The following is a 106,113-nucleotide window of genomic DNA, read 5'->3' as shown; positions in this document are numbered from 1 at the left end:
TCGCCAATCTGTTTATGCCGCTTCTGAGATTAACTTAATCGCGCCGCTCCTGTTCCGCCGATCAGATCGTCGGGATATAGAAAATCACCAGTAGATAAAAGCACAAAACGTAGATTGAATGATCTGAACTTTATTGCTTCAAGTAGTATTTACAAAGTGCACTAACAGCACTCTCAAAATTGTTGATCTAGAATCGATAACTAAATCTCACAAAAAACACACCGAGAACATACCCCTCGATACCTATTTATATCAAAATAAATCTATTATCAATTAGACTCGGACTCAGCCGCGGGCGCTCATAGCCGCATGGCCGGCCGCACCAAATCTCCCGGCCGATCCAAACTCGTAGGCACGTACGGCTCGGACTGCTTATATATGCATACGTACAGCCACCGGCCAACGATGTATGTACGTGCATGTATATATCTCCTCTTGCTACAGTAACCAAAACTACTATAGTAGCAACCATCGAATTAATCTAATTCCATACGTATAAGTGAACAAATCCGACTATGAAGTCCAGGCATGCTACAGCTGACGTCCATGCTACAGTACACCGTGCTACAGTAACAACTCGGATTACTGTAGCAAACAAGGTTTCTCTTTTGCGTCTCCTTTTCCAACTCCAATTTTATTCCGATTTTCTCCATGATTTTTCCGGCGCTTGCACATACAATATGTGTAGCCCATTACGATTCTATCCCACACGGTATCCATCTACCACGTGTCACCTCGTATTCAACATCGTCACCCGGCATCTTCGATCGTCCGGACCTCAGCTCCTCCCTGAGCTTAGTCACGATCTCACCGCCGTTGACTAATATTGACCTCCGAGAATCACAACTCTAGTTCATCTATGTCACATGGCATCCTGACCATCCAGACCTCAGTTCCTCCCTGAATTTAGTCATGGTCCGCATCCCGACCATCCAGACCTCAGTTCTTCCCTGAACCTAGTCATGGTCCTTACCAGCCATTGACCACAGTTGACCTCAAGTCACCTGCACACACAGAGACAAACCAACCGCTTCTAGGTACAGATATCGCAACCTGACCCACATTAGTCACACACACTCACACCAACACAATAACTGTTTCCAAACTAAATCTATCAATTTACGAGCCAATTGTTTATTATAAAATATAGATCATGACTATGATCTTACACCTTATAGATAGTTTATAGATACCCAGGGGACGTGGCCTTACTTTGGAGCATGATGAATTCATTATTGTTGTCCTAAAACCCCTCGTTCAACAAATATATGAACAGACACCAGTCCGCTACTGTATCGGAGCCTAGTGTTTATAGACCATTAATTTATGCCAAAGAAATGACTCAGGTGGTCAAAATACAATACTACCCCCATGTGTTGATGGTCTGGATTGGCAATAAACTACAGGATAGCTAGCAAGGAGTAAAAATTAATGGTGATGCAATAAAACAAAAGTAATAAGGGGTTACCTAGTTTCAGGTTCTTAATATATAAGATAATATCATAGTTTTGCTTGGAGTTTATATTTCGGTGAAGAATAGATCAACAATGAACTGACAAATCTGATATGTCGTGGAATGCCCCTTTAGGGACCCATGTCCCTTTATAAACCGAGGAACCGACCCATACACGATCAGATCTATAATTCAAGTATTACCAAACTACTAATCGATCCAGTATAATATTATATTATATTTCCTTACTCGGCACCGGATAGATACAGGTTATGAATATACCATATGTAGGTATCCCACGTCATGTTTAGCCAGACTAAAGTAAATTGATAAGTCTAAACTCTAAAAACTGTTCAAAAATGAAACGGGGATTATAAAACGTGGACCAAACTGCAGTACTCTTCAACCAATCTGTTAAGGAAACTGGCCCAGCGGATCTGCCTTCGGCGACAGTCGGGCGAATGAGCTGGCCATCTAGAAGAACCGGCCCGGCGCCCCCGGCCCATACGGGTCCGGAGACATCAATCCCGGCACGAACTCCGACTCCGACTCCCATTCCGATTCTCAAAAACCCGACGTCCGCTTCGGTCGTCGCCAGGCCAGCAGTTGCGTGATTAGTACGTCCCCGATTACGAGCCAACTCCAACTCGGACTCGGGGAATTCTACGCGTGACCCGCGCCCCATATAAACGCGGCACCACCCCGCCCGAAGGCTCCACCATTCCTCCTTCCCCGACGCGGCGCGGCGCGGCGCCTCCTGCTCTCCTCTCTCTCCGTTCCATCGCATCTCCTCCCGATCCCAAATCGATCGCCGCCATTCGCCCGATGGCGGCCTCCTCCTCCTCCTCCCGCCCCGACGAGGAGGAGCCCAGCGGCGACTTCTGGTCCCACCCCACCGACCAGGAGCTCGTCACCAAGTACCTCCGCCGCCACGTCGAGTCCGGCAAGAACCTGTGGCGGTTCGTCCACGAGGCCGACGTGTACGCCGCCGACCCGGAGGACCTCACGACCAAGTACGCACCGGCGGTCGCCGGCGACGGCTCCGCGGCGTGGTACTTCTTCACCACCGTGCGGCCCAAGAGCGAGGGCGGGCAGCGGAGGGCGCGGGCGGTGGGCGACGACGGGTGCTGGCACTCGGAAGCCGGCGCCAAGGACGTCGTCCTCGGCGTCCCCAGCCCCCGCCCGATAGGGCGGCGCCAGGCCTTCTCGTTCGTCACGAAGCGGGACGGGCAGCGAGTGCGGACGGGGTGGATCATGGTCGAGATCGGCCTCGGCTACGCCCAACAGGACGTCTCCTCCAACGAGCTTGTTCTGTGTAAGGTGTACCGGAGCCCCCGCGCGCGCCCCGCCGCCACGAAATCCAAGACGGCGGATGAACCAGCTTCCGATGACGTGAAACCCGCCGTGGCGGCTGCGCCGACCCCCGACAGCAAGACACCCACGGTGACGCTGGCGATGGCGGCCGCGGAAGCGGCTGGATGGAAGAGGAAGGCCGACGGCAAGAGCTCCGGCGTAGGCAGGGCGAAGTGGCTCTGCTCCCGCTGCCGGGCGGAGACATCGGAATCGGCGGGCAGCGAGACGGCAGTCCTTGACAACGCGCCCAACGAAGACGAAACGGCAGATTCTTCAGAAACCCATGGGCACCTTGGTGCCAAATTCTTCAAGTTTCTGTGATTAGTTTCTATCTGGAGCCAAGGCTGCCAGTCTAGATAGGGATCGCATTTACCACAAAAATGGGAAGCTGCTATATTTCCCATTGAGTAGCACTAGTGTAATCGGACTCCAAATCATGCCTTACCCGCAAACTCCAGTCTGATACAGAAAGGGTAAGCTTCTGTTTTCAGTATCAGAAGATGCACTGTACTGCAATTGGTGCACTTGTAGTCAGAAATTACTACAGTAAGGAGAAATTTGGAGGTAACATACAGACAGTAGACATTTTTTTCATGTAATATAGTAGAACACACAAGAGGTTCAAGCTTGAATGATCAGTACAGCTTCTTGCCATTACCCAACATCGGTTCTTGTGGCATGATGGATAATTTTGAACTGACTAGGATTTTAGATAAAGAAGCGGACAAGAGCTTGACTTGACCTTTAAAGGCAAAGAAAAGATGGGGCAACGCACAATTGCACAATCTGAAAGGAACAAATTACAGACATACAATGCGCAGGTCTGATGAACACATTAAACTACAAGGACACTGAGATATTTGAGATACTTGCCATGAACAATTCCAAAGAAGCTAGATCAGTTGACTTTCGTGTCCGGCCGAAGGTCAATCTTATCTGTTCTGCCCTGATTGCTCTATTGGTCTTGGAGCTGCAAATAGATCGACATATTTCAGATCAAAGCACAACTGCTACCCAAACTTACTTAATGATATAAAATGCACACAATAATTTTAGGCATTAGATTTATCGAGTGGTGTTGTTTGCAGAGAGAAGATGACAACGGTGTCGTTTGCAGAGAGAGAAGATAACACAGTAATTTTAGGTTCTGGTTCATCTGAGAAATGTGTATAGAAACCAGGACTTAGGTTCCATCCACTACAGCTAAACTGATTTCTTAGTATGAGAATTAAATTCCACTGAAGCATTCAATTAAAATGCAAGCATAGCCCATAGATATATATGGTGCAAATACCTATTCCAGCAGCGTCAGATCCTCTCATGATTTTCAATTTACGGCAGATGGTAGTAAACAAACTGCAAACGAACAATTTAAAGTCAGAAATCTTGACCGATAGCTCTGTATGAAACTTACAGCAATATGCAGGCTAGGCAATTAAAACACCAGATGTTACGGAATGTATTTAATGCCAAGGATATATGCATTGATTTTAAGGTCAGTTTAAGTGGAGTGGTATCTATACTAAGGATATCTTCATAGTTTGTGGTAAGAAACTAAGAACACAAGGTTCTGCTTCAGCTGTCAGTACTTGGCACAATGTCGGAGGTTTGGAAGTCTTGAATCAAAATTTGAGATTAGGTGGTTTGCCAAAATTACTAAATCTAAGCTACCTAAGTAGAACCGATGTCCCCTACATTTGTTCATGGTCAATCTGAAATTCAGTGCAGAACAATCTCAAAAGGGTCAGCCCGGAAACAGAGTGGGGTTGGGTAACCGATTAACACATCATATGCCTAGCCCAAAAAATTAATGCAAAGGAAAGAAAATGAGAAGTTTGCTCTTACAAAAATTATATGCACTAAGTAGATGTAATTTAGACCATTTGCATTCAGATCAGTACTGAAGCTAAAGAAGATATAATCCATGAAGGTTATTTATATGTTATTGAACTAGAAAAGATGGGAGTTCCTAACAATGAATAGAGAATAAAATATATTGATGAAGATTCAAAGAGCAATTTCATCAATCTATCTAACTTCTAACTAACTACTTCCACTTAGATCCACAATACAGTATTGCAGTACAAGTCTTGTATTTAAGCCACCGATGCATGGTCATATAAATTGGTAAAACGGGGTGAAAAAACAAAGGGGCATCAGCAAGTATGTCCAAGGAACAATAACACAACATAATATGTGGTGTTATTCTTTAAAAAATGTCAGAAACTTACTCCCAAGGAAGATCACCGACAAGCATCCAGTCGGCATCCTTATCTTCATATGTAAGGACATACTCTTGGTCTTGGAGGGCATCGGCCTTTGAACCATTAGTAAGCCTATCTTTGTTTGATGATTTCCGCAAACCGCTTTGACCTAAAAATCATAAGCATGGTATAAACAACCTCACAAAATCAAAAGCTAACAAGCAAGAGAGAGTGATACAAGCCAGAATGTTGTTCTTATCAAACACAGTGAACGGTTAGAACTATTAAGCAATATGTAAAGAACAGCTGAAAGAAATTGTACAGTTTAATTTGCATAACACGTTTTCATGTTTAAACCTGTATAACTTTTAGCATTTGTTTAAATCCTGTAGCTCCAACTTCCTGTAGTACTACTAATTTAGCAAATTAGCCAAACGGATTGGTACTTAGATGGTGCCATCATGAACATTGAATCTTTTCTGAAGTAGCAGCAACATGACAGTAAAGGTTTATATGTTTACTTTCAGAGTTCACCAGTAAATCTGCAATACTTGCAAAATTCAGGCATTGGATCCGTGTCAGCAAGTTTCTCAAAATGTCAGTGGCATGCTAAAGTGTACTCCCACCAACTAAATGTTGCATTTTACAAGAAACACCATAAAAGAACATTTGATCTAGATACTGACCAGTGATGAAGCAGCTGAACATCTTCTCGAGAGCCATGGATAGGTCCTCATAGCTGGAATACATCTTGAGGTCGACCTTCCTGAGGTACGGGGCGCCATCCATGCTCACCTTGACATAGAGAGGGCCCCCTTCAGCCGTGCCCTTATCTTCCCCCTTGCCCTTGGAGACGCTCGCCGCCAGCGTGTTCTTCCGGTAGTTCCGCACGGGAGGCCATCCCACCACCTGCGCCCTGGCTCCACATCGCCACCGCCGATCAGTACCAGCACACGCACGCACGCACACACCCCCACATCCAATCTCGAGCTAAAGCGTTTCGCCGGACCGAATCTTACTTTGCAGCCGGCGGGGCCGCGGGGGCCGTCGCCTTGTCCTGGCCCTTTGCTGCGGCGCCGGCGGCGGACGCGGAGGCGGCGCCGTGTCGCGGGGAGGAGTCGGGGAAGGCGCGCTTGGAGGCCGCCTTGGTGGGAGGCACAGGCCCGAGGGTGAGCCCCGGGGCGACGACGTCGCGCTCGGGGGACTCCGACCCAGGCAGGCCGAGGCGGAGCGTGAGACGGGGGCCGCCCGCCTCGCCGCCGCCCGGATTCGGCGTGGACGAGCAGGAGGACGAACTCGGCGTCGGGGACGCCGCCGCCGCAGCAGCAGCAGCGGAGAGGCCGATGTAGTCGTGCGGCTCGAGGGGCGGCGACATTGGGAAGAGTCGAGGTGGGGAGAGGCGGAGGAGGAGGAGGTCAGGTTTTTGTTTGGAGGCGGCAAGTGGTGTGGTGGAAGGAGGAGACGACTTGTTAATTAAAAGTGGCCGACCGGGAGGATTTTTCGACCGGATTTTTTTCCGCCGAGCTCCCCCTATTGTTTCTTTTTTTTTTCCTTTGCCCTCTTATTCTTTTCGCGGCTCCTTTCTTTTCTGTGGCCTTGTCCGGTTGTCCTCTTGTCTCCTGGCGTTTGTATTCTGGTCGCTGGTCTCCTGCCGATTCTAGGCTCAAGCCCAGCCCAGGTGGATGACATGAGCAGATGGGTTCGGCTCAGCGTACAGCACAGTAGATTCTGTTGCGACCGAACATGGCTCGCAGGGTAAAGTCAAGACGAGAGGTACCACCACTCCAGTATTGTACTGTTTTGGTGACGACGACGAGCAGTCCTCGGCTCAACCGTATGGTGCCAGCATTGACAGTATTTCTAGTAGTGCTACCGTTCGGTGCGCACAGTACGGTACGACTACGAACTAATCATTCGTGATCGGGTGGTGTGGAGCTGGCACCGTTGCACTGCCGGGGCTGGACGTGTTTGGTTTGGTTTGGTCTGGTCTGGTCTGGTCAGTGAAGGGGGAGAAAAAAGAAAACCTGGCAGGCGTACGTACGTGGGTGGATTACGCAAGTTTAAGGCGCAAGTGGCCGTGAGGTTGGGGCGCAGCGTGGACGCGAAACCGCCGACACGGGTGGCCGTCCTCCCCCGACAGCGCCGCGGAGACGTCGCTCTCTCTCCGCGCGCGCGCGCACGGCTCGTGTCCGGCCCGACGCGGCTGCGAGCGCGGGCCACGGCCGCCCGCACTCGAGCACCTGCCCAGCAGCACGTGGCACCGTAGGTGTATACAAATCTCACTCGCATTAACTTCGTGTTCTGGCTGCACCTGCGCGCATCACCGGTGACCTGTGCCTGGGCGTGTATCTTCTTAGTTTTGGTCTCATACAAAAAAATAGTGTCTCAATCTGACTCTTTATAATTATAGACTAATTAATTTATCGTTCGCATTTCATCTATTCGGTGCCTCTGATTAGAGTAAGTACATGTATATAAAGCAGATTTTCTATTTGTCTTCTCGTTTTATGCGCTAAGAGTCGATGCACTGACTGCATGCAAAACAACACATTTTTCCTCCCCTATCATCTCTCGCTTCTACATTAGTGAGCATATAGCTATAGAGATGACAATAACAGCCCTTAGGACCTTCACAGTGCGGGACATCTACACTAGTAGCTCAGGAACACCACCTAGGAAAAAAAAGCAAAGAAGACTTCTTTCCTTCCATGCAAGTGGCTTTTTTGCAAATGGCTTGAAATGGGTCTCGCCAATTTCTGCAAATGCCTCCTCTTCTCCCTTCTCTCTTTTCCTCCACGCCGGCGGTTCTTTTCCTCCCTCCTCGTCAAATCCGAGTGATGGCGGAGCAAGCGGGTGACAGAGAGTGGCCAGGCAGCGGCGGCTCAAGCGGACGCTGAAGCGAGCGGGTGGCGGTCCAGTGGAGCGAGGTCAGGCGAGCGGCGGCTCGACCAGGCGATCTCTAAATCCAGGCGGTGATGGAGCGAGTGGGCGGCGAGAGGCAGTGGACCTCTTGCTGGACGGCGATGCGTGGAGCCGGACCGGAGCTCAGGGCGGCATCTGACAGAGCTAGATCTCGCGGCGGCGGCTGGCACCAAAGCTCAGGGCTACACACGCTCTAGTGCGAAGTAGGAGCTCCTGAATTGTCTTTTTCTAGGCGAAGTGATGAAGATGCTCGGTTCCTCTGCTGGACGTCAAGCCAACTCGTCGAGAGCTCGGTCAAAATGGCCCTAATACTCCAACATGGTGTTGTCTGGATGGCTGGGAATAGAAGCTTAAAAGAAAGACAAATTGAACTAAACACCCTCATGCATGTCCTAATGTGGCAATTTCATCACTTGTTTACCAAAGTTAGTCTCTTTTAATAGTACGACAGAGCTAGAAAGAAAATATTACAAAATGGATCACCCAACGCCTTGGACAATAAACATGAAAAGCTAGATTAATCACATTCATATCATTGCTTTGTGTCATCCATATCAAGATTGATATATGACCTATGATCAATACTTGTGTCCATCTGATTTAACCACCTTTATGATAGGGTCTTGATCAATCTCTATCAAGACTCTATTATCATCATGTACTTGACCTCATTCTTGTCAAGGTGAAGATGTCATTGGTTTGATAAATATCAACCTATGGTGTCATCCATTAGCCTCATCATGGCATGATCTATTCTTTATATGACTCTAAAGAAAAACATTGGTCAAAACAAATTGGTTGTCATCCATCACTTAATGACCAACCGGTTGCATATGAATGATAATATGTTGAGCATCCGTTAACACCAAATGTTATATACTCACATATATGCTCAATTGTAATGATCCAAAATAAAATATGTGTACAACATAGATCTAGAACATGCATAACAAAAATATAGGATTTGCTCACCCTAGATATATGGATACAAAATGTATATGAGAGGTAGGTGTATGCATGATAAAATATGGATAAACGGGACTTTATCATTTACATATATGACAAACAAGTGGGATCGATATAGATAAACATATATACATGTGTTCATGGTCTCCATGTTCTCATTGTAAAAGAGACCAAATAACATAGTGCTCAAATAAACGTTAATCTCACACACATAAATCAGTAACATGACAAATATAGACAACAATATATCATTATGTATATGGAGATAGAGAGTGAGGCATATCATTTGATCTCCATGTATCTCATTCTTATTGAAGTTTAGGTCCACTATCAAAGAATGGATTACTATCATATTTCATTATTGGAAATAACCTATCGACAACCTATATGAAAGAAAAGTTAATCCCATAAAACTTTGATTTATCATCTATCACCAAAGCAACAATTACACAAATTGTCTGATCCAAAACCTTTCAATATTATCTCTTTGTTGATGGATGATAACCTGACATAAACCTTATAGAGGTGTGATAAAAGATTATTTCATTTCAAGAATCTCATACATGTAGGAAAGGATAATTTCTTCAACTATATATGAAACAGAGTATAAATGTGCTCCTCCTAAAGGTGTGTATATATGTGTATTATAAAGAAACACATGTGTATATCGTGAAGCAGAACAATCAGAGTTCATTGTATATTTTGGATCCACACGAGATTAAACAAAAACACAAGGATTTTAGTACATGATCTCATTATTTTCATTTTCATGTCTAAATAAGACAAGTCAAAGAAAAGCTCATAAAACATTGGTGTTATAATTGAATGCCTTATAATTGAACTTGACATTAATCACCATAACTAAATTAATGATACTTAAACTTACAAAGATGAGTATGAATATTATACTAATATTCTTGATAGAAATCAAGTAGTGCTTCTTTTTTTAACGGGTACTCCTTCCTTGTATATGTGGGATTAGTATGAATATTATACTAATATTCTTGATAGAAATCAAGTAGTGCTTCTTTTTTTAACGGGTACTCCTTCCTTGCATATGTGAGATTATATCCATATGTGCATAATTTCTTTTCGTGTAGGATTAAATATATAGTACTCTTGACGAGATAAGTATGTATCCTTGATATATCACATATCCATGACACTAGGATCCAAACTCGAGATCTATCATGCTATATCCTAGCTATCTAGTCCAGTTTGATTTGGCGTACGCTGGCATAGCGAGTTTGACCTCCTAATGAGAGGTAGGTGCTGGTTGTGAGCCACACTGGTGTAAATGTAGGTAATAAAGTTTTGGCTACAAATTATGAGTGAAAAATATTGGATTAAGGTGTTGCAGTCTGAAACAATTGTTAAAAAATATGGTCCAATACTAATTTAATTAACTTTATTGTACTACTCTTTCTGTCAAAAAACATTTTTAATCTAATATATACCTATACAAAACCACAAAGATTTGAGTACCCTTCAATTTTCAAACCCCAGTGCACTTATCCCTTATCTTTTCAACTTACAATTTATTTGTCATCTAATTTACCAAATTTCAATGCAATAATTACTCAAAAAATGAAGTCTTTGTGTTACAAACAAAAGGAGTTAGAAACAAAAATTGTTGGAGACGGAAGAAGTACATGTTGTTAGCGATTAAAAGTAAATGCTAAGAAAAGAAACTACTACAATAAAAATTAACTCTAAAATTAAATTTTATAATTTACCTCCTCCACTCCAAAATATAAACATGTCCAGTATTCAAACTTTATATTGCAATATAAACATTCATGTATTAATTCTCATAACATCAATGATTTCCCAATCAATCAGAAGTTTAGAAAGGGAACCTAAATTATTCAAATTATTCAAATTTCAAAAGATGACTATTAAAGTGACTAAAAGGGTATATCTAGACTCAACCTAAATATTTCTAAACTACCTAAAAATTCTATACTCATTTTGTTCCAGTTAAAAAACAATTTCTAATGATGAATAAGGCTGCGCTCGGCTGTAACTTATCTTATCTCATATTCTCTCGTTTTTCATGCGCACGCTTTTCGATATGTTAAACGTTGTATTTCTTGCAAATTTCTTATATAGGAAAGTTGCTTTAAAAATCATATTAGTCTATTTTATTTTTTAATAATTAATTAATCATGCGCTAATATACTATTACTTTTTCACACCGGATAACTCCTTATGCATTTATTTGTCCAAATCCATCCATACGAGTTTATTTTTTTTGGAACGGATGGAGTAAGCCAGCGTTTAGTTGCCAAAATTTGTTGGCAGAAACATCACATCGAACACTTAACCGGATGTCGGAGGGGTTTTCGGACAAGAATAAAAAAACGAATTTCAGATTCCGCCTGGAAACCACGAAACGAATCTTTTGAGCCTAACTATGCCGTCATTAGCACATGTTGGTTACTGTAGCACTTATGGCTAATCATGAACTAATTAGTCTCAAAAAATACATCTCACGATTTCTCATATAACTGTATAATTAGTTTTTTGGTTCATCTATGTTTAATGTTTCATTTAGATGTCCAAAGATTTGATGCGATGTTTTTGAGAAAAATTTTTAGGAACTAAACAAGCCCTAAGTAAATTTTAAGCAGTTTAATAGCCAGCGCAGGAGGCAGCATGCATCACCGGGGCCGGGTGGGGCATGTACGTTCTGTAACTTCGATCAGCATTAGTACTGACAGTAGGTAGCCCCGCTTAGTAGCGAACAAAATTAAAGGTCAACACGGCACGTTGGGTGCGCGATGATGGCCCAGCTCCACGTACGGCCCTGCCCCCCTCTCGGCTGCTGCACGCATGCGCGCGCCTCCCTTGCCTGCCACCCGCAGCTCTCGCAGTTGCAGGTGCGGCTCGCTCGCCTGCTTCTCTTGCAGTCGCAGATCATGAATTCCCCACTCCCACAACGATTCCCGTGCACCGCGCGCGGGGGCAGACAAGCCGGCCGGCCGGCCGGCCACATGCACGCAGGATCGGCAGCAGGTGGCTGCCCCGGTGCACGCCACGCCACAGCGAGCGAGGCCACCGGCTACTGGTACTGCGACGAAGCTAGGAGTACTAGCTAGAGTTGCAGACTGCCATTCTTCTGTTCCCCGTCCATGCGTGCATCATCACCTCAGCGGCCGAGTCGCCAGCCATCATGCATCCCCCCCTACTCTCGTGAACTCGTCGACGCTAGCTTCTCCGGCGCGGCCGAGTGGGCAAAAAATTGAACAGACTCGTGTTTCTTCCATAATTCACTACTACTATATGGGTTTGCGATAAAAAAACCTTAGATTTGTATTTTTCTGATAAATTTACTAATAAATTTGTTATTTTGTAATACACAATATTAAATATGTAGTTTTGGGATAATTTAATCAAGATACATGTAGTATTATAAATTTACTTTTTTTTCAACTTTTGTTTTTAGATTACTCGGAACACATATAAAAAATTATAAGACACAAAGTACATATGGGTGAGGAGGTAAAAGAAATTATAAGATAAGACACAGAGTACATATGGGTGAGCATATATTTTTTAAACAATTTTTTGCCATGCTAGAATACCACGTAAGCCAGAGGCAAAACTAGAGTTTACTCAAGAGTGAAGCTGAATTAGTATAATTTACATAATTTGACAATAGATATTTAGGTCTTGGAATAGCGCTCTAGCCTAAGCTACCATACTACTGTTACCACCCCTTAGGTCAGTTGCCATAGCCTAAAACCGTCCAAAATAATGTTTATGGGTTATTTTTCCACTTTAAATCGTTAAGAGTGTCAAATATCCAGTTCTCGTGTTTAGAGCTTACTACCTCTGTCTAAATATAACTGCATTTGTGAATTTCCGTGTTTGATCATTCGTCATATTTAAAAATTATAAAAAAATTCAAAAATAGTCACGCATAAAGTATCATTCATGTTTTATCGTATAATAATAATAATACTATATATATATTTTTATAAAATAAGACAGACTGAACATTCAATATAAACGGTGAAAAATATATTTATTGTTAGGCGAAAGAAGTGTTCTATCAACTATAGGCGAAAGAGGCTCTATTTAGTTTGAAAAAAATTTTGCAGAAACATCAAATCAAGTTTTTTGACATATATTTGAAGTATTAAACAGAGTTTAATTACAAAACAAATTTCAGATTCCACCTAGAAACCGCGAGACAAATCTTTTGAGTCTAATTAATCTGTCATTAGCACATGTTGGTTACTGTATTACTTATGACTTATCATGTCCTAATTAAGCTCAAAAGATTCATTTCATTATTTCTCCCATAACCGTGTAATTAGTTTTAATGTTTATGTATATTTAATACTTTATGTATTTAATATTTTATTTATATATCTAAAGATTTGATGTGATGTTTTTTTATAAAAATTTTTGGGGACTGTTTTCCTTATCCGCCTAAAACGGTGACATCATGAATTAACCGGCGACCACTCACCATATCGAAGCTTTGCACGGCACGGCTGAATTAAGGCGCGACAACCGAGCGTGCCACCAGAGGATTTTAGCCGTGTCAGGAAGGCAGATGGGACTGGCGGGGCCGGAGAGTGGCAGGAGCCCGTGCGACGACGGGGCAGGCGGCGTGGACCATGGATCATGATGAGCTCCTTTCATCTCGGCCCCATTTCCCCCCTCTCTCCCTCTCCCTCTCGCACCGCGGCCGGGCGTGTCCCCTGTCTCCCCGGCGCCACTGGCGCGGGGAGAGATGCGCGCGCACCGAGCGGAGGGCGAGCTAAAAACACACGGGCGTACGGTAAAAAGGCGTTAAAGCCGAGCAGAGTGAGGCAGCGATTGTTTGTTTGCTTCTCGCGGTGGGGGCAGCAGCCAGCCGCTTGCCTGCTCTGCCCCGTACGTGTACGTGAGAATATGACCAAAAGGTGCCCATGTCTAGTGGGCTTCTTCCATGGCCACGCCCACGGCCCGCCACTGCGGTAAACAACGAGCAGTGGCAGTGGCCGTGGCCGGCCGGCTGTGCGTGTACGACTACACGTTGTTGGGGCTGCAGCTAGAGCGGCTAGCGAGCGCAGGACAGCGGGCTCTGCCACTGCGTGTGAGTGTGACTCTGCTCAACTCGAAGTCAACTGCTGGGCCATCTTTGTTTGGCCACAACTAGCAAGGCTAACTGTGCTTAGCCTATGTTTAGTTTCTAAAATTTTTTCCAATAATATCACATGAATCTTTAATATCTAAATAGAGCATTAAACCTATATAAAAAACTAATTACACAGTTAAAGAGGAATTTGTAAGACGGATTTTTGAGCCTAATTAGACCGGGTTCGGCTGCATCAGTTAACTATTTAGATTCTCTCGTTTTCCGCACGTGCTTCCCGAACTGCTAAACGATGTATTTTTTGTGAATTTTTTATAGAAAAATTGATTTAAAATACCATATTAATCTATTGTTTATTTTTTATAATTAATGATTAATTATTCATGCACTAATCTATTACTAGTTATTCCTCGAGAAATTTGATTAACCCTGGAAGAGATTCCTCTGACTTAAAGTCAGAGGAACATTGAGACTGACATGTGACTTAAAAGACCGTATATAGATCCACATGTCAGTGAGAGAAGTCCCTGGCTATCGCCCCCCTCCCCCCCTCACCCAACCAACCCCACACACACGGAGAGAAAACCGAAAAACTCAATCGCTTCCCCTGTATGCAGAGCATCATCCTGTTAACAAGAGAAAACAAACAAATAAATAACTTTTATTTTTTTTACTTGATTTATCTATCACGATAGTCCCTAATAGAACTATAAAATATTCTATAATACTTTCTCCGTCCAAAATGTAATTATTTTTTAAGCTGTGCACGCACATTAAGAAAGTATGTGACAAAGATTATAGTAAGATCGTCATAGGCAGAGAATAGAATGTATGACAAACTTAATTGTGATCGCTTGAAATAATAAGATACATATATATATAATTTTGTTTTTTTAAATAGATGTGATAAGAATAACTTTATTTTAAACAGAGGAAGTATATTATAACTCAATGTTCCGTTGGAACAGATTTAACTTACTAGTACATATTAACATGCATGTTCCAGTTTACGAATAAAGAGAAAAATGATTTCAACTACAGTTGCGGTTGCGGTTTACGTAGGTTTATTGTTTCCCAATTTGTCCATTGATTTTGTGCCGGTCTGCCATTAGATTCGTTCATAACTATTTGGACTACGACAACGAGAAAGGCATACTCTAAATTGCCCATAAAATGCGCTCAGAAAGGAAAGAGAAAAAACGCTTAGCCCTGTCTAAGAAGTTTTTGACAGCTGTGCTTTTTATATTAAACAAATACAAACTAGAAAAAAATAGAAGGTGAGAAAAACATTTTAAAAAAAAGAAAATTCTCACCATCACTCGCTAGCTTCCTCTTAGTGTAAGACCCCGTTCGGTAGAAGTAAAATGTGGGTTAGTTATCCGAAAAAAATAGTAATAGATTATTTCATAATTAATTAATTATTAAAAATAAAATAGATTAATATGATTTTTTAAATTAACTTTTCTATAGAAATTTTTTTAAAAAAATATACTGTTTAGCAGTTTGGTAAGCGTGTATGCGAAAAACTAGAGAATCTAGGGTTAGAAAGGGAGGAGGCGAACACGATCTAAGTATATAGCATATGGGAAGGAAAGAGAAAAATGAAAAGTGATATATGTTGGTTCTCATGCAAACTAGCTATAGACATGTTCTTATATAAATACATAAAATATATAAGTGATAGAAATAGTTATAAGAAAACTTATGGAGCTAATCCTATAGCTAATTTATTATACGTGCTAGATTTAGTAAAAGTGTATAACTAATTATTGGCTCTCCTGTTAAATGTGTTTGTAAAACATACCGTTGTTGACTTGTTGTAGACATACCTCTGTTGAATTACACACTACAGTAATCGAACCAAAGGAGAAAAATAATCAATGGTTCGCATGACTCATGAGCACGTTGGTTCCAACCATGGCCATTAAAATTTTGCATGTGTTACGGCGAGTAAAGTTTTCACGTAGTTTAGGTGTTGCATATTAGGCCCATACTGTATAATGTACGCACTGCAGCAGGATCCAAGCCCTAAATTCATCTTGGGCCCTCGGTTCGCACCAGTTGCTCATGTCTCCTCGCCACCGGCCCGTTGCATGGGTTTACGATCACTTTTGTGTCCTTTGAACAGTTAGAGTCCGCTGGCAAAACTGAACGACAAAGACAAACATGTATGGACTTTTTTTAACAATGAAAATTCATCATGACATCTGCTTCCAAGAAGCTATAGTAAATTATTACCGAGATTAAATTTAAATCTAGGCATTGTTTTAAAAATTACGTTTCAGTGGCACACCAAATGGATTTGAATTGGTGACGTTCTGACAATTCACTGAAGATAGCTTTGCTGTTTTACTGTTCGAGTGACTGTTCAGTATTGTAATGTTGCAATCTCGTATTTTTGCCCGTGCTTATGCTTATATGTCAAAATTTAAATTTTTAAACTTAATTTTGAAGTTAATTTACAGATTTTTACCGAAGTTTATTTTTTAGCATTATTTTTTAGATCGCTAAGAATATATATATATATATATATATGAAAGTTTTATTCACAAATATACCACCAAACAATCACCCCTTATTTGTATTTATAATCCATGCATAGTATAAGGGTGTTAAATTTAGTTTTCCTAAATTTATTTGTCTACATTTCTTGATGTTTTCACCGCGGTTTGCTTTCATAATTTCAAAAAAGTAAGCATCAATTATTCATCCCCTCTGATTAACGCTATTCCGATCCTACAGCTTAGATCAAACGACTGTAAATTATACGTAGTAGGTCATAACTTGCTACTACTATATAAATGATAAGAAGATCGATTGGAACACCAACTAAAGACTAGTAATATATCCGTGCTAACGCTACGGTGTTAACTATATCAACGGTTAAATTTAATATCATATAAAATACAATCAAGCTTAAAATCGATCCAAGTTATATATATCAAATATTACAATATAAAGTGCTAACCTTAAAAGTAGGCCATTGTAGTTCACATTTCTCCATGCACGCATGAAAAGAAGAATAAGATAACCAGATAGTTCACCGACAAGATTCAATACTTACTTACTTTTGATTTATAAAAAAATAATTAAATTGAACAAGATAACCAAATGATAATATATGTTTTATCAATACACAAAATATTTTATTTAATGTTACATAGCTACAGGTGTAAAATAATATCTCAAAGTAGGTCATGACTGAAGTTATCTTACAATCAGTAAAAGTATAAATGATAAGTGAAGCGAATTGAAAGATACGACAATAGCTAAGAGTTTCTATAGTACCTATAGATGCTAATATGACCTGAAAGGTTGCTATTTTTTCAAGAAAAGCAGCAGCTTCTGCTTTCACCTGTCATCCTTTTTTAGGTACCCCAGGATCGTAAAGGTTATGACAGCTTACCTTTCGCTTCATATAGTTTTCTGCAAACAGAATGTGCATGACTAATGTTAAAGAATCTAAGACATAATATTTGTGAATAAGGCTTAGTACAATTATACAGAACAGGCATACAATTTTTTTTCTTTGCAACCCTGTCAATGATGTCACATGCTTTATAAAAAATAAGAAATACTCTCTCCATCCCTAAATGTTTGACGTCGTTGACTTTTTTATACACGTTGGACTACTCGTCGTATTAAAAAATTTACATAATTATTAATTATTTTTATATTATTTTATTTATTGTTAAATATATTGTTATGTATATTTATATAGTTTTACATATTTAACAAAAAAATTTAAATAAGATAAATAGTCAAACATATATAAAAAAATCAACGACATCAAACATTTAAGGACGGAGGTAGTAAAACTTGTAACATGTCAAGCCAAGGGTTATGGGCTGATGGCTCTGAAACCTAAATCCCTCCCCTGTGATTGTTGCATAGGTTTAAGAGAGCTAGATCAAACCAGGTCTCTAATTCTAGGCCTTTGATCGTACTTGGTGCCCTGTAAAAGGTTGTTAGAGAATGTGAGAGACAAGTTGCCTTCTATGTGCTCCTCAGCTGCAACAAAGCCAACACAAAATTCATATGACCTTAGCAGTTGTGCGGTTTATACTAATTTTTTTTTCATTTGTTTCATGGATGAACGCCACTAGTCATGACAAATAAAACTCAAAAGGAAAGAGTTTTGGCTCCTGATAATTAATTAGCTACTGTATAAATCTGATGTTTTTCAAACTTATTCTGCTGCCTGCTTTTGAAAAGAACATGCAAGTAAATAACAAAGGAATTATTCGCTAGACATGAATATTGAAATTAAAATGAACATATAGTTGTTTAAGATTGAACCCACCTAGTAGCAATGCGAGTCCATATTTGCAGGTTTTTCTCCAGGAACCAAGTTGACAACAGATGCACCCATCGGTGGAACAGTAGAACACTCAGTAGTGCAAACTAAAAAATTAACCACCCAAAGGTTACATCTCAATAAATTGTATGTTTGCAGTCTAAAGTTATGCAAAACAACACCACAAGTTCATCTAGCAGGAAGATTTCATCTTTATAGACCAGGAAGCATCTCTGCTAATTCAAGACTATCTTAGAAAGAACTAAGGATTCTAATGCACTTTTATTAATGCAACAATGATCAATTACCACTGACAATAAAATTAGAAATAAGCACCTAGCAAATAGCCAGATAGTGATAATTCTACTCTAATGTATAGTTACTTCCTGCACACAATTCATGGCAAATTTTCTACATCTAATCTTGGTTGGAGATAGAAACTAACATTCTCTGAATTTCAGCTAGAACCTTACGTGCAATCACAAGATAGATTCCTAAAAATATTTTTATACTCTAGTTCTTTCTTATCCAAAAACAAATTTGTCATTAAAAAAGAAGCTGACAAAGTATTGTTCTTGGCATTGAAGGGTGAACAGTATAAATAATTACAGAGATAGGCTAAGAGGTAAATTTCTAAACACATATCTCATCAATGTCTCCATTTTTTTTTCTAAAAAGTCAGCTTCTCACTTTATTAAAAAGGTACTTGAGGTATTTTGTGGTTCTAATCACGTGTTTGGGTACTCGGCTAGTCATCTCTAGTTGGATTTCATTTAAGCTGTCATAAGGCATAACCACAATCCATAGATTCATAAGTAACTGATAAAGCTTAGTATTATGTGTATGAACCATTTTTGTTTCTAGTGAAAATTAAACTGCACATATAAGCAACACGATCTGGGAATGCCAACATAAATGCATGTGCTTCTGAAAAATATTCTTACACCTAAATAGCAATAGTATTCTAGAAAATAATCCTACACCTAAGTACCAATAGTCTTCTTGAAAATAATCTTACGCCTAAGTAGAGTTTTATCGAAGATCTTGTGCGCATCATGAACATAACATGTATGTTCTCTAGAATCAAATTCACATATAACCAAATCAAGGAAATATTAAGCCAGAGATTATGCTGAGAAGAGAAATTCTTACCCTTTGAGTGAGCAATAAGTATATGAATGAGTAAAATTTGTCATGATTGAATCACATTACCACAGCCTTGACAAAGACAAATAAAATCATTTTGCCATGGATGAATAAGACAATGTACTCTCTTTAACTTGCAGATATCTTTAAATTTATGCGAGTAAAAAAAAGAACACCATCAGTCAGTAGAGGCTAAGTTGAGCTGCAAATTTTACTCCTATGAACATACACTGATATAAATACGTGAGATAGAAATCCAGATCGTGATACACACAATACTAAGCATTATTGTTTTACACACACAACAAATAGGTATATAAACTTAAGAGCAGAATATGAGCAGAGAAGATTTATCAATGAACTTAAGGAATTGATTTCTTTAAAATGCAGGTGTTGCTGCATTGCAATAATGGCATGTTGATATGTGAGCCAGTTGTATTACCATTCAATAAGCCGCAATCAATTAACGCAAAAGTTAGAACACTAAACATGTGGATGCCACCTTGGTGCTAGAGAGCAAGCAACATTACATTGCATTGATCCTGAAAGTTGCTGGCGGTGGTTTCCAGAGCATGTCCATGAAGTCACTCCGCTCTTCCTCTAGATTAATTTGTTATGCCTAGACATGTATGACACTCTAATTCAGAAGTGATTCATCCAGTTGAAAAACTATAACTGATAAGCGATCACATTAGTAGCTACTGCTTACTACTTTCCAAGAAACTAAAGATTGACTGCCAAGAGCAACTGACAAGATTGAATTGAAACTTATATCCAAGTACCCATTCTTGGTACTGCCTACTACTAATCTCTGTATTGCAATTCCAACGGTTGAGTGAACAGAAGACCTGATCGTCTGGATGAGAATAGCAGCACTGCCAACCTTCATAAAGTTGTATGGTAAAATCGATATGGATCTCCAAGCCGGCGATCATATAGAAGTGACCATGCAGAACAACTACAACTCATACAGCTTCGACATCAAGAAGTCGCTGCTGATATCCATCGCTGGTTGGCTAGGAAGGAAGAATGCCTTCCGTCGACCGTGGTGGCGGAGTCTGGAGTGGCGGCGGGGGCGGAGGTGAGGGGCGGAGGTGGCGCAGGCGGCGGCATAGTCGGCGGCCGAGGCGTCTGCGGAGGCAGCGGCCAAGGAGACGACGAGGATGGCGCCGGCGACAGAGGCGGCGACGGCGGGGGTGATGGCTAGGCGACGACGACGACGGGTCGTCGAGGCTTCGGTGCCGGGGACGGCTCGGCGACGGCGGGGATGGAGAAAATCTGCAAGTGATGGCACGGCGAGGAGCCGGCGTGGGGGGGGGGGGACGGCGGCCGGCAGTGCAGGGGTGATGGTGAGACGATGGGGATGGCGAGGAATCATCGGCGGTGGGGACGGCGGCAAGGGTGATGGCGCGGCGCCGAAGATGGAGAGGTTGTGCGGCGGCGGAGGCAGAGGCGGCGCATGCAGACGTCGGGTACGGATGTTGGGCTGAGCAGATTGTAGGTGGTAGAAGGTCCTGGGCCGTTCGATTGATGCAGATGATATCATCCGTTAGATCTGTCTAACGAGTAAACGAGTAAACTGAGTTGATATACTATAGGGTAGATCACCCCATGATTGCTAAACATCCGTTATGATTGACGAAAATACGTATAACGTACAGATGACAGTTTTGCCCATGGTTCGGCCGGCCAGGTCTCTGTGACTATTTGGCGTCTAATTCTTTTTTTGTCCGTGAGCATGCCCACCTGAGACGCACACGATAATTTAACGGTCCGGGCCGGGTCTCATGTACAATCCTTGATTTTGGTTATCTCTAATCCCCTTCATTGTTGCCCATAGAAAATCTTAAACTTTGATGAAATTGAATGAGTTGATGAGTGACATTTTATAACTTATTGATGTTGTTGCTCTTTTCTAATTACCTAATTAAGGTTTGATGTGTATTTGACATGCGCTTTTATTTACGTTTTCCTCACATACACGCATTAATTGTCAAAGTACACCTGTTTGTTGACGTGGAGTACACATATAACAGTCACGGATCGAAGTACCCCCCACGGAATGCTCCATCTATTGCGTAACAGTGACACAAAACAAGCACGTAGTAATATGTCCTCAGGGCCAGGCCAGTACTAAACACGCCACATGAACAGAGACACCATCGCTACCTGCCCCTGCCTGTGCGGATACGGCTTCACACATTCGTGGCGCCTGTGTGCTGCTGTTGCTTTGCAGCGTGGGCACCGGGGCTAGCGCAGCCGCGGTTAGGTGCGCGCGGAGCTTAAAAAAGGACCATGTTGTCGATAGAAAATAAAGAGAGAAAAAAAAAAAGGGCACGGGGAGCCGGGCCAGGTGAGGTGTGGCCTGTGGGGGGCGTGGTGTTTGGTAGCCATGCACTACTAGCTACTCCGGTACGCGTCCGCGTTCGATCGCGAGATCTGAAAGGGGGACTTGGCAACGGCGCAAATCTTCTTCACGTACTACGCCAAGTCGCGGATACCAAACTCTAATAAGGACACGGTACCAGCCCCTCCCCCGGCCAACGAGCGAACAGGCGCTGTCGAAAAAATGTCTTGGGTTTCACTCTCTCTCTTTCTGTCTCTCGACCGTGACGAGTCTGATGAGGCCCAGGCCTCTACGCGAGCGAGACAGCGGGTATCGAGGTCTCCTTTTCCCAGCCCGGTCGTATCGACGTCGAGAGGTTGGCGGAGAGGCTGCCCGGTGGGCCCCCTCGCCGTGTGTTGACCTGACCCCCTCTCCAGGACCAGGAGCTGCTGATGACTTTTTTGTCTACGCTGAGCTTCGGTTCGCTTTGCTATAGCCTATAGGAACATGCAAACAGAATCCTGGAATAGTAACAGATATATCGATGCTACAAGCAACCCAAACCCAAAAAAAAAAAGGAAAAAAAGACACCACAGCTTATAATTATTTTTTTGTGGTATCACGAGAAATTGGTCCTAAGTTTATGAATCGATGTACGCGTACTTGCTTGGCTTTGTCGGCTTAATTTGCCGGTACAATCTGTTGACTCTTTGTTAAGAAAAGAAAAATGCGCTCGTCGGTACCGCCGGTGACCTCATCGACTCGAGCAACCGATCAATCAAATTAGAGCCGACATGTACACAACAAACAAAATAGAGATCGACGTATAAATGTATCGTCCTCTCTCCAGCTTATTTGCCTGCAGTATGCTAGCTTGACCCTGTTTGCTCTGACCTTTTCTCAAAGATACAAAAAAACAATTGTAATTCGCCGACGTACTATTCTTTTTCTTATACTACTCCTACAAAATAACGTGGCTACGAGGAACACAAAGAAGTTACATGGACGTATTAAAATTCATGCTTGACAAGTCGTCGATCAGTTTGATATATTGATCACGTGCTCACGAACCATTCTCTGACACATTCGCGAACCTGCTACTACTACACCGATAGAGTGTTGACTTGCGTATCATTTGGTCATGTTTACGTCACTGAGAAAGGGGACCCACCGCCAAACGTACGTCCCTGGCCGGGCTCCACGTACGAGCCTACGTGGCAGCCGTCTCAGCCAAACTTGCGTCTCGGGCCCATGTGTCAGCGAACCGGGGGGTCCTCGAGAGGATACGTACGCGCCGTACGATGCTCCAGGTGGGCGGCTCGGATGGGCGACACGTCGCGGACACCGGCGGCGGGTGGCGCGTCGCTGGTGCCTCTCTCCGGCCGCGACGCCGCCTCCGGTTTTTTCATGCTGATGCTTCCTTTTCTTTGCACGGAGCCCCCTGTGTTTTGAGGTAATCTACTAAAGGATTAAATAAAGACTTTGGAGAGAAGCTTTTCGGTTATTTCTTAGAAAGCACTTAAAGCAAACGTTTTCTGGTCCGGCGAGAGGGACGCTGATTTTGGCTATCTTTTAAGATTGCCACACCAGATGCGTGTAGCACATGGCATGAATGAATTATGAATGGTGGTGGTTGTATGCATTTGTAATTGTAATTTTGTATCTCCATCCTAACGTAGGGGAGTTTTATATTGGCATTTTTAGTTTTCACATGGATGCAGAATTCTTCTGTTTTATCAATGACTTAGGCCGCATGTGGCAATGGATTATTTGTCCGGCACGAAAAACATAATAATATATTCGTATATGATTAATTAATTATTAGTTATAAAAATTTTAAAAATATATTAATATGACTTTTTAAAGCAATATTCTTTTAAAAATTACCGAGTCAGTAACGGGGGACAAGAACGACTATGTGGAACAGTTTGCAAATAAGTAGGACTAAAAATGGTTATATATGTAGTACGTGCGTTGTAACGGGATATCCAAATCTAAATTATACTACATCCGTTTCATATTATAAGACTTTCTAGTCTGGACTAAATTCATCAATTAATATATATATATGTAGATTTATTAATATCTATACGAATCTAAACAATGTTAACGTCGTATGCAAAGAGAGTACATGGGCATCATTCTTTTATTTTGCTTATTCTCGATTGGCTATGTATAACTGCAAAGAGGCAGGCGCGGCCATCACTCCTATTCTCATTAGATGGCAAGCGTGTTTAGGGCACGTCCGTAATGGATCAAAGTCTAGCCGCATGTGTTTTTTTACGAGAGCCAGCTGTTTTTCTAAGTGGCTCTTCACTACGAAGGATTTTTAATAGAAGAATGAAACTGTTTCCTCTAAAAGTCTATTCATTTGATCCGAAAAAACCCTAAAATAAAGCCAATATTTCACCGTGTGTGCTCCCAGTCCCCTCTGTCATGGAGGAATTTGCCATTAAGCATCGCTGGATAGTATAATCCAAAAGGCCCGCAATGATTACTACCCAAAAATACCGAGAGGTGAGGGGTTTAAATGCAACCGGGGGGGCTCCTTCCCCAACCCACCTTCCGACGACGGCGACCGGGCCGCCATATACCTCCCTCCTACCGTTTGTTCCTCCTCTTCTTCTCCTCTATCTCCCACCTCCTCCCTCCTCTCGCTACCCTCCACCACCATCACCAACTCCCCCTGTCCCGACTCGCGAGCGCGAATCCAAGCCTCGAGGCCGAGCCAAGAGCGGGGCGGAAGGAGGGAGGGGGGATACCTGCGCTTGGCTCTTCTCCCAGCTTGGGATTCGAATCCCAATCCCGAGGTACCCGTGTCTCCTCCTGTTCTGCCTGTTTATTTCGGAGAAAAATATCTGTTCTTTTTTTTTTTCCTAGTGCTTTGCGCTGTCCTGTTCGGATCAAGAGGTAGTCGCTCGACTGTTTTTTTGCTGCTTTTATTTGTTTGAATGCTGTCTTCTGCTGTTTGGAGATTGGTTCTGGGAATTCTGGGAGCATTTGGTCCTTTTGATCTGAGATTGTACTTTTCTGGACTGGTTTGAGCTTAAAGTTGTCTCCTTTGTTGCTGCCCTGTCTGTTTGAGCTATAGATCTATGATCCCCGTGTGTTAATATGTTAGAATTTGTCTTGCAGCGGGAGAAAAGTCTGAGTTAACGCCTCCTTCTACTGCGGATTTGGAAAAAATTCTGCGAACAGGCCGTGATACCAATTGCCGTTGAGCTATTAATTCGAGGTTAGAGTTTGAGCTTATAGGAGATGATGTGATTGGGGACTAAATCTTTTTGCTGAAGCCGCGATCTTGGGCCAGAATTTGATGTCTTTACTTGACTCCAGAGCCGTGCATGCTTGATGCTGTTGCCTTCCTGCAATGTCCCGAAGGAATGCCGGGGCAATGCAGAGGGAGGGGTCAGTCAAGGACTGGGAGGAATTTGATCCCTCGCCGTCTCCCAAGCTGGCGTACTCGCAGTCCTATGTTGCTATGAGGGGACTTCTGACATCAATGGCCTCTCTGGACCTTGTCCTGATGTCTAGCAGTCTCAAGTCTGCTTGGGCAACTATATTGTCCCACAAGCATGCCCGGTCCTTGGAGAGGTCAAGGTCCAAGGGAATGAGCTGCAAGAGGGCCATGCTGCACTTATTAGTGTGCTTCATGGTTGGTATCTTCATTGGATTCACGCCACCCTTTTCTGTAGACTTATCGGGGAAGATAGCTTCTGAAAATGGGAGGCTTCCATTTGATGGGGATGCCATTGACAGACAAATGGTAGAGCATCAAGGTACTAAGTTGGAGCCATTCATAGTGGGGGCTGAATCTGAAGCAAGCGATGAGCCACAGGTTGAAGAGAGTCCACCAGTCCCTGCAATGTTGGATGACGAGGCAGACTTTGTCGAAGCCTCACCTATTGTATATTCTGTTAGTGATTCTGGCATTGCCGCAAAGAAGCAGCTGATAGTTATTACAACAACCTCTGTTCGACCGCACCAGGCATATTACTTAAATCGTCTGGCTCATGTGCTAAAAGATGTCCCGCCTCCTCTTCTGTGGATAGTGGCAGAGTGGCCATATCAGTCCCGCGAAACAGCAGAAATACTGAGGTCTTCTGGGGTCATGTACAGACATCTTATCTGCAATCGGAATACTACAAATATAAGGAAGATTGTTGTCTGCCAAAAGAATAACGCGATTTTTCACATTAAGAAGCACCGTCTAGATGGTATAGTTCATTTCGCTGATGAAGAGAGAGCATACTCAGCTGACCTGTTTGAGGAAATGCGGAAAATAAGGTGATAACTCTGTTCTAACACTTCCTTTTCTACACTAGTATGTATGATGACCATGTTTGTCATGAATTCCTGAATCCTGACAGAAACTATTAGTATAAGTATAGATTTACCGCTCAGCTTTCGGGCATTCAGATTTTAGAAACTATTGTTTATCTGCTTATGCTGACTCTCCTATTATTCACTGCATGCCAATGCTGTAAAATCTTTAACTGCCTGCTGCATATGCAAAACATGAGTTCTGTGATTTCTAGTTTCTATTGATACTTTTGCTTGTGAAATCTATTGGTAAAAATTAATGTTTAAATGCTAGTCACCTTGCCTCAAAGAAATTATCTAGTAGCTACTAAATATGCAATTTATTGGTTTGATGGTGATATACATATTTTTCAGGTGGAGTTTGACACGGATATGCACTTGTTTTTTTCCTGTCATTCCACTTTTGCCATTATACCTTTCCTGTACTTGTATGTTTATTCTCCATATGATCTGATGTTCCCTTGATCCAAATGATGGTGTCCTAAACTATGGATTATTTTCTGCAATATAATATAGTGGGACATAGCTTTCTTCTTTATTTTCTCCACTAAAGAAAAGTTGGTTGATGATCACTCAATTTTGCTAAAGATATTTAGCAAAGTACCTTGGTTTTCCAGCAATTTAAATTAAGTGCTTTCTGATGTGGAAATGAAAATTCGGCAGAGTCTTCTAGCCTAATAAATGCAGAAACTTATGATGCTGCTACTACCACTGCAGTTGGATAAATGAATTCAGATCAATAATTTTGGCTTGATAGTCCCTGCAAAACGTGGAACTGGCGGTTGAGAATTCCTAATGCTCTTGTCCTATGTTCTACAGGCGCTTTGGTACATGGCCAGTAGCAATACATATTGGGACAAAGTACAGAGTGGTTTTAGAAGGCCCCCTTTGTAAGGGTAATCAAGTCACTGGATGGCACACAAACCAGAGAAGGGGTGTACCACGTCGATTTCCAATCGGTTTCTCTGGATTTGCTTTTAACAGCACTATACTTTGGGATCCTCAGAGATGGAACAGCCCCACTTTAGAGTCTATTATAGTCCATTCAGGTGGCAGAGGTGGCTTGCAGGTGAGTTTTTTAAGTATTTATTTGATTAAGCTGATGATAAAAATGTTTTCAGTAAGGTGTGGGGTATGGAACTCTGTTGTTCTGATGTAAACTGAAACTGACTTTCTAATTTCTGCTTCACTAAGATTCCAGTCAAAGTATCTATCAAACCATATAATTATGATCATTATCCTAGTTGAACATCTTTGTAAAAATCTGCTAATCTCGCTGAACAAATTGCACAGCAAGGCAAATGCAAACATTTTGGTACCATTTAGATCAAGTACATCAGATAAAGTGCAGTGAAAAACTAGCAGTACACATGACTGTTCCTTGTAATTTAGATACAACCATGAAATAGAAGCAATATGCTTGATAGGACGCAGCTCTTACAGTCTTACTAGAAGCACTTAAGAAAGTATCTAACACTGATTTACCAAAACATGGTGGCATTGCAGGAGTCGAGATTTATTGAGAAGCTTGTTGAGGACGAGAGTCAAATGGAAGGCCTTGGGGATAATTGCACTCGAGTTATGGTCTGGAATTTCGAATTGGAACCTCCTCAAGTCAACTACCCTACTGGCTGGTTGCTGCAGAAGAATATGGATGCCGTTGTTCCTATAACATAACTGTCCTGCTACTCCCCTTTTTGTTTCCCATCCTAGTGTGAATGATGCCTTCCTGAACTTGGTAGCGTCCAGGATCATGAGAAGCTGCACTGCCAAGATCTGGTTCAAATAATGTCATACTAGTAACAGTTGAAAAGCAAGAAGCCTGACAAAAGAAAGATTTTCTCTCTGTTGCATTCTTTTCTATATGTTGATTTTTCCACCATATTCATCCAGCTAGATATAGCCATGTACATTTCATTTCATTTCATTTTTTTTTGTTTCTGTTTGTTATATACATACATATCACCTTACAGATGTGAATGTTTACCTCCGTTGGGACTGTTGAAGAGCAAAAACATACTCTTTGATATACATGAACAAAGGTCAAATCAAGACTATAGATTGGACACATACTCCCGAGTTTCTTTTTCAACATTTAATTATCCACTGTTGCATTGCACCTTATTTTGCTCTGATTTCTGAATTTCTGTCGATGCAAACATTTTATTGTCTCCTAATGCATTCATCGAGTAAATGTAGTGACTGTAGTAAAGAAATTCCAATGTCGTTAGTATTATCGGAGGATGGAGCTCAGCATTTTTGGGACGCAAACTTGTCTTAAGACTTGTCTATGCAAAATCTGTTCTAACACGCTGAGGCTTGAGAGATTTCCTTTGTTTAGTTCACAAAATAAGTTAGATTAACAAGCCGGTAGGGGGATACAAGTTTATGTGGTCAGTCGGTTGTTGTAGGGTTTTGAAAGGCAATCAAACAATTGACTACATATTCAATATAGATTTAATCATTAATTCAATCAAGAAAGGAATGACCATCAACAGAAGAAAAACAAAACCTACTAAAATTCAAATGGGATCCTCTGCAATACTGCATGTGCCTGCAGAGGTTCCTGATCCACTAAAATTACTCAATTCATCCTATTAGAGATTTCACCCGAGACAGTATAAAATTATAACTAATAAGGATAAATCAAGAAACAATAGGTTAACTTGATATTTAGACACGGATAATAGGATAACTCATCTCCGATAAAATGTTAAACAAAACACATCAACTCAACAAAATCCATCTAATTAAACATAATCAAATATATTGGACTTAACCAACACAAAATAAGATATAACAAACGTAGGTTAATAAATCTTACCAAAAATGGTAAATAAATCAGATTAACCAAAGAAACGAACATAACTTAAGTCAAGCTGATAAGAGTATTGATCAAGCCGATGGAATTATAGGGTGGTGAGGTTCAATGTTATACCGGATATCGAGAATGTCATCAGAAAGCTAGTCCTAAGACTGGCGATGTGCCGAAATTGTCTGTATTAAACTTTGTTATTTATGCGTCCCTGGGTGCACATGTTTATACCCTTAAGATTTGTTTGCATTTGATGCGATTACATGCAACCAGTTGAGATTCTTAACCTAAAAGGAAAAGAAAAATATCTAACTTTATCTATATACAAAAGATATCTAAAAGTACGGAATATATCCGATATGATGTTGCTAAACTTATCTTTTATTTTCTATGAAACCTCATCGGAATCGGTTAGGCTTTCAATCGGCTTTTTAAAATAGGCCTTTTCCTGTTGACTTATTTTGACCAAATTTATTTTGGCTAACGATAAAATCAAAGTTGATTGTTAACATGAGGTCATTTCTTTATTGGATCAATATTATGCTCTTCACATTGTACGAAGTATTAGTCAGACTTTAAAAAAATTGTTTTATTTGACAAACTATGAGTTTTGTTTGCATCGATACAATGTAAGATAGGCTGACAGAGATTGTTTCAATAAGGAGTTTGACATGCTATGTATATTGGGTTCGCATTGTCGCCGATAATGGACTTGTTCAAACACTGGGTAGCATCTAAAAAAGGCCTGGTAAAAGGCCTAGGCCTGAGCCCAAGCCATGCCCAAACTTGGTGTAACGTACAGAGGTAAAGCATGTGCCTAGTTTGGCCTAACCCGACACTTAGGTTTTCATGGGCTTTTCTTAAATTTTAGGGTTTTGGGCTTCATGGTTCAATACCTAGTCATGGTCTCGGCTCGGTGCTTGTTGGACCAAATCAGACTCAGACTTTTCCTCGTTCGGTCTGTCTAACCAGGCTAGGCCCAACTTAAATAGGCCTAGTTCATAATCAGTTAACCACACTTTTCGGTGGGCACCACATTTAGAAATTGCTCGATAATTTGAAGTCCAAAGAAAATTTGCTAATTTTTGGGGGTAAGATTTGTGAAAACTTGTCGGTGTGTGGTTATTGATTATATCACTGAGTAGTGATAAATTTATTCGATATTACCAGTACGACTGGGTTTAGATGCCACAGGAGTTTAAACCATTGCATGCACATCACAAGAGGCTGGTTCCAAGGGAATAATTAACTTTTTCTCACTTTTATATTTGGTCCTAACATATTTGTCATATGAGGGCCTACATATCATAGATAATGAGTGATAAATCTGTTGTCGTCCAATTTTAAATGGTAAGAAGTTAAATAAGGCCATTTGTCGCATTGAGTTAAAACCTGAAGTCTGACCAAACGAACCAATGAATTGGAAAAAGGAAACATGCATAGCCCTTTCATCTTGGTAAGCCACGAAACCAAGCCATCTCAAATTAAATGCGCCTGAACCAGTTCATATGCGATAAAATGTGAATCTTGCGGCGCCCCAACTCAGCGAAAAAGAAAGAAAAACAAATACATGTACTAGCTTATTGTACAATGATAAAACACGACAAATAGTCTAGCATTTAACCATTTAATTATTCAATAATTACCCTATTAGAACTTATTGTACAATGCCATGTACTAACTTACAACTATTATTAACAAACGACTGGTTTCGTAATCCAAATAAAATACAGTACCTTGTCATTACTGGGCCAATCCCTACATGCCCCTGTAATTTCACCTAATCCCTTCTACGACACTGAATTATTTGAGTTGTGAAAACCAATAAGAAATAATTTAGTGAATATTTGTTATAAATTTTTAAAAATGGTTTTTATATGAAACATTATTTCATTATATTTAAAACATTTATTGTAAAAAGCTTTGCATCAAATTTGAAAATTACTTTTCAAAAAATATGCATTGAAAAAAGATTTGTTTTGAATACTTAGTTTTTTCACAAAATAGAAAACATATTTAATTTTTTAAAATAATTTTCAAATCAAATCTGATTAATTTTGTACATATCCCAAAAATTTCTACCTAAATAACATGTAGTTTTAATTCTTAATTTTCTATTGAAAGTAATGTATGGGTTTAATCCTATTTTTCAGAAAATAAAAAATAATAAGTTCTATTTTTAAAGTTGGTCATTAAATGATTATATCGCTGGTATGTTAATATAAGTTCATTTTTATATCAAAATTTATTTGGTACGTAGCAGGTATATATATAGGAGGGATAATATAGTCATTTTAAAATATTTAACAGTCAACTAATGGTCAACATTTGCCATATACTAACTTACAACTATTTTTAACCAACAACTACTGGATTCATAATACAAATAAAATATAGTACCTTGCGAATAATAATATGTACTAACTAACAACTAATTTAACCTTGTCACTACTTAAATACATCTACCACCATTTAGCAATGACACTACAAACTGCTACATAATTAACAAAATTGTCTAACAATTAACCATTTAATTGTTCGATAATTACCTGTTACAACTTATACTACATTGTCATGTACTAACTTACAGCTATTATTAACCAACTACCAGTTTCATGATCCAAATAGAATATAGAACCTTCTACCTAATTTATCCCAGAACTAATCTCTAACATGTACTGCCTAAGGGCTAATTTAAACTTGCGATTACTTTAATACACTGAAAAATGCCTGCTAACACTGCTAGCTAACCAAACACTGACCAAACACGTGCTAACCAAACATACACCGACAAATGTGAAACAATTAACAAATCACAAACTATTTTTTAATAAAATTTACTCAGTGATTAGTAATGTATACCTTCACTTCACTGGTGGAGGCCATCGCCACCTCTTTTCTCCTGGCCAGCAGCTCCTCGGCCTCCTCTCCGGCGTGCTAGCCCTTCCAGTCACCCTCTGACGACTCTCCACGACGACTAGCGATGTGGTTTATGCCTTCTCGGGGATGTGGTCCAAGAACAAAGCAGATGGATGGGGTTCGGTTTAGAGAGCGGCTTGTCGAACGCTGTTGCTGCACATGCGCCACCTATCGAACGCCCGCTGGTCAACAGCGTCGGTTGGGGGACCTATCGATCTCCCTCGGTTCGACAGGGTGTTGGTGCCATAGGCTGGTGGGCCCAGTCGACCCACCCCGTTCTACAGCCTGGGCGGTGGCCAGGTGGTGGGCCCTGTCATCCTCTAGCCAATCGACAAGCCCCTCATCGGCCTTCCACGGTTTGACAGGAGCCTATCGTTCATCCACTGTTCGATAGACCTGTATTTTTGCGATTTCACGTATGTGGCCTATAATCTGACGATTTTCTATTAAAAAATAATATTTCTCCAAAAACCTCGACAAGTATTTGTACCAGCAATCTGGCAAACGAAAACAACACGTTATCATTATTCAACTACTTGAAGGCAGTGGAAGTGCTGGAATTCATGGTGAGGGCTTATAATCCGTGCGCAATGTTAATATGAGAAAATTGGCAATGAGACTCTTAACCGGTTGGCCTCGCAAAAAGAAATATGATCATGCCAGTAAGTTATATGAAGTAAAATTTTCATAATATGTTTTCAAGTAACTGCTTCAACTGTCCTTCACTCCTTTGTGACTCACAAACTTAGGGATCAAGCCTGTAGACAACAAAAGGTACATAGATTCCATAAGACTATTTGTACGGGGCAAACTAATGGTCAAATCAGAGGGGGGGGGGGGGGGGTGAGCAGAGTACATTGCCCTTGTGAGAAGCATTTTAATAAGCACTCGAAAAGGGAAATTACTGACGTTATTGATAAATAAGTGGGCAAATGCTGCAAGGAACTGATATCTCAATAGCTCCATAAAAATTGCTTTTCTCCAATACCCTGCATTAAACTGAAGATACACTTTTGAAGGATTCAATATTATTTAGCCAAAACCCCAGAACAAAACCAGAAGGATCAAGTTCAAATCTTCCAGAATTGCATCATGAGACTCCATAGATTGACAGAACATAATCATCTCAGCATCATTCGGTAGCAGAAACATCGATGTGAGACCTTTCTGCGTTGGATGGGACTGCAACATGAGGCTCAATAATTTTCATGAGTTAAGTCATGGCTGCAATTCCTCCTTGGAGCCACTTGTAAGGTCAGCACATAAACATCTACTTCACCCGTCGTGCTCGCCGGGATCTTGGCTGTCCGTGCGTGCAATGCATAAAACGAAGATAATCAGCATTTGATATTAATCTACCAGACCTTGACTCATCAACAGACAAATCTGGGCAATTTAGACCAAATAAAATGCAAACCTTTCTTGCCATCAAGGAGTGGGAGGTGAGACGAACGCGAGACAGTGCGAGGAAGGCTGGATCGATGATTTGGCGACGGCGGCGGGGGTGGCGCAGCGTTTGCGAGGCGAAGGTGGTGGCGGTGATGGCGAGGCCGCGACGGGGGCGATGGCGCGACGGCGGCGGCGGGATAGCGCAGCAACAGCGAGGGCAGGGGCGGGCGACGGCGACGCACCGGCGGCGGGGGCGACAGCGCAACGACGGCGGCTGTGGGTAGAGCAACAGAAGCGTCGGCGCTGGTTTCGTGCGTGACGATAGGATAGATAGGTGAGGGATTAGGGAAATAGACCAGCATAAAAGAAAAGAGGCCCGATAGGTCTAATGATACAGATGATATGATCTGTCTAATAAGTAAATTTTGTTGGTGCATGGTAGAGTAGATAGATAGATTTCGTTAACCTGATTGGCGTGACATCCTCCAACTCCACGCGTCTCGTAACTCGTTGCTGATCGAGAGAATTTGCCGATCGGTAGAAGCACGCAAACCACCGACCACAAATGAAGCCAAGGCGCCGGCTGCTGCAGCTGCTCACGACGGCGCCACCTGAGGGCACGTCGACCAAGCGGCCTCTCGCGGCGGCGTTGAGCGAGGACGGGCGCGATGCCGCCGCCGCTGCGGAGGAATGACGACGGGAGGCGAGCGCGGCGGCAGGCGCTCTTGTCCCGTACGTGGCGCCGCCGCCGCCGCAACAGATGCGGCTCCAGGCGCCAGCCAGCGACGGCCACCGGCCCATACGCACCATCCCATTAGTCGCCGTCGCACTTGCACCGAAGAAGGTCGTCATGGCGGTGGCGCCCATGGAGCCGGGGTGGATTCGCGGGACGCTGCTCGTGGACCTGGGGCTGACGTGGGACTAGCCGGTGGTGTTCATCCACACGAAGACGGTGACCAGCACCGACCTCGACCCGCACCGGAACCGGCTCCGCCTCCCGACCTCCGGCGTGAGGAGCCGTCTCCTCCCGATGCTCACCCTCGATGAGGCCAGGGCCGCCAACCTGCTGGAGGACGGCGAGGAGCCCAGGCTGAAGAAGCGACGACGAACGGAGAAAGGCAGCGCCATCGCCGACGGGGAGCAGAAGCAGGGAATGCCGACGCCGTCGCCAGGGGCTCAGGAGCAGGGGGAGGGAGAAGGAACAACGCCGACGGGGACGAAGGCACAACCCAATAGGAGGAAGGGGAAGGCGCACGGTGGGGTGCCCGTGACGGTGTTTCACCTGAACGCCGGCATGAGGCAGCTGAGCCTGGTGCTGTGGGAAAGCAGCAATGGCACCATCATCAAGGGGAATGGCTACATGGACTTCATCGGCCGGACCGGACTGAAGGAGCACGACACCGTCCACATCTGGGCAATTAAGCGCATGGGGTTCCGCCTCTTCCGCGCCACCGTGCCGGAGAGCCCCTTCTACGTGGTGATCGTCAGCGGTTCGCGGCGCACATTCGAAGCTCCGCCACCGCTGTGCATGCCGCCGCCGCCGCCGCCGCCGTAATCTCACGTGCCCGTAGGCCGTAGGCCCGTATGTATAGGGGCTTTGCATAATTGGACTCTTCGGCATGGTGTATCTTTTTATTCGTTATTATATTTACTCCCTTCATTTTAGAGATATTTATTTTCTTTCTTTGCATGCCAGCCAAGTAGTTATTAAAATTTTTAAATAAACTGATAAAATAAATTAATACAAGATATATCACTTAATAAATATGGATGTATGGATGTTCAAATTTGACTTCTACAAGTTATGAGAAAAAGAATTAAGCTGAAACTAGTATGCACACATTCAAAGTTAAATTTGCTATTTTCATAGCTTATAGAAGTCGAATTTAAACCAGATATTTATGGAGTGATATATATCATATAATCTATGTTGTTAAATACTTTTATTTTTTTTACAACTATTTAGATGACATAAAAAAGCAAATATTAAACCGAGCGATGAAATATTTTTTCCTTCATTCCATATCATAGAAAACATCCATAGATCAACATGTATACTTTATATATTTGTCTATATTTGTTAGCTTATATGAATTTAACGAGGGTCAGAACATATTATAATACGAAACAAACATAATACTTTTGTAATATTACTGTGTTTATTGATTAGACCTGAAACATTTTGCTAGCAAGTGGCCTCTTTTGTTTCTGCAAGATTACATGTATTTTGAGTTTTTGGCAACGTAGTTGTCTTTTTTTCTCTCTCATGATCACACGGAAGACACGTACAGCTCATGGGTAGTTTTTCAACTTCAGGCACCGTTACATTGATTCTATTAAGTTTCAGCATTATCTTGAGAAATCTTGGTGTGCCATTCCAACTACATTTGTGTTGTTACGTCCTACCTCCGTTTCATAACGTAAGATGTTTGATTTTACATGTAATGTTTGACCATTTGTCTTATTCAAAAAATTATGAAAATATCATTTATTTTGTTTTTATTTACTTTATTATCAAAAGAACTTTAAACACGACATGTCATTTTTTTATTTGTACTAAAATTTTGAATAAGACGAATGATTAAACTTCTTAATCAAAAAAGTCAAACATCTTATATTATGAAACGGGGATACTAGTTTCTTATCCCGAAGGTTACAGATACCGCGGTATTTTCGAAGACGATTTTGATAAGGCTAATAATTAAAATTTAATTTAAAAAACTTAAATTCATAGCGATTTTAGGTTCTTTTTATCATTGTTTAATTTTAACTTAGTTTTTATATCGCCAAGAACACATATATAAAATTTTTATTTATAAATTATTTTCTATTCATACATACTATGTTTGATTTGTTTGATTTTTTTCCCCTGACCAAACGAAAAAGACGATCCCCAGACAAAATAGAATCGTATTACATTCTCGTAAGCACGTCATATTTGTGCGGATAAAAAAAAAATAAAAGAAGCACAGAGAAACCGTAAAATAGATAAGACGCATATGTTGTGTCTAGGCACGTAAGTTGGTTGGGCTGGAATCCTGGTCAAGATTTGAATGATGAAGAGCCCAAGTCGCAGAAAGGTCGAATTATCGATAATTCGATATGTCCGAGTGGTTAAGGAGACAGACTCGTATTGTGTTGGGCTTTGCCCTGCGCAGGTTCGAATATCCTGCCGCCGACGCGTTCTCTTTTTTACGAGTCGTCGTGTCACGACCTCCTTGAACCCATCAAACCACCGTCGCACGGTCCGCCGGTCGAGCACCCTACGGACCACCACCGACCAAATGCAGCACCAGCTGCTGCAGCTGCTCACGATGGCGCCACCTGCGGGCACGTCGACGAAGCGGCCTCTCGCGGCGGCGTTGAGCGAAGACGGGCGCGATGCCGCCGCCGCTGCGGAGGAATGGCGACGGGAGGCGAGCGCGATGGCAGGCGCTCTGATCCCGTACGTGGCGCCGCCGCCGCCGCCGCAACAGATGCGGCTCCAGGCGCCAGCCAGCGACGGCCACCGGCCCATACGCGCCGTCCCGTTAGCCGCCGTCGCACTTGCACAGAAGAAGGTCGCCATGGCGGCGGCGCCCGTGGAGCCGGGGTGGATTCGCGAGAGGCTGCTCGCGAACCTGGGGCTGACGTGCGATCAGCCGGTGGTGTTCATCCACACGAAGACGGTGACCAGCACCGATCTCGACCCGCACCAGAACCGGTTCCGCCTCCCGACCTCCGGCGTGAGGAGCCGCCTCCTCCCGATGCTCACCCTCGATGAGGCCAGGGCCGCCAACCTGCTGGAGGACGGCGAGGAGCCCAGGCCGAAGAAGCGACGACGAACGGAGAAAGGCAGCGCCATCGCCGACGGGGAGCAGAAGCAGGGAATGCCGCCGCCGCCGCCGCCGCCGGGGGTTCAGCAGCAGGGCGAGGGAGAAGGAACAACGCCGGCGGGGACGAAGACGCAGCCCAGTAGGAGGAAGGGGAAGGCGCACGGCGGGGTGCCCGTGACGGTGTTTCACCTGTACGCCGGCATGAGACAACTGAGCCTGGTGCTGTGGGAAAGTAGCAACGGCACCATCATCAAGGGGAATGGCTACATGGACTTCATCAATCGGACCGGACTGAAGGAGCACGACACCGTCCACATCTGGGCAATTAAGCGCAGGGGGTTCCGCCTCTTCGGTGCCACCGTGCCGGAGAGCCCCTTCTACGTGGTGATCGTCGGCGGTTCGCGGCGCACATTCGAAGCTCCGCCGCCGCTGTGCATGCTGCCGCCGCCGCAGTAATCTAGGCCCGTAGGCGGTAGGTGTAGGGTTTTTGCTTAATTGGACACTTCGGCATGGTAGATAGCTAAGAGGACAATCAATGTATCTTTTTATCCGTTATTATATTTACCCCCTTCATTTTAGAGATATTTCTTTTCTTGGTTGGATATCTATTTCTTTCTTTGCATGTTAGCTAAATGGTAATTAAAATTTTTAACAAAATGATAAAATAAATTAATACAAGATATATCACTTCATAATATGGTTGTTCAAATTTGACTTCTACAAGTTATAAGAAAAGAAATTAAGCTGAAACTAGTATGCACATGTTCAAAGTTAAATTTGTTATTTTTATAGCTTATAGAAGTCGAATTTAAACCTAGATATTTATGGAGTGATATATCTCATATTAATATATATTGTTAAAATTTTTTTACAACTGTTTAGATGACATAAAAAATGGATATTAAACCGAGTGATGAAATATTTTTCCCTTCATTTCATATTCATAGAGAACATCCTAGATCAATATGTACGTTTTATATATTAGTCTAGATTTGTTTGCATATACATGAATTTAATGAGAGTCAGAACATCTTATATATATGAAACAAACATAATACTTTTGTAATATTACTATGTTTATTAATTAGGCCTGAAGCATTTTGCTAACAAACATAATACTTTTGTTTTGTGCAAGATTACATGTATTTTGAGTTTTTGGCAACGTAGTTGTCTTTTTCCTCTCTCATGATCACACGGAAGACACGTACAACTCATGGGTAGTTTTTCAACTTCAGGTACCGTTACAAAGACTGTATTAAGTTTCAGCATTATCTTGAGAAATCTTGGTGGGCCATTCCAACGATATTTGTATTGATACGTAGTTTCTTATCCCGAAAGTTACAGAGACCGCCGTCTTTTCGATTTTGATTAGGCTAGTAAGTTAAAATTTAATTTTTTAAAAAATAAATTTGTAGCTGATTCTGAGTTTTTTTTATCATCGTTTAATTTTAACTTAGTTTTTTATATCGCTAAAAACACATATATAAAAATTTTATTTATTAATTTATTTTCTATTCATACATACGTCGTTTGATTTTCTTCTTGACCAAGTGAAAAAGATGATCCCCAGACAAAATAGAAACATGTTACATTCTCGTAAGTCGTAAGCACGTCATATTTGTGCGGATAAAAATAATAATAAAAGAAGCACAAGGAAACCGTAAAATAGATAGACGGATATGTTGTGGCTAGGCACGTAAGTTGGTTGGGCTGGAATCCAATGATTAAGAGCCCAAGTCGCAGAAAGGTCGAATTATCGATATGTCCGAGTGGTCAAGGAGACGGACTCGCAATCTGTTGTTTTTTTTTTTTTGCCTGCGCAGGTTCGGATCCTGCTGCCGACGTGTTTTTTTTTTTCACGAGTCGTCGTGTCCCGACCTCCTCGAACCCATCAACGCACCGTCGCACGGTCCGCCGGACAAGCACCCTCCCGTCCGTGCAACCCGTGGCGTGCACCGCCTCTGCCTCAGCTCGATCCCATCTCCTGCTCCCTCGCGCGACATGCGGCGGCGCCTCCGCGACGGCGCACCGTTCGACCGTGCACGTGGCTCGCGGACGCGGAACCTGAGCCCTTAACCTCATCAACCTAAGCTGGCCCACGTGTCAATGACGAAATCCTCTGCAGCCAGAGTTATTAGTATAGGTAAACCGGACTAATCAAGAAAACCAAACTAATATAAACCACCGATACATTAACACACAATAGCCTATAAAACCTATTAAATAAAACTGTTAGAATATATGATTAGAAATACATTATGATTTAACATTATTTTTAAAAAGAGAAGGAAAATTCACTCGATTTATATACATGATTAGGGGGATGATGGAACCGTCGTAGACGAGAAGTGATTATTTGGAGTTTGTGTGGAAAAATCCAATGATATATTTACACATGAAAAATAATTTATAAACAAAATATTATAAGTGTTTTTATGATCTAAAAGCCAAAATAGAAAATAAAATTAGGTGGAAAATTTCAAAATAAACTCCATTTTAAAGTAAAAAAAATATATTTTGCCAACATAAACATATAAACATTAACGAAAAGACAATATAGGCATTGGTGTTAACCGGTGGATTGGTATCGGCGGTCGTGACAATGGATCCTATTAAGTTAGGAGTCCAAGGCGGTGGTGAGGTGGAGCAAATATGGTACACGCCGGCTTAGAGCAAGTTTAATAGTATAGCCAACTAATGGCTATAAATTGTCTATAACCAATTTATACAATAGTCATATAGTATACAAATATCCGGTCCTATCATACACATATGTTTCTTGGAGTCCGTGCTATAACCAGCTACTCCTTTTCTTTCTTATCACCTTAAAATGTGCTTATAGCTGGTTTATAGTTTGCTATTGTACCTGCTCTGAGCAAGTTCAATAGTATAGCCAACTACTAAATCATTTATAGTCAATGTAATAGCCAACTCATACTTTAGTTACCTATAAAACATATATTACTATATCCCACATATCATACATACACTGTGTCTGGGAGTTCATGCTGCAGCTGACTATAAATCTGTAGCTCACTATCCTTCTCTTCTTTCTTATCTTATTAAAATATGTTTACAGCCGACTTATAGTCACTATTATATATACCTGCTCTTAGCATGATAAAAGGAGAGGGGAGGAAGAGATTGACAATGGCATGAGGAGTGTCTGAGATTAAGAGGATGGGATAAGCGAAAAGTTATAGATTTTATATTTTTAAAATTAGGCTTGTTTAGTTGTCAAAACTTTTTGGCATAAGAGTCACGTCGAACGTTTGACTAAATGTCGAAAGGGGTTTTCGGACACGAATGAAAAAATAAATTTCAAATTCCGCCTGGAAACCACGAGACGAATTTTTTGAGTCTAATTAATCCGTCATTAACACATGTCGGTAACTGTATCACTTATGATTAATCATGTTCTAATTAGGCTCGAAAGATTCATCTCACGATTTCCCCACTATATAATTAGTTTTAATATTCATATATATTTAATGCTTCATTTAGATATTCTAAAATTCAATATGATGTTTTTAGAAACTAAACAAGGCCTTAATAGACTATTAGCTGTTTTGTTTTCTCATATCCATTTGGTGCCCTTATTCTGTATGATTCGGGAATCGCGTACAATCACAATTTCTACAAGCAACTTCGTACACCTTCAATTTCACGATCCGTTCAACGATTTAAAGTCTGCTGATCGGAAAAAATTCCACGCAGTACACACCCTAGGGCCCCGTTCGGCAGGCAGCTTACATATCTCTATCTCTAAGAGCTCTCGTTTTCCGCGCGCATATTTTCCGAACTGCTAAACGGTGTATTTTTTTATAAAAATTTTCTATAGAAAAGTTGTTTTAAAAAATCATATTAATCTATTTTATATTTTTAATAATTAATAATTAATTAATCATGTACTAATCTATTAATATGTTTTCCGATAACTTACCCTCTTACCCCTCAGCCGAACACGGCCCTAGAGATACCAAAAGAATATGTTGGATATCACATTGAATCTTTGAACATCTGTATAAAGCATTTAGTATAGATAAAAATAAAAACTAATTACATATTTAGAGAGAAAATTATGAGACAAATCATTTGAGCCTAATTAGTCCATGATTCACTATAAATGCTACACTAGACTATATGTGTTAATGACTGATTAATTAGGCTCAAAAGATTCGTTTTACGGTTTTAGACAAGCTATGAAATTTATTTTTTTTATTCATGTCCAAAAACTTTTTGATAAAATATTCAACGAAATTTTCTTTTATGAACTAAACGAGTCATTCGCCACAGATTTTCCGTTCACACACGGCGGCAGAAGCAAAGCGTCAACAATCAGCCAACCAAAGCATGTCACAATCAGAGGCCCCCTATTTATTCGCAATCCCTCTTCTCAGCATCTTGTTGCCATCCATCTGCCCATCTGCCTTTCCCGTCTCATCTTCTCCTTCCTCTGTTCCTCCCCTACTCCCCGCTTCCCGGGCAAGAGGAATCACAATCGCCGAGAGAGCGACATGGCCCCGATTGGCGTCGGCGACACCCTCCCCGACGGCCAGCTGGGGTGGTTCGACGGGGAAGACAAGCTGCAGGATGTCTCCGTGCACGGCCTCGCCGCCGGCAAGAAGGTCGTACTCTTCGGTGTCCCCGGTGCCTTCACCCCCACCTGCAGGTCTCCTCCCTTCCTACGCTCCCCCCGCTTTCTTGGAGACCTTTTCTCATCTAAAAAACGGGACTTTGTATCAGATCGAGAAATTTATTTAACAAGACAGAAATGGGTAGTTGTGGCCTTGACCAATCCAAGATTAGTGCTTTACTAGAGATATCACACTGTCTGGGGTAGTGGGGGTTTGATTTAACCAGCTTTGATGTTACTCCCACTCCCTTCTGAGTTCTGAATGTCAGAGTGAGGGGTTTAAAAATCTTGATGTGGGTTTATATAATGCTGGCTGTATGGCTGAAAAGTGAGAAGCAAACTCCATGAATTGTTCCCCAGCTTCGGAGCACGCGAGAGAAAAAAGAATATATGTTTTTGGCATCTCTGCTAGAAACCGATAGGCCAACTAGCCAAGATCTGTAGCAGGATCCAAAATGGGGATTTTGGCTGTAGTTATACCCCATAATACGTGGAGATTTGCTCAGAATTTCGTTCCAGATCTGTTCTAGTTCATAGCAGAATAGACTGATATCTTTTCTTCTTTACTGATATTCCCTACAGAATCTGTAAACCTGGATGCAACTAACTAAACTAAAAGAAACGATATGAATAAAAAAATGGAGACACGAGTCACACGACTGATAAATACAGATTTTATTGAGAGCAAGTGGTCGTAACTTTTTTTATATGCTGAAGTGCTCCTAACTGGCTAACTTTTATTTTCGTTCCACAGATTAAACTGAAAGGCTGTAGTTTTTTTTACTTATTTGGTTTTCAATAATTTGAGCTAGGAATATTTCTTACTTCCCTTCACCATCATCCTCTGTTGGCAGTTGGCACTTAGCACCATACTTTTGGCATATCTAGCTGGCAATTACATCGTTTTTCCGTCCTTTTATAAGAGCTTGCTGTTCTATTGTGCCATGGCAGAGGTTTAAGTTATCGTATTACGTTGTCACCCACCGTTTTGTTGTCTTCCTTTTTCATCTCTGAAAACATGAAGAATTAATATGGTGTCTTCTGTTCATTTCTTCCATGGCTATAGCAATCAGCATGTCCCAGGCTTCATCAATCAGGCTGAGCAGCTCAAAGCCAAGGGTGTAGACGAGATCTTGCTTGTCAGTGGTATGTTTCTTGCATTTGGTTGTCTCTATTCATAATCCTAAATTAGCGTGTGACAAATCTTCACTATCAATTACTTGACCTGAGCATAGAAGGACAATGGAAGCTTTCCATTTATTTCAAATATTGTCAGCCCATCTTTTCACTTCTGCTTATGCTTATAAGCCAAAATTTAAATTTTCAATCTTAGATTTAGAGTAGATTTTAGGATTTTTTTTTCAACTTAGTTTATTTTTCAGCCTTGACTTTTAGATAACTAACAACACGTATATAAATTTTTATTCATAAAATATTTTTTATTTGCAAATATGTTATTTGGCCTTTTCATTTTCTCATGTTCTCAATAAAGTTATGTAGGATAGATTACTGGTTTCCATAGTAGTCCCTTCAAGTTTGACCATGTTTAATAAAAAATATAACAACATTTCCAATGCAAAATAAATATACTATAAAAATATATTCAATGATGGATTTGATTTGATGAAAGTAATTTAGTATTGTAATGTTAGTAAAGTTTTATATAATCTTGGTTAAATTTAAAAATGTTTGACTCATGACAAACTCAAAGTGACTTATATTATGAAACAAATGAAATATATAATACTGAATCAAGGCAGTTGTGGCATGATATGACTATGACTTGTGAGTTTGAGAGTGAGGGAAGAAGTAGATCGCACACGTGGTATCTCATTAGTGAATGATAAATTAAGTTTTAGCTAGAAAATAGATTAATATGATTTTAAAGCAACTTTTTAGGTAGAATTTATTTTTTGCGAAACACACATTGTTCAACAGTTTGGGAAATGTGCTCAAGCTCAAGGGAAAATAGGGAATTTTTTTGCTCTTTTCCTCTCTTTCTATCACAAACGAACGGTGAATTATTTTGATTCGTTGTGAATCTTGATATAATTTTGCAGTTAATGACCCCTTTGTCATGAAGGCGTGGGCAAAGACATACCCGGACAATAAACATGTAAAATTCCTTGCTGATGGTTTGGGAACATACACGAAGGCACTGGGTCTTGAGCTTGACCTATCTGAGAAAGGACTTGGTATTCGTTCGAGACGGTTTGCTCTCCTTGCTGACAACCTCAAAGTCACTGTTGCAAACATTGAGGAAGGTGGGCAATTCACAATCTCTGGTGCTGACGAGATCCTCAAGGCACTGTAAGAGCTTCAGCTCTTCGGAATGGCAGCAATCGCTTGGACCTCTCTTGTCAAATCTTGTTTAAACCTGTCTGCAACGTACTTTTGCGAATAAAATTGTCGATGGGCTGCCTAGTTATACTATTCAAGTCTGTATCCACTGTTGAATCATCTAATGTTCAGTGCTCGTGTCAAGTTAGTCTTCAGTTTATATCTCAATTAAAAAAGGTTAAATCTTTCCACTGACAGTGGACCAAGGATTTCTGAAGTAAACTGGACTATAGGTGAAAAAAATGAGAAATTTACGGCAGAAGCATATACAGCTAGAGGTAATCGTGTTATGGTGGGTGCGCGGCTGCGCGCATGTTTGCTACTGTAATGCGAAGAAAAAGAGGCCAGTGTGCATTCAGTTATTCCGATACCGGTGGATTCGCATTCTGAATTGCTGATCTATTTAAGCGAAATTCACCAACCAAGTTGAGGCCGTGAAATACGCATACTGATTTCAGCTCACCTGAGCCGAACATATTACACCGCCAATCCACCCCATCCAGCCACGCTGAAGTGTGAGCTATTTACAGGCTCCTCTCAGCTAGATGGCCCCCTCTGTCTGTCTGGAACAACCAAGCATTTTAGAAGACGCAGCAGCTACCTCTGAGAAAAGCCTCTCAACCCGCCCCCCACATTATCGATTTTCTCTATGTGCAAAATCTTCTTAGTGACCATGCGGTGAACTTTCCTCAGCTTCCCGCCGTTGGCATCCGCGCCTTTGCTCTCGAGTTCTTGCTCCTGCCACTGCACGGAATTGGCATCCATGCTGCTCAGCCTCTCCTCTTCCTCCAGCGCACCGTCCATGGTGGTGACATCTGGGATGTCAACTATGCTGGGCCTTCTCCTTGATTTCGCGCGCTTTGGGTCTCGGGCGACGGCGTCGGCATAGAGAACATCTTCGATCCGTGATAAAACTGCAAAAGCTAAGCTCTCGAGGGTCCTGGAGTAGCTCTCCAAGATGGCGTATCCAACATCCTGAAGAAGAGGAGTAGCATATGCAAGGGACATAAGCCACAAGCAATGTAGCAAATCAGAAAAAAAAATTAACTACATGCAGCTGCGTTTGTAGTTTGTACCCTGTTGTATTGTATCTTGCTGATGTCGAGTGAAGACTGAGGAACACCAGGGAACCTGTGCTTGAGGATGAGCAGGACAGTTTGTGCCCGCTCTTCGAATTGCTCTCGTTTCTCCAAGCTGACGCCAGGGCCCCATGAGAGTTTGTTGCAAATTTTCCTCTGCCAAATGACAACGGAGGCCTCAATTCGGTCTTTGAGATCGACAATCTTGTGCTCTGTCGACAGGTCTACAGAGTTTATGAGCTCGTTGGGATCAAAATAATCATCAGTGATACATTTGTATATCGAGTCTCCGAGGCTGGACCTTCCATTCTGCAAGATATGAAGCACTCAATTAGATTAACCTTAGAAGTTCTTTTCCAGGAAAACACTGTCCTCATACGTTTTTTCAGGAAAGCACTCTACTACCACATTCCAAAATTCAGTATTTTTTTGTTCAAATTAGCATCAAGCAAAAAAAATGAACACACTCCGATAATAGACATATGTAATATTTGAAAGGATATTTTATATATATATATATATATATATATATATATATATATATATATATATATATATATATATATATATGTCATTATAACGTATAAGTCACCTTAGGGAGAGTTTCGATATATTCTTCTGGGATCTCCATCTCTGTAAGAACATCAGCATTAATGGCCATGGCTGCCTTCAGCACTTGCCCTACAAGGTCCTTCTGGTGCAGAATCCACTTTCTCGATGTATCCGACAGACCCTCAGGAGGGACTCGAACTGTTGGGATCCACCACTTGTCGCCTTGTCTTGGTGCACCACCCCCTTCATTCTCATCAGAGTTTTTAGACACGTACCAGAATTCTTGATCATCTTTGAAATTGTCAAGATACTCCTGTTCAACAGACAAAACATCATATGTAAAACTCAAATATAGGAAAATGATCACTAGAGATTGGAAAAACTCCAGAATTTGAGACAGCTATATATATATATATATATATATATGCTTTACAAGGAGCATGGCGTCGAGTTTCCGCAATGCCGGGACGTTCATGAGAAGATCCCTGCGCTGCTGGGTACCCATCACCTGGTCGACAAGAATGACGAAAATGATGTGTTACACGTGAATCCCACGACAAAAATTATGCGGTTGCAATTACTTGGATAATACTGATCGATCTTGTGGCTAACCTCCATGCTGGTTCCATCCGTGGACGCCTGTTGCGTAGGGACGAATTCGACGATGTGGTCGGTGACAGACAGCAGCCAGTCGATCTCCTTGTTCCATCGAGCTCTCCGGTCGGCACCCATGGGCTCAAGACGGCGCTGCTCCCCGAATACCGAAGCTGCAATTTTTTCCCACGAAGAAGAACGAAAAAATGTCTCAGGACAGGCAAAAGAAAAATTCAAGAGATGTTACTGGCTATGCATAGCACGTGGAGTGCAAGTGACCTGCGAGATTGGTGATGGCGTTGGAGAGAGCGAGAGCGGAGGAGACCCCTTTGCCGGTGCCGGACATGTCCTCCCCGAGCAGCAGCTTGGCGAACTTCTCCTTCATCAGTTCCATATCTGCAGCCGGTCGAATTAACAATCAACGAAACGAAGCGATCGATCGACCGAAGAAGAAGATGTCCATGTGGGGACAGTGGGAGATTCTTTTGCAGATAGGCGGCTATGTTGATCACCTGAAGGCGGCCCACTGTCACGGACGGTCTTCGATGGCACCGGCGGGGGCAGGTCGAGGGAGCCACCCGGTTTGGCCCTGGAGCCGTGGCTCCTCGACAGCACCCGCTTCTGCAGCGGCGGCAGAGGCGGGGCCGCGTCGTCGTCCTCGTCCGCCACGCTGCCGCACCACCTGCCGCTGTTGCTTCCACGCGAGGACGACGACAACGACGGGGACGGCGACGACGAGGAAGAGAAGGAAGGGCTGGAGGACATGGTGATCAGGCGCCTCGGTAGAAACCTGTCGAGGCTGTGGCCGCGCAGCAGGGACCGCCGCACCATCGATCGATCACAAGCTCATGTCATCCAGGAAGAAGAGCTCATGTACGTGGAGGTTGCTGTCCAGCTCGATGCGCTAGCCGCTAGCTGGAGCTCGATCGATCGACGACGACGGGGGGTTGGCTTCAATGTCGCGCGCCGGCCACCTCGCCGGCGCGCCCGAGAGGAGTGGCGTGGACGGCCTTGGGTTTTCTCGGCCGGCTATAGCTGATCGACGCGCGCGAGGACGCAGGGGAGCGCCTGGCTGGCTGCTGCGTCCTCGCGTGGTCGCGTCGGAGAAGACTGGGGCGAGCCGGTGAGGCGGGTGTTTTTGCCGGCCTCTGGGAGGGCCAGCCAAAGTTGGAAACCGCGCGCAAAACGCGGCATGCAATGGCTCGCGCCAAATATAAGCACCATGTCTAAATTTTTCCTTCCTCAGATTTAGCTGGGCTGGGCATGCAGTGATTGATCCATTGGTTTTGCCATGGGAATGGTTTGCGAGTTGCAAGGCAGGCACGCACGCATTGCCGGGGGAGACGCGTGATCGTTCCTGGTCCCAGTGGATGGCCAGCCGGTGGCGCGGAAGAGGCGATTTTGCGATTGATTGCTACTCCCTATGTGCCCCCAGTGTACGTGGGGTGCTTATCTTTTTGGCTTATTTAAGGAATAAAGGAAACACCATAATTGTTACTCCCTCCTAACATTTTTGTAAGCCGTTGGCTAGTGTCTTGTATTTGTGCGTGGAGAGATATTTTTGTAAGAGGTTGGCTAGTGTCTTGTATTTGTGCATGGAGGGAGTAGTAAATAATAATTTATAAATAAAATTTTTATATATGTGTTCTTATTTTATCTAAAAATTAAGTCTGAAAAATATATTATGATAAAAACTCTAAATCAACTTCAAATTTAAGATTTAAAGTTTTAAATTTTAGTTTATAGAAGAAGCGAAAAGATGATGGTGTTTGTCTACTGCCTCGATTTTTATTTAACATTGTTGACGGTTGAATCTACGTTTGATCATTTATCTTATTTTTTTTACAAATGCACAAAATTATAAATCATGGTTAAAACGTCTTTAATAATAAATCAAATCATAATGAAAATGATGAATAGTTATGTGAATTTTTTGAATAAAGAATGATTAAACGTAGATAAAAAATCAATGATATCAAATAAAAAATAAAATAAATATATTATAAGATGTTTTGATCATAGACTTATCCACTGATTAATAAATATATATATTGCAATGGACAGGCATATTATAAAATACATGATTATTAGCATTCATACGCAATGGATGTAATGCTTTATTTTGCAATAACAAAAGAGTAACATAAGCAATTTACGGTCACCGTAGGTATATGTGGTAGTTGATCCTCGAATATAAACTTTTCTCTAAACGTCAAATGGATGTGATTATTGACATGTGGTCCAATGATGGTAGGGCACACGTGCCTATGTGATGTAACATCAAAGGATGCCATTCTGTAAAGGAAACGTCACATCGAAGTTTTGACCGTCATAAACTAAAAGTTGTACATAAATATTAGGGTAAAAATAGCTCGGAGTATCTTAATTTTATTATTGGTGTATTTGAGTAAAAGGTTAATATAGGGAGGGTTCAAATTTGCATTTTGGTGGATCATGGAAACAAAACTACATAATTTGGTTCCGTGTCTACACTGATGGAACCATTAAGTTTTGTACCATTGATTATGTTAGACGGTACCTGTTTGTGTTTTTTGCGCTAGATTGCAGTGTTAAGCAACAGCCATTTGTTGATGTATAGCTTCATAATTTAGCGACTTGATACCATTCTTATTATGTTGTTCCAATATTCCACGTAAAATGAACTACTGAACAAATAGGTACGTTCAAACCGCAAAGGAGCGAAGCCCACCAAACTCACTTTGTAATTACAGGCATTTTATCAGAACAATAATAAAGCATATCTCAATATCTTATAGAGTAATTACTAGTACTTCAGTATGCAGTCGTCCATGCATCATCCTCTTCCCACCCTCGTGCGTGTGGCATCGTATTGTAAAAATGAAAAAGAAAAAGAAAAAAATCACACCTACCTAGGAGAAAATACAAAAAAAAAAGTAGTTGGTTAACAACTTAACATACGGTTAGATCATTAAGCTAGATTCTCAATTCCGGGGACTTCGGATGATTTGCCATCCTCCCGAAAGACGCATTCCAAAATGCAACTTTCTTGTAAACTTTAACTATTTGTCATTGGTCTCATAGATTTTGTTGATTCAATGTCACTTTTGCTTAGTTTTATAGGATTATAGCTATACAGGATCTTTTATCTTGATAATAATAATTTTTTAATTGTTAATTGGAATTTAAATTTTCTAAATTATGTTTTTACATGGAACTCATTTACCTATATTCTAAATTATACTTGTTCATAAAGTCTTTTTTACATAATATTTAATTTATAATTTAAATTGTAGATACTTGTAAATTGTATTTATATATTGACCTTTTCTCTTAATTTACACATGGACCCTTTTTTTATTTTAAATCTTAAATTGTATTTCTAATCTGATTCACTGAAATTTTAGTTGTTTACAAATTGTATTTATAGATTCATCAATTTTAATATCAATAGTTTTATTTGTAATAATTTTCAATATATAAATACAATTTAGAAGTATCTGGAATTTTAATTATAAATTAAATATTATGTAGAAAAGAGTTTATGAACAAGTACAATTTAGAATGTAGGTAAATGGTTTCCATGTAAAAATATAATTATAAAATTTTAATTTAAATTGATAATTAGAAAATAATTACTATCAATATAAGAGATCCTATATAGCTATAATCCTACAAAACTAGGCAAAAGTGATACTGAATCAACAAAACCTAATAGAACGAGTGGCAAATAGTTAAAGTTCACGAGGAAAGTGACATTTGGGAATACGCCATCCGGGAGGGTGGCAAATCATCCAAAACCCCTCAATTCTGGGCTTCCTCTATTCTCAATTACATAGTCCACTACTAGTTTCTGGTATATTTTTAGTCCACGGTCAGTTGCATTAATGCACGAATGTGTTTTGCTAGTATATATTTAAAAGCTGACACCATCCATCCCTCCACTCATGTGCATACTTAGCCATGTTTAAACTAATGCATAGACATATACTCTATTCGTTTCATATTAGAAGACTTTCTAGATTTGTCTAGATTCATCCATATAGCAATGTATATGTTTTGTATATTTGTATAGATTTATTATTATACGTATGAATCTAACCAAGACCAGAAAGTCTTATACTATGCAACGAAGAGAATATATGATTTCTATAGAGTTTTTGCCCTTAGCTATAAAGCTCGACATATAAACATAACATATCATCATCCACTAACAAATATTATATTTAAAGCTCATGCAAGTTACTATGTACCTCATACAAAAAATATTATGTTATAGCCAACTAACGACTATTATATTTAAAACTCATATAAACATACTATATTATCTATAATTAATATACAAGCATGTCAAATCATTATCCCCTGCATCATTTTTACGGTATTTCACTGTATATTCCTATTATCATTTTATCACATTTAACATACGTTCATCTATGTATTCTATATTAATTTTATTTATCTATCATTCTAATATATTTAACATACATTCATAAATACGATATTTAACGTACTTCGTATATATATTCCGTGGATGTCATCTAATTGCTCGTTCAAGTCATTATCCTTCCGTCCCCTACTCCGACCGCCTCACGCGGCATGAGAGCCAAAATCCTCCCAGTTCGTTCATGGTCGTGCAACCCATTTTCAATGATACTATACTCCTGCTTTCAAAGGATAAAAACATATTATATTATTTCTAAAATAAATAGAAAAATATTTTTTATGAAATATGTGACCATATTTTTTATATAGGAAATATTCATATTAATTTGATTTTACATGAATATCCATCTAGATTTGATTGATTTTTAATATGATTGATTTTTAATATTACGAAGTTAGGAGGATAAATTGTAAAAATATAATGAGTACAGAGGATTCTATAGTAGTAAATATATACCCGTGGCAAACTTGCAACACACATTTGACATACGTGCTACAAGTATAGCTAGTAGAAGTGTTTGCAGGAGACATGACAAGGACGAAGTGCTACTCAACTCCGTAGAAATTGTTATTTCTTTCTTCAAAAAATTAAAGAATATTTCCTTAAACCCCATGGTACATTTCACAATCACACACATTTCCTGCTTACGTTCATCTCTAGGATAAGCTGAATCATTCTATTTTCACACCTTGTATGTATAGTATACAGAGAAGAGAAATAAGAAAACAATTAACCCGGCAAAAGAAATTTACTGGAGGGGGGAGAAAGAAACGCAACACGGACAGCGAACCCACCACAAACGCCAAAAACGCACAACAGAGGAGATGTACAAGGTTGCATGACAGTATGAACAGAATGTCAGAGTTGCTGTAAGAACCACATCATATTGACATGTTTTTCTCCTAGCTTGCTTCAACCGAAAGGATCTCAAGCTCTGCCCACCAAAGTGGAGACAATCTCGGCGTTGCTGCCTCCGGCGAGATTGCTAGAACTTCTCTCAGTCTAGTGGTGACCACTCTCATGCTTGGTCTCTTTTTTGGATCGCTTTGGATGCAGTCCTGGATTAACTCACAGATGATCTCTAGCTCGTTTTCTTTGTGAGCCTTCAAGGTAGGATCAAGAAAACATGATATATTCCGGTCATCTTTAATGCACTCCATAGCCTGTCACCAGGGGGAAAAGCAACATTTGCGTCAAGATCCCATTTTGTGGATGCAGCAACGACTTTAGTAACTATACTCAATGTATTAATTTGTCATCCTTACCAAGTTCACAAGAGAGCCCTGGTGTTCAGAATACGGAGGCCTTCCTGAGATGATTTCCAACATGAGTAGACCAAAACTGCACACATTCCCGGCTGGATCGGCAGATACGGGCTCATGGTGATCAACAAAGTCATCGTTCTTGGGCATCTTTTCTCTAGAAACCACTTCTTGCCAAACACTCATGTCTGCCACCTGCGGAAAGGAGTCGGTTAGGGGAGGTTCATATTGCTTCATTGCGAGGTAGACAAACATTTTATTTTCGAATTAAAGTGGCTCTAAATTGAAGGTATAATGTCCAGAAAATGGTTTAGAATGCTGAAATTTCAATGTTACACTATTTTATTTTGTTTCCATATTACCAAAATGTTGGATAGTCTTGTGAGTATCTTTGCACATTAGAACAAATAAAATTCAAAACTTTCATAAGAATTTTGTACCTTTGCAGCTCCATCCTCAGACAACAATATCGCACTTGACTGTAGGTCAGGATGTGTGATAGAAGGGCTGAGCTCATGCATGTGTTGGATACAGTATGCTACCCCCATAATTACTCTCATCCTACCAGTCCAATCAATATGATCGAATCCCTCGACTGCAAAAAGGAAAGAAAAACAATTTAATTTGGTATAAAGAACAAACAGCAAGCATTTTGACAGTTGAATAAGCATTAACAAGCTCTTACCATGGAGATGCTCATAGAGTGTTCCATTGGGTGCATATTCTAACACCATCATCCTCATAAAAGGATCCTCCTCCTCACAGTATCCAAGAAGGTTGATGAAGTTCTTATGATTAATTCGTGAGAGGGAATCTATCTGTGTTCAGAAAAATAAATTAGAAGAAATGAACTTTTCAGAACTACCTTTTATTCGTAAACTGGACAGACATTACAGACTATGTAGTACCAGGGTGCTTTTATCCTTAAGTAACACTGTATTACCTTTTTTCTGAATCTCCCTTCGGAATGCTTCGACCAATCTTTGCTAGTCACAATACCAGTTGATACAACAGCTATCTCGACACCACTTGATAAGGTTCCCTTATAAACAGTGTAGTGTGGATAGCTTGCAACAATGTTACTGAAGTCCTCACAAGCACCTTCCAGCTCTGAGCGCTGCAACTTGGGTACTCCTGAAGTACATTAAGGCATCACAATTTGCAAATGATAAGAGGCAATTCAACTGGATATTTATTTGACAATCTTTGACAAAGGAGAACTCAATGAGGCTACAATATCTGTCCTCTATAGTCTAACTTTGCACAAAATAAGCTCACCTTGAACCAATTTTTTTTATATTTTATGTCCTATTATTGATGATTGTTTGATATTATTTCTGCCTTGCACGCACTTCTATAAATAACAACAGAGATAAATATCTATTAACCACCAAAACAGGTGTTGTGCTCTTTTTCAAATGTAAACTAACATCGGAAATTTTACAAATTTATTTATTTGTGCATCCCAATCATTTAGCTAATCTGCATTGTTCTTATAGAAATATAAATGGATTCAAAATTAGGTGTCTGAAAAAGTAAACTAATAGTAGAAAAGCGTCTGATAGAAATACTCTGAAATCCATCTTTCACCATATGAACAAAATAACAGGATGATTATGCACATTTACTTTATTTTAAGTATTTTTAGTTTAGCAGATAGATTAGAGAACAAACAAAACATTTACCTGTCACAAATGCCTTCTGCAGCTGTCCACTGAGCCCAGTCTTCCATGGACCTATTGTTGCCACTGACTTGTTGCGGCATAGCACAAACAAGCATACTATGCTGATAAGCAGCAGAGCAATTGAACTGAACACAATGGCATACAGCCATCTCTTGAATCTTCTTGGAGGATTGCTGGGCATGGGTGGGCTACTTGGAGGACTTAATGGTGGAGGTGCATCGTTTGCATTAAATGCTGAATATGAGCCAGTTCCAGTAGAAGGAACAGGAGCAACAGCTGGAACAGGAGTATTTACAAAAGCCGCAGCAAGATTGGTATCCACCAATAGTCTGCGCCGGCTAAGTTGTATGGCTGGAATTCTTGCAGCAAATTGTGAAGGACGAGCTGGTCAAAAGGTGAAGGTATGTTATGGACTAGCTTATGTATCTAGGGTTCTATGAACACACTTGACATTAGACAAGAGCATGTTAAATTACCAGAATGTTTGTTATTGTCTTTTGTGTTCTCCACTGATGAAGAATCAGACTCAAATCTACAACAGTTCACATTCATAACCACCATCATCAATATGTACTGATAAATCATTTTAAAAGAACTGATAGAGACTAAAGTAAAATATATAAAATATAATTCTTACCTATTCTCAGATCTTTGATTCACATCACCCCTCTCATCATAGATGTCAAAATCAATTTCCTGATCAAATTTCCAGAAGGAATTTTGGATCAGAGGCCCTTGAAAGTTATTGTTGGAAAGCAACCTGCAGAGAAACAAACATGATATCATGGCTAAATTACTTGATGTTAGTCAAACTTTAGGCAAAATTAATAAGTCAGGTGACCTACAAATGCTTAAGTGATTGCATTTCTGCTATCTCCTGTGGAACTTCCCCAGTCAAATTGTTGTTGCTTAAATCCAAAATCTCCAACATTGCAAGAGTACGCATTTCCTTGGGTATTGGTCCGCTGAACAAGTTGTTGGAGAGTACACTGCAAGGGAGCAACGTATCATATTAAAATGGTTGTAGAGAACATTCAAATCACGTTCAGAAGTAAGGTCACAACCCGTTAGCACAATTTAAGTAATGGTGCCCCATTAAAAGATTAGATGAGATTTTACGCTACTGTGTAAATTCTTCGGTTACTCACAAACATGCACAGTGTATTTGTCATTTTAGTCCCTTTTTCTTCATAGTACAGAGGTTAGCTTATATGAACCACATCATTTTATTATGGCATATTGAAACCGGTATTCATTGGTTGATTAGATATACACACCTCAGATGTCCTCACTGATGGTAATTGACTTATTTAGACACTTGGTGTCTGGAAGACAGACTAATAACAAGGCAATGGCCACTAAAGAATTATTCTATTTATCTCATTAACTGTAGTAGTTTATCTTTACTAGATATTAAATAAATCCAACTCAACACTAATATATTGTAGTCCACACAATGCCAATGCATATATTTCTGAAAACATAGCCAAGATGACTTACAGAGCCCTCAGATGATTAAGATTTCCTAGCTCCGGACCCAAGGTGCCTCTTAGTGAGAGATCCTTTAGATTCCTACAGAAAGAGAGCTCATAGTAAGTATAATTCATAAGATGATAAAGCACTGCAGCAGTTATAAATGAATCTTTTATAAAGCAACACAAGAATCTGGACATGAGTTTTATGTAATAAATCATCTTCGTAGTTCAAAGGGCACACAATAGTGTGTTTGCGCGTGTGGTGTGAGCGGTTATCTCCGTGTGTGTCCACATTGTAGTCAACAAAGGAAGAAAAGGGCTGCATTGTGCTTGGTCGAAGTGCATTGTGATTACTGAATGAATCTTAAGTTGCTAGACTAAGCCCCCCGTTTAGTTCCCAAAAGGTTTTCCAAAAAACATCAAATCGAATTTTTGGACATTTAAATGGAGCATTAAACATAGATAAAACAAAAAATTAATTACACAGTTATGAGAGAAATCTTGAGACGAATCTTTTGAGCCTAATTAATCCATGTTAGCCATAAGTGCTACAATAACCAACATATGCTAATGATGGCTTAATTAGGCTCAAAAGATTCGTTTCGCGGTTTCCAGCCGAGCTGTAAAATTTATTTTTTCATTCGTGTCCGAAATCTACTTCCGACATCCATTCAAACGTTCGATGTGACCCATCTTCCAAAAATTTTTGGGGACTAAACGGGGCCTAACATGCAAGGGGATCTAGAGACTAGAGCCATAAATAGAATGCCACTTCTCCTTTGAACAGTAAGCATGAAGCTTTCCAGACAGTATTGGTTTGACTTTCTTAATGCACTGCCTGAACAAAGCTTTCTACTATGCAGATAGGAGCGCTGACACATACTGATGTTCAGCGAACTTATGGCCCCGCTAAGTAGTCTTGTCTAGGAAGATTGCAACGCTCAGTTGATGGTGATATACTTGACCTTCTGATGAAGAAATATCAAGCTATTTTGGGCCCTCCGGTATAATTACAATTAAAAGAAACAACTAAATTCTTTTAGTCAATAATCTCACTTAAATAGTCAACATCCCCACATCATATAATTGAACATAACTACAGGGTAGGATCCAGTTACTTGTTTGCACTGGCTGAGTAAGAAACCATTTAAATAACCAAATAGTGATATCGCCATTATGTTTTAAGCTTGCATACAGGCTTCTGAAGTGAAAACTAATTTTCTACAACACATTCTAGGGAAATTCTAAACATTGTAGATGTGGTAAATTTAAGCAAGCTAAAATATATCAATGCATTAAGAATTCAAATCAAAATGGAGTGGAGTTAAGTCTTTGATGCCTCTTTTGGAATGCAGGAAAATTTTGGCTGGACAAGGAAAATTTTGGCTGGAGTTAACAGTTTGGCTGGACAAGGAGCTGATTACACCAAGACCTCCTTTGGAATGCAGGAAAATTTTGCATTAATTTAATGGATTTTCACAAGAATCGGGAGAAATTCCCGTGATCCAAAGGAGCCAAGGAGGCCCTTTTACCATATCCAATAAGTTCAATCATTGCATATCTAAGCCCCTGGACTACAAAAGTTAAGAGATGCTTGTATTGCCAGAAACTCAACTGAAGCATTTGCTGCATTTACTTCCATGTATTCTTTAGTCAAACCGTGTATAGATCCAGAGGAGAAAAGTAGTGGGGAAGGGACATGCATTTAACAATAAATCAACACAACTCTTCAACAGAAATTTTAGTCAAATGGAGAACCATAAAAGGGAGAAAAAATGCCCCTTTTTTGCAACAATAATCCTTGACGAAGTGATGAATGGAAGAAACCTGCACTTCCAAAAATTTAGGTCTTGTTTAGATTGCAAATTTTTTTTGCAAAAACATCACATCAAGTTTTTCGACACACATTTAAAGTATTAGACGCGGTCTAATTATAAAACAAATTTCAGATTCTGCCTAGAAACCACGAGATGAATCTTTTAAGTCTAATTAATCCGTCATTAGCACATGTTGGTTACTGTAGCACTTATGGCTAATCACGTTCTAATTAATCTTAAAAGATTCGTCTCACAATTTTCCCCATAACTATGTAATTAGTTTTAATATTCATGTATATTTAATGCTTCATTTAAATGTCAAAAGTTCGACATGATGTTTTTGAAAACTAAACATGGCCTTACTGCACATTCAGGAGAAGAAGAGGAAGCATTGAACTCACAGAATCACAACCCTGCCATCCACACAGCGGACGCCGTTCCAGCTGCAAGGATTGCCATCCAGCTGGCTCCAACCTGCCATGGCGCCATGCGGATCCTCCTCCACCCTCGACTGGAACTCGAGCAGCGCCGACCCTGCACCACCAACACCAAGATCTCCCAATCAATCACCCAGAGACCGAATGAACACACCCCAGAGTCCGACGGCAAACACCGGCAAGCCGCCGCCGCCGCTAACCTTCAATGTTGACCGCCGAGCAGCCACTGACGACGAAATGAAGAACCAGCGCGAGGAGCACTGAGCAGCGCAGCAGCGCGTCCACCATCTTCCACATTTCCTCCGGCGCGCAAAAAGAGCTCCACCGTCACATGATCCGCTTGGCGAGCCTCTTGAACAGCCTGGAGTGCATGGTCTGGTCAGGCGCGAGGAGGAGGAGCCATTGCCGCCTGTCTCCCTCGGCGCGGCGACCTCACGACCTCCTCCTCGCCTGCATGCAGGGGTACAGCTCAGGGACGCCGACAAATAGAAGAAGCTTGCATCGCCATAAAGCAAGGAAACAGCTTTAGCTTGCTTTTCTCTTTGCCTGATTGGCCACCACTGCCGATTTCGCTTACGCCGCACGCGATTCGAACCAAGAAACCGAAAAAAGAGGATTCGATGACGAGATGGGGGAGGAGAAGGCTACTCTGCTCACCTGGTGGTTGCAGGAAACCGGAGGAGATGCAGAGCACAGAGAGGGGGAGAGGGAGCCCAAACAGCGGCCGTCCGTTCTTGGAGAAACAAGTAGTAGCTGGACAAATCAAAGATGAAAAGGGTATAAAAAAATTTAAAAAGATTACAAAGAAAATTCACGGCGAATTCTCTCTCTCTCTCTCTATCTCTCACCAAGATAGCGTTGTTGCTTGAAAGAAATAAAAACAGGGACGAAATTCTCCGGCACGGGCCAGGGCAACTGTAGGACAATTCCACGCCGGGAGTACGACATTCTGGATTAAAGAATTGGACGGGACACGCGGGAGGGGAGGGGAGAAGAGGAAGAAGACGGAGAAGGTCGCTGTCGAGGGCCAGGACAACCATCGCCGGCGACGGATTCCACGCATTTTTAAAAATTCCTTTCGTGCTCATCATCACCACATGGAATTAAACTATGCCTTCTCACGTTGAGATTTTTTTTAATCCTCGCTAGTACCAATCGCAATCGGGGCGTCTTAGCGGCGCCAAATGCTTACGCTAGAGAAGGGCAAAAAAAAAACTAATCTCTCTTCTATAACGAGAATAAGTCTAAGCCTGAATTTAATTCATCTAACACGAACAACGAGCAGATCGCATTTGGCCGAGATGGCAGGATCAATAGCTCATTACCGCGGTCGTGTCAGCGTCGCAGCGCCCCCCGCTTCCTTCGTTCCTTGCAGAGGCCAAGGCGCGAGGGGGTTGAGGACGCCCGGGGGGAATTGGATGGAGGGAGGGGAGGTGGCGGCGGAGGCGGTGGCCGGCCGGCCGGCGGCGAGGTGGGGCGGGGTTGGGGTTGGGGGGAGACGTGCGGTGGTGGGGCCCACGACGGGGACAGGTGGGACGCGTAAAGGCGGGGGAATTTTTATTCCCGGTGATTTTTTCCGACGATTTTATTTGTGGCCGGGCCTAGCTGTCCGTCTGTTTATTTTTCCTTTCTATTTTCTTTTCTTTTTTTTCTTTCTGTTTATTACTACTATTCAGTTGCCAGATTATGTAATTTAATTAATTTCCTCACCTGTTGGGATGGACGCGGTCGCCGCGCCCACGTCGCACTGCCGCCTGTCGTCGTGCGCACCATCCTCCTCTTCCCTCCATCAGCGCCACGCTTGGTTGTGAATCTGAATATTATTTAGGAAAACTTTCCGATATGTACCAAAAATAGAATATTTGCTGTGAAATTCACACCAATATATTATAAAGTTTGAAGATCTATATGTGTATGATTTCAGCAGAAACATAGTGGAGTATAGTTGTATCGTTGATGATGCGTTAGAGGATATTAGTGTGCCCGTGTATATTTGTCTTATAATAGAAAAAATGTTGTAAAGCTCATGTATTACTCACCATTTCACCGTTGAGCTCAATTGATATGAGATGACTCGTCTGTTTCATATTATAAAACGTTTCTATAGATAAACAAATATACTCTAAAAGTATTTTATTATTATATTTGACAAAACTAATTTTAATACTATAGATGTTGCTATCATATAAACCTGTTTAAATTTTAAACGTACTGTGATATAAAACGGAAATGCAAGGAATAGACAAAGGGATTAGAAACAAAGTTGTACGAAACTTCGTACTGCATCTATCGATGATGTCCAGAGACACTACTGCTCATGGAGGCAGACACGGGTGATCAGATGAAATGTTTCTTCTCCAAAGTCGAGTTAACCTTTATCTTGCGCGGTCGGTAACGTCAATCAGGCGACTGTCGCACGATGGAGGCCACCGAGCATAGAGAAGAGAATGCATTCAGACCTGTCCGGCCAAACGTGCAACCAAACAAGTGCCTGGTTTCGGACTCTCAGCAAGACGGCTTCGGTGTAACAATAACTCGTCAGGTTCAGAAACTGCTACATGTCTACATCCAGTGTGCGAGGACATCCATGTGTGTGCAATTGACCCCAAAATTTCCACACGTGTAGTATTCTCCATGTGTTCTTTGGTATACCAGCGGAAAGTGTCAAAACGTTTTGTCGGATCAACCAAAGAGAAGCTAACCAAGCAGCTGACATTAGGAAATTGGTATCATTAGAAACACGGCTAGTGACGGGTGAGTTAGGTGGTACTCCTATCTAAGATGGAGCAGGGCTGCAGGCACCATGATCTCTCAGGATGGGGACCGATTCAGAGTTCGTTACTTCCGCCGATAAACTGACCAACCAGAACCAGCTACAACTATACGATAATTTAGCAAGTTAGCATCCCTATTTCCTCAGAGAAGAGTATGGTGCAGTTAGCAAACCGATGGCTTAGATGACCAAACTGTTTGGAGCACATGCCAGATGACCAATGACCATGCTCTGGATCCTTGCAGATAACGGCATACTTTATATATAGTATAGTGGTTACTGGTTATGAGGTACATGGAAGCATCTGCTGATCACGAGATCCCTTTTCTACAGAGGAGGAACCAGAAAGGAACTCTGTACAGCTACTTAAAATATTTTGATACAAAGAATCAGAGTGACCACTCGAGGCTACAAGTTTGTTGAGTTCATAAACTAGCTTGATAATATTATCCTCCTTCAAGCGATCCGCATTACGGTTCAGCAGTTTAAACCAGGACATGGATGAAACATTGCGTATCTTGCTCTCCTGAAAGGTATTGATGCAGGTGATCGCCGCCACCGTGTCACCTTGTCTCAGTTTCAGGCAAAATCTCTCCATTATCATAGGGGCAGGCGGAACTCGGCCATGGTGGCACAGGTAATTCCATACATCTTCTAATAACTGCTCCTGGTCATTGTGGACAGCAAGGGTAAGAATAGATACACCAAATAATTAACGGAGCACTTTCATAGAAAATGATCATATCTTGCATTTTATCATTTTCTATGTAATCTGAACTCCAAGCGCAGTCCATATTAACAGTAAGCCAGAAAATACTGATGGAAATGGCTCAAAATTTTTACCGAACTGGGCTAGTACTATTATGCTGCGCTTGTACTTGGAATTTCCTTTTAAAAGCATGAAAACTATCTAGTCAGGCTTGTTCTCTATGAGGCCATAAATTAGTGTCTTTACAACCAAAAAAGGCAGGAACCTTTGACATGCCTGCATGTACTGATGTACGAAATTCTGAATTACTATGATCAGTAATCATGCAGTCTTATGATCACATACATATGATAATAAACAGCATAATCAAACATCCTCCAATCATTGTGATAGGCATGACAATCTAGTATCTTCATCTTTAGACATGAACGATCATCATGATCAACAAATATTTTATCCTTATAAGCTGTAAGGAGACTCATGGATAGTTAAGACTTAGGCATATGAGAGAGATATGTACCTTCCCATTCCTATATGCATCAAGCACCATACGAAGGTGCCTTCGTTCATCAAAGTGGTAGCCACTAGATAACATTTTGCGGAATGCATACTCAAAATCATTCCACCTCTTTGTTTCAGCACAGGCCTCCATGAAAGTATTGAAAGTAAACTTGTCAGCAATTGCCTTCTGACTCAATTCCACTTTACTCGTTATCCTACCATTGAGAATATTCTCCAATAGACCTTTCGCGTCCTCAAACATTCCATGTTTGGTGTATGACTTCAGCATGATGTTACACGTGATGTTATTAGGTGAGCAGTACTTGCACATTTCTTCAAATATGTATTTAGCATTTTCCATGCTTCCATTGTCTATACAAGTTTGGATCAGTCCTGTGTACGTAACAACTAGTGGTTTGTTTGCGACCTTGCAAATCTTCTCAACCTGCATCACAGGTTTCATCAGAAAAAGGTTAAGAGATGAAACAGGCATCTAGAGGAATGAGAAGCATAGACAGGTGATGGTGCTTACAGATAGACAAGTTTAAGCCTAGATGAAAAATATACCAAAGTTAGTTCTGTCAAATCTTCCGAGTTTTTATGCCTATATACCAATACAGTGCCTACTTCAACCAGAATATGATTTTTGCAATCATGCATACCTGTGTTCTATCTAGTATGAAATTGGGATAAGTGCTTAATTCTGTTCATGAAGCAACTAGTGCATAGTAAAACACCAACAAATTGTTCAGATCAGCATAATAACTTCTACTCCCTCTGTTTCATAATGTAAGACTTTCTAGCTTTGTCTAGATTCATATGGATGCTAATGAATCTAGACATATATATAAAATATATACATTCATCAATTGATGAATTTAGGCAAGACTAGAAAGTCTTACAATATGAAACGGAGGTAGTATTGGTCATAGGGGGGGGGGGGGGAGAAGAAAAACTCAGTTTGCAGCTGAGGTTCTTAACATCCAGTAACTCCAATATAGAATATATATCTACATTTCCTTTTCAAGATGACTATAGGAGCAAAATGAATTTTCAGTTGCAACATCAGCTACAGCAAGTGCACTGCATACAAGATATAACTATATTTTTGTAACCAACCTGGAGAAGTGCCTCTTTGCACCGGCCACCACTGCAAAGGCACCGAGCAAGGTCATAATAAAGACTGGCAGAACCAACTATTCCACGACTTTCCATATCCTTCACCGCCATCACTGCCTCATCAACCTTTCCTTCTCTCCAAAGCGCATTAATGAGAACTGCAAGTAGCAAGAGGTATGAGATATAAACTTTACCTTGACCTGTTTACAAACCTTGTTATTACCTTTATAGTTCAAAGCACCAGGAATTGACGATTTCTCCACCTTACTGAAGAACTCGTACACCAAGTTGTACTTGCCACAAACAAGCATTACCTGCAGTACCACGAAATTATAATAGAAAATGGATTAGGTTGCATAAAGAATTGTGCCAAACATATAGAAAAAAAATGCAATCAATACTATGGAAATTGCATGGAACCAATTTAAGCACAATTTTCCCTTAGATTAACATATGAGCAAAACGTTCTGTCTGCTATAGAGAGATAACAATCTCCTTGTCAGAAACCAACATTCTGTCTGCTATAGTGAGAGAACAATTTCGTTGTCAGAAACCACGTAAGGAAAACAACCAGTCATAAAAGATATGTAGAGTCATGTATAGTCCCATCCATGCAGAATATTGTGCTTACATATTAATTCCAGAAAATCATAAAAGATATGTAGATGCATTTATGCAATAACAACATACCTCCATTACAAGACCATATGTTGTATTTGTTGGGTGGATATTCTTCTCTTTCAACTGTTGCAGAACCCAGAATGCCCCTTCCCATTGCTTTTGTTGCACACAAGCATTCAGAACCTACATAGCTAGCAATAGAACCAGTTATATTATACTGAATACCAAATTATCAACAAATCTAAACTTTCATGTATTGGTGCAACCACTTACTGACTTACATATAACATTTGCTACAAATGTTACTCACCGCATTGTACACAATGAGGTCTGGTTCCAACCGAGGATCCCAGTTCTGGATAGGACTTAGCTTAAACTTCTTTGTAGGAGGAGAATGCATACGATCAATCACATCGAACAGCTCTTTTACAAGACCAGCTTGACCAAGAGTCACAGCAATACAATGGTAGGCCGCCATGTCTGGATAAGAGGACAATTGATCCTGCAAATGAAATATAACGTCATAGTCTAAACTGGAAAGATTAGGCATATATAAACATACGACGAAGATAAGCACTAGTTATACCAGCATGGTGTAAAATACATTCAATGCCTCAAAAGGTCTCTTTGCCTTCCCAAGAACATCAAGCACTGTTGTATAAATATACCTATATCACAAATATGTTTTCTCATGAACATCATATGCATTTAATATAATAAAAATTGTACGGTTTAAGATGAATCTTAAGGACATACAGGTTCCTCAAGATAGCCAAAATTATAAGGTTGAACAAATGAAGAAGCAAATTAATTTTATTGCAGACTATTCAGTGTATACTCTGCTACATAAACAACACATATATTAACATTTAAATAGGCAACTATTTTGTTACCTGCTCTTGTAGGACTTGAATCTTTCACGTGATTGAAGCCATTCAACAACTTGCAAAACCCGTTTCCAGTTTCCATATCGACCCAATATTTGGACAATCCTTAGGATAGAGTAGTCAGAGAATTTGATTTTTGCATCATGAATCATTTTGGAGAATTTCCACTCTGGAGTATTCACATCTGTAGCATTCAACCTTTGCAAAATAAATAACCATAAGGAACTAAGACAATAAAGACTCCACAGGCTCAATGACTTGTCCAAGGAGCAAAAAAAAAAGTATACGAAAGCAAGGGCTTGTCAACAAATAAAAGGATTTCCAAGTTCAATCTAGAAGTCGCATTAAACTTAAACTTTGAACTGCTTAAATGAGTGAAAGAATTCTCCAAGCAACAAGTAGCATCTAGATATCATGATCACAAGAATACACATATTTTTAAAGTGATTTGTCTGACAACAGTTGTCATATGCCTATTCTGAAATATTTCACTTTCAGGAGCCTGTAAATAACCAGAAAGTGTTGATACAATATATTTGAGCAGTAACCTTGATAGAAGTTCAATGTCATTACTCATTAGCAAGTGTTTAAATAGAACTTAGAAGGCCCTGAGATTTTCAAATGAAGTAACAGTCATGCTAAGGACTACATATAGGATACTCCGTCTGGTTAAAAAAAAAAAACTTAATACCCATCAAGTTTTGACCGGAGAGTAAACATTCATGCCCATTTTACACAAATTAGAATAGGCTATTATGATGAACTTATGCAAAAGCAAAACCAAGACAACTCAAATTCTGTACAGGCTGTAAAGCCAATTATACAAAGACTTACCGACTAGCTAACTTCTGAATTTTATCTTCCAGTTCCATTTGAAGAACCCGTGACCTGTTTCTGACATCAGTGAATACTTCAAAACTCTTGAAAGCAGCTCTGTCGTCCAAGTCTGTAGCCTCTGCATCCCTCCTAATAAACTTCCCAGCTTGAGCATTTTCCCCTCTCTGCATTCGAATTGCTTCAGATTTGACGTGCTTCAAACCATCCATTCGATGACCATCATGCCCAGACTTTGGCCACTCATTGACATATCTTTTGCCTACAGTAGACTTGTTAAAATTAATATCACCCTGTCCAAATTTACCCAATACAAGGTCTCTCCCTGAAAATTCTGTTGTTTGCTTGTATCTTTGAAATTTACCATCAGCTTTGACATCATAGTTGGAAATCTTTCTCTCCCTAGGATAATTGAAATTGTTCTCCTGTACACTTCTTGATGTCCTACTAATGTTCTCTTTTTCCCTTACTACCATAGGCTTGGTACTCTCCAATATAATTCTGCTATTCGGAGGACTACGGCTTAAGATCAAGGACTTCTGTCCTGGTAAACTGTTTCGTCCATTCGACAGAACATGTTTGCTTCTCTCTGAAGCCTTCTGTCCTCGCAAACTGTTCGGTCCATTCCACTGAACATGCTTGTTTCTCTCTGGTTGATGAGCAACCAAACTACCTCTAGTATCTTTCATCTTCAACTGAGATGTAAACTTCCAGTGCTCACTTTTATCACCATTGCCTTCATTTTCTCTCCGCTCACCTCGAACAATTCTTCTCTGTACATATTCTTCAACCTTTCCCTGTCTCCTATGACTCTTCGCAACATCATCCAGCATCTTTTTCTCTACTAACCTAGTACTATTGTTCTGAATATCATTATTTCCTAATTTCATACCCCTCCTATTGGCATCCCCTCTGTTCCTCTGAGCACCCTTTCTCTCATCAAAAGATTTACTCCTTCCATCACCTGACCTCCCATCGCCTCGTCGAACGACCCATGCATCATCATTGCCCGTGAAACTCCTCCTCGAGTTATTTCCATCCGATTCATGGCCCTGCAGACTCTTGCTCCTGTCCAACTTCACCGACTCCATGATCTTCACATAGTCGGTGAAAGTCGGGCTAAACGTCAGGTCCTTCTCGATGTGCCGCAACCCCGACGAACCGGGACCACCCTCGCCGCTGGCGACGGCACCCGAAGCTCCAGAACCATCGGCTCTCGCGTCAAAAACCCCGCCTCTCCTCGTCAAACCCCAACCCAACGGCGCAACGGAGACCCTCCCGCTCCCCCACCCCCTCCCCCTCCTCAACAAGAGCCCGTGAGACGCGCTCGAGTCAGCAGCCGAGGCGGGGAGCAAGACCCCGCATCCGCCCAGGTTGAGCACGCTCGGCGGCGCCACCATCGCCCTCCCCCCAAGGCTTTGGCCGGCGTTAGCTACCGCATTCCCTGCCCGGGGCAAACTCCAGCGGATAACGCCAACCGCAAGAGAGGACCACCGGTCGGAGCGCCGGCGAGAGTGTCACTGGCTCGAGAGGTGATGGGTTGGGAGCCTGCCTGGAAGGAGCGCGGGTACCTGGAGCTTGCGGCGCGGCCTCCGCGTTATCTCCTTCCGTCCTCCGGGCCGGTGCCGCGGTGGCGCTCCCTCCGGTGGAGCCTACTGTGCTGGTGTGTGTACAGTAGAAGGGTAGGATATTTCGCGTTGTTGGGCTAGGCCGAACAGTATAGAAGTTTTTTGGGCTATCGTATAAGGCGGTGCGGCGAGGCAAATTTTGGCTATCTCGAAAATTGCCAAAATTTGGTTTCTAAAATTACTATAATGGGAGTTATTCTATAAAAATTTTCTCTCTAAATCTTCTTCAAGTCCAAGAGTATTACTATATTTGAATTCCTAAAATTAGTTAGTTTATCTAGGGGTGGGGCTAGCTGTTTTTATCCGTTCTGTGCACGTGTGAGATCAGCCAAGACGACGCAAGATCGGCCACGACGTTTTTTCTTTGGTGAACAGAATCGGCCACGACGGCGTCTTGGCCGCCAATCTTCTTTCTTTCTCTTGATGTGAACGACGCCTTGGACGAATCTGGTAGCCTAGACAGAGGCGACGCCCTTGGTTGAGACGATGCCTGGATGGAGGGACGGAGGAACTCACGGATGGAGGTGGCCGTCGACGGAGGCGACGAAGGACGTACGCGGACAGAGGCAAAGAAAGAAATAACGCCCGGGCAAGACGGAAAAAGTGCGCGATGCCAGTAATTGGGAATGACAAAACGAACTTCAGATTTAACACATTTTTGAGTCAATATTAGGAGCAAGGTAAAATTGGGAGTAGTTATTGGGCACTCTTGAAGATTGTATTTTATACTAATTTTACAAAAAGTATGTTTTGGAGGCAAATATCGGAGACTCTTGGAGATGCTCTTGGCAAAACTTGGCATTCCTTTACTTTATTTTGGAGCCCAACGTAATCAACCTTCCCCACACATTTTTTTGGAAAGAAAAAATTTCCTACACCCAAAAAAACATGCCCTGGATTTGTCGAATACATGCGGGTCATATTTTCTAATTTTAAGAAAAAACCAAATGATATATTTATAAATAGAAAATAATTTATGAATATATTTTTTATGTGTGTCTTGATGACCTAAAAGAAAGGCTGAAAAGTAAATTACAATAAAAAACCTAAAATCAACTCTAAATTTAAAGCTAGAAGTTTAAAGTTTGGTTTACAAGTATTAACGAAAGAGGGAAAGTAGGATGTATGGCTTCGAGCAAAACTAGCGAACTTCCCCCCATGATTATGCACAATCTAGGTTTTTACGGAATTTGATTTCATTTATCACCCTTAATAAGTTTTTGTTTGCACGCATATTTTAGTGTGATAGATTTCATAAGTATAGTTATATTTGATGTATATAACTCTACTTCTATTTTTATTTCTTTCCAAACGATACTTTTACTTTTACCGATTTAATTGATTAATCAATCTACACCATTATCATTTGGAGTTCTCGTAGTCTAACAGTGAAGTACTTCTTCATGTACTTGCTCCATTCTGTATTATAAAATGTTTTTATCTTATCTAGATTTATCAATAGACTAATAAATATGTTTTTTATGTGTGTCCATATCGCTAACATCCATATGGATCTAATGAGCACCCAAACAGAGTATTCACAGTAACTCATTTAAATTTGATATTCGTATTGCTATCTAAATTTGATCATCCATATTGTTATTTGGATGATTATCTAAAATAGATTCTTTTTATATTAGTTATTACTCCAATAGAACATTAGATTACATTCTCTATATATACTGTATTAATATTTTACAATCACTCTCATATATTGTTATGCAGTATCTTTTTTAATATAGAGAGTGCTCTATTTTTTAAAGATAAGATGAGTATTTGTTTGAGCAATATTTTTCCTCGTGTACAATGGTTGAAGAAGAATGATGAGATCTGCTATGAATGCTTTTATAATATGATGGTGGTAATATCTATTAACATATAATTTATAGCATCCACCACAAACGGAGTAGTTCGATGACTTTCCTCGGAATAGCAATTATGCATGACTCGATTTTGACAGAGAAACGCGGGTGTTAAAAAAAAAACTATGTTCTGTCATGAGATTGGTGGTCAAATTTCAGGCATCAAACACACAGACAGCCCCACGTGTGCTTGAGATCTCCCTGCCGGTTACTCTCTTCCAACTCCCAACAAAGTGGGCGCCGGATCTTGCTCGTGCAATTGATGAATCTCTCTCTCTCTCTCTCTCTCTCTCTCTCTCTCTCTCTCTCTCTCTCTCTCTCTCTCTCTCTCTCTCTCTCTATCTATCTCGCAGGTACAGCTTGTGGCCCATGCCGTTTTATTGTCACCTTGAAAAGAAAAATTGGAACTTGATTCAGGAGCAGCATCTCCTCTTTAGCAGGTATCTGAAGCTACCCACTGCATCGGCTTTAGGTTTAGGATGTCCTGTCCTGCCCATTTAAGCTCCTAAAGAGAGCAGTTGATGCGTTCCTCTCATCATTTAAAACGGAAGAATGGAGAAAAAAACTCCAGCTGAAAGATGCAGCGATAAGATAGGGAGCATCTTCAAATCCATCCGATTATCTGACCATCCTCAAGTGTGTGTTACTACGTCAAAGCTAAATCCGAATCAGTTTCCTCTTGGGAAGAATCCTTTGTCAATGAGGGTTGGAAGAGGAGTGAGACCCATGGCATGTTTTGAAGAGCTTCCGGCAGTTCTGCAGTTGTAGATCCTAGAATCTCTAGATGTCAAAATCTACGTTAGATAGTACTCGGTTTATAATAATATAGAGTTGTAAAATCTAAAAAATAAACTATAAAGCCAAAAGTCAGAAAACATTTTTTTTCAAATTCTAAAAAGCTACGTTCTCACTGGTTGTTTATCATATTCTTAAACTCTTCAAACATACCTACATGCATTCTTAAGTGATACATGAGTAAAATTTTGTTTTTTTTTTACACATGTACGTTTTTTAACTGTTAAACGGTGTAATACTTGATTAATCACGTGCATCGATTAGACAGGTTGCCACTGCTAGCTTCGGACGAGCCCAATGTCGTGCCGTTGCCGTCGTCTTGCGCTGGGCAGCGTTCTTCTCGCGATCGTGCGCTCCCCGCATTCAGCTAAAAGCTGTCGCTTAATGTCTATCTAATTCTAAGCAAACGCGTAGCTCAACTGTTTGATTCGGCGCTATAGTTTTTTTTTGGGGAGCTTCTTCATTTTCTTTAGCTTCGTTCACTGAACAGCTACTGCATGAGTGCATGACATGTATTAGCAATTCAGGCTTCATCGACATCAAATCAAAACTAGTCATATAATTCTTTTAGCAATCCTTCGTGCGAGCCAGTTCAATAGTATAGTCAACCACTGGCTCCAATTCATATATACTCAATCTAATAGTCAATTCATACAATAGTTACCTATAAAACATCAATGCATAGTCTCACATATCATACACACATTTTGTCTTGAGTCCGTGTGCAGCTGGCTATAAATTAGTAGTCAACCTCTCTTCTTCCTCCCATATTATCTCTTTAAAATATATTTATAGTGACTTATAGCCTGTTATTGTGCCTGCTCTGCTAGAAAGACTTTTTTTCTTTAATATATCCCACAAAGATTTTATCGGAGTTAAGAAAGTGAGGCATTAAATTCATTAAAGTTTGAGAAAAGAAGGGGACATATATATATTCATTATAATGTGAAAATACAAAGGTATTATAGTTATTTTAACTTTGCGTTGTCATATATGTGATAGTAAAAATAAAAAATAAAGTCTTTTGCAGACTTAGGTGTTAGTTATGTAAGACGACAGCACACCGTAAACCAAATTGAGCTACATGATAGCTCCTTCCGTTTTTAGGTGTGTTCCAAATTATCCAATAAGATTAGCTAATACCTCAATATTTGTTAGCATGCTTTTTAAACTAATAAATAAATGATATATTTTATACTAGAAAGTTCTATATAGAAGATTATTCAAAAAAATCAAATATATTTTTAATTTTTTAATGTTTCAGCCATGATTAATCATATGTTTATCATATTTCTTATTTTGTGTGAGCCTAATCAGCTAATTCTACCTATAAAAATAACAAACCCTTAATAATGTTAACTTTTGGACTTATGCGGTTAAAAGGACACGGATTTTCATTTAGTTTTTATGATTTATTTTCTCATTAAATATACTATAATATAAGTATTTTTTACATTTATATATTGTTTTAATCAAGATGAACATATATATATATATATATATATATATATATATATATATATATATACACACTATTATCATCGTTTATACTTCTTTGAAAATGAGCTGTGGTGGTGAGAGCAAGTCTGTCACTGCTCACCACCAACTATCTATTTATTTTAGAAAAAGAAGTATATAAGAGCATTGATCTCACATGTCAATACCATAAATCAACTCTCTGCTTTTTGTGCAAATGAATATAGTTAATAAATATATATGCATCAATTAGGAGATGATATATGGTGAAATTTATGTCTCTAAACTTGTATGCATGTGTCATCTAGATCCCTGAACTCTCAAAATGCATTTTTACGTCCCCAAACTTGTCCGGGGATGTCATATAGGTCCAACGAGTTCTAACCCGCTCCATCTGTTGACGTGGCATGCCACAGTGGCCTACGTGTTGATGGTGTCACATGGGTCCCACATGTCAGTTTCTCTCTCTCCTTATTCTTTTCTCTCCCTTCTCGTAGGAGCCACCGTGGCATGGCAAGTCAGCAGATGGAGCGGGTTAGAGCTCGTTGGATCTATATGACACCCTCGGACAAGTTCGGGGACCTAAAAATGCATTTTAAGAGTTCAGGGACCTAGATGATACATGCATACAAGTTTAAGGACCAACGACCGTTGGTGCACTTCACTCTTATAATAATAACATGTTATACTAGTTTTAAACATAAAATCCCTCTACAGTGCACGGAAGTATATTAGAGAAACGTAAGACGTACCGTATAGAAATGGTATATGCATTTGCTCCCAGTATTTTTGGGACAGGTCGGAAGAGAAACAGATAGAAACTTTCAGGAAGTTTATAAATGTATCCGTCAGAGTTCAGAACAGTAACTGTTTGGAGCATAGACCTATTTTCATTTTTCTTTTCTTCGGAAGAAAATTAACGCTCAAATTCTGCAAGGGGCTATAGACTGCAAATTCTTCTCCATCTGAATATTAATCATGTAACATTTTTATTTAAGATTTTACAAATAATTAAGGATGAATAAGAATTACATACATGATACACGCACCCATTTTAAGAGTATTGTATAGTGTGCACCTTACAAATAACAGATAAAGAATCATGCAACCTCTATTGATATGTGCGCTGCAATTTTCATACATGTACCGTGTCACTAGTAAAAGGGACAAAAATGTTTATACAACATCTGAAAAAATATTTTCACAAATATTTTCTAGTGTAAGTTTGCTTATTTTATTTTTAAATAGATTCACATATTTATGTACAGTTATTACATTAATCTACTTATTTTATGCCATGAATCTTGCAATAGAACATGTTCAGTCTGATCCAAGTCCTATCCCATCATGGACGGTTTTCACACTACCTATGATTTAAATAACCGAGATCTATTTAATTTTTAGACTTTGACTATAGTAATTTTTTCTAAAAGTTACCAACATATATTTAAAAACGATGTCATGTTATTAATAAAGAACAGAGTGAATTTCACAAACTATAGGTTTTGAGACACTCATAACACAAAACCCTAGTTTTTACAATTTGTTTCAAGTAACCAGATATTTTGGGTAAAATGTTTTACAAAACCGCACATCCATTACCTAAATGATTTGTTTGGCTATTGCACTTATACATAATATATGTATAAAAATATGTTAAATTTTCTAACACTGGTCACTTTCTAAATAAACATCGGTTACCAGTTATATATTTTGGCTTTATGTAATTTGTTTGCTGATATCAAGTTTTGCATTCCATCATAAATTGAGTGAGTTAGGATGGAAATAGAGTAGAGGTTATAGGCATGCGTATTTTTACAGTGACTCTATCCTTGTCAATATTATTTATTATAGTGAAATAGAACTATTAAATCAGAGGTTTCGTGAAATATTTTGTCTTAAACCTATGGTTCCTTGGAAGAATTTACAAAAATTAGAGTTCTATGCTATGGATGCCACAAAACCTATACGTGAGCTTTTAGCCGTTAAACTTGAAACAATAATATTAAAACTGAACATAGATAGAGTATTCTTTGACTAAATACTAGAAATAAGCATATATAATATCATGTAGACGTGTGCTAGAATATACACGTAGGTGTATAGGCATAACTCAATAGAGATTTTTTTTAAAAAAAATTGTGAATCTTTTATGTTATTTTATTAATTTTAAAACTAAAATCCATAAAAATTATTATCAAATCAAATATTTTAACATCAGTATATGCTAACGTAACGACACAAACTTCTAGTAAACATGCCAATGTAGCAACGTCAGGCCAAATGCGCGAACAAAGGTTTGGATTGGAATAATTTTTGGTGTGTTTAGTTTTCAAAAAAATAAAATACAAAGTAAAATAATCATACACCCGGCACGTATTTATAAAAAATCTACTTTTAAAGGAAATATATATTTCAATAAATACTTCACCCATCAGGAATATCTGCGCACGCTGAAAACGACATGTTTTTTGTAACCATGATGCGTAAGAAAAGGCGAGGAATTTAAGCCCTAAAAAGTTTTCTAAAAGCATCACATCGAATCTTTAAATATCTCAATAAAGAATAAAATATAGATAAAACAAAAAACTAATTAAACAGTTATATAATAAATCTTGAGATGAATCTTTTGAGCATAACTAGTCCATGATTAGCTATAAGTGCTACCGTAAACTATATGTGCTAATGACGGATTAATTAGGCTCAAAAGATTTGTCTCGCGGTTTATAGGCTAGCCGTGAAATTTGTTTTTTTAATCGTATGCTAAAACCACTTCTAATATTCAATCAAAGCATCCCAACAGCTCATCTATCCCCTCTATCTTAAAAATATCTTAAAAATAGAGGATGAAGACTATAAATTAAGCTTCAATAGAATGGCTATTCTATCCTTTATTTTTATATATCATCTATATTAGAAGATATCAAGAGATATAGGATAGATATAAGATGTCATATCTAGACTTGGTGTGGTCACAGTGCTTGTCTGCTAGATCCACTTTTCCAGACAAGTACCCCGTTCCTCTCCCATCGCCGGACGCGGTTTTCCAGTACAAGTGTTTAGTTTGTAAATTTTTTTTAAAAACATCATATTAAATTTTTGGATAATATTAAACGTAGTCTAATTACAAAATAAATTATAGATTCCGGTTGGAAACCGCGAAACGAATTTTTTGAGCCTAATTAATCCGGTATTAGCACACGTTGGTTACTGTAGCACTTATGGCTAATTATTTTTTAATTAGGCTTAAAAAATTTGTCTTAAGATTTTTCTGTAACTGTACCATTAGTTTTTTAATTTATCTATATTTAATGTTTTATTTAGATATCGAAAAATTTGATGTGATGTTTTTTTAAAAAAAATAGGAACAAGGCCAAAGAGAAAGAGGCCCGCGAACCAGTGGAGGGGCGGTACACTGGTTGTGGGGGACGGGACGAGATGCCTCGGGAGACGACGACGCCGCCGGCGGCGGCTGAGCGCGGAGAGGTGCCCGAGGTGGTGGAGATGGAAGCGGGGGAGGGGGAGGACGGGCAGGCGGAGGCGGAGGACCAGGAGGAGAGGTGGGCGCGGCTGCTGCCGGAGCTGATGTCCGAGGTGGTGCGGCGCGTGGAGGCGTCCGGCGGCGAGCGGTGGCCGGCGCGGAAGGACGTGGTCTCCTGCGCGTGCGTGTGCCGGCGGTGGCGGGACGCCGCCGTCGCCGTCGTGCGCCCGCCCGCGGAGTCCGGCAAGATCACCTTCCCGTCCTCGCTCAAGCAGGTGAGAGAGGGGAGATGGCCTTCTGCTAGGGCTCCTGTCCGTTCGATTGGTGGTGGTATCGGCCGCCGATTCGATGTAGTATGGTGCTGGCGAGTGGAAATCTCTGTTATCTCGATGCTTTTTTAGGAGATGTCGTTCAGAGATGCGATTTTTATGTCTCTGGTTGGTGATTTGGAGAGGGTTCTATGCTTTTGAGCTCCAAATTTGTGGCCTGCGTGCTTTAGGTCCCATCTGTTCTCGCCATGGGATGCTGAGATTGCTTAATCACGCGATTTTTAGATGATTATTTAATTTTTTAGATTTACAAATTTACTTTTTGAGCCCCGATGTTATTTTTTTAATAGGTAATCCTAGCTTATTTTGTTGGAGTTAACTTCCAGTCGGTTTTGACAATATTTTTTTTTACCAGTGTCCGTGGATTTAACCTAAAACTATGTCCCAGTTTTTGGCTTAGAGCAACTAAATTTGATTTAGCTAGAACAGTGGATGATTTGAATATGAAACTTGTCCGTTTGATGGCTCTGGCGAAATCAACGGCAGTTAGTAATCTTATGCCTCTGGCTATAGATTTGATGTTACGACCAGATTTCAATTTCCAGCCTATATCCAGCTTTACTAGTTTGTAGCTATTAAATCATGTCCCACAGAGAGTGATTTTACTTATAAATTGGAGTTTAGTGGCAGAAATTCCCCAGGAGATGAGTACCATAGTTTTGTATGAGCGATTCGTCTATGCAGGATTCTGATTGCAGCCTTGCAGAAGTTTCTTTGGCGGAGGAATATCGTAGTTTTGATACTCAGCATTTGCATGCACATTCATCGGAGCTCTTACACCAACTTTTGTCAAGCAGCCAGGCCCAAGGGAGTTCCCGATGCAATGTTTTATTAAGCGGAATAAGAAGAACTCTACGTTCTACCTCTACCTTGGATTGACAAGTGGTAAGTGTACTGTGGACGTGATGTGATATGAGAACTGCCTTGACTCTCATACTTATTTCGTGTTGCATATGCGCAGACATGAATGCATTTAGATAATCAGTCTGATTTGCCATCTCAATGTAAGGCATGTGACATGCTGTTTTACGATTGCTGTCGGGTTTTGTTTTTCTTGGAATTTGTTACTATGTACTTGTCTGTTGGCTAACACTTGATCCCATCAGTAGTCAATTTTTTTGCTCTTAGATTTAGCTCAAATTCATTGTGGCTTTAATTGGAGATGCGCCACTTGTTTCTCATAGTTAATGGCTTGATGCTAACCTATCAATTTTTGGCATGAGCAGCCCCGTACACATTTACTTTCTGGCATTCAAATAATTGCTACTTTCTAGATTCAAATTATATATTGAACCAGCAGAAATGCACAATACGTTTGCATTCTAGGCCACGTAATATTTTACATTTTTGGCATAATTGGTATGAGATGGTGGGAGGATAAGGTGGAAACTTGGAATGCTTAATGAATTAGAAGCTACAGCATTTTACACGAATTATGAACTAACAGTCTCATTGTTTGGGTTTTCTGTGGAAAAGGCAAACAGCATGGTTGTGTTCTTTTCACCTGATTATTCTCAGATTTTTCCTCCGCTTTTGCACGCTCGCTTTCCGAACTACTAAATGTTACATTCTTGTTTTAAAAAAAGTTTCTATATGGAAGTTCATCTTACTACAATTCTAAAATAGAATTTTTTTCATCTTACTACAATTCTAAAATAGAATTTTAACTTTGTAGTAGCTAATTCCATTATTTACACCATTAAATAGCTATTACAAAATTAGATCATCTTTAATCTTCAGCTGGAAAATAACACAACCATATTTTCAAACGAAAAATAATTTGTGCAGAAAAACTTTTATATACATGTTCTTGATGATCTAAAAGCAAAGGCTGAAAAATAAACTATGATAAAAAAACCCAAATCAACTCTAAATTTCAGGTTGAAAATTCAAATTTTGGCTTGTAAGCATAAGCAGAAGTGAAAAGATGAGGCCCTGCATATTGTTTTCATACACGGTGCTCTTTTTTTTGTGGATTGGCTGGTTTAGCATAATTGTTGAAGGGTTTAGCTGAATTACACCAAGGTCATAATATCCTCAAAATGGTGATTAGGGTGACTCCATGTATCATTACGTCTCATGGCCTGATTAGTTGCTTTAATTCAAGTCTCTTTCTTCAATTGACAATCGGATCCAACAGCATTCAAAATATGTATCTAGATGCGGCAATTTTCTCAAGTCCATACACTCAACTGTCCAGGTGTAACATTTGCAGCTGTTCTTTTTAAAAAAGAAGGGGCATTCTGTCAGTTACACCATATATTTTTCCTTCTGATATTTGTACCAACTGCAATGTCATATGGCCTATTTCACCATCAAATATGATTGATGATTAATATATATTGTCTGTCTTGTAGCAACTGTGGATAAAGGGAAGTTCCTCATGGCGGCTAGAAGGTTTAGGCGTGGTCCCCATACAGAGTACATCGTATCCCTTGATGCTGATGACCTTTCACAAGGAAGCAATGCATACATGGGGAAACTGAGGTGAGGTTCAATGTGGCTGCAGAGCTCACTCTAACCTTTCATGCATATTCTGTGATTGATTCTGCTCAGTGCTAACAAATTGGTTGAAGTAATATATTTACAATCAGGGAGCATGCTAATCCACTAAAAATATGTATTTAACAGATTTTTTTTTCATTTGGGTACACAGACCACAAGACAATATAAGCCTTCTGAGTTCCAATTAGTATCTGTTTCTTGTTATATTATTTTTCAATAAGGTACTAGCCTGTTTTATAGTTTAAATATACTATTGTAAGATTAAACCCATTAAAATGGTGGCATGCTGTAATTCCCCAAGGTCTGAACTGGCTTGTATCTATAATTTAACTCCATTTTGGATAGAGTGCACACTCACACCTAGGGATGAAAATGGTTTGGAATCTTTCCGGATTCTGGATCAGTTTTCAGAAACGGAAATCGTCAGTCGGAATTTTTTTGGAATTTATCGGAAACGGAAACGGATTTGGAATTTTATCTCGGAAATGGATACGGTAAGGGCACTATCCGCCGGAAATCGGAACCGGTCGGAAACTTTTTGGAACTTTTCTCGGAAACTTTCTAGAATTTTTCTCGGAATTTTTCTGCAGGCCTATATGACATAAATCCACAATATCAGCCCAAATAGCCCATCCCACTTTTGCAAGATAGGCTTAAGTCCTTAATCAAAACATATATATGAACACTTTACTTTGTACAACTTGTATGATGCACACTTTATTTTATAATATGATATGTGATCTTCTGTAATAATCCGCGTGATTTGCTCTTTACTATAATAATTTGTAAATGATAGCCTATATTTGGTATTTAGACAATCATTAACAAAGTGACCTATGAACTTGGTTGTAATGATAAAAAGTGGTATGGTTAGTTCTAATGTTTAAAATTTTTGATCTATTGTTTTAGAAAAAAAATTAAAAACTCGGTTTGAGAGTTTTCATATTGTGATAAATTTCCGTCACAGTATCCGTTCCGATTCGAATTTGCTCCGTTTTCGCATTCGATAATATTCGATTCCGTTTTTGTATTCGAGATTTCCGATTTCGATTTCGATTCCGAAAAAGATATGAAAACGGAAACGGTAAAGGTGGTTTCCGTCCGTTTCCGAGCCGTTTTCATCCCTACCCACACCAACTCACACATTTGTCCTTGATGTGTACAAGCCTACGAGGGTTTAGTTGATGGCTTGATGCCTTGTTCTTTTTTTTTTTTTTACTTTTGAGGGACGATGCCTTGGACCTAGTAAGCCTTCACAAGTAGGTTTTGGCAAAGCCCATGTCTTGGCCCATCCTAAGTTTGACCTTGATTGTGGTTTGCAATAATAACATTCAACATGAATCATATCCCTTGCAATTGACTTCAGTACTTCCATTTTATCCTCGCAGATTGCACCTAAACTGCTGAATGCTTCTAGTTTGTCTTAGCCTTTGCTCTTTCGGAGTTTGCAGGCTTTTCAGTTTTTATATTTTCTCTTCCTTTATTTGTGGTCAAAAGTATTTCACTTATTTCCTTGCAATAGATTGCTGTGCAAGTGTCACAGCAGTTCCCTCGCCAAACTCGTATTGAGTCAGCATTTCACTGTCCTAGGTTAGGTATATGGCCTTATTTGATTTGATTCCCTTTGTGGTGTGAACAGCTTGGACTGACTAGGTATCTGTTGTATTTTTGTGCTTTTATTATATTTTTGTTCTCTTAATTTTTATTCATTGGTATTATTATGCTTTTGTTTAGATCTGATTTTTGGGGGACAAACTTCAAAATATATGATAGCAAGCCACCATATGATGGTGCTAAAGCATCAAGTAGTCGATCCAGTCGGCGCTTTGGAAGTAGAAGGATAAGTCCCCAAGTGTCAGCGGGCAACTATGAAGTTGGACAGGTTTCCTACAAATACAACCTGCTCAAATCCAGAGGTCCTAGGAGAATGTATTGTGCACTTGAGTGCCCTTCAACTCAAGAGACATGGGAAAACTGTCTAAAGACAAAGTTCAGAAAACCCACCGGGAGCACAGTTCTAAGAAACAAAGCTCCCCGCTGGCATGAGCACTTGCAGTGCTGGTGCTTGAATTTCCATGGGCGGGTAACAGTTGCATCCGTCAAGAATTTCCAACTGGTTGCTGCCGCGGACCCCAATGACCCTTCTAGCTCCAAGGATGAGGAAACAGTTCTGCTGCAGTTCGGTAAGGTTGATGACAATATATTCACGATGGATTACCGGCAGCCTCTCTCAGCATTTCAAGCCTTTGCTATCAGCCTCAGCAGCTTTGGTACCAAGCTAGCTTGTGAATAGCAAACACAGTTTGATGTCTTCATATTGCCATCTGGTTGTGGTTGTGGGTGCATGCCGTTCTGGTTGCCGGCTTTTTTTCTTCTTTTCTTCTTTTCCTTTTTCGTCTGGATATCAAAGTGATATTCGTATCATGTTCTTGTGCGAGGAATGTGCCATTTTACCAAATGGATTTAGCTCCAAGAAGGAAATTGTGCTGTATAAATCATTTGCTTTTAAGAAAAGCAGAAGGCGGTCTGGTTGTACATATGTTCTTGATGAAGTGATGATACCTTCCCTTTTGGCTGGACTTGAACTCGGGACTTGTTTGCCGAGACTGGGAAAGATTAAGCTTACTTCTGTCTGTGTATTATGTAATCTTGCGTATAGGCTCTTGGGGATAAGCTTTGCCTGTAAATTTCTCAAGAACTCGTTTTGCCGTTTAATATAAGCCTGGCAAGGCTGGCACCATCAGCTATTCAGCTACATAAGCGTTGAGTAGGAAGATCTTGAAGGAGCAGGCAAGCAGCTCCAATCTGTGACTGTGAACAGTACTTCTACTCCTGAATGTTACTCTAGATTACATATCTGAACTAAGGCCTTGTTTAGTTTGCAAACAAATTTTGTAAAAACATCACATTAAGTTTTTTGACACACATTTAAAGTATTAAACGTAGTCTAATCTATACTAATATAAAAAGGAGAAGTTATAATTTTTTATGACCACACCAACAAATGTACACAGAATTTACTTGATTCATTTTTCACCGTTAGATTTACGTATCCAATGGTCCAGGATGATCTAAAACAACTTTCTCCTGTAATCCTACATAGGATACACCCCCTGACTACTCCACCAAAATCGCCCCTGACTCCTCCTCTAACTCCACCAAAATCGCCCCCAACTCCACCAAAATCACGACGCTCTTCCGGACGCTAGCAAGCCGCCTAGCGCAAGCCGCCATCGTAGCCCGGCACAAGCTGCCATTGGCCCGCTCTTCTCGCCAACCACGGTACTGCTGCCTGCCCCCCATTGATTGGCGATTGCCCCCAACCTCTGACCAGCCGGCGCCCACCTCTGGCGCCCCAACGCAGGTTGCCGCCGCCGCTTCCCGCTATCGTCCGCCCCACTCTGACCGGCTGGCACACACCTTCGATGCCCCAGTGCAGGCCATCGCCACCGTGACCGCTCTCTCGACCGGCGCCGGCACCAAAAATTTCTTTGTTTTGGTTGGATCTCTTCCTCTTCCATTTTACTATTTAATTTTATCTTAAACAATTAGCAACAGGTTCTTATTTGACTGTAGATTCACTTTATATATAGTAGGTTCATAGACATGAAATGTTTAAGGATAAATATTGTGGAAGGTGCATTGCATGTGCACGATTACTAGTTATAGAACAAATTTTAGATTTCGCCCGAAAACCGCGAGACGAATCTTTTGAGTCTAATTAATCCGTCATTAGCATATATTGGTTACTGTAGTATTTATGCCTAATCACGTCCTAATTAGACTCAAAAGATTCGTCTCACAATTTCTCCCATAACTATGTAACTAGTTTTAATGTTCATATATATTTAATGCTTTATTTAGATGTCCAAAAATTCATGTAATATTTTCGGGAAAAGTTTTTAGAACTAAAAATGGCCGAATAAAAGCCAAGTCTGAAATTATGCATCGTGAGATGTGAAACGTTTGGCGAGACCTGTACTACTACTATTTGCGAACAAATAAGCACTGTACTGGTGAATTGGTGATTGCAGACAGAGAGAATACTACTACTAGTCAACTGAATTTGTGGTTTTAGTCCCATGTAGGAGCCAGAAGTCCAGCATGCATGCTTGGAACGGTAGGCTATTTCCACACAACATGAAAGCGACGAGAGATGTCAAGTGACGAGCTTATGGCCATCCCCGCACAGCATTACTTTTCCAAGTCAGCGTGGAGAGAGCGCAAACACGTCACACCCAGGATCAAAATCTCACCCCCAAGATGTGGAAGAAGAAGTTTCAGGGAAAAAAGGCAACAAGAAATTGGAGAATTAACAGGAAAGGTGTTCAGATCATCGGTTTCGTCACCATCATCACGGATCCTATCATTCTGTCGGTAAAGATCAAACAAAAAGGTGCTGCGCTACCTATACAGAGTGCATCGGAGCTATTGCTCGCAGGTGATCAGTCAGTGGTGGTGCTGGCCTTCCCGACCTCCGCCTCCAGCGTCTCCATCTGCTGCTCCAGCCACCTGAGCCTCTGGTTCAGGCTGTCCAGCCTCTTCCGCGCCGCCTCATCTGCAAGAACGCACCCAATTAAAAAGAATCGAATTCTTAATAAGCATCCATGATCAAGCCATTGATTGCAAAATAATGCTTTGGGTACTGATCGATCGCTAGCTTAACATGCCAGCCACCAACAACACAGGGGAAGCTCGGATCGGTGGTCAGCTGGCTGTACCTAGCTGCGCGACGAACTGCGACATGGCCGCCACCTCCTGCCCGCCGCCGTCGGCGACGACGGTGGTGGTGAGCCCGGCCTGCAGCGGCGGCGCCAGCCGCGGGTCCTCCGCGTGGGGTGGCAGCTTCGCCGCCGCCGCCGACGACGACGGCGTTCCCAATCTCTTCCTCCCGAGCATGGGTCGCTCACTCGCTGCGCCGGTGCTAAGCTGCTGATGCTGCTATGCTAGCTAACTGCCCCTGCCCTGATGAATGGATTGAACCGGAGCGCGGAGGAAGGAGACGTGCCCGATCCAGGCGGCTAAGCTGAGGCCTGCCGCTTATGTAGGCGCGGCGCGGAGGTCAGACTTGGACGAGGGGTTGGGCTCACGTGTGGCGCGAGGTGTGGGGTTGGGGCTCGATCGCGAGCGCGGTCAACAGACAACCGTACAGCCGGGGTGACTTGACTTCGATCGGGCAGCTCGTCCGGACACCACCGCTGCCCCTTTTTTTTTTCTTAGTTTTATGTTTATAAATAAAAATAAAATTTTTTAATTTTTAATTTATAGTTAATTTTATGGTTTTTTACCGAGTTTTATTTCACCGACTTGGCTCTTATATCGTCAGGAATAAATACGTATATAAAAGTTTTACTCAAATTATTTTTTATCTGTAAATACTCTGTTTGACTTTTTTTTCTCCATCGAAAAGCTAAAAAATCACTCCTAAGATGAAACGCTAGAAATAGTAGTAATACATCTGTGTCATATTGTAACATTTTATAACATTTGATAGATTTATTCCTTGAGAAATGTATATAATTTGTATGTATATGTCTAGATTAATTAACATCGATATAAATGTACTATACTGTGAAACAGATGACGTATTATTTTATTATATTTTTGAAAATTATTGAATTTTTTTTATGAATTCAATTATTTAGTGTCAACTTTAATATAACGCTTGAAAAATTAGAAAAAATAAATTTGACAAAAGGTAACCATCGATAAGTATATTATTATTATATTAATTTCGGAAATTGTATCAATATGTTTGGACAATTTCTGTACCAATTTCGTCCTATACACAACCAAACTAACTCAAATTGATGGTCTACACGCCTTGTGTGGCAATGTGGGGCGAGTCTACCGGAGTAATATTCACGCGAATAAATTTATATACCATAAAGTTTATATATACAAAATTTTTTATAATTTATGTGTATGTATAAAAGTTTATACCTACAAAGTTTATGTAAAGAAAAATCATACAGAGAAATAAATTTGTAGCATATAAATATTTAATAAAAATATATACATAAAATATATAATCTTAGAAATATATATATATATATAATAACAAATTATAAAAAATGTATATATATATAATCTGTATATATAGAAATTCATATATACAGACTTTACGTGTACGAAGTATTCACGTAAGCTAACGGACACGTGAATGTTCATCTGTTAGCCTCTTTTCAGCTTCTGTGCGGATGTGCGACTGTGTGAGGGGGATCGACCGTCGAATGATTCTCGTGAGTAGACGGATTACGGATAACCGTTGCGCGCGAGATTCTCCGTTCTTTGCACGTAACCGCCGGTCGAAAGGGACCACCGATCCGTGCCACACACGTGAACGGACACACAGGGGCGTGACGTGCGTAACGCCGGATCCTCAGGGTTTACCTTACAGGTTTCAGCGTCTCCATTATTATTGCTAATGTTTTACTTTCTAAAAATTTATATTGAGTTTGTCTAAAAAATATTAGATATAAAATTTACATACTCATCCAACAGAAATATAAAATTGAATAACTTATTATGGACACAAATTCTCATCCTAAATTTAGGACACATCTGAGCTAATTTTCAGCATTGTAAAATATTAGAAATGTATTTTGGTAGCTTATTAGAGATATATTTTCTAGCTTAATTCTTAAAATTTAGTTTGAGTAATTAATTTTACATACCTCTTGAAAATGCTCTTAGTTACAGGGTTGAGAGTTGTCACACACGTACGTAGAGCGTGACCAGTACGGGAGGACCTAACCTTGTCCTTGTATGATTTGCGCCCGTCCGAATGCAAATTAAAGGCAAAACTTCCTCCATTTTAGAACATTTTCTGTCAATTAAATAACACAAGACAATAGCAAAACAATATATAGTGTAGTCTGTTTTAAAATACAAGTATTTCACATATTTAAATCTTATACTTAAACATAAGTATTTTGGCAGTATTCAGAGTACTACTTATCATATCAATTGTTTCCCATTCAAAATTCTTAACATTTTCTACCCACTATTCTCCCATTCACATTTATTTCTCATGTATTAAAGGGTATAATGGTTTTTTCTAATCTTAATTCTTGCTAAACAATATAGAAATATTTATATTTTACGATAAAATTAGTACTAATTTCTCAAGATAACATCAATAAAAGTGGTTTTCCAACTTACACTCCGAATTAACCATAAAGATTAACAGAGTTATTTTATTTTTCTTATTTGGTTATTCGGTCATTTCGATTAACCAAGGATGATGAGGCAATTAATTTTGTTTCGTGAAAAAGACTAATCAAAACTTTTATTTCGATTAGTTCAACTCAGCTTTTCGATCTGATCATTTTTTTCACATCCCTAAATAAAGTGATAGAGTGAGATAAAAATAACACGGAATAATCTATGCCTATAGACTAGTTAAGACTTAAGCGTGCATGGTGCTCTACCACCCGCGTCCCGGAAGGCCGGATGTGTTTGTTCTCCATGTGGTCACTGGTCATCCCTGGCACTGGTGCACATTAGCTTCTTTCTTTTCGAAGTTGGAAACGACCGCCTGAAGCTAATGAAGCTAAGGGGTGTTTGGTTTGAGAAAATTTTTGGGAAATGTTTAACTGAATGTCGGAAGCGGTTTTCGGACACGAATGAAAAAACGAATTTCACGGCTAGCCTGGAAACCGCGAGACGAATCTTTTGAGCTTAATTAATCTTTCATTAACACATGTTGGTTGCTGTAGCACTTATAGCTAATCATAAACTAATTAGGCTCAAAAGATTCGTCTCAACATTTCTTGCGTAACTGTGCAATTAGTTTTTTGGTTCATCTATGTTTAGTGCTTTATTTAGGTGTCCAAAAATTTGATGTGATGTTTTTGAAAAAAATTTGAGAACTAAACAAGGCCTAAGGCCTAGGTGGGTAGAAAATTTTTAGGAGAAGTATCACGTCAAATGTTTCATTGAATGTCGGAAGGGATTTTCGGACATGAATGAAAAAACAAATTTCACAGCTAGCTGGAAACCGCGAGACGAATCTTTTGAGCCTAATTAATCCATCATTAGCACATGTTGGTTACTGTAGCAATTATGGCTAATCATGGACTAATTAGGCTCAAAAAATTCGTCTCAAGATTTCTTTCGTAACTATGCAATTAGTTTTTTAATTCATCTATATTTAATGCTTTATTTAGGTGTCTAAAAAATCGATGTGATATTTTTATAAGAAAATTTTGGGAACCAAACAAGGCCTAAGTAGCCAGTGCAGCATCCCAGCGATCAATCCGAAAAGAAGGGGCAAGATCTGCAAAGACGCTATAGCAAAATTACTATTATGAAATACTCCCCTCCGTTTCACACTATAAAACTTTGTATCTTGTGTACATGCTAATGAATCTAGACATATATATAATTTATATACATTGATTAATTGATAAATTTATGTATGACTAAAATATCTTATAATATAAAATAGAGGTAGGATCATAGAGAACTTGCTGTAGCGTTGAATGTTACTATATAATTTTCATCTTTGAGTCGTTAGATTGGGCTATATTATACAGTCACACACTCACAGAGCATGGATCCCGGTTACATTGCTCAATAACGGTGGAACATTCGCGAGCTAGTTTGACAGTCTGACTACATGCAATGCGCATGGTAATAACAATCCATGTGACCATGTGTATGTGGACGGCTGGACGCCGTGAAATCACGTGTTACCCGAAAAGTTCAACTAATGTCAACCACCATATTACGTATCCTACCTCCCTACCTAATATTAATATTTTTTACGTCGTTAACTTTTTTATAAACATTTAACTATTCATCTTATTTAATTTTTTTAAATATATAAAGCTATATGTACGTATAAAAGTATATTTAATATTAAATAAAATAATATAAAAAAGTTAATAATTATGTAAATTTTTTGAATAAAATAAATGGTCAAACATGTAAAAAAATTAACGGCGTTAAACATTTAGGGGAGGAGAGAGTATTACACATTTACACCTGGTTTGAGAGCTTACGTCATAAGAGCCAGGAGAGATATGCAGAGTAATTTGGCTGCATCCTTTTTAACCTGATTATTTCTCGATTCCTGTGGACGACTTTTTCGAAAGGTTAAACGATATATTTTAAAAAATTATATAAAAATTAATAATCACATATCTATAGAGTAGTTTTTAAAATTTTCATTAATTAATTATATAATTATACCATAAAATAGTAGGGATAAAAATTACTCCCTCCGTTTTATAATATAAGATATTTGATTTTTTTTTCTTGTAATGTTTGATCATTTGTCTTATTTATAAAATTATGAAAATATTATTTATTTTTCTTGTGACTTATTTTATTATCAAAAGAACTTTAAGCACGACTTATCATTTTTTATATCTGTACTAAATTTTTAATAAGACGAATGGTCAATTTTATGCAACCAAAAAAGTCAAACATTTTACATTGTGAGACGGAGCGACTCCCACCGTTTCATAATATAAGATGTTTATCATTTTGTTTGTAATGATTGATCATTTGTCTTATTTAAAAATTATGAAAACATCATTTATTTTGCTTGTGACTTATTTTATTATTAAAAGAAATTGAAGCACGACTTATTATTTTTATATTTATACTAAATTTTTAAATAAGACGAATGATTAAACATTAAAAAAATAAAACATCTTATGTTATGAAACAGAGGTGCTATAAACGAGGCACTAAGTAAATAAGCTTTCATGTTTCATCTTGTAACGCAGACTTTACCCGGGTAGATCAAGTCCTGTTGCGTCACTGCATGCGCATGGTCACGGACATCCTGAGTTGACTCGGGTGTTTTATATAGGCACAGAGCGCTGCCTTTAATTTCTCAGTTTTGCTCGGCCGGAACATGTGTTGTGCCGGTCTACAATCTATATGCACCTCCTACTAGCATCACGTCCCCAGGAAGCTACCATATCAATAAAAAAATATTGGACTGCTGATTCTATGTTAATCAGGAAAAATTGTAATTGATTTAATGGATCATATTATTGTGAATGTAAATCAATCTGTGTTAAATAAATAATGCATACAATAGAAAATGGCATGGAATTCAATTTAATAATATGAAATTAATAATTTATCCTACATAGCCTCTTAATTTATTATTTTATTAATTTAATTCCAAATTTTAAAAAATAATAATTAGCGAATAATAACCAATTTATAGTCCTCTTTTTACTATGAACTGTTATAATGTTAAAGCCAACCTATATGGTTATATAATATTAGAATGTTAATATTTATCGATAGTAATAGTCCGTGTAACTAGGTCCGTCACTCTGGAGAGTATTGAGTAACTCATATTCACCTCAATTTTACACATACCTACTTTAAAATAGATTACTGAAACCAAATAAAGTAGGCATTGCCCAAATATTCTTATTCAAATAAAGTAGGCATTAGCCAAATATTCTTACTCAACTTTACTACTTTAAGATATATTATCAATACCCAAATAAAATAGGCACTAGCAAATGGATAAGACCACATGCATACGTGGGCCAGACCTTACCGAGGCCATCGAACACCACTTTCTCTCTACCGCTTAATTAATTACTAACAAATATCAATGTAGCTTTTGCTCCGGATAATGGATTATCTAACGTAAAATATTCAATTTTTAGTTCTTTATAACTTTTGTTCACCCACTCATGATATATAGTGTAATTCATCCTATGCAACTTATTTTTTTCTCCACCCTCCTAATTGTTTTTCATGTTTTAGCAATACGGAGCCTTGATATTACTAGACTAACAATCACTACACGTAAAAAACCACTAACAATCACTATTAATTAGATCTTTACTACACCAACAAATATTAATTGTTATCTTCATTTTCGTTAGCATTTTTAATATATTATTTTTATAGTACTAAAAGCTACAGAAATTGTTATATAAATTGATGTAAACCAACTTATCAGATTATATATGTACGTGGTGTATCTGGTGCTGAATAAAAAGACGTTTGGCTATACCTCATTTTCATCCCGTTCTGCGCCACTATCGTAAGTTGAGACACCCGGGGACGACGATCTTCGAACAGGCAGGGCGGGGGGTGAGCTAGTTCTCTGGCTTCTAAATGGCGTGGGCACTGTGAATGTCCTAAAGCTAAAATGCTAAAAATGATCCAGGTGTTCTAACTTACTACATGACGTGGTCATTGTGAATGGCTTAAAACTAAGACGCTAAAAATGATCCAGGGTGTTGATTCCATTTGAGTGACACCCTAGCAGGCCTTCGAATTTGCAAATCCTACGAGCTAACTTAAGCAGTGGTACAACTCCTATGTCCCATGATTATCATGTATATTTTTATACTATTTACGTTTAACATTTAATCATCTGTATTATCTTTAAAAAAATATGATTAATATTTTCGTTATCACTAGATGATAAAATATGAATAATACTTTATGTGTGACTGTTTTTTAACTTTTTAAATAAAATAAATAGTTAAACATTAAATATGGAAAATTATACGTGCAGTTATATTAGGATGGAGATAGTATATTGCAATATTAACGATCAATCTCAATGTCAGAATTTACAGGACTCGAATCCAATGTAGACGTACAAGTATCTGTCAGTGCTCTCTCTTTCAGCGTTTCCCTGCGAGCTCCGCACTGGGCCGGAGGCCCGCAGTCACAAGCAAGCCCATTTAATGATCAGGTACAGGCGCACACGTCCTCTAAAAAAAGGGTGCATCCCACTGCCACACATCGAACAGATCAGTATATCAGCACCTCAGCAAAGCGAGACAGGCAGTATACGAAAGCACAAGTGCAAGCGCGCAAACGTTCGTTTCTGAAAGAAAAAAATCTGAACCGTGAACTCCCAACATCATCTCATCTGCCTGCCAACCGGGACACAAGCGCAAGACAAGCTTCCCAAGGTCGCACATAGCAACAGTAGCCATACGATACGATCGCGTGCAGGCAGCTATGCCGGTCGTGTCGCCGCCGACGATCGGGACCCGCATGGACACGCCATTAGTTCGGCCGTTCCGCGCCCGAGGCGTACGCCGTCCGTGCCTACTGCCTAGGCATCTGCATCTCCGCCAATGCAGCAGCCGGCCGGCCCGGCAGGCTGGCTGGGGTGGACTCTAGCGTCGGTCACGCGTAGCGCGTGCGTGCGTGTGGGCCGCGGGGCGGCTGGGTGGAGGAGGGAGAAAGACGAGGCAGAGTCGCCGATCCGGCGCAAAACACAACGGGCGTGACGCACGGGGACGGGCCCGAGCTTATTTTGTTGGTGCCAGCTTTTCCGGGAGGTCCCGGTACATGGCCCTGTTGGCAGCAGCTTGGGACAACTTGATGGTGGGGATCCCCAAGCCCATGCACGGATCAAGGAGCAATCAGGCATTACACACGTGTCGACCCGTGGATGCAGCATAGTCATGGTTAATTCATATTCGGTATTTCAATTTCCAATTTAAAGTTTTTGATCTGGGGCCAAGCTAGCTAATACGTGTACATAGGTTGGCTGGTTGCAGCCAGGTTTATCCACACGTCCAGAAGAGGCAGGAACAGCAAAACTTGATGCAGATAAGATTCGGCAGCTTTTGCACCTACGCTGGCAAGTTAGGAGTGTATATGTCCAAGGGTGGGTGGGTGCCGCCGAAGCTTCGATCGATATTACTAACAGTCAATCCGAGTTGTCTCTCTGCAAACAAGGTGCAAACTACTATTCTTTATTTTTGGAACACTTGCACGGTGCAACTAGGCTACTAGCCGCATCAAGTTATCAACGAATAGATATGAACAACAATAACAATGCTGTCAATGCATTAATCTTTTCTGTTAAAACGCAAGTGACAAGGCAGTGTGCAACCAAGTAGCTGTACGGTGCCGTAACCTCCCAATGCCAGCGTAAACATGGTGTCTCGTCACGCGAAGCCACGAGGGGACCTTGCGCATATGCCATTGCATGCATGATTGGTGTTACGCCTTTCATCAGCCTCCTCGCCATGAGATGCATAGCCGCTGGCTGCCTTTCTCATGCATGATTCCTTAAATAAGATCAGACGAGGTTGCTTGCACAGTTGGCAACCCCCGTCAAGCATGATTCATTGCTTACGAAAATGGAGCATAATATTTCCCAAATCCGGGCAGAGAAGTGTCATCAATTGGAGTATATTATCAGTGGAACACGCGTACGTACGGTCGTCCACGAACCTACCTTGATTTACAATGGAAGCATCTGCATGAGGCGCCTAGCGTGACCAGCTGACGAGGTGATCTGTGTTCTTTCTTGTGTTACATTACCCATGCGCCGTGACAATAAACCGAGTAGAACGGGCCACCAGTGATTTCACCGGGTACAGCCTAGTCCTTGTTCGTTCAAAATTGTTTTCCATTACAAAAGGGCAAATCAAATCCAGACGGTTCACTGTACTCCAGCTAGTAGAAAAACGTACTGTATTTTTGGTCGCGGTCGGGCCGGACCGGCGAAAATCAGAATATTGTTCCAGCCTTGAGGCCCGGGCAGCCTTGCGAATCACACAGCATGATCCGCGGCATCAGCGTCCCCATCCCTCACCCACGTTCCCCTCCCCCGCCCAAAGCAAATAAAGGCACGTAACCGCACGACGCACGTGACCTTTGGCTCGCGGGCACCCGCATCCGCCGCAGCTACAGACTTTACACCTCGCACCGACAGCTCCACCCGGGGAGCGACCGCGACAGTGCCCGCTCCCTCCCTCTCAGTCCGGCCCCGCGTTCCGCATCCGCATCGCACGCCACCGCGCGCGTCGATCCGCCGGCAAGGGAGAGCAAAAGGGCCCCCAGAACTAGGTGATGAATCGATGATCTGGCCGGCCGGTGACCTGATCCAGTGATCCCCCCGTGCGCGCGCTGCTTGGCTCCGCTTTCTGTTCCATCGCCAGGGGGCCCCCCGCCCCTCGCGTCACACGCGCGCGGCACCGGGAAAGGTTGGACAGCAACGCACATGCTCGCGCGCCGCACCGCACGGCCCGGGGCTCGACACGGCGAGCGGCTCGGCCCTTCCTTTCTTTTCCTTCCGTGCCTCCGTCCCGTGAAAGGGGGTGCCTGCCTCTGCGCGGCTGCGCCCATGCTACATCCACAGCGAAACCGGGTCGTCGAGGGCACAGCACGAAGCGCGCGCGGCCACGTACGCTGGCGCAGGTTACGCAGGTACTGATGATTGGCACCGTGCACCTGGCTGACCTAACAAATTGACATGCTTGTGACTGATGCCGATGCGCACGCACAGTTTGATTCGTACTCTCGCGGTGCGGGCTATGGAAAAAAAAATGGATGGTTGGACGAGGGCGAAAAATGGATGGTTGGACGACGGCTAAAGACAGGCCGGTGGTCGTACGGCTGCGATATCTATCGACCGTTTGGCGTGCATTCGGTCAAACTCTTTGCCACAATTATCCTTATCAAGTGGTCAAGCTGATCAACAAGTAGTTAAATGCCGATCACCACCGACAATATCTTTGATGATTAGGAACCAATGGGAGAAGGAGAAGTATGGCAAACCTATTTTCATTTTGTTTTCTTTCCGATTCCTTTGCGCTGCTACTTTTGTAAATGATGATTTAATCTGACCTATGTAAATGATGATTTAATCTGACTTATCGGTATTAAAATATTGAAGGCATATTGCGACATTTATTTTCATAAGGTATTTATCATTCATAAGAGAAATATAGAGATTTTCTTTCAACTTTGAAAATAAGAAATATTACTAGTATATAAGAAATGTTGAGTCATTAATACAACGGCACATTTCTCACACATGTAATTGTGAACAAAAAGTTCACTATCCATTAGATGCCACTAGTACAAAAGTGATTTTTCTGGATGAGCCCTGTATTTTTTCATACGGACATTACCTAATGGCGTCTGTAAAAATCGAGGGTCATCTTCCCATACGGCTGCGGCTGCTTAAGTGGCCCGTATGTAAAAATCGATTTTCCCATACGAGCCTCTTAAGAGGGACGCATGCAAAAATAAGCTCATTTTTGCATGCGGCTCACTTAAGCGCCCGCATGCAAAAATTGATTTTTCCATACGAGCCACTTAAGGAGCCGTCTACGAAAATAAATTTTGAAAAATTTGAAACTAGGGTATCTCACTCATATGAACTCTAAATTGAACAATTTTTTCCTAAATGTTTTTAAAATCATGCTCTATCATGTTATTATGTTCTTGTTGGCATTATTTTGGCTACCTTTTCTTGTGACTTTGTTTTATCAATTAAAAATTTGAATTTCAAAACTTTAAATAATATTTGGAAGCAGTAAATGATTTCATCTGAAGAAGTCATCAATAATAAAGTTGTATAAATCATGAAGATCTATAAATTCTATTTTGTTAATTTCTTTATCTGATAAAGTGATTTGGAAGATTGTTTATAAGATATACATCCCTTATATAGTTTTTATACAACTATATAAGAGATGTATATTTTGTGAATAATCTTGCAAATCACTTTGTCTGATGAAGAAATGACCAATATAAAAGTTATAGATCTTGATGAGTTAAACAACTTTGTTATTGATAACCTTTTCAGTTGAAATCATTTAGTATTTGAAAATATTATTTGAAGTTGTCATAATTTAAAATTCATATTTAAACTGTTCAAACAAAGTCATATAGAAAATGACCAATACAAAAGTTGTAGATCTTGATAAGTTATACAACTTTGTTTTTGATTATTTTTTCATTTCAAATCATTTACTACCAAAAAAATTTTGAATTTCTTATATTTTAAAATTCAAATTTTATATAGTTCAATCAAACTCGGATGGTAAAATGACCAAAAGAAAAATGATATATCTCAGTGGGTTTTCCAACTTTGCTTTTGACAACTTTTTTGCATGAGATCATTTAGCATCTTAAAATTTGACGTGAAGTTCATTAAATATCAAATTAATATGTTTAATAATTATTTTTGCATGCGGTCCTCTTAAATAGCCGCATGCAAAAATCTATTTTTCCATGCGGACGGTTAGATGATCCGGCAGTGAGGGCAGCGGATCCGGCGGCGAGGGCGACGGATCCGGCGACGCCATCATCGGGAGGGCCGGATCCGGCGGCCTAGGGAGGAGCTCGGCGCTCAGCGGCGGGCGGCATGCACACGGCTTCGGATCAGATGGTGCCGTCCTCGAGAGGCCCGGCTCAACGGTGGCCATGGCGATGGACGGCGGTGGCGGATCTAGGGCGGCGGATCCGGCGGTGCCGTCCACGGGAGGGCCGGGTCCGCCGCCCTACGGTGGAGCTCGGTGCTCGGTGCTCGGCAGCGGCGGTCTCGGGTGGCCACGGCGGCGGTCTCGGACGGTGGTGACGGTGGTCTCAGGCGGCTAGCAGCGACAACGGCAACGGCGACGACGGGAGCGGAAGCAGCGGCTGCGAGGAGCTCGAGCGGGCGGCGATGACGAGCTCGGGCGGCGGCAGCGCTAGGTTTTTTTCATTTTTTATTTTATGAATTTATTTTTTTCATGATTTTTCCTCTTTGCATGCGGTCGGCTTAAGCGCCCGCATGCGAAAATCGGATTCTCGCATGCGGGTGGCCTGGCCGCATGTAAAGATTTTTATTTTTGTAGACGATTTGGTGCATGCGGTTGGGACAACCACATGTAAAAATCGCTCCGGCCTGTTTGCAAAAATGCATTATTCAGTATCATTATAGTAACACCTCTGGTTGTTTATACCACAAGCTTGTTTTCTTATTTAGCTTTAGACGAGGGATGAAATATCTGATTTTTGTGGTAGCTATTTAATGGTGTAAATTAACTACTATAAAGTTAAAATTCTATTTTTACATAGTTAAGATAATGAGATTCTATATAGAAACTTTTTTAAAAAATACAACATTTAAACTAGAAAACATGCATGTAAAAGCCGAGGAACAATTAAAAAAAATCCGGAGCAAAGAAAGCAGCTATGTGTGGAATCAAGGTTACCTTCCTATTATCTAACTAGTTAGTAGTTACAACAATAATCAACATTAAAAAATCATATGAAGTATCAGCTATCTCTAGCATGTGCGGTCTGTTTTTTCTACTCCGTCTAGTTCGATAATACTTATCGTTTTAGATAATAATAAGGTTAAACTTTTAAGACTATAACTATAAATATATTTGAAATATTTACTTTTTAAGAATAAATATATAAGTGCATATTAATATTTAAATATGTTTTAGTGAAAGTATATATATTGATATATTTATAAATACAGTGGTCAAAGTTGTTTTTAAGACTATACCATTACCTGAAACATCAAGCGGTATTGAATCAGAGAGATATATTGTGTAACATAGTATAAACAAATACAGTTAGAAGTCAATGATTATGATTGCAAAAATGTATTCCGACTCTTGTATGTCTCCGCTGCTCCGCATATCTATCACTCTGACGTGAGATACACCGAAGACACGCAGTGTATATCTCCTAGATATTTGTGATGCAATATTGGAACTAAATTACTATAGTATTAATCTAAACGTTTGCGATGACTCCACATATCTATTTGTTTTTTTTGCTAGATGTGCAAATCCAACCTTACCTATCTCATGGGATATATATGAGTATGTGACCACCATATTGGATGCCAACTCAACTTAATTAGCAGAGATAAATATGTTGACGATTGTCAACTCTAGCATTAAAAAGTGCTCAAAACAAAATCTCTTGCTCTATTACAAACTATCAATGGTCATAAAAAAATATCATTATCAAGATGGGGCCACTAATCTTATTCACAAATACACGCATCTCTCACTGTGAACTATGTAATATCTCACTGTAAAAAACAAAAGACAAACCAATCAAAATTATCGTATAAATTCGGTGTCTTAAAAAACGAGTAAGACACTATTTTCTCAGATTTTATTCACCTAACTGCCGGTATAGATTATTTGTACAAAATTAACAATTTATTCCTATAATCCGTAGATAATCCACAGTAATAATTCACTTAACAATCTACTCCCTCCGTCCCAAAATAAACCAATTTTTCACTTTTTACATAAAATTTTTGACTCTTCGTCTTATTCAATTTTTTTTGCGATTGATGTTTTTTTATTAGATGATAAATTATAAATAGTATTTTACGTGTGACTATTTTTTTTTAATTTCCTAAAATTTTTTCAAATAAGACGAATGGTCACACGTTGAACATAAAAATCGAAGAATTGATTTTTTTTACAGAGGGAGTACATGAAATACGGCCTAAAATCTAGTATAGTATCCAAACTAATAAAAGCACCGTACTTGCAATAAAACCTACACACAAACTGCCTACGCAGGTTCCATTTCATACAACACCCAAGCCGGTTCGTCCTCCGTGCTGACTGACCCGCGGGCCGCAAGCCAGACTGCAGAGTGCGTACCAACGCCTCCCCCAACAGCTGGAAGGAGAGACCGTCCTTGCTCACTCGGTCGCAGCAGCATTCTTTCCATTCTTCCCACCCGCCGCCTCTCTCGCCGCGCTCTCGTTAAGTTTTTCTCTCCGGAGTCTCGAACTCTCAACCACTTCCTCGTCCTCGTCCTCGTCCCCGTCCGCGTCTCAGCTGACTCGGCGCCTCGGCGACTGACCGCGCGCACCGTCGCCGCTGACGGCGGCTGGGTGGAGTGAGTGGTGGAGGGGCAGGCGCAGGCCCGCCGTGCCGGACCTGGTGTCCGGAGGGGGTGGAGCGGCGTGGGTCGCGGCAAGTGGCGACGCCGCGAGCGACGGGTTCGTAGGCTCCTCGCACGTGGTCTCGCCTCCTGTCCCCCGAATCCTGCCTCCGCCACCGCACCTACTGCCCACCTACCGCCAAATCGCCTGCTGCGAGCGAGCGAGCGAGCGATCGAGGTCTGCGGCTGCCTGGACGACGTGGCCGTCCCGCTCCCTCGAATCCGAAGCCGCCGGGAGCACCAGAGGCCGTCGCCGTCGCGGCCGAGTACGCCTCCTCCGACCGGAGCGAAGCAGGACGCCTCGGAATCTTCGCCAATCCGTACTCCGGTCCTTCCCATCTACTGGATTGTCGTGGAGTGGAGTGGAGTGGAGTGGAGATCCATCCTGACTGCTCTTCGCGTCGGTAAGCCACATCCGACCTGTTTGGGTTCGTTGCGTTCTGATCTAGCTCGTGTGTAGTGAGGTCTTACTGTGAGCAATCTGAATCCAATTCTGTTGGAGACTCCGTCGGATTAGCGCAAATGCGCTCAATTCTGCTGCAGATTTGTTTGCTGCTACTCCACTAGTATAATCCGGCCGTCTGTATGGTTCGGTAACTTCAGTCCTAGTCCTTCACCGCGCAAAATATCTCTTGGCGGTCTTGTCTCGTGGCACCATAGGATAGGAATCATAGGATGCGAGGTGCATCCATTCTGATTCTGATCAGTTTTGGCCAGAAATAGCCGCTGGAGCGAAGGTGCTCGGCTATAGTTATAGTTTCACCACTGCGCCGTAGTTTACAGAATTATGGACCATACTTAGTTACTGTTTGGCAAGGCACTGCGCTATGGTGATTGTTTTGTGTGTACTACCTTATGTTTTTCACTGGTGGTTTTACTATGGTGTACAATTCAGATAAATAAGGAGCCTGAATCTAGATCATAAAACGTAATATTCTGTTTACTCAATAGATGGATAGGGCACTGTTACTGATTCCTTAGAATAATTGACTGCAAGTTTTGGCCGACATCAGGAACAATGCCCACATTTACCTGGATAACAGTGGGTGGCTGGAATTTTTTTGCCCATGACTTCTTGCTATCAACTTGCTGTTTTTGCAACAGATTTGCATGTTATCCTGGAACGTTGTGATAAAGTTGAAGCACAACGGCAGTTTTTCATGTTGGATACATTTGAGACTGTAATTGTCTTTAGGATGCACATCAGATGATAAAGCCAGATTTGATCCATTCCTGTTTAGTTGCTAATGCATCATTGTAGACCGTCAAGTTGTTAGCTGAGCCAATGACAGGAGATGCCCTTTCTCCTGGGAAATATGAAGACCTCATGCAGTTCACATGTTCCCACTTTTTTCAGTTAGATGTTACTATCAAGTGGTCTATTGATCTTAAGAGAATTAAAAGAAAATGTACGTTTTTCATTCTGAAGTTTGCTGCTATTACTGTATTATTAAACGGCCTGCCAGGATTTAACGCATTTTATTATTAACAAAACAATGTCCGCTATTGCTTCATTAGTTTAGTAGTGACAAATTTACTGTTGGAACTTGCAGCCTCATCTTTTCGCTTCTTCTTATGCTTGTAGGCCAAAATTTGAATTATCAACCTTAAATTTGGAGTTGATTTTGAGTTTTTTTCATCGTAGTTTATTTTCAGCCTTTGCTTTTAGATTGCTAAAAACACATATATAAAAATTTTATTTACAAATTATTTTTCGTTTGCAAATATGCTGTTTAACTTTTTCAAGGATAAAGCCAAACGATGAACCCTTTGATTAAGGAGCCATAGTTGCGATATGTTGAAAGTGGGTTTTGTTTTGGAGCTGCTGATTAGTGTGGTGGTACTTTAAAGAAGATACAAAGTGATACAAGAGAACTCTTTAGATGGCCTCACTAGGAGAAGTTAATTTATTGGTTCCTAATTTTCTGATATTTATTAATATCTGTTTTGTTTGACAGATACAGACTAGTTTGATCAGCGGTTGTGTTAAATACGAAGTTGTTATACATGCATAAGGTGACTCACGAGTCTTGGAAATGAGTAATTCCATTGTCTGAGACATGGACGATACACCAACTAGTTCAGGGAAATCCGAAGCGAATTCATGTGAACAGAGTTGGTGGCCACCAGACTTTTTGGAAAAGATAGAGTCTGTTTCCTTATCAAGAAAACAGAATGTTTTTTCTGATAAAGAATCTCGGAGCAATTTACGATCCTCATCTTGGAAGGCTTCTCAATTACTGTGGTCAACAGGGACTTATTCAGGGTTCATCCCTAATGGTTTCTACTCAATAATTCCGGTGAGGAACTTTCTCTAAACAAATCTCTTCTGTTCTTTGGGGACATATTTTAGGAAAATAACCAAACTAGATTAGCTGTAACATGCCATATGGCTTTTTACATCCAACAATATAAGGGTGTTTTGGAGCTTTTTGGAGAGATTAAGGTTGAGAGAAGGGAGGGCTGTGATTGGGTGAGATTGAGAAGTAGGTGGAAACATTAAATGAGGGATGGTTGTGATTGGGGATGTCCTTATATTGTTGGGCAAATTTCAAATTCTAGATGTCCTTATATTTCTGGATGGAGGAAGTAGATGTTTTCTACTTCATGTAAATCATGCATTTGCTGTAAAAGATGCTAAGATTGGACTTGGGTTGCATATTTTGTTGTTCTGGTCCTCCTGGTGTTTCTGTGGCTCTGTTTAAGCTAACAGTTTCAATGAAGGTCTATTCTACCTAGTTTCGCTTTTTTCTTTCCTGTATAGATCTTGGTTAACATTTTTTGGGGGTAGCTTTCCATTATGATACTGTTTTATCATTGCCAAATCAGGAAACAGAACAAATTATTCTATGGTCCAAGGAAAAACTTCCAAATGCCTTTGATGAACTTCAGTGAGGAAGCAAGTTCCTATAGATTAGGGATAAAGAGAAAAAAGGAATATGCATGTTATGTTTCACAATGGTTATCTTCCCTTGATTATTTGATTCAGGGTTTTGGGGAAGTTTTGCTTTGTTTCATTTCTTTCTGAGCTTTGATATTCTCATTTTGTTGTTATGAAGTTCTCTGTCCTGTGATGCATTCATACAGGATAAAAAGCTGAAGGAAAATTTCCCAACAATACCATCATTGGATGACCTTCAAACTCTTGAAGCAGATGGGCTTAAGGCTGACATAATTATTGTGGACGCTGAGAGAGATAGGAAACTTTTCATGTTGAAGCAACTTAGTGGTGCACTTGTGAAAGGATTAAATTCTAGTCCAGCTCTGGTGATAAAGAAAATAGCTGGCTTGGTATGTTATTCAGTATTTACAAAGTGGATACAGTTGTATGCTTTCCACATGTGCAATTTCCCATTATGAGCTCACCTTAAGAATAATCAGTCGTTCAATATTATTCTATCATCTCTGGGCACTTTTGATGCTTACAGATGTGCAGACTTTATTTGTCTTAAAACTTCCAAGTTGTTCTGGAACAGGTTTTTGACTGCTTCAAGAGCCTAGATCCTGATGTAAGTCCAGCAAGATCGCCAACTGAAGACAACCATTTTTTTGGAAACAAAGGACCACAACTTCTAGGGCAGATAAAGCATGGATCATGCCGACCCAGAGCTATCCTGTTTAAGGTTCTGGCGGATGCTGTTGGTCTTGAGAGTAAACTTGTAGTGGTATGTTGACTTCCTTTTCATTCTTCTCCCTATTCCATGTTCCTTCTTGTAAACCAAGAGTTCATGTTTTTCATAGGGTCTACCTGATGATGGTGGAGTTGGATTTGTGGATTCCTACAAACACATGTCTGTGGTAGTTTCACTGAACTCAATGGAGCTGCTAGTTGATCTTATGCGATTTCCAGGGCAATTGATTCCTTTCTCAGCCAAGGCTATCTTTATATCACATATCTCTGCTGCTGGTGAGAGTGATTCAGCTGAAAATGACTCTTGTGATTCCCCTCTTGAGCCCAATAGTCCTCTATATGGATTATCTGATAAAGTTGAAGCTGAAGGGTATGCGTATATGTTAAATTTCTCCTCTTAGCTCTGTGATTCGGTTCTTCATGACCTTCTCCAATATTGTAACTCGCCCATCGTTGAGTATGATGACAGTTAATAATTTGATAATTGGAGAAATCAGATGTAATTGGTTTTGCCATGCTGGTTCGTACTAACATTTTAGTTTCCATGTTGAGTGTCTGGCAAAATACTTGATAAAGAAAAATGTCAACCATGGCTGAACTCTTATCTTAATCTGTGGAAAAATAACAGATCCTTACCTTTTCTCAAGACAGCCTTTTCCACTATACTGAAGAGTGATCACTGTCATGGCTCACATTATTGGGTTTGGGTAGGAATGCTCTAAATACAAATATGTGCAATAAAACTAAAACATCAAGTATTCCTCTAGCTCTGGCATATATGCATTTGTTTCATTTAGAAAAAAAGTTTATAACATCACTTATTTAGGTGGTTGATCTTGATTGGAACCTTATTGGTAGTATGCTGACTACATAGGTAAATCTTTTGATCAGTGGAATAAAGGTAAAAACATAGAAGATTTGACCGTGTGAGAAATGTCCGTTGCCAAGATTTAAGAAACAACATCAAACATGTACAGAACAATATTGCTTATTGATATTTCAAGTAGTACACCTGTGGAAAGTAGAAGCATTCAAAAATCAGATAATTCCTGCATTTTATTTATTTCTTTTCTTGCCGACTTGCAAGTTTATGTTAGTTTAATAGAACAACCCAGAGTTTTGAATGAGCAAGATGAAAACTTTCAATCTCAATCTCAGTGCAGAATTGAAGCTTCATCAAATCTATCTGGGCGTTCATTGCGCAATGTTATGTTGAGATCAAGAACATTTTCGGAGGGGAAATTAAGGTAGCACCTAACTGATACATAGATTGCACTGCAATGGTCCGATACTTGTGTCAATATTTCTGACTTCTTGTTCAGTGCATTACCTAAGTTACCGGTTGCTTGATTCTTTAAAACAGCACATCATGCAGTGAGCCAAATATTGCAAATGCTTTTTGGAGGCGAAGCCAGAGGAGAGGAGTTGCTGAAGAACCTCGTGGTGCTAGTTCAAGGTTTCCACTCAAATCCAGGCATTAATTACGCCAGCCATATATTTTAAACCTTTGTATTGTTTTCAGTTTTACATTTGTTGCTCGTAAAAGATGTGGCATAGTTTTATTTGACAAGCATGCTGATTTGTCTATTTTTAGGTTTCAAAGAGTTCCTATGGAAGAGAAATGTTTTCATTTTGGAGTTGTAATTGTATGCCTATGTAGAAATAACCACTAATTCACTGTGATCTTATTAAATATCACCAGTATTATTACATTGTAGTGGTGCTTGTTTTCATGATTATAGTTTGTTTCTTTCCTATGTTTCTAGATGCTAATGTAGTGGTGGTTGTTTTCATGATTATAGCAGTGATCTATAACATAACATGTCTGTCTTTTGTTCCATTGCCTTCCTTTTTCCTGCATTGCTGCTATTCTCACGCTCGATGTTTTTCCTTTTGCTTCCTGGTGTAGCCCTGAGCATCCACTAATGAAGACGAGGGCAAGATCTATACTAGGTGGTGAGCAGCAGTCATTTCAGGAATATGCAGAAAGTGGAGTTACATCAAGGTTTGATAACTATTCTTTTCTCTCTGAAGTTTGCATGTTTTGTTTAATTCTGTTCTGTGGAACAATATTGTCGAAGGTGCATAAATTCTCCACTGAGCTTAATAGTTTACAGTCACATGTTTCAGTTTTTTTTCTTTTTTAACATGTTTTTCTTTTAGCTAGTGGCAATTCTATATATTTCAGTGTTGCAAATGTAAGTCTTTCGGTAGAATTTTGATTGAAACCTACGTAGTTTTTGGGCTACCCTTCATAGTGGCAAGCCTCAATTTTGAGAGAGCACATTTTGTTATATGCCTGATCTCCATTCACATGTCATACATTAGCTTTCTGCAAGCATTCTGGGATAAAAATTAACAGGAAGAAATTCTTGGTTGTATCTATCACATGGTGGGCCACAGTGGCACAGCCACATACCTTGAATTTCTATTTCTAGTGACAAAAGCGTGTGACTTTGGACATTGACACAGTCTCTAAAATACAACTTTGGCCACGAATTATTATAAATCTATGCATACGTTTCCATACATCCATTCTAAATGTTTAAAAACATATTTATAGTTCTATACTAAGTTTTGAATTTTGGACTTATACATGTCAAAAACAACATGTTCTGTAACCAGACGAATTAGCATTTTTTCATTGACTTAGTGTTTGAGTGAGTTGGCCATTCATATTTACTCTTACTACCTTTTTCATGGGTGAAACATTTGTCTTCCAACTTTTTCCTTTTTTGAACCTTCTGTTCATTAATATTAAAAATACTTAGCAAATTCATTTGAATGAGCCATGCATATGGTTGCAGATCAGATGGTCTAGGTGGTGCATCAACATCTAAAACTCGAAGAATTCGGGGAAGAAGCATTAGCATCACGCCTGAGATTGGAGATGACATTGTGAGGTAACTCTTATTTTGAACTATCTGATGAAATTTGAGTTGGAATGTTGTTTTCAGAGTTGTGTAGGTGTGCTTGTTGCTTTCAACCAAAGTATATGAAGTGCCTCAGCACATTTTTATCTGAGTTGTATCTTGATTCTATATATCCTAAATAAGCATGTGTCAGTATTTTGCTAGATATCCTCATTGAGCATCAGGAATTCATTGTTTCAATCTTACATCTTTGACAGGGCAGTTCGGGCTATGAATGAAACACTAAAGCAAAATCGCCTCCAAAGGGATCATGTTAATGAAGGTTCATCCTCATATGTTAGGGAGGACCAAAGCAATGCAAATGATTGCCCAAATAATGTATGCTCCTTCAAGTTCCATTGTTTTATCTGCATTTGTTCTTTATTTGTGTGAGTTGGGAAGTATAACTATCATTTAAAATATCACTTGCTTGGACTCATAATTTCGTTTCAATTTAGGATGATACATCTGGGGGAATTGTTGCTACCAACAATGGCTCAAGGAACCGAAATGGTTCCACTCAGAAAGCTATGTCACTGCCTTCTTCTCCCCATGAATATAGGGCACAAATTTCTGAAACAAGCAGTGCTTGTGATTATGTAAGTAAAGAAAAGATGGTATCGGCGTGGAAAAAGGTTTTGCAGAGTTCCTCATTTCTTAACAAACCTTTATTGCCCTTTGAAGAGTGGAACATAGATTTCTCTGAGCTAACAATTGGCACAAGGGTTGGAATAGGCAAGTTACTTGAACTTCGTCTCGCAAATTTAGCAAATTCTATTATAAACTGGCTACCTACATGCTATACTTCTGTTCTTTACTCTTTGTTTTGTTGCTACCTTTGCTGTGCTGCTATCTTTTTCTAGTATGTTTTCAATTCAACAAAAAGTAAAAACAATATGGCCGTTCTCCTAACTGTTAATAAAAGGCCTGTGGAAATTACTCTAGATCCATCAAATTTGGTGTTGAAAAAAAAAAGATCAATCTCCCCTAAGATATTGACTTGCTATTGTTGTTTGTTTCCATATCCATACTTCATTAAACATTGTTGTCACCAAATTCCATGTTGAAAAAAAGGTACAAAAATATACTCCTGGATACTGCAAAGCTGAACAGCGATTTATTTTCTGAGAATCATGGTGTCACCAACTTTTCATGTTATTATTCTTTAGACTAGGAGTTTACCATCATGGTATTAATAATAAGTATGAATACGAATGTATGAATAATAACAGGGATGGTGCTGAACATGTATGCTTGAACCATTTGATATGTCTTTCATACTTCCAGTGTCTGCTTTTATTTTGGGAAAGCTTTCTCATGAAAGTTTTTCTTTCTTATTTGCCTGCTCATATTTTAACATTTTTTTTCATCAAATTGCTTCATCAGGATTCTTTGGGGAGGTTTTCCGTGGTATATGGAATGGCACTGATGTTGCTATCAAAGTATTTCTAGAGCAGGATCTTACAACTGAAAACATGGAGGATTTTTGTAATGAGATATATATCCTGAGGTACCTATACTATGGTTGAATGTTTCCTTCTGTATCAATAACGTTCTTTAATCATAATATGCACCTAACTTTGATTACTTTACTGTTTCCTTTCAGCCGTCTGCGCCATCCAAATGGTAAGGACCCACTTGACTAACTCAAACTACAATGCTCAGCAACTCTGCACTAGATATCATGCAGCTACCATATATTGTAACTTTCTAAACCAAATTTCTTATTATGTTATGTAGTTATATTGTTTCTTGGGGCATGCATGGTACCACCACACTTGTCAATGGTAACGGAATATATGGAAATGGGATCGCTGTACTATCTCATCCATATGAGTGGTCAGAAAAAGAAGCTCAGTTGGCGCAGGAGGTTGAAAATTGTTCGTGATATTTGCAGGTATCTCATTGTAGAATAACTATCATGCTACATATTTCTATTAGCTGGTATTACTATTACATATTATGAACAGAAGACTAATATAATTGTCCTGTCTTGCGGACGTCACTTCATAGCCCTCCCTCTTTAGCATAATTCTCACCTGACAAATTATTCTGTTTACTTAAAAGGGGCTTGATGTGCATACATCGCATGAAGATAGTTCACAGGGACCTGAAAAGTGCAAACTGCCTGGTGAACAAGCATTGGACCGTCAAGATATGTGATTTCGGCCTTTCCCGAGTGATGACTGATAGTCCTATGACTGACAACTCCTCTGCTGGCACCCCAGAATGGATGGCCCCTGAGCTTATAAGGAACGAACCCTTCACAGAGAAATGTGATATTTTCAGCCTTGGTGTGATCATGTGGGAGCTATGCACATTGAGTCGTCCCTGGGATGGGATCTCCCCAGTTCAAGTAAGCACCCATCACCTTGTATCAAAACAGTTCCATCATGATTGATAGCTAATATGCCCACCGTTCCAAAATATAAGCATATCTAGGATTCAACTTTTGTACAATAATATAAACATTTTTGCACTGATTTCCATTATTTCAATTTTTCCATGATTGCAGAGCCAATCAGATGCTTAGAAATAGAATGTAATCAATTCAAAATTCAAAAATTCTCCACTGAAGTAACTAAAAGGAAATCTTTTGGTATCTTCTTAGTCTATGCTAAACAACTTAAAAATGCTTTTATTTTAGAGTGGATGTAGTAAATGTTTATTCCATGAGATTCGAACTACATGACCGTTAATCCTCTGGGGCTCTGGAGCTACCTTTGATTCAAATCGTTTGTTTCTTTAAAGAGAGCAGAGTAATCATGATCAGTTAAAAAAAATACATGCATTATGTTTCTAGTTTGTTGATGTACTTGGCCAACATAATTTCTTTCACATGGCATTGTTGCCCGAACCTGATGGATTTGGCGCACTGTAGGTGGTATATACTGTTGCAAACGAAGGTTCACGGCTCGAGATTCCTGAAGGACCTCTTGGCAAGTTAATTGCAGGTAAATCTGATTTTATACCAGAGCTGTTTCAATAGTTATACTCCAATGATCGGAGTGATGTTGTGCGAACGTGTATCGGTTTCAATTATAGCTTAGCGAAGTATTGATTTTGTTTGATGCAGATTGTTGGGCAGAGCCCCAAGATCGTCCGAGCTGTCAGGAGATACTTACCCGCTTGCTGGATTGCGAATATACTGTCAGCTGAAGTTAAGCTGCCGAACCAGCTCACTCCCTACCTGCTGAGGTCCATAAGTTTCTTCTGCAAAACCTGTAAAAATTAGCCTGATGATTTTGCAAACCGGCGAGGGTACACATGTTGACTTCTTATATTGCGGCTGTATAACCGCGAACCTTTCTTTAAAAATGTACAAAGAACGAATGCTTCTCCGCTTATAGAAGAACATGGTAGTCAAGAAAATAATGCCTCGAATCGCAGGACTAGCTTGCAGTCATACTTTATCTCGTCTGAGGCATTGAGTGTCCTGGAATCTATCATTTGTTTCTCTGAAAGTTTTGGCGGGAGTATTTGGTAAAAGTTGACATATGAGTCTTCCCTGAGATGCAACTAAATTGAGCAGATCACCTGTGTTTTCTGACTTTCATATCGATCTGAATGTAGTTGCCCGTGGTTAGATGATCCAAATTTCTATCGCAAAAGCTAAATACACGTGCTTTGCGAGAGAGAAATATAAATTATACACATGATAATATTGTTTACAATAATTTAATTGAGGTTTTTAAAACAACTAATCCATGTATATCTATGCATAAGAAACTTATATTTTAGAGAACATATTATCATAATATGTAAGAGGATCATTTGAGATAAAATAACATATTATCATAGTATGTAAGACTATTTTGTTGAGTAGTAGTCTATAAAAAAACATAAACTATAACGTTTAATTCTATAAAGCAGTATAGGCTTATCATAATATTACCTGACAGTTAGGTGTATATGTATCATGTCATGTAGTTCCCCTCTAACAAAACAAAATAGATTTTTTTTTTTTGTGTTGGGGGGTACCAGTTTACCACTACTACTATAAATCTCCCCATTGTCTTATTTTATTTTGAGTAAAGTTCATAAACGGTACTTACAGT

At 40.2% G+C, this 106,113-nt stretch overlaps 9 protein-coding genes across 9 annotated transcripts; 5 read left to right on the top strand and 4 right to left on the bottom strand.

Annotated features, from left to right (window-relative positions):
* Positions 1-2,197: 2,197 nt before the first annotated feature.
* LOC102718795 (NAC domain-containing protein 41-like) lies at positions 2,198-3,300 on the top strand. The gene has a single exon (XM_040525258.1). The coding sequence runs from the start codon at positions 2,279-2,281 to the stop codon at positions 3,125-3,127; it is 849 nt and encodes a 282-aa protein (XP_040381192.1). The 5' UTR covers positions 2,198-2,278; the 3' UTR covers positions 3,128-3,300.
* Positions 3,301-3,424: 124 nt separating this feature from the next.
* LOC102704751 (auxin-responsive protein IAA5) lies at positions 3,425-6,457 on the bottom strand. The gene is made up of 5 exons (XM_006644449.2): positions 6,030-6,457; positions 5,697-5,926; positions 5,038-5,179; positions 4,101-4,162; positions 3,425-3,776 (listed from the first exon to the last, which is right to left on the bottom strand). The coding sequence occupies exons 1-5, from the start codon at positions 6,383-6,385 to the stop codon at positions 3,739-3,741; spliced, it is 828 nt and encodes a 275-aa protein (XP_006644512.2). The 5' UTR covers positions 6,386-6,457; the 3' UTR covers positions 3,425-3,738.
* A 17,930-nt stretch (positions 6,458-24,387) lies between these two features.
* Positions 24,388-28,152, top strand: LOC102704465 (probable beta-1,4-xylosyltransferase IRX9L). Its single transcript, XM_040524731.1, has 5 exons — positions 24,388-24,569; positions 24,895-24,994; positions 25,096-26,046; positions 26,902-27,151; positions 27,589-28,152. The coding sequence occupies exons 3-5, from the start codon at positions 25,130-25,132 to the stop codon at positions 27,757-27,759; spliced, it is 1,338 nt and encodes a 445-aa protein (XP_040380665.1). The 5' UTR covers positions 24,388-24,569; positions 24,895-24,994; positions 25,096-25,129; the 3' UTR covers positions 27,760-28,152.
* Positions 28,153-41,401: 13,249 nt separating this feature from the next.
* On the top strand, positions 41,402-44,162 carry LOC102704191 (peroxiredoxin-2C). Its single transcript, XM_006644447.2, has 3 exons — positions 41,402-41,692; positions 42,723-42,802; positions 43,717-44,162. Exons 1-3 carry the CDS (start codon positions 41,538-41,540, stop codon positions 43,968-43,970), a joined length of 489 nt encoding a protein of 162 aa, XP_006644510.1. The 5' UTR covers positions 41,402-41,537; the 3' UTR covers positions 43,971-44,162.
* Positions 44,163-44,377: 215 nt separating this feature from the next.
* LOC102718512 (rop guanine nucleotide exchange factor 9) lies at positions 44,378-47,334 on the bottom strand. The gene is made up of 7 exons (XM_006646133.2): positions 46,734-47,334; positions 46,501-46,617; positions 46,240-46,394; positions 46,061-46,135; positions 45,668-45,940; positions 45,073-45,384; positions 44,378-44,971 (listed from the first exon to the last, which is right to left on the bottom strand). Exons 1-7 carry the CDS (start codon positions 47,050-47,052, stop codon positions 44,594-44,596), a joined length of 1,629 nt encoding a protein of 542 aa, XP_006646196.1. The 5' UTR covers positions 47,053-47,334; the 3' UTR covers positions 44,378-44,593.
* A 3,968-nt stretch (positions 47,335-51,302) lies between these two features.
* Positions 51,303-57,748, bottom strand: LOC102703912 (protein MALE DISCOVERER 2-like). The gene is made up of 12 exons (XM_006644446.3): positions 57,524-57,748; positions 57,288-57,420; positions 55,095-55,166; positions 54,440-54,583; positions 54,232-54,354; positions 54,071-54,126; positions 53,595-53,978; positions 52,853-53,043; positions 52,595-52,727; positions 52,350-52,504; positions 51,913-52,104; positions 51,303-51,810 (listed from the first exon to the last, which is right to left on the bottom strand). The coding sequence occupies exons 1-12, from the start codon at positions 57,618-57,620 to the stop codon at positions 51,550-51,552; spliced, it is 1,941 nt and encodes a 646-aa protein (XP_006644509.2). The 5' UTR covers positions 57,621-57,748; the 3' UTR covers positions 51,303-51,549.
* A 2,562-nt stretch (positions 57,749-60,310) lies between these two features.
* LOC102718233 (pentatricopeptide repeat-containing protein At1g30610, chloroplastic) lies at positions 60,311-66,408 on the bottom strand. Its single transcript, XM_006646132.3, has 9 exons — positions 64,768-66,408; positions 63,940-64,131; positions 63,633-63,714; positions 63,357-63,548; positions 63,116-63,229; positions 62,649-62,739; positions 62,426-62,583; positions 61,326-61,751; positions 60,311-60,763 (listed from the first exon to the last, which is right to left on the bottom strand). The coding sequence occupies exons 1-9, from the start codon at positions 66,165-66,167 to the stop codon at positions 60,380-60,382; spliced, it is 3,039 nt and encodes a 1,012-aa protein (XP_006646195.1). The 5' UTR covers positions 66,168-66,408; the 3' UTR covers positions 60,311-60,379.
* A 7,490-nt stretch (positions 66,409-73,898) lies between these two features.
* On the top strand, positions 73,899-79,594 carry LOC102703629 (tubby-like F-box protein 1). The gene is made up of 4 exons (XM_015843738.2): positions 73,899-74,284; positions 75,136-75,223; positions 76,696-76,825; positions 78,578-79,594. Exons 1-4 carry the CDS (start codon positions 73,967-73,969, stop codon positions 79,134-79,136), a joined length of 1,095 nt encoding a protein of 364 aa, XP_015699224.2. The 5' UTR covers positions 73,899-73,966; the 3' UTR covers positions 79,137-79,594.
* Positions 79,595-95,273: 15,679 nt separating this feature from the next.
* On the top strand, positions 95,274-105,611 carry LOC102703349 (probable serine/threonine-protein kinase SIS8). Its single transcript, XM_006644444.3, has 17 exons — positions 95,274-95,916; positions 97,471-97,812; positions 98,600-98,803; positions 98,989-99,177; positions 99,254-99,513; positions 100,307-100,390; positions 100,507-100,599; positions 101,053-101,148; positions 101,951-102,046; positions 102,274-102,394; positions 102,514-102,790; positions 103,442-103,565; positions 103,662-103,681; positions 103,796-103,952; positions 104,123-104,411; positions 104,937-105,009; positions 105,132-105,611. The coding sequence occupies exons 2-17, from the start codon at positions 97,573-97,575 to the stop codon at positions 105,212-105,214; spliced, it is 2,406 nt and encodes an 801-aa protein (XP_006644507.1). The 5' UTR covers positions 95,274-95,916; positions 97,471-97,572; the 3' UTR covers positions 105,215-105,611.
* Positions 105,612-106,113: the final 502 nt, after the last annotated feature.

This window comes from Oryza brachyantha, chromosome 1, assembly GCF_000231095.2.
Source record: "Oryza brachyantha chromosome 1, ObraRS2, whole genome shotgun sequence".
Classification (NCBI taxonomy): Eukaryota; Viridiplantae; Streptophyta; class Magnoliopsida; order Poales; family Poaceae; genus Oryza; species Oryza brachyantha.
The sequence above is the reverse complement of the archived record's forward strand: the minus strand, read 5'-3'. Positions and strand labels throughout refer to the sequence as shown.

Excerpts from the sequence above, each read along its gene's own strand:
- LOC102718795 (XM_040525258.1), top strand. The coding sequence starts at position 2,279 with ATGGCGGCCTCCTCCTCCTCCTCCCGCCCCGACGAGGAGGAGCCCAGC.
- LOC102703629 (XM_015843738.2), top strand. The coding sequence starts at position 73,967 with ATGCCTCGGGAGACGACGACGCCGCCGGCGGCGGCTGAGCGCGGAGAG. Across the intron at positions 75,224-76,695 it reads CTACCTTGGATTGACAAGTG|CAACTGTGGATAAAGGGAAG; the intron begins GTAAGTGTACTG and ends TCTGTCTTGTAG. Across the intron at positions 76,826-78,577 it reads GCATACATGGGGAAACTGAG|ATCTGATTTTTGGGGGACAA; the intron begins GTGAGGTTCAAT and ends GCTTTTGTTTAG.
- LOC102704465 (XM_040524731.1), top strand. The coding sequence starts at position 25,130 with ATGTCCCGAAGGAATGCCGGGGCAATGCAGAGGGAGGGGTCAGTCAAG. Across the intron at positions 26,047-26,901 it reads GAGGAAATGCGGAAAATAAG|GCGCTTTGGTACATGGCCAG; the intron begins GTGATAACTCTG and ends TATGTTCTACAG. Across the intron at positions 27,152-27,588 it reads GTGGCAGAGGTGGCTTGCAG|GAGTCGAGATTTATTGAGAA; the intron begins GTGAGTTTTTTA and ends GTGGCATTGCAG.
- LOC102718233 (XM_006646132.3), bottom strand. The coding sequence starts at position 66,167 with ATGGTGGCGCCGCCGAGCGTGCTCAACCTGGGCGGATGCGGGGTCTTG. Across the intron at positions 64,132-64,767 it reads ATTCAGAAGTTAGCTAGTCG|GTTGAATGCTACAGATGTGA; the intron begins GTAAGTCTTTGT and ends TATTTTGCAAAG. Across the intron at positions 63,230-63,356 it reads ACCTCATTGTGTACAATGCG|GTTCTGAATGCTTGTGTGCA; the intron begins GTGAGTAACATT and ends CTAGCTATGTAG.
- LOC102718512 (XM_006646133.2), bottom strand. The coding sequence starts at position 47,052 with ATGGTGCGGCGGTCCCTGCTGCGCGGCCACAGCCTCGACAGGTTTCTA. Across the intron at positions 45,385-45,667 it reads ATATCGAAACTCTCCCTAAG|AATGGAAGGTCCAGCCTCGG; the intron begins GTGACTTATACG and ends CATATCTTGCAG. Across the intron at positions 44,972-45,072 it reads GCAAGATACAATACAACAGG|GATGTTGGATACGCCATCTT; the intron begins GTACAAACTACA and ends CCTCTTCTTCAG.
- LOC102704751 (XM_006644449.2), bottom strand. The coding sequence starts at position 6,385 with ATGTCGCCGCCCCTCGAGCCGCACGACTACATCGGCCTCTCCGCTGCT. Across the intron at positions 5,180-5,696 it reads GTTCAGCTGCTTCATCACTG|GTCAAAGCGGTTTGCGGAAA; the intron begins GTCAGTATCTAG and ends TATGATTTTTAG. Across the intron at positions 4,163-5,037 it reads GTCGGTGATCTTCCTTGGGA|TTTGTTTACTACCATCTGCC; the intron begins GTAAGTTTCTGA and ends GTTCGTTTGCAG.
- LOC102703912 (XM_006644446.3), bottom strand. The coding sequence starts at position 57,620 with ATGTGGAAGATGGTGGACGCGCTGCTGCGCTGCTCAGTGCTCCTCGCG. Across the intron at positions 55,167-57,287 it reads GATGGCAGGGTTGTGATTCT|GAATCTAAAGGATCTCTCAC; the intron begins GTGAGTTCAATG and ends CTCTTTCTGTAG. Across the intron at positions 53,979-54,070 it reads AGACAATAACAAACATTCTG|CTCGTCCTTCACAATTTGCT; the intron begins GTAATTTAACAT and ends CCTTTTGACCAG.
- LOC102703349 (XM_006644444.3), top strand. The coding sequence starts at position 97,573 with ATGGACGATACACCAACTAGTTCAGGGAAATCCGAAGCGAATTCATGT. Across the intron at positions 100,600-101,052 it reads CCTCGTGGTGCTAGTTCAAG|CCCTGAGCATCCACTAATGA; the intron begins GTTTCCACTCAA and ends TTCCTGGTGTAG. Across the intron at positions 103,566-103,661 it reads AATGAGATATATATCCTGAG|CCGTCTGCGCCATCCAAATG; the intron begins GTACCTATACTA and ends GTTTCCTTTCAG.
- LOC102704191 (XM_006644447.2), top strand. The coding sequence starts at position 41,538 with ATGGCCCCGATTGGCGTCGGCGACACCCTCCCCGACGGCCAGCTGGGG. Across the intron at positions 41,693-42,722 it reads GCCTTCACCCCCACCTGCAG|CAATCAGCATGTCCCAGGCT; the intron begins GTCTCCTCCCTT and ends CCATGGCTATAG. Across the intron at positions 42,803-43,716 it reads CGAGATCTTGCTTGTCAGTG|TTAATGACCCCTTTGTCATG; the intron begins GTATGTTTCTTG and ends ATAATTTTGCAG.